The sequence below is a fragment of the Candoia aspera genome, chromosome 3 (genome assembly GCF_035149785.1).
Source record: "Candoia aspera isolate rCanAsp1 chromosome 3, rCanAsp1.hap2, whole genome shotgun sequence".
Classification (NCBI taxonomy): Eukaryota; Metazoa; Chordata; class Lepidosauria; order Squamata; family Boidae; genus Candoia; species Candoia aspera.
Genome location: NC_086155.1, coordinates 17783363 through 17927541, shown reverse-complemented (window position 1 = coordinate 17927541; position 144179 = coordinate 17783363). Strand labels below are relative to the sequence as shown.

The 144179-nt window shown below is 40.5% G+C and overlaps 2 protein-coding genes across 2 annotated transcripts in view; both read right to left on the bottom strand.

Moving 5' to 3' along the window:
- Positions 1-27731: 27731 nt before the first annotated feature.
- Positions 27732-125632, bottom strand: ATP9A (ATPase phospholipid transporting 9A (putative)). Its single transcript, XM_063297041.1, has 28 exons — positions 125177-125632; positions 93531-93675; positions 92548-92661; positions 88959-89067; positions 87143-87201; positions 82779-82830; positions 81508-81602; positions 81170-81250; positions 79489-79564; positions 75798-75874; positions 73035-73195; positions 71218-71360; positions 70603-70715; positions 64322-64531; positions 60658-60819; positions 53371-53463; positions 52170-52253; positions 50226-50396; positions 45620-45718; positions 42198-42287; positions 41804-41948; positions 39403-39467; positions 38007-38162; positions 37307-37371; positions 35508-35616; positions 35341-35398; positions 31399-31602; positions 27732-29790 (listed from the first exon to the last, which is right to left on the bottom strand). The coding sequence occupies exons 1-28, from the start codon at positions 125242-125244 to the stop codon at positions 29654-29656; spliced, it is 3141 nt and encodes a 1046-aa protein (XP_063153111.1). The 5' UTR covers positions 125245-125632; the 3' UTR covers positions 27732-29653.
- Positions 125633-139915: 14283 nt separating this feature from the next.
- SALL4 (spalt like transcription factor 4) overlaps positions 139916-144179 on the bottom strand; it is a 26663-nt gene continuing 22399 nt past the window's right edge. Inside the window, exon 4 of the mRNA XM_063298968.1 lies at positions 139916-142046. Coding sequence (XP_063155038.1) covers positions 141612-142046 — 435 coding nt within the window. The 3' untranslated portion in view covers positions 139916-141611. The remainder of the gene's footprint in view (positions 142047-144179) is intronic.

The window sequence follows — 144179 nt, the reverse complement described above, 5'->3', positions numbered from 1 at the left end:
TGGGCTTATCATAACAGCCAACTCCGTTTTTTACTTGCAAAAGCATTCCAGTCTCACAGCAACAATACTTAGTTTTGACAAAAGACTCTCGTCCTTCCAAAATAAATACACAGACTCTGCCGCTGAAAGCAGATCTTGAACCAAATCCACAAGAGTGGAAGTACCAAGCAAAGGATATAGAATAAATCTTATTTGATAAAGAGAATTTCTTGACCAGATGTCTTTAGTTCCTTATTATTTTTTTCTACATCTTTACTAGACATGGAGCTATTTCAGCTGGATTCTCTGATATTTGGGACCACTTGCTCTCCCACAGATTTAAGACTGTTGCCTGGATTTTGGAAAAAAAAAAACAGTGCAAGAAAAACAAGGAATATTGAATCCAACAGATTTATTGATTATGGCATAGCCCAGATAATTTTCATGTTTCTAACCACATAGCACCATAGGAACTACTTTTCTATGGACCAGGCTCCATCATTCCAGAATCATAGACATGTGTAGTAAAGAATAGGCATTCTTCGGGAAGGGAAAGTTAATATTTGGAGGAGCAAATATTAATTTTATGCTCTGCCATGCCATGTGGCAGCAGGAAACAGCCAGTTTGCTTTGGAGGTGGAACAAATGAAGATTGGAGTATTTAAAATCAGCTAAATTCCAAAGATCACTGATTTGGTCCTAGGTTTTTATATTCAGCTCATTTTATATGTACCAGAATGTTTACAGTGAATGACAGATTGGTTTTTATGCACCAAACACTGTTTTACATCCAAACTGGATGCATATCCAAGAACAATGTACCATCAGTGATAGCTTTTGAGGATTCGTATTCTATCTGCATATGTGCAAATTGCATTTTTAAAATCCAAACAATTTAAAAGCAAAACGGTAGAAAAAACTAACTCCCAAACCCTAACCCAAAAGTTAAGAATAAAGAGGATATTGTTTTCATTTTGAAAATTACAAAAATAAGGTATTTATTTATTTGTTTATTTGTCAAATTTATATAGTTGCCCATCTCATAGGAAGTGACTCTGGGTGGCTTATTTTGATGTTGTTGCAGATTGTAAGCCAGTGTAACAGAATGATCAGGAATACAATGTTAATGGAACTTTTCACTCAAAATAAAATCCATGAAAATACATTTGCAGGATCTGGGGAAGTATGGAGGTGGGGCAGGTTCCAGAGCTGAGCCAAACTCCGGTAGAACTTTAAAATCTGACAAAAAAAATTTCCAACTGTGTTTTTGAATTCACATTTGAGGGATACTTTTGGACAATTTAGATCCTCCTGATTAATGCTTAATAAATTATGTTGTATACTCAGGGTCTTTTAAAAATCCTAAAAGCAGAATGCTCATTTGAGCCCTGCCTCTTTCTTCTTATTGCATTCTTCTGTGTCAATGTATCTCCCCGCCCACTCCCCCAAACTTTAGGGAATTGCCTTCCCTAAAAATAGGCAGGCTTTATGTAGGATGATCATATTGGTTGTTCGCTTCTGACCATGTATTCTGGCTTATTCACATGAATGATCTGTGGAAGAAGGTCAAAGTCCAAATGTGCCTATCATCACCATCACCATCACCATCACCATCATCCTTTAATATCTTTTGGAGATATTTGTCCTAAAAATCTTGTAGGTCAAAACTTTACACATTGTATGAATAAATTATCTTAAGTTCAGACCACTGATTTATCTAGCCCAGTATTCTGTGCTCCAAGGATAGGCAATCTTCTCCTCTCCAGATACCATATAGTTTCCACATCCATTGCCATTGGCTGTGGAAGTAATAGAGCAATGTATCTCAACCAGGGCAACTTTAAGATGTGTGGACTTCAACTCCCAGAATTCCCCAGCCAGCCATGCTGCTTGGGGAATTCTGGGAGTTGAAGTCCACACATCTTAAAGTTGCTAAGGTTGAGAAACACCAAGCCTCAAATGACTTTGTTCCTCTTCTACCAGATCTCAGTTATGTCTGGCATTGCAGCCAAGTTTATCTCTGTAGATGTGCATTTCAAGAGACCTTGCTTGTAGAGAAAAGGGTCAAGGGGTCAATTTTATTAAACATTTAAGATGCTAAGGAAAAGATACACCACTTATAGGCTAAAACTGGCACTTTAAACCATGCCCGGAGGACATGTAAAAAGCCATTGTAGGAAGCTACAAACTGGTTTAAATGAACTCCCCCACCCCAGAAACAAGCAATACCTGCTTCAGTTTTAAAAAATGTATCGAAGAATATACCCTGGGGGAGTGATATCTTTATTAAATTTTCTTCCTGAGTATCATTAAGGCTATTGTTTGCATTCCAAGGAAAAGGGAGATTAAACATGAATTAGGTCCTGATTTCAATAAATTAAGATGTGAGATCTCTTCAGATTAATGAGATAATTTAGTTATAATTAGCTTTCTCTGGAGAAAGGACTTTTTTATAAGAAAATTAATTTCTCCAGATATTTTGGACTGCAAATCACAGAAAGCAGAGCACAATGGCCAGCCCTTATAAAAATAGCCAAAATCTTTAAAAGGCACCAGACCTGATGGCACCAGACATTATACAAATCTTATGATATCTTAGAAATTGGCTCAATTATTATGGCATAAGTTTTCATGAACTTCAGCCCACTTTTACAGAGACACAAAAGGTTATGCATACACACGCACACGAACACATACAACACCACTTTGTTGTTGTTGTTGTTGTGGATCTGCTACAACAGATTAACACAGCTACTCTTGTGAAAACTATCTGTACAAATTAAACCATGGTCCCAGGTAAAGAAAAATTAGGATAAATCCACATTCATTTTCCATGTAGAATTGTCGACTTTATTCACCTAATTTTTGCAGGAAGTCTGCATCTGCAGTCATTCTCCTGACTTTCTCTTATTTTTTTATTTTTTTTGGTTCAGGCCTTTAAAAAATCCAACTTTTGGGAAAAGAAGGGAAGATTAGTTTTGTTTGTTTTTTTAAACAAAGGAACTGTCATTGCAAAAATGTGGCCGAAGGAAAAAAAACCCAACATTAAATCTGAGCACAATTTGCTATTCATTACTGTGGTCACTGGCCGCACCCTGCAGCTAATGTTGAATTTTACACATTTAATGAACTCCTTATTTGGAAGAAACCAACCAACCAATCCATGTGATCTGTAAATTCTTATTTATACTATTAGAATACCTGTTATTATAAAAGAAAACGTTGGAAAGTAAACAAATGAGTATTAAAAACAATAACAGCCACACAAGATTTTCACAACCTAAGCTATTAAATGGTCTGAAAGTTGCGCACATGCACACACACACACACCATCAATGAAAACATTCTTTCTGGTGCTGAATTTCTTTCAGCACTTCAGATTTAGCTGCATTCTGTTTCAATGGCCAAACATGCTAAGTTACTTAAGGATGGAAAAGCCTTCACAATGTAATTATTGATCCTTGGGACACTTCATTAACCTGACAAGTCAGTCCATGATGCACTCCAGGTTCTAACAGGTGTATGTTCTGCTTTGCTGTAATAAAAACCCTCAGTACTGGGTCAGATTTTGTCTGGTTTGTTTAAGAGGTACCTTGCAATGAGCTTTGATTCAGGCATGTTGAGCTCTTATTAGATGTTAACACCTGACACTTCCTTCAGGCTTGGTTAGTTCTGAATGCTTTGTTCTGCAGCCTAAAAAAAAAACTGTGTTGCCAAATCATCAGCAGGAGCTGCCTTGAAATCCACAATGGCATAAATCACTTAGTGAACAGCACAAAGTGTGAATACAGCAGTAACTGTTGAGTGGCAACAGCCCTGGTGCAACAAAGTTAAAAACCACACAAAGTCCTTATTGTTGATCGGCTAGAAAAAGGCCTGTCCTATGAAGAGCATTGTTGCACATGAAGGAAGAATAGGTTGACCATACATCCCGTTTTGACAGGACAGTCCTGGTTTTTTTAACATTTCCAGACCATCTGGTCATTTTAATATAAATGTCCATTTTGTCCTGTTTTCTTAAAAACCTTACTTAAAAATTTGAAAGTTCCTGCAAACCTGTCAGAATGCAGTCTGACTTTGAGTGGAAGGAAGGGGAGCTCAGCAGAAATGGTGAGGAAAAAGCCGCAGAGCTCAACCTGGTGAGAAACCTGAAAAGAAAAAAACAGGATTGGCTGATAGGCGGTCATCAAAGGGCGAGCCGATTGGCTCCTGCCTTGAAACGGCAGGAAGAAAAGAACATAAAAGCACAGCCAGAGGAGGAACGGCTTGTCGGGGACAACCGTTCACTAGACTCTCCAGCCCAGCCTTGCCTCTCGCAAATGAAGGAATCCAAAGATTCCCAGCCTGAGAAAACCAGAGAAGGTCCTGCCTGCTGATCCAGCCTGTTGCCCAGCCCTGCCCTGTTTTGCCATCCCAATGTCCCATTTTTAATCCTGTCCCGTTTTGCCATCCCAGTGTCCCATTTGTGTCTCAAGGAAATATGAGCCCTCCTGCACTTCTCCAGCCTCCTGCCGCCTAGTTCCTGTCCTCCTGTCCCAGCTGGCTGCCCCCCTCAGCCCTCCTGCAACCTCTCTGCCCAATGCCATCCCTGCATCAGCCTCTCCGGATGCAACCATTGCCGCACCTCCCCCTTCTGCACCTTCCCAGCTTACTGTCGATAACTTTTTTTATCATCTTGTTCGTGAATATGGAATATTACGTAAGTTTAACCCCATCCCATTTTGCCATCCCAATGTCTCGTTTTTGTCTCAAGGAAATATGGTCAGCCTAAGGAAGAGCCAATATGATGAAAGGGCTCTGGTGACCTGCAATTTCATTCTTTGGTGCATCATAGTGGTAATGACTGTATTCCATTTCCAACCAACATTAGGTGTTTAGGGAAGATTCTGTTCTGACTACAGCTTTGCCCCTGAATGTAGCAATTTCCCCATAGAACTTCCGTTACAAGTGAGTGAGGGGAAACACCACTTACAACATAAATATATCTCATATAAATATAGAAACCAAGGTCTTTTAAGATGATGTTGGTATATTAATCAAGGCTCTTTTGTGACCAAATCTACCCTTGGCTGTGCAAAGGCAAAAGGGTTCTTCTATAGAGTTCTAAACTGCAAATGGGCATATATCACATCTGGGCTTCAAGAATCCAGAGGACCTCCAGATAGATAAAGCTTTCTGTATTTCCTTGCCACCATCTTGGACTTTTACAGGCTAGATATAGTATGGCTACTGTAGACCATCCTGACTGGGGAGATATACGAAAGTTAAAAGTTGTTTGATTTCCCTATTACATTAAGCCATGGTTTGCTTGTCATGGTTTCTTAAATAACCACAGTTGTCTGGGCCTGCACATCACACTAAGCCAACATCAAAACAAAAGGCCCAAAGCCCACAAACAAACAAATCCCTACAGTATGGTTTAGTATGATAATACAAAACAAGCCACTAAGTTTAATGATTGGTCAATGTAGCTTAATTCTCTCTAATCAAGTTTTCCCCTGTCTGATGCCATTCAAGAAGTATTGGCTACAGTTTTGACCCACCAATTCCTACAGTTCTACAAGCTGTAGTCCAACACATCTGGAGGGCCCCTGGTTAGGGGCAAATGTTCTACATATGGGCTAGTAATTTCTGTCCCATGTTTCAGGCAGGGACCTTTCCCTGTCATCCTACGGAAGATAGGTTTTACATGCACAGTATATGTTCTGACTCTGAACCACAGCCTTTTCTCCCCTGTTGCACTTTCTTTTTAATAGTCGTCTGCGTCCACATAAAGGCCTCAACTAGGCAATAGCTCCTAGCTGACTTTGACTGGTCTTGGAAGCTAAGGAGCGTCACCCCTGGTTGGATAGGAACACATCTGGAAGTTCCAAGTGTATTCGCTAGGTCGGGAAGTAGAAAACAAAACAAAACTGGAAAAAGGCAATAGGAACCACCACCTCTGTAATACTGCCAAGAAAACTGCATGGAAGTAGTTACCAGAAATCAAACTTCACTTGGGGGATTACCTTTTATCCACGTAGTTTTTACTTCTTTCCTCTTTGATACTCTTTTATATGGCTGTTTTGGATTGGTTATCATCTCTATAATTTGTCTAGCAAAATCCATTGTCTAATTATTTCCCTTTGATTTCTAATGTTTACACTGCAGTTGGGATTACATTTACATTTCCTTTTAACTGTTAAGAATTGCAAGGTTTTTGTCTGCTGCATGTTTTCTTGTTGTTAGGTTACAAGCATAATAATTACAAGTATAATTATAGTACAACTCCTCTGAATCTTAGTTTTTAAAGAACTGTAAGCTATAAGTCTTTTAAATAAATTAGTGATAAAGTAGGTATGGTCAGGGTCTCATCTGGGAAGTGGAACTCCCATAGGGTCCCTGCATGGGATGGGTTATATCTTTTCCTTTTCCTTAGTTATGGTTGCTTTTGCTTGTAGAAGATCATCCCCTTTTTCACTGGCAGATCCTGGAAATGAACCTATGGCTAGATGCAAAGGAAGACTACCACTTCTAATAGGAATGCAGAAAAGACATCCGGGCACATGCAACATGTTGCACAAGGGCAAGAATAGCCCTGAAGACTCTTTAAAAGAGACCGTTTGGTGTAGTGGTTAAGGCATCAGGCTAGAAACCGGGAGACTGTGAGTTCTAGTCCCACCTTAGGCACAAAGCCAGCTGGGTGACCTTGGGCCAGTCACTTTCTCTCAGCCCTAGGAAGGAGGCAATGGCAAACCACTTCTGAAAAACCTTGCCAAGAAAACTGCAGGGACTTGTCCAGACAGTCTCCGAGAATCAGACATGATTGAATGGATTAAAAAAAAAAGACTCTTTCAGGTACAAAAATCCTGTTCTGTTTTGCTTTAGGCCTTAGTCTTGTTTAACTTTGTGACACCATCACAGCTAAAGCCTACTGCATTATGAATTTTAGTGACCCTTTAAAGTTTTAAAATCCAAGTGAAACACAGGGAAGCTGATTCATGTTCGCTGTGTCAAGAATTCCATGGATGTCCCAGTTTGTAGAAAGATCCAAGAGTGTTAGTCATCCACCAAGCACAGCTTCAGAATGCAGCAATTCTTTAGGCTCCTCTCTGTCAGAAAGGAAGTGTTGTTGAAGAGAACAGAGATCCTTATAAAAGTGGCCTTTTCATCCACAAATTTCAAGTTTACCGATGATGTAAAAAATTGTACTGCTCTGAGCATGAAGTACTTTGCTTCATAATGGACCAAGCATTGGATGACAGCATTTCAGTGACATTATTCAATTGAAGAAAGGTGGCATACTTGTGGAATAATATCACCAGTAATTCATGGAAGATTTGCTTTGGCTTTCGGCATTTGAAAGTGACATCTCAGTTCTTTGGGGAAAATGTGAGACATTACCTTTCTCAAAAAACAGTACAAATGATTAATAGATTGAGTACTAGCTTTGCATTGATGTGGGTTAAATTAAGGTGGGTATCCTTTCCCTGTATATTCTTTCTCCTATACCCACCCAACCAGAACAGTTAGAACAATGGTCTAGATCAGTGTTTCTCAGCCTTGGGAATTTTAAGATGTGTGGACTTGTTTAGACTATGAGACAACCAGGCAAGTAAAAGAAATTCTTTATTTACAATGCAACTATGTACAATTAGCACAAGTCTCTTAAATAATAGTTCAGTTCAATTCAAGCCCAACTGGGCAATGGCAGAGTGCTTGGCAAGATAGCAAAACCAGGTTTAGCTGGAGAGCACGAAGATGCAGCTGGACTGGACTCAACTGGAATTCATGGCAAGATGGCTAGGCAGGACTTGACTGAAGACTGTGGCAGAGAGGCAGGACAGGATCCAGCAGGAACTGGTGGCAAAGCGACTGAACCAGCCTTCGCTAGAGGACACGGCAAGACTGCAAGGCAAAACTTGGCTATGGATCGCAATTAGGCAACAAGGCTAGGCTCAACTGGATTCCATGGCAAGGCGACAAGACTAGGCTCGACTGGAACTTGTGGCAAGGCAGCAGGGCAAGACTTGACTGGGCTTTGAGGTGATGCAATGGGGTTTGACAGCTGAGCTTCATGGCAGGATGGCAAGGCAAGACTCGGCTGGGCTTAGAGGTGAGGCAGTGGGGCTTGGCTCAGCTGGGCTTCATGGCAGGATCGCAAGGCAAGGCTCAGAAGGCTGGGAAGGCTCTGGTTCCATAATGGCTACAGAGCAAGGCTCCAAGAACAGTTACAGCTTCTCTTCTCCTAAAGTTGTTAGCTCAATGGAACATTTGTCTCTGGCGACTTGGTCCTTGCGCTGGCTCCTTTTTAAGCTGTTCCCTTCATGCCGTTTCCCCTCTGAAGCCAGTTGGGCTTCTTTTTGCTTGGTGCGCTTTTCAGCTCACCTTTCTCTTGCACTGATCGGTGGCTTTGAATTTGGCTCCTGATTCCACCCAATTAGCTGCCCAAGACTTTCCTGCTCTGCTGAAACCAAGACTTTTGGCTTCCCCGTTTTGCCTAGCATAGGTTTCGATTTCCCCTTCCTCAGCCTCAGATTCAGACGCAGCTCTTACAGGAGTTGAAGTCCACACATCTTAAAGTTCCCAAGGTTGAGAAACACTGGTCTAGATGATACATCTTTGGTTCTAATCTAAAGTGTTTTCTAGACTATGTCACCCCTTCCCATGCTATTGTCACATTAGCAGGAGCCAAGTGGGAAGGAAAAGAGGTATTTGGAAGACAAGCCAATCTAAATAATATAAAATCTAAAAGGTTGTTTGAAGCAAACATTAAGGAGGGCCTTGAAGTCATAAACCATATCACCAATGAGATGGACAGGAAAGAAAGAGAGAATGAATGATGGTGTGTGCATACAGAAAACATCAACTAAAGAGAAAATGGATAATCCATGGGTAGGCAGTCATACCTGACCATCAGCCATTTGGGCTGGGGCAGATGAGAGTTGTAGTTGAAATCACCAAATTGCCTAACCCAAATAGATGAAAAAGAGTTGTATGGTGGTTTGTGTGTTTTGGATGTTGAAAGGGAGAAAGAAAAGGAAAGCTTAGCCAAAGAAAGAGCAGGCAGGGGAGAGAGGAGGAAGAAGATATTTTTGTTCACGCTAAGATAATGATATTTGCAGTCTATGTGATGGGTCATGGTACAGAAATGCTATTAACTGATTAAACAGTTTATGGAGCTGGAGCAATTGCACTCACCTTACAAATCAAATTTTTCCTATCTAGACAGCATATAATTATTGCTGAATTTAAATATTTATAATTTTTAAAATACAGTAAAATACCCAAATATTGTTAACTAAGGCAGATCTTTTGCCTCCTCAAACTCGTGTTGCTGATGATAAGAGAGAAGCATCCCAAAGCATCAAGGAGGAGTACCTACTGTGACCTGAAATCCTGTTAATAGGACAGTGAGTTTGAGGTCTTGGGAATGCAAAGGGTTCTCTATTGCCATTGCAGGTCCCATATTTCCCTTTGGCCATGTGGGTTAGGAATTCTGGGCATTGACATCCTATCACATTGGGAGAGAACCAAATTGGGGAATAGAGGTTTACAACATCTACTTTGTTGGATGTTTGGTTCCAAGTGAAGTAAGAAGCTGGTATCATGGAACAGGGGGCTGGTAATTTATTTCCTTTTCATCTCATTGGTAGTGAACAAGAAAGAAAGAAGAAAGAAGAAGGAAGGAAGAAGGAAGGAAGGAAGGAAGGAAGGAAGGAAGGAAGGAAGGAAGGAAGGCAGAGCAATCTGATGAATGCAGCATTATGCACAAGTCTGTAGGAAAACCAGTAACTTGAGAATGACCTCAGGTTTTAACATGCTTTTTACCTAAACTGGCCAGAAATAATTCTGATCATGTAGAGAGATGTTGTTAGTTCTTCTGGTAATGGCCTGGATTGTGAAAACAAAGATATTTCAAGAGGTGGGGAGACAGAGGCATCTGCAAGATCAGAGGCATTTGTCAGAATGATGAAAGCAGCACCATGCAGACTCCACCTCTTTCGTACGTGGGTGTGGCATCATCTGGAGAAGAGAAGGAGAAGAATTTTGCATTTCATCTTCCTTCTTTTTCTTGTACTTTCTTGCCTTTATATCACATTGTGAAATGAAAAGATGGGTGTTGAAGTTTGAAGTGTCAACAGTGTGTAATCGGTATTTTAAATTTTGGCACCATAAGAATTTGGCACTTGTTCCTCAGAGGAGAAGCTAGGACTTTTTCTAGCTAGGATTCTTATCTGGGCATGGAGGGGAGACAGCATCTGACCTGATGGGGTTGTTACTTCTATGGTGGTCCTTTTAGGCTTCTAAGCAGCCCTTCATACCATCAACCATGGTGTCCTTCTGGACTGCCTGAGGGGTGGGGAGTGGAGGCACTGTGGTTCTGCTCCTTCTTCAGCAGGAAATTTCAATTGGTGATAGTAGGAGAGGAGAGAACAGCTCTTGTGTTGCTCACTTGTGAGGTGTCCCCAGGTTTGGTTCTTTCTGCCCTGTTTTTTAACATTTCAGTGAAACTGCTGGGGGAGATCATACAGGGTGGACTGGCCTGTAAAGGGGTAGGTCTGTGAGGTGGGGTTCTCCTAGATTCACAGCATTCTGCATGGGGCTACTTTTGAAAACCATTCAGAAGCTTCAATTGGTCCAGAATGTGGTGGACCTGTTATTGGCATATTATATCTTTGCTCTGAGGCCCTGCGGTGGCTCCCTATTACTTCCAAGTGCAATTCAAAATGCTGGTTTTGATCTTTAAAGCCCTACTTGGCTTGGCAGTTGAGTTCTTGCCGTAATACCTTCTCTGTTTCACTTCAGCCTTCCTGACTTGGACATCCCAGGAGAACCTGCTCATGATCCCCCACTTTCACGAGGTAAGGGGGTGGAGGTTTGTAGGCCTGCCTTTCAGGGGGGCAAGACATTTGATCTGCCCCTGTTCTATCGGCTTTCTGCAAGCTCTTAAAAACTGAGTTATTTTGGAAGGCCTTTGGGGGAATGGGTTGATGCCATCAGACTGACTGATTATTGTGTGATTATTTATATTTGATTCTTTGTATATTCTTTTACCGTTACCAACATCAATAAAATACAATGTCTTATTGTATTTTATTGATGTTGGTGAACCCCCAAGAGTCTTTTTGATTGTGGTGGGGTACATATCTAATGCATAAATAAATAAAAAGGCATTTTGTGGGTCGATCATCTTATTTGTTACCTCAATTTAATTTATAGCATAGATAATTCTGCTTTCTTCATGGCAAATAAATTTCTGGATATAGTTCAACCTACTTTGAGAACATATTTAAATGAAAAATCTGTTTCACATAGAAGGACAAATGAGAATGGCTATTGCCATCATCTTTAATGCACTAAATTCGTTGGCACAGATTGTTCTTGTTACTACTACTTCGAAAATATCTGCACAGGATAAAATCTCCTTTCTGCACACATGTGCCATAAGCAAAGCTTTAAAAAAAAATGAGAGACTTGAGGAACAGTTTTGATGTGTAGTTTAATTACAGGATAATTCTTATCCCTACCCTTACTTTGGCCATATGGTTGTCATGTCCACTGAGGTTTTGTGGGCCCTTACAACAAAATTCTCTCTAAATCCACAAATCTATAAACCTATACCAATGGAGAAGGAAAGGCTAACGTTAACTAATGTATTAATTTAAACCTTCACCATAATTGTTGCAATCAAACAGATTTTGGTTAACCTATCTCTTGCTCACTGTGACAGCCTCTACAAAGGAAAGTTTAACTTAAACTGAAAGTAAAATTATTTAAATACCATTCATGATTAGTCATCATATATTTACTAATCTCTGACCTGTCACATGGCAACTTGGGGAAGGATTAGATAATGCTGTGGTTGAGTGGGATGCCTATGTTCTTTAGGCCTCAGCTCGAACATCCTTCCACCAAACCATATTAGTATTGGATCCTAATTAATGCTCTGTATCCCAGGTTGCCGTGTCTAATGGAATATTATTTCATACTGAGAAATATTGATAGCATGTTTTATTATCACCTTCTCAAGACTGTAGCTGGCCCATAATTATGCAGTTCTTTTTCTTCCCTAATTTTCTTTGTGTGGCCCAATAGCCAGGATGAATCAGATATCAGGTAAATTCAAAAGTTTATTGCCTCTTTTGGAAATTAGATGTGTTTATTTTTCATTGTTGGAAAATTCTGAGTCCTCATGCTCCAAAGAAGGGCACAGCTATGTTCAATCCTCTTTGGAGTTGGGTGATTTTAGAATAGTTGGCCTTTACAATCCTTTCTGAAAAAAGCTGTTACTAGAAATATAAGTCAATACATTTGAATATATTTTCTGGACCAGGAGGCAAGGGCAATAGTTACCATCTTGAAGTTGGACTCCTGTAGTTTGCTCTACATGAGACTGCCTTTGAAAGCAGTTTGGAAGCCTCAACCACTCCACATGTTTGCTTACTGCTAGTAATCAGTAGAATAACATCATTTTGCAGGAACTGGGCTGCCTACCAGTTGGCTTCCAGGTGCAATTCAAGGTGTTGGTTGTCATTTAGAAAACCCTTTATAGGTCCAGTCCTTATTACCATTGGGACCATCTGGTCCAGATAGAATATGCCCATCCGCTTGGCCCTGGCAGACTGAGAATCTGCCACTTGAGACGTGAAGGGGTGAGGTTCAGAAACCAGCCTTCTCAGTTACAGCCCTATTGCCCTGGCATAGGTTGCCCACCCCTAACCCCCACCTCAGGTTAAGATGGTTCCTTCCCTGCTAACATTCCAAAAGGCAACAAAGATTTTTTTTCCAATCTTTTCCAATCTTGGGTAAAAGGTGTCACTTTACTGGAGGCAGCTGCACAGGGGAGATATGATTAGTCCGAGAGCTTAATGCTTGGAATTTCTGGTTTGACTTGTTTTCATGGTTTTATGGTTTTATTGCTTGAGCTTAAGCTGCCTAGAATCTTTGATGCAGGAGGAACACAGTGGCATGCAAATAAATAAGTAAAAATAAAGATATAAACTATTTTGATATTAAACCCTTTATACAATGACAATCACATGACAGAAGACTGGGGATGCATTTACTGGGAATGACCCTCCTGTCATGCACATACATGTTGCTTGTTCCACACACAAGTCACATAATGGAGGAAAAAAATGTTTAGGGTATCTATGAGATTGGCATGATCACATACACTGACTAGTGCACTTCCACTCTCCTCTCATTGCAAAAAAGGTTTAATGCTGAAGTGGAGCTGGAATCTGTAAGAGATAAAAGAAAAATTGGCCATCAGATTCACAACTGGTGGCCAGTGAGAACACAGACAGCACTTTCTGCTGCCACCACAGAGTACTTCAAGCCTCTATGGGTTCACCCACCCAGATGTGTTCCTGGGCTTACCACCCATCCTATAGGCAGAAGAAGATCATATTAGCATAAACTGTGCTGCTCCCACAGTGAGTCTTTCAGGTGTACTTGAAACAGAGCCATGTTGTGCTGCTGCTATACAGCTCCACTGTACAGGTAGTACTTGACTTACAACTATTTGTTTAATGACTGTTCAAAGTTATGACGGCACTGAAAAAAGTGACTTAAGACTGGTCCTCGCACTTACAACCATCACAGCATCCCCATGGTAACTTGATAAAAATTCAGGTGCTTGGTGACCAGCATGTATTTATGATTGTTGCAGCATCCCAGGGTCATGTGATTGCCATTTGTGACCTTCCCAGGGGGCTTCCGACAAGCGATGGGGGAAGCCAGATTCGTTTAATGACTGTGTGATTTGCTTAATGACTACAGCAAAAAAGGTCATAAAATTGGGTGTGACTCACTTAACAACCGCATCACTTAGTGACAGAAGTTCCAGTCCCGATTGTGGTCATAAATCGAGGACTACCTGTGTGAGAGTGGAAGGGCAGGGATTGGTGAGTTCTCCCCAGCTGAAATTCCAGTCTTGCCCAATGTCACCAACTGCAGGAAAAGCTGCCACCAACTGCCATACAGAATGCGTGTTGGGGACTTGCTTGTACATCTGGAACCTCTGTCCAGTCTTTTTCCCCTACTTCCTATGCTAAAGGATTATCAGCCTATTGAGCTATAGACCACTAGGTGGCAGCAAAGCCAAGAGTTGTGGTTTTAAATTTTTCCTTTGCTGCCATCTAGTATCTAGCCCAGATTTCAGCCATTAGATAAATATTGTTGAAGAGCTGAAATAGAAGAATGGAGTTTGGCTTTCTATAAAAGAGATGTTTTGTGTGTTTATATACCTATATATATCAACACTCATTCCAAGGGAGCAACAATTGTCTTGAATAAAGCAGATACAGAAGCTGGGGCTTTGCCCCCCTGTAATGCTATGCAGGAAAGACCTTGGGAGACGGGGCAAAGAGATGCTGCCTAGGGAATTGTCAGATAAGAGAGGGCACAGCCCAGAGCTGGACAGTGGGCAGAACAAGAGGCTCAGAAGGGACCTCCCTAGCTTCTCAGGCTGTAAAAGAGACAGAGGGAAATTTATACTTTCAGACTTGCAAGACTGATGCCAGCCTTCTCTGGTAGACCAGACAGGAAACACAATCAGATGAGCTAATTTTACTTTATTGCAAGGCTACATTAATAGAATCTTGCAAGTCTGAAAGTACAAATTTCCCTCCATCTCCTTTACAGCCCAAGAAGCTAGGGAGGTCCCTTCTGAGCCACTTGTTCTGCCCACTGTCCAGCTCCGGGCTGTGCCCTCTCTTATCTGACCATTTCCTAGGCAGCATCTCTTTGCCCCATCTCCAAAGGTCTTTTCCACACACTATTACACCCTTTCCTTGCATCCAAGGAAACATTGAAGAAGGGGTATATTGCCCAGGGATTGGATGAGAAGGGGCATTCCCAGAGTTGACCTGCTAGGTCAATTAGAGATGAACAGGTCACCAATCCAGACCACATCATCACAAGGTTCCTCCTCCCCCTCCTCCATGTATCCTGGATTGTCCTCATGGGATGTCTTACACTGGGTTGCAATGAGATGGAAGCAAGGTCATAAAGACACAACGCCTACGAAGTGTTAGTGGAGGTCTTTTTGACACAGCAAGCAGAGCATGTGGATGAGCCCTTAGTGAAATTAATTTCAGATGTCAGTCTTGTCAACTTCTACACATGGAAAGGAATGGGGGCATCAGCTTCTTTCTCACCGTGGTCCTCTAGTGGTTCTGATAATATATTCTCCCCCCTGCCATGAGTCTCTATAAATCCACTAGCAATCATTCAAATATGGTGCTTCCCACAGAACAGCCATAATTTAATAATGAGGGAAATTAAAGATTTAAGCTGTAATTTAAATTAAAATTGAAATCTGGAATCTTAGCCCACCCTGGGTGAGCTCCAAAAGCATTGACAACTCTGCAAAGCTTTTTTAAAAACTCTTCTACAACCCACAGCCACATGAAGAATGAAGCGAAACACAACGGAAATCTGTGACATTTTTAACATTATGCAATGTTTGTGTGAAAAACTATTGCAGAAATTCCCCATGTCTCTCCAAAACTATTTCTAGCTTTTAATTACATTTCACCATTAATTCAGGACAGCTTTTTATAATAATGGCCCACTACCCAAAACTTATGTAACCCATTTACAAATGGGAAATTAGGAACATTTGGAGGAAAAGGGCTTGCTGTAATTATGAAATCTATGCTTTTTCTCTCAACGGATTCAATTCTCCAATCTTCCTCTCAGTCAATAGTTGCAATAGTGATAGGTATGGGGGGTGGGGATGGGCGATGAGAATTAATTTTGGAAATGATCTTGCTCTGGAAAGACTGATGAAATATTGAAAAACTACAAACCATTTGTTATAGGGAAGGGATGGCAGCTCAGTGACACGACATATGGATTACATGAAAATGGTTTCATGTTCAGCCCCTGACACATTCAGTTTAAAAAGGGCCTTGGCTGAAGAACTGCCTGTCTCACTGCCAGAGCAGACAATGCTGATTGGGTTGGACAGACCAATATGCAGACAGATTGATTCCTAACGTTAGCTGTGGAGGTGTATCTCTGCTTTGGAACAATTGAAAAATTGAACTAATTTGGTCCCATTTGCTCCGAAACAAATACCATGGGCAGTGAAAGTTTCTTGCTGGTTTTTCCTCCTTGCTCACTGCTGTTGTTGTTGTTAGCCATTTCTCTCTTACTGAGTGGAATGGGAAGTTTAATTTTCTGGGACATCCCAGTTTATTACAATCTGGCAACCATTTTGTTTTCCCAGAATGCCCTGGACTTTTGTCAATTTGTGTTTTCTTGGAGGAGGGGGGCTAAATAGCATTTTAGGGCAGTGTTTCTCAACCTCAGCAACTTTAAGATGTGTGGACTTCAACTCCCAGAATTCCCCAGCAGGCTAGGGAATTCTGGGAGTTGAAGTCCACACATCTTAAAGTTGCTGAGGTTGAGAAACACTGTTTTAGGGAATGGTACTGCCATTTCTCTCCAACTCTGCAACAAAAAATGCCTGAATAAACAGGGCCTTGGTGTCTTGACTGTTGTGGGAAATCAATTCTGCTACCCTGGATACCACACCTAGTGCACCCTTCCTTCCCCTGTGAAAACAAAGGCTAGTACCACCCATGAATATATCAGAAGAAAACTAATTTTAATGACTAAATACAACTTTAATAACTAATCATTTGAATGAATGAGGTTTATTAGCAAGGACAAACAGAGTAGCAAAACCAAAATAAATATTTACCTATTCCACTGATTGCCAAGCCAAGATGTAGTGGGTCCAAGAGACTTAGGGACTCTCTTCCCCCTTTTAAAAAGCTGCCACGGACCATTATTCTTCAGGTATCCTAATTCTAGATTCCTTTTTCCATTGGACACCTTGCTTCTGAGACCCAGTTTGGTCTACTGGTTAAGGGATTGGGCTAGAAACCGGGAGACTGTGAGTTCTAGTCCCACCTTAGTCACAAAGCCAGCTGGGTGACCTTGGGCCAGTCACTTTCTCTCAGCCCTAGGAAGCAGGCAATGGCAAACCACTTCTGAAAAACCTTGCCAAGAAAACTACAGGGACTTCTCCAGGCAGTTGCCAGGAGTCAATACTGGCTCAAAAGCACAAAACCACCCAACCTTGGTTCTTGACCTCTACATTTTAGGGGAAAAAAATGATCTAGAGATTAAGTTAGCCGGTCCTTCTCTCTAACAGTCTTATTACAGGCACATGAATAGCCAGTGGCAGCACCAAGCTGACATTGGCTGATCCCAGAAAACCAGTAAGTGGAGTTGGACGTGATTAGTATCTGGATAGGACAGCACCAGGAAATCCCTGGCTATGCAGGCTGGATTGGAAAGTCAGCCATGGCAAACCCCTTTCAACAAAACTGCATGGGTATGATTCACCATGAGCTGACTTTAACTCAAAGGTGTCTTTAGACTCACGTTTTATTTTAAAACATGAAATGCAGTTACTCTATTTTTTTCCCCACTTATCTTTGCTATCAGTATTATTGCCATTTTTGTTACATTCACTGAGAACTGTTCCAATGAAAGACCAACGATCATTCTCTTTCCTTTTTTTAAATTAAACTACTAATAACTATATCAAGCTATTTACATTTACATCCCAACTTTTATTCAAATAGCTCCTGGTAGTGTGTGTGTGTGTTCCTTCCCATTTTAACCTTGTGAAGGAGATTACGTTGAAAAGCAGGCTACATTCATGTATCAAGCTAAAACTTAACATGTTTGTTTCTGCATGTAGTGTGAACTCAGACACTGAGGTTTGTAAATTAGTATAGTATAGACTACGGGGTGAGCTCCCGTTGCTAGTCCCAGCTCCTGCCAACCTAGCAGTTCGAAAACATGCAAATGTGAGTAGATTAATAGGTACCGCTTCAGCGGGCAGGTAACGGCGTTCTGTTTAGTCATGCCGGCCACATGACCACGGAAGTGTCTACAGACAACCACCAGCTCTTCGGCTTTGAAACGGAGATGAGCACCGCCCCCTAGAGTCGGACACAACTGGACTTAATGTCAAGGGAAACCTTTACCTTTACTATAGTATAGACTAGACCAGTGTCTCTCAACCTCGGCAACTTTAAGATGTGTGGACTTCAACTCCCAGAATTCCTCAGACTAGCTATTGATCAAAGAGTCACGGTGGTGGTGCTGCTGGGGAAAAGTCCACAGGAGGGATGGAGAAGGGTGGAATCAGTACTGTAGCGCAAGTGGCAGATTTCTCTTGCCTCCAGTACCAAGGAGTCTTCATGCTTCAAGTGATGAGTTTTCTCGGGATGCGTAACATTAGTCTACCTATACCTTAAGACCTTTACAAGACCCTCTTTCTGAGATCTGGCCTTTCTCGGTGGTGGAGTCTCAGCTATGGAATACTCATTTTAAGAAGGTTCACTTTCTATTTTATTAACTTTGGGGCACCAGATGAAAATGGCATTTCTTCAAGTTTTGAAAGTTTTTTTCCATGATACAATTTGTTCCATGCTGATTTTTCTCATGGCTTCTCTGTTCTTAGTTTTGAGTTTACACTTTTGTTGTTGGGGGTTGGTTTGTGTGTGCTGCAAAGTTATTCTGGAATATTCGTTAAATAAATAAGACAAAATGTGGCCCCATCCAACATTCTGTGAGGTTTTTTTGCCACTGGAAGGCTGAAAAGGTCTCTGGTAGGTCAAGATTAATCAGAGATACTGCAACCAAGATAAGGGGCAGGATAACAAATACAGTTCTTTGTGCAAAAAATAGGACATGGTGATTCAAGGTGTGGCAGTTGGGTTCACACAATATGCTATGCTATGGTTTGCATAACCCATGATTGGTTAGGTTCATGAACCCTGATAAATTAGAAATCATTATTTCCAAACCTACATTATGCTTTAAATATGATGTATGAGCCATATTCTTTCACTGGATCATTTTCCATCTAGCCCTATTTTCATTGGGAACAGGTCTTCCCCATTTGATGGAAGTATTTCTTTGTTGCTACCAGAGACCTTTTCATTATCACGGCAAAGGACTGGATTTGTGAAAGCCAGCATGTGCTAGATCCAAAACAGTTCAGCAGCCCTTGAGCCAAATATAGCTGCATTCATAATTTTGACTGAAGGACAGTTGGGTACTCTGGGACTAACTGGTTCTAGAAAACACACATTTGAGAAGGCTCACATAAGACTCAGGTTCCACCTAGTGGGCAAATTGTGCAAGCTTTGCACTGTACTCTACCGCACTATAGCAAGCAAGCATCATGCTAACGTTAAGACAAATCCACACCGGTATGGGGATGATAACACATGGCTCTGAAACATAATGCCAACTCAGCGGTCCTTTTTGTAATTGCTGCTGTCTAGAGGAGACCATAATCTTTGATCATGACCTTTGAAGTTACAACTGTTTTCACTCCTTTGTAACAGAAAACCATAGCTTAAAGATTTTAGTTTTAGAATGTTTATTTACAAAAATGTGTTTCACATGTTGTTTCCATTTTAAATGTGCATCTGTGTGTAGATTCAATACAGACTCTATAATGAGGACACAAACTACAGTGTCTGTATTTTAATTCATGCAATAAAACATTCTGGCTCACGCTATTGTGTGCATGCATGCATTTGGGTGTGTGTCTCTGTGTGATGCATAAACATGAAGACAGCTGACAGTGTGTTGGGACTGCCTTCATGTGGGGAGAGGTGCTGTGCAAACTAAGATTTCTCACTGTGCACTTCTTGCTGCTACTGCAGTTCTGCAGATCCTCTCATTCCTATGACTTGACAGTTAGCTTTGGCCTTCTTTTTTTCCCAAGAAACAGACTTGACATATGTAGGGATGCCTTAAGCAAATGACCCTTTCTGCCATTTTGACATAGCATCGTCAACCCTTTCCAATGAGTTCATTTTATCAAATTGTTTGAGCACTTCAGTTAGTGACTAAATGCTTGGGCTCTGGTTTTAAAAATGATGCAAACGGTGTTAAATAACTGCGTATGATGATGGTGCTAGTCAAAAACTAATGAAGAAAATACTCAGTTGCTTCTCTGCCATTTTAAAGACAAGTCCCTTTTGCATCAAACTTGACTCCTTATGACTTCATGTTGTTTTCTTGGCAACAACAGTATTCCCAGTCTTATCTACACCCCTAGTAATTCCTGGTGGTACCTCATTTAGGTACTAACTAGACCTGATCTAGTTTTTCAAATTCAGTCATTGGCTTGATGCTACTATCTAGCTATACCTGTCATTTTAGTCCTGAGCTAATTTTCTGCTAAATGGGTTAATATTTTTAAAAACCCTTTAAAAGATATTTCTGAAGCCACTGTGCAATACAATTTCAATTTTTAAAAAGTTTTAATACAATTTTTAAAATTGGTTGAAAATTTCTGATTGAACATGGCAGGTGCCTACAGGATTCCACAGTGGAAGAGCAGCAATTGGATTGTGCTGAGTCCAGTTACCTAGATCCATTCAAATCTTCATTCAGACCCATTTCCTTAAGTGAATTTCTCCTAACTACACTAGTTTCAGACTGACTGGAACATTCCCTTTGAGCCTCTTCCAGCCTTACTATTATGTATCTGCCAGTTGTTATTTTATCCCTCCCACATGTGTATTTATCTTATGCAGGTTGTAAATTGTTTGGCAGGAGATTCTTCTTCATGACTATGATCAACTAGTGTGATGTTGCTGTTTATTCGTTTAGTCGCTTCCGACTCTTCGTGACTTCATGGACCAGCCCACGCCACAGCTTCCTGTCGGTCGTCAACACCCCCAGCTCCCCCAGGGACGAATCCGTCACCTCTAGAATATCATCCATCCACCTTGCCCTTGGTCGGCCCCTCTTCCTTTTGCCCTCCACTCTCCCTAGCATCAGCATCTTCTCCAGGCTGTCCTCTCTTCTCATTCTGTGGCCAAAGTATTTCAGTTTGGCCTTTAATATCGTTCCCTCAAGTGAGCAGTCTGGCTTGATTTCCTGGAGGATGGACTGGTTTGATCTTCTTACAGTCCAAGGCACTCTCAGAATTTTCCTCCAACACCACAGTTCAAAAGCATCGATCTTCCTTCTCTCAGCCTTCCTTATGGTCCAGCTCTCGCAGCCATATGTTACTACGGGGAACACCATTGCTTTAACTATGCGGACCTTTGTTGTCAGTGTGATGTCTCTGCTCTTAACTATTTTATTGAGATTGGTCATTGCTCTTCTCCCAAGGATTAAGCATCTTCTGATTTCCTGACTGCAGTCAGCATCTGCAGTAATCTTTGCACCTAGGAATACAAAGTTTTTCACTGCTTCTACATTTTCTCCCTCTATTTGCCAGTTATCAATCAAGCTGGTTGCCATAATCTTGGTTTTTTTGAGGTTTAGCTGCAAGCCAGCTTTTGCACTTTCTTCTGTCACCTTCATCATAAGGCTCCTCAGTTCCTCTTCACTTTCAGCCATCAAAGTGGTATCATCTGCATATATGAGATTGTTAATGTTCCTTCCAGAGATTTTAACTCCAGCCTTGGATTCCTCAAGCCCAGCATGTCGCATGATGTGTTCTGCGTACAAGTTGAATAGGTAGGGTGAGAGTATACAGCCTACCTTTCCCAATCTTAAACCAGTCCGTTGTTCTGTGGTCTGTTCTTACTGTCGCTACCTGGTCGTTATACAGATTCTTCAGGAGGCATATAAGATGACTTGGTATCCCCATATCACTAAGAACTTGCCACAATTTGTTATGGTCCACACAGTCAAAGGCTTTAGAATAGTCAATAAAACAGAAATAGATGTTTTTCTGAAACTCCCTGGCTTTTTCCATTATCCAGTGGATATTGGCAATTTGGTCTCTAGTTCCTCTGCCTTTTCTAAACCCAGCTTGTACATCTGGCAATTCTCACTCCATGAACTGCTGAAGTCTACCTTGCAGGATCTTGAGCATTACCTTACTGGCATGTGAAATGAGTGCCACTGTTCGATAGTTTGAACATTCTTTAGTGTTTCCCTTTTTTGGTATGGGGATATAAGTTGATTTTTTCCAATCTGATGGCCATTCTTGTGTTTTCCAAATTTGCTGGCATATAGCATGCATTACCTTGACAGCATCATCTTGCAAGATTTTGAACGGTTCAGCTGGGATGCCGTCATCTCCTGCTGCCTTGTTATTAGCAATGCTTCTTAAGGCCCACTCAACCTCACTCTTCAGGATGTCTGGCTCTAGCTCACTGACCACACCATCAAAGCTATCCCCGATATCGTTATTCTTCCTATACAGGTCTTCTGTATATTCTTGCCACCTTTTCTTGATCTCTTCTTCTTCTGTTAGGTCCTTGCCATCTTTGTTTTTGATCATACCCATTTTTGCCTGGAATTTACCTCCGATGTTTCTTATTTTCTGGAAGAGGTCTCTTGTCCTTCCTATTCCATTGTCTTCTTCCACTTCCATGCATTGCTTGTTTAAAAATAATTCCTTGTCTCTTCTGGCTAACCACTGGAATTTTGCATTTAATTGGGCATATCTCCCCCTATCACTGTTGCCTTTGGCTTTCCTTCTTTCTTGGGCTACTTCTAGTGTCTCAGAAGACAGCCATTTTGCCTTCTTGGTTTTCTCTTTCTTTGGGATGTATTTTGTTGCCGCCTCCTGAACAATGCTGCCAACTTCTGTCCAGAGTTCTTCCGGGACCCTATCTACTAAGTCCAGTCCCTTAAATCGATTCTTCACCTCCACTGCATATTCCTTAGGAATATTAGTGAGCTCATATCTAGCTGATCTGTGGGTCTTCCCTAATCTCTTTAGTCTGATCCTAAATTGTGCAAGAAGAAGTTCGTGATCTGAACTACAGTCAGCTCCAGGTCTTGTTTTTACCGACTGTACAGATGTCCGCTACCTTTGGCTGCAAAGGATGTAGTCAACCTGATTTCGGTGTTGTCCATCTGGTGAAGTCCATGTATAAAGCCGTCTCTTAGGTTGTTGGAAGAGAGTGTTTGTTATGCAGAGTGAATTGTCTTGGCAAAATTCTATCAGCCTATGTCCTGCTTCGTTTTGTTCTCCCAGGCCATACTTACCTGTAATTCCAGGTGTCATTTGACTGCCCACCTTAGCATTCCAGTCTCCTGTGATGAAAATAACATCTCTTTTAGGCATGTCGTCCAGTAGGTGCTGCAGATCCTCATAGAACTGCTCTACTTCAGCTTCTTCAGCATTTGTGGTTGGGGCGTATATTTGGATCACTGTGATGTTAGATGGCTTGCCCTGAATTCGAATTGAGATCATTCTGTCGTTTTTTGGGTTGTATCCAGGCACTGCTTTAGCCACTTTACTATTAATTATGAAGGCTACTCCATTTCTTCTGTGGTCCTCTTGTCCACAGTAGTAGATCTGGTGGTCATTTGATGTGAAGTGGCCCATTCCAGTCCATTTCAGTTCACTGATGCCCAAAATGTCTATCTTTAATCTTGACATCTCACCAATAACCACATCCAATTTGCCCTGGCTCATAGATCTTACATTCCAGGTTCCAATGGTGTGTTGATCCTTAGAACATCGGATTCGCCGTTCACCATCAGCACCGTCAGCCGCTAGCCGTCCTTTCGGCTTTGAGCTAGCTGCGTCATCACGTCTGGGGCTAGTTGAACTCATCCTCTGTTCCTCCCCAGTAGCATTTTGACCATCTTCCGACCTGGGGGTCTCATCTTCCGATGGTATACCGACATATCTCTGGTTGTACTGATCCATTTAGTTTTCACGGCAAGAATACTGGGGTGGGTTGCCATTACCTTCCCCAGGGATCGCATTTAGTCTGACCTCTCTGTCATGACCTTCCCGTCTTGGGTGGCCCTTCACGGTTTAGCTCATGGCATCATTGAGGTGCTCAAGCTCCAGCACCACGACAAGGTAACGATCCTTTGCTGAAGAACTAGTGTGATGGTCATGCTAAATCCATGTTAACTTGTGACTAGCAATAGAAAAGAGAGGCAAAGAAGTTTCAAGATTTGACCAAGACAACATCAATCACACTGCCAAATCAAGTAGATATGAAGTTCCGTGAAATTTATTGTTGACTCGTTTTAAACCATTCCCTTTTTAAAAGTTCTTACACATCTGCAACATGGAACTGCACATGACAATTACTTAATTTGCATGTATATTTCTCTCTGATCAAGAATATGCACATCTCAATTGACAAGAGGACAAGTACAAAACATTAGCATCACAAATGATATGACATGGGGATTCATTCCTCCAACAAAGGAGAGAAGGGAAGGGTTTTCTGATCTACAGTTGAAAAGCTTAGAAATACGTATTTTATTAGGTGATGGCACCAATCTGATCACAATTAACAGAAAGATTTGGAATACTCTCAAGCACAAGCTTAAATGTTCAGGGAAAATGAAATACAGTCCCCCTCGGCCTGTCCCATTGAAAATGCTCAGGCATGAGTTTTTACATCCAGCCTTAATCCTCAGTCTTACTTTTCTGTAAGTAATGAGGCTATGCTAGATATGTTATTCTTGCTGTATTCTGACCTGACATAGTCTTTGGAGGTTTATTAAATACCATTCCTAATCTGCTCTAGAAATGGGATTATTGGGCAATTTCCTCCCCTTGTATTTCTACTAGTAAGCCATCATTGGTTCTAATGTATATAATATACAGGTAGTCCTCATTTAGTGACCAGTTGGAACCAGCAACTCAGTTGTTAAGAAGCAGTCTCTAAGTGAAACTGCGACTGTGCTTATGATTTTATTTCAGATTTTCTTTTGCTTTACAGACCTGCAAATGTCGTAAATGCAAGTATTGGTTGCAGTTACTTTTTCATCACCGTCATAACTGTGGTCACTAAATGAGGACTGCCTGTATAAGGATCCACCCCAGGGATATTTCCTTAGGATATTACTCATGTATGATATGCATGTTGCAAGGTAGAAGTATAAAAAAGTACCACTAGGAGGCTGCATGTGGCATTCCCTTCTGTGCTTCCCAGAGCCCTTCCCAGAATTTTTGGCCTTTTTTCACTTTTTGGAATGGGGAGGGTTTAAATGGATCTTAGTTCCATTTTTTGGACCATGGCCCTTGACATGTTGCACAAAGCATTGTGTGGCCCTCAGGCAGAAGTTATACATCTGAAGCTAAAGGAAATTTGGCACTGGAGATGATGGCATCATTTGCCAAGAGGACAGGCCAAGAGGGAAAAGGCAGTCCCCATAAAGGCCTAAATGAAAGGATGTCCTACAAATGAAAAGCCTTGTTAATGATTCCGTACCTTAAGTGCCCAAAGACCCATAAAGGTCCTAACAGGAACATTTCTGTCTTCACGTCATGCAACAGTCTTCTAACCAGGCCCAGCGTGCAAGAGTCATGACTTAAAAGCATTTGCCTCAACATCAGCAAGTGGCAACTGAATAACTTGGTGAGGGCTGATGGAGTCCAGGGAGGGGAACCTATGGACTCTCAACTCATGAACAAATTACAGCTCCTGGAAACCCTTACCAATGGCCATGCTGTCTGGGGCTCCTGGAAATTGTAGCTCAACCACTTCTGAAGGGAGAAAGACTTACTCACCCTGATGCATTCCATCATGGGTTTATCCCCAACTGTTCCCTATCAATGTGATAACCACATAGTCTTATTCCCAGTGTGAAATCAACACCATTACAGAATGTGTGCAGTTATCAAAATGTCCCAGTGTTTAAACAGTTATAGTAGATGTCTTGCTTTCTTGATATCTTTATCTCTATTCTTGTAAATTCTTTGTGCAGTGGGGCTATTTAAGCACCCAATGGATAATGGCTGATATCACTGAGAATTAACATCGTAATTCCACTACACCAACTTTCCCCACCTTTGTGTCCTCCAGAGATGCCAAACTTCGACTCTCACTATTCCTAGCTGATTAGGAATAACAGGAGTAGAAGTCCAACAAAAACGAAAGGTAGCTAATTGGGGAAAATTGCTCTATACAAGCATCAAAGTTATATAAAAAATAAAAAAATACTGTAAGAGAATAGTTATAGTTGGTAAAAATAATGCAAGTTTTGTGCCCTTTCCCCAAATACTTCAGTGCCTCTCCCCTCTCCTGCAGGAAAACCTATGGAAGAAATAGCAGCTGTCTCAGTTGCATCAACCAACTAACTTTCCCATTTTCAGCCTCTTCCATTACACAGGATTAGGATAATAGTATTCTACTTCTGGATCATTCAGTCATGGAAGGGAAAGTGTCCTTCACAGCCCAGTCTAATGCATACTTTCTTACACATAAGCCCCACTGAGCTCAAGAAGAACTACGCCCAAGTGTGCCCAGAATCTCAACTCTAATTTATCTAGGAATGCACTTAAGCTTCAGAAGGGGCAAGGAACAGAGAATAATTGGGAATGTATCAGGAAAATAACTGGATTGATTTAATGACACAGCAATACGAGAAGAGTATCACTGTATTGATCCAAAATTGTTTTAGTAACTATCTGCAAAAAGAAATCATATTTATTGGCAATTTCCATAAAGCTGTAGATGAACCGCAAATATTTTCCACTTTAAGTAATGCTGCCAAATCATCTCCTATTACCCAAAGAGTAAAGCACAATCTAGAGGAATGTTTGCTGGTGTGACTGAAAATACTGTAGTTCATTGTAAAGTATGCATTTGTGCAACTTCCATTTCAGTTAAATGGGACCGTACAGGCATAAGCCCCAGACACATGATTTTCAAAATTCAAAATCTTTACAGAAAGGTACTTCATTTTCTCCTTAAGTACTACTAGCTGTTTTGAATGATTTGTTTTAAAGGACCCAAAAACGTAAACCATGCAACTGACTTTCAGAAAGAAAGACATTTCGGACTGCACTCAGTGTAAGACGTTAGCTACGAAAGAGCAATAGGTCAGAGAGAGTCCATAAAATGTGTTAACACAACAGATTACAGTACTCCTTGTTACTGCGGCTATATAGGCGTTCGTTAACTGAGTTATTAAATTCAATAAATGCATTTATTCAGTTCAATAAATGCATTCCCTTTTTCATTACATGTGTTAATATGGCCAGCAATGGAATGATGATCACTGCATTATTAAAAAGAATGAAATCTATTATTCAAGTGAATGTGCCTCTCCCATTAAGATATGTGCATGCAAAAGTTATCCTTGAACAAATTCATCTGGCCTTTAGAAATGCAAAACAAAGATAATGAAAATGCTAAAGATACAGTTTCAACATTCCCCAATTTTCTCTCCTTCAGATGTTTGAGTACAGCTCCTAGAATTCCCAATCACATGGCCGTTCACCACATTGGTTTGGGCTTATAGACGTAATCAACTTATCTGGAAGGTACCTAGCAGTGAATTAATTTTAGCTAACTAAATAGAGATTCACTGGCTGTTGACCACACTATATTTATAGTCCCTCTCTCAAAATAAAACTCTGCCATTGCTGCTCCTGAGCACAGATGAGAAAGGAGGAACACTGGCCACTGAGTTAACAAACTGATCCCATAAAAAAAATTCCACTGCTACTGAAACAACAGACCCAATTCAACAAGATCTTACTGAAATCATTGGAGAGCATCATTACCCAGTCTGCTGTACAGCACAGGCAAACATAAGTCTAAGTTAAAACTAAAAAAAAAGGTTTTTAAAAATAATCTTTTCTATCCAGAATTAGGTATTAGGGTATGTTAGAAATAAAAATAAAGCAAAAGAAGGTGCAAAAGTCCACTGCAAGGAAAAAGTGATAAATTGTTAATGGATGATGGTGAGAAAGCAAGTCACGAAGAGTCGGAAGCGACTAAACGAATAAACAACAAATTTTGTGTCTGTCTTCTGGGCTAGACTCAAAATTGCCTCAGTGACCATGCTCCAAAAGGGCTCATTTCAGTTTGAAGGAAAGTTTCAAGTGGAGTGCTATCACAACACCCTGTGCTGTTCAACATTTTTATCAATGTCTTGGATGAGGGAGTTGAGGGGATGCTTGTCAAGTCTGCAGATGACACAAAGCTGGGAGCAGCTAATACTTTTCAGGAATGAAATAAGATTCAAAATATCTAATCAGGCTTAAGCAATGGGTTGAAGTGAAGAGGATGGAATTTAACATAGAGAAATGTTAAATTCTGCATTTGAGAAGATAAAATGAAAGGTGCAAGTACAGGGGAGGGAATCCTGCTGGACAGCAGGGTAATAGGATCTGGATGTCCTTATTGACCAGAAATTAAACAAGAGCCAGCAGTGTGATGTTACAAAGGCAAATGTTATCTTGGAGTGCATTAGTATGACTAGAGTCCAGATCATGTGCTTAATTGTTCCACTCTACTCTGCCTGGTCATACCCCACTTGGAATACTGTGTCCAGTTTGAAGCACCGCTGTTCAAAGGATTTGTTCAACTCAACTGTGTATAACATTCTAGATCACATTTCTCTCCTACATGAAATCTAAACTCCAAAGAAGAATTCCCACTTTTTCTTCTTTATTTTCCAGAGGGAGGACCTAACTGTGTATTTATAATCGCCATAAAGTACTTGGGGAAAAGTCTAATAAAACCTGCATACTAGGATAAAATATTAATTACCTCATCAAGCACAGACTTGGTGGTTAGTGGTAATGTGAGTTGGGGGATATGCATGGGAGAATTAGCATTAAGAATTGATTCTTAATAGGGATGCTCAACAAGTATCCAAGAAGGCAGTGACAAGGGGCTTTATGCCTGGACAGAACAGATCAAGCCATTGAGGTAGCACCTCACTGAAGTATTTTGCATCAGTCTGAGTCCTGATGTTTGTTCAAAGCCTTGCCCAGCCCTAATGTCTGATTCTTTTTCTTACCTGTCAATTATCTCATTCACTTTATTCTCTTTGGTTCTGGCAGCCAAACTTGTTTTTAGCTGATGACCCATTTGGAGGAAACCTCAGAAAAAGAATGCTGGAGGTGGCAGAGATGATGGTGATGAATTGTAGGGTGAAACTTGAGCTTCTGACTGTTTGGCTTCTTTTCTGCAAATGATTTTCCACTCTTACATTAGTGATAATAAATGGGCTGTTTGTCCTTGCAGAACCAGGATATGGGACTACAATTTTCTTCTCCCCACAAACTTTTCAATAATTTACTCTTTATGAATAATGCACATTCCCTTTAGAAAACAATCGCAACATGTCATAACCAGAAAGACTCATCTGTGAATTCCTTTTTCTCAGAGTATTCAAGGAAAGTGTAGCCAACAGAAATTGGTAACTCTGATTTGCATTGGACCACATCAAAGAGATCAGCACGGCATGAGGTATGTACAGTGGTCTGCTAACTGTACACTGTTGTGTCACTCAGTTGAAAGCATTTCCCAAGGCACAGAAAATGTTTACAATGAGAACCTGAACTCAAAAGATAAGTAGCAATAAAAAAATGAGGAGATTAAATAAGTCAACCCCCATAAAAAGGAAAATACATTTGAAAAATTTGTCATATCAACAGCGGACTCAGCACTTTCCAGATAAGTAGACCCATCACAGGCAGACAGTTTTTTTCTTCCCAGTTACATGCATTTGTTTTCAGTTTGATAAATATAAAGTGTCAAAACTGGATCACCCATACAAGTTCTCCCTGCTTCATTTGACTGAGGTTTTTCTTTTAACTGAATTATTCAGTCTTTCAGCAGTGTTCTCCAGCCAATGCAGATTCCTTTCCAACTGTCGGACATAGCTCTGATTATGATGAGTACACTTTTATTGAGTCTGTAAGCACTGTGCAAAGAAGAAAACTGAGTCCTTGCTCCTATGATGTCAGTTTTGAATAACTTGGGGGAGAAAACCTTCGTCTCAGGTACTTTAGGACATAGAGAGGAAGACAGCTGACTAGGGTGATCACAGTCACCTTCCATAAGAATGATAAGGTTGTTATGAAGTAAACATCTGCAAGAAAGAAGATGGTTCTCTGTCATGTACTGTAACTAAAAAGGCATGTTTTCAAGGCCAGTTTTGTTAGCTTTTAATAAAAATACAGATTAAGAAACCTACTGCGGGTTTCCTACCATCTATTTCGGTAGCAACTATAATGGAATTATGATCTTTGAATCAGAAAAGTTAACAGGAAACTGTTAATGATACCAGTTTGTTGCTTAGCAAAACCTCTGCCAGTTCATGGCAATCCCATAGCAATGAGTTTTAATTTTACCTTTGGGGCCCATTTGTTTTCCTATCTCCAGCCTGCTGAGTACAGAGAAAAAAATTAACTATAGCAGTACACATGGATCCAACAGGCCTCATGTTAATCCTCAGTTAAGGCTACCAGTTCTGAGTTGCAAAAATCCAGATGACTATAAGATGGCAAAAAAAAAAAAAAATAGAATTGTCTCTGATGCATTGTAGCAGCCTCCTGGACTTTTACAGCACAATTCTGATAGTCCTATGTCAATGCTAGTAGAATTCTGCCTAGCAGATTGTCAGTGGCAGCAAAAAAATTCTTTACATTACCAAGGGGCAATTCTAGGGACAGTTGTGATGACTGGAAAGATGACCTACCCATTTCGGACACTTCCCATAGCCTTTCAGCACAGGATTATTCCTTAAAATATTTTCTTGGTAAATAATTTCTGGACATTTTAAAAGGTAGAACAGGACTCTTAAGACCAATGAAACTGATTTAAATTTTATAAATGGAAAATAAAACTTTGACTTTTTAAAATAAAATCAAGAGTTATACTTTGAAGTACAAATCTGCACATGAAAGTGGAAAGTTTTGGGCTGCAGAATTTTTTTTTTTCAAAACTACCTGTCAAGTTTTGCACAGAAGTGGAGAATAGAAATAGAAATTTTGGAAATTTAACTTAAAATTCAGCATTGACAGTTTCAGATTTGGGTCCAGTCCAACTGTCAATCAAGGACACAAATATTGTCTCACTGTAAATTCAAGACAGCTGTGCAAATGAGCTGTAATGTTCCCTAATGTTCTCTCTCTACTGTCAAACCCTTCAATTACTTGATTTGTTCCATTTGTACTACATGACCCAGCTAACAATAGATAGAAAACAAGCCCTTAGTAAAGTATATTAGTTGATAGAAAAAGTATCAATTAGGGAGACTATGGGGGATAGTTGGGCAATTTCCCATCTCTGCAATTTCAGAACAGCTGTGAAGCTTTTATTTTCTAGAAGGCTTCTCACTCCAGCTTTTATAACCCACCCCACCGACTCCTTCCAGCCCCTAAGCAAGTAGCCTAGACACATACTGGTTTGAAACCAAGATATGCTTCATATTGTTAATCTTGATCTTCCATTCCTGAGACCTAATCTTTCTTGGTGTTTATATCAAGCTTGATCAGAAACCATTTCAGTTCTTAGGGTACCTTCCTACAGTTGCAAAATAATTCATACCAAACTGTCTACGCTTAACAATTTCAGTAAAAATATAACATATAAGCTATCAACAATTTCCAACAACACTATTTAGCACAATATTGGTGCTCTTGCACTTTGCAAATAATTGATTGAGAAAATTGGAAGGAAAACAAAAGACAGTTACCAATAAATTCATGTAAGAAGACCAGCGAGGCAATGTAGCATGAGAGGCTGAGTAATTCTGCCACTATCATGAGCCAGTGCCACGTCTGGATGGTCAGTGCCACCATCAACAGTTCGGTGAGGATCAAGGATGTGAAGGAAATTGCCACAATGTGGACAAATTCGGACTCAAAAAGCAGAAGTGCACCATACATAATTATGCTGCCTGAAACAAGAAGAAATGAAAAAAGGAATTATAGCATCAACCAAAATGACAATTGTTGTAGACTAACTATAACGTACACATTTGAATGAAAAGTAATGCCTCCAAATAATCCTGGAAATGAGCTATTTTGGGATATTCAAAACTCTGAGAGTTCAGAAGCACAAACAATTTTTTTCTGTTGACAACTCACTAGGTCTTGTACCTCATGAGTTGCCGAAGAGGCAATTGTGAAGTTGGATCTCACCATTTTGCCTCATCCACCATACAACCCAGACTTGACACCATGCAACCTCCACCTTTTCACCAAACTGAAGGAATACCTTTGTGGGCATTTGTTGGACTCAGATGAAGAGGTGGAAAGGACCTGGCTCAAGAGACAAAGGGTGGAGTTCTTTTGTGAAAGCTTTAAGAAGCTTGTTCATGATTGGCAGAATTTAGTGAATGGTTGTAATTATGTGGAGAAGTAAATACAGGTAACAAAAAAGCTCACTTCAAGGATTATCTTCCTCTTTCACTAATTAAAATAACCCTCCTTAAACTAAAGTTATGGAGGTGGAAGCATTACTTCTCATTCAACCTGTGTATGATCAAACTTGTTACCCTCCTTATGGAATGAGTCTGTATTTGTCATTCAGCCCAGTACAAGACCCCCACAAGGTGGGGAAGGCTGAATTATAATTTTAACCTATAAATTTATACCCACAAGGGCTGTCTGCATATATTTCAAATAATGTTGTGTTGAAACTGGCCTTGCAATTGTTCAAAAGTCTTCTTCCTCTGTGAAACAAGGTTCTATTTTTTTCCTACCTTTATTCTCAGATCACTTGTGAGTTTCTCTGCTGCCATTTTTGGGCTTATATTATTATTGGAAGCAGAAGAGAATGCTGCTGTTTTTTTTGAAAGACAGCAAATTGTCTACCATCAAACTGAATGAAAACTGATCAGAAAAATGCAGAAGAATTTATTATTTTTTTAACATGACATTAGTTTGAAAACATAATTAGTAACAATAATGATTTCTTAAATATATATGCTTCTGACTCCCAGCGATTCTGGGTGGTTTACAATTGTCAAAACGTTTAAAAACAACGAACAATTCAAAAAACACAAAAACAGCACAAGACAAAAGAATTATCTAACTAATTGTTAAAGATTTCCTAATAGTATTGCAATTCCTTAGTGGAAAAAGTTGCACAGAAAGTTGGTGGGTTCTCCATCATTAGATGTGCTCAACCTGAGGCAAAAGATTCATGTCTCAGAGATGGTCTAATTTGAATTCCCAAATAGAGTTGGGATCTGGAATTGATGGTGGCCACGTTTTGTTGGTCGCTGGTATTTCACAGGGAAGGAACATGAGAATGTAAACAGGCAACAAGCACAAACAGGGAAATAACAAACCAGTTTACCACACACAGAGTAGGAAAAATGGGAAGAGAGACCACTGGATTTGAATCCACAGAAAATAGACTTTCAAGAATCAGTGCTCTCTCATACCTGTGTGCATGGATTATTTTCTTCCAACAGTAATCCTTCCTACTTCATGCAGTGCTGCTTCAAAGCAAGGGCACTGGACTTTATGGCCTAAAAACCTCCTTCCAAGTCTATTATTCTGTCAGCCACACTAGGAAGAGCAGACCAGGAAATCAACTTCACGAAAAGGCTAAAACTATTTTTATTGAGATTGGCTATAATAACAGAATCTTGCAAGTCTGATTGTGCTGTGCCTCTTCCTCCTCCTTACAGTTCAGTGAATCAGGGAGGCATTTGCTGAGCCACTTCGGAATGTTATCTCTTGTTCTGGACAAAAAAATGTTTCAGCTCCTTTCACCGAGGTAATGGTTTCTGCACATCGCCATCAAGGTCATCTTTTTTTACTCTCTACAATTTCTGTCATGAAAGAAATGGAAACATTTCTTCCTATCCACCTTCACATCATACCATTCATAGTTTTATACACATCTGAAGCATAGATGAAACTTTCTAGCTTAAGGCTCAGGAGGACTTGGAATTTATTCTTAGCTATAATCTAAAGCATGCATAAGCAGCAAGATCCGTTAAGCTCAGCAGGACTTACATTCACTGACACACAGACACACAATCATATGTATATACTGAAAATAGGTGAGCATGTGAGGAGATGGGATGGGGAGACAAGAATTACTTTGCATTCTGCTTCTGGCTGATCAGAGAATGGCTTCACGGCATCCTAGAGATTCAGCTGCAGACATAAGTCATGTCCTCAGCATGAGTAGTCTGCACTGATGAGTAATCCACAGCCTAATTTGATGAGCAATTTGACCAGTGACTCAAGATTAAGCTATAAAACACAGACTCAGAGAATAACCTTTCCGCCATCTGGGCAGAGCTCGGTTTTGGGCCATTCTTGGGCATAGCTACTAGCCAAATTGCATGGTGTGATCCATCAAGGGGTGAAGTCATCTGACCCACAGAATGTAATAGGAGAAGACTCTTGGCTTAGACATCTTTCCCACGATGTCTCACTTTTTCTGACTGACCAGAAGCTGTGTGTTCTGTATGAAGGCCTTCATACTGTTTCCAGCATTGATTTAGCCCTTGAAAAATAACTTCTGTTGTAACATTCTCTCATGCATCTCTATTAACGTCCCAACACGTTTATCTTCCTGACTCTGCTTTTCTAAATTAACAAAGACAAGTAGTTGCCCTTGTGAATGAAAAGATATACTTGAAAACGGATGGGCAATGGGTTGCAATACTTATTTTGCTTTGCATTCAGAGTACAGCAGCAGAATCCCTATCCCACTTCCTGAGTCTGAATCACTACTACTGTACTCCATAGCCAGAAAACTGATTTTAACTTCCTCGCGGAATTCAATTATTTCTTGGGTTCTAGGCCATGGCATTCCTTTTCCTTCTGCTAAGCAGAAATGCAGCTGATGAAAGGTGGATCCCTGAAAGGTACAGTTTCAAGATGCAACTCAATAAGAATGGTGAGCATGCAGCAAAGCTCTAGGAGCTACAGCTTTGGACTACTTTGAAGATGCAGCTCTTAGTAGAAAAATGAAGACATATGAATGAAGCCCATAAGCTGGACAAAACAGTTTTGGTATGCAGCATTTGACTGGAGTAACCCTATGATAGAGTAACAATGATCTGCCCATGGAGCATGTGGGAGAAGAAACTGCAAAGGTCTTCATTAGAACCATTTTAATGTACCAGCAGTTTCAAGGGTGGGATTGTAGCAACAGAAGCAAGAACTTTACTATCTGTGATAGCTTGCTGGGCTCATATCTGTTGCACTGTAATTCCATCGCTGCAGAAAGGGGAATCATAGTTCTGCCAATGGTAGGCATCAGGTGATATACAGGACCAACAGGAATCCTTCTAATCCATAAAATTGTTGATCCTTGCTCAGTCTAGCTCAAACTGACACTAGACTGTTCTTGGGCTGCATATCTCTGGCTTACCTCCAGACCACTAGTTTACCAGCCACTCTACATGCTTTCTGCTCAGGGGGAAAGCAGGACCACAGCCAAAGTCTGGGGAAATCTGATCAGTCAGTAGAAACTAAACAGAACTCCTGGTGGTCAGGGAGAGCGAATCCAGAGCTCTCCAAAATTTGCCAGCTCTCTTTATAACTAGTGAAACCAGAAAATGGCAGGATTTCTTTTTTGACAGAGGATTATACAAAGCCAATTTTGGAGAATAATTTATTTCAAATTTTCAGAAACACCCCGATGAACAAAGGAAACCTCTTACCTTGGTAGATACTTATTAACACCCAGATTAAAAATGTCTTATAAGATAACGGCCTTCCCTAAAAAAAAAAAAGGCAGAAAAATAAAAATGAAATCCATCTCATATGCATTAACCTCAAAGACACATGCAGAAACTTGAAAGGTATAGGAATGGAAGAAACTTTGAACCTTCAGGAGATCTTTGTAGAGCTCTGGATACAACATGGCCACTACTGCTTTGACATCTTTGTCCAGGACTAGAGAGAATACTGGAAACATGGTATAGAGGGTAGAATACCTAAAAGCAGGAACACAAGAAATGCCAGCTGAAGTTTACAATAGTCTTCCATTCTACTTGTCTTAGCAAATCCTCTCTTCATTTACAAAAAAGGTAGGAAATATAGATGAAAAGCAGAAGCAATTATGTTCATTTCTAAATTTATCTGTGCCAAAGGTTGTAATTTTTTTGATAGCCATTGGCCAGGGGCAACACTTAACACTTTTGCAGAGGGCTAAGGAGTAATGATGCAAAGTGGGAAGACAGAGTGATATACAGGGGTGGAACCCATTTTTTTCCACCTCGCTTTCTTTAGAAGGCTTATAGGTTTCCTTCCTTCCTTCCTTCCTTCCTCCCTTCCTATTTTAGGATTTGCACTACAACTTCTATGTTTCCTACCTCAAAACAGTGGGCAACTGTACTGTAAATGCACTAGGACTGCAGACTGCTCACACTTCGAATATAAAATGCATGCCTAAAGTTGTGTTGTCTCAATAGGTGGCAGCACCTGGCCAATCTTGTCTGGGTTCAGAAGCTAAGCAGGGTTGAGTCTGACTAGTCTGTGAAGGGGAGATCACCAGGGAGTTCAGAACTGTAGGTTGGAAGGGAGGTAAAGAAAATCTTTAGTCAGTGGGAAACCATTTCTGTACTGTTACTACAAAAACTATATGGATGTATTTCTATGGCAACTGGAAACCAAGCTTAACTCTATGGCATCCATGTTAAAACTGTATACGTGCAGTGTTTTACTACTGCTCCTGCTAAATAATCCTGGATATTAAAAAATTAAGAGATGAAAGACTGCATGTCCTAAGAAGCTACGTAATACCAACCAGTGTCTTAATTCAGCTAGGCCAGGATGTTCTGCTGACTGGTTGCCTTTCTCAGCATTTGTTACCGGATACTTTGAACTGGAAAAATTCAACTCCTGGGACTGAGAACAAGTTAGATACTCTACTACTCAGCTACTAACTTTCCCCCATTGTTGATGTCTAAGAGCTGCTGGACCTCTGAAATATACATTTTCTTAAAGAAAGAAGTAATAAGTCTTATGTGCTGCATAAATGTGGCAACCAGATTTGCAAAAAATGCACATGTACACATCAAGAGTTGGAACTGCTTGCATGTTCTTGGCCAGATTATATTTTGAACCAAACCTCAAAGTATGCTGCTATATTATGTGTGAAATGGTCCAAAGATCCAGGACTTAATTTTATCCCAAACGCAACAGGACTCAGCCTCAAACCTTCCCTATACTGCTGGGCTTTTACCCAAAAAACGATGAGGTGGGGCACTGGCATTCATTTTATTTTATTTTTTCTGCAAGAGACATATTATAAAAACATGGCTGCAGAATTTTATTTACTTAAAAAAATCTGCACCCTGCTTTTTATTTTCAGAAGAGACGCTCCCCCCCCAAAAAAACATTTTATACCATTGCTTTTGGGATACAAAAGTTGCTTTAACAGCTAAAATTGGTCCTAATAGGATCCATGTGCTTTTCATGGTTGTTGGATTAAAGTTGCTTTGAAACTGTGCATCTTCAAAGTGTCCTGCTTTATTCCGATAACAGCAGCGGAGGCAGGAAGGAAAAAGTGCAACATTTTAGCCCGTGCCACTCATTGCCATGAATGTTTTCAAACTCAGGAAAGCTTCAAACAAATCTCATTATACATTTTAAAGATACTACAGGGAACGGCTTGGCTCTTACCCAATTATGAGAAAGCCTTGATAGAGGGGAACGGAAGCAAAGTAAAACACTGAAGAGAAAACTGCCTATGGAACAAAATACAATGAATTATTAGGCTTCAAAGCAGAAAGAAAACAGAACCAATGACAACTATCTATTCAGCTATCTCTTAATGGAAAGAGTTGGTGAGATAAGTAGTGAAGATTGGCACTCAGCAATGAGAAGGGACTACAGGTAGCTTCTCCACCCACAAGAGATTTGGCAATTTAGAAAAGGAACCATTGTTGCTCATGGCAAATTAAATCCTAATGAAAGAGGGTTTTTTTTTAATATGGGTTCCCAAAGATATGATACCTACTCAATACGTTTATAAGTGATGCAGAGGGTGGGTGCACCTGCATATATGCAAGATACAAAATGAAAAGATAAATGGTCCCAGACCAGTGTAACTCATTGACAAACTACTATGTGCTTCCATACATGGAAGAGAAACCATATGAGTTGAACCTGAGAGAGTAGGGACTTCTACCGTAAATCACTAAACAGAAACAATGCTCAGTTCTTGTTTAATTGATTTCTCTTATTTTCCCTGCCTCCTGGAGCAGTTCCTCACATGCTAATCATTCCAGAGCAAAGTGAAAATCCTGTGTGTGGGTTTTTTTTCCCTGTCTGGGGCCAAATGAGCAGAGGACACTAAAGACAGTATAGGAACACCACTGACCTGCATGGTGCTGATGCACAAGCTTCTGTGGATCACAAATTGGCTGAGAGCAGCAGATCTTTTGTAGCTATTTCTTCCATGCACCATCAGTAACCGGCCCAGGTGCTTAAACTGAGTGATGGAGAAATCTGCTGCAAGGGAAGCTTGCTTTCCTTCCTAGGAACACCATGAAACATAAATACCAAGAACCTCATCATCAGATTACAACAACCAGAATTCTCCTGCCATAAGAACAAGCATTGTTCCAGTTCTGTCGCATATTCTCTCTTTATCAGCCTGTATTTTCATTCCAATCAGGCATGTGACAGCTGTGAGCATGGCATGTGCCTTTCCCAGAGTGCTCCCCTATCTTCAAAACTGAGAAGAGAGGTGCTCAGAAGGGTGGGAAACTTTTTTACCAGTATTTAGTTGACTTGCTGTGCAATTCTATGCTTGTTACTGTCTTTAGTAGAGTTTACTGCCATGCAACCACATGCAGACTGTAGCCTTAGAAGACTTGAGGCATTTTCAATTCTCTTCTTTTATTTATCGTTATTTATTTAGAATACATTTTCCCATTTTTTACCAGTCACCCCATTATCAGATTGCAAGATAGAATCTAACCTATGATTAGATTTTTATCCCATTTATATCTAAGAGCTCAGAAGGCATGCTTGATTTTCTCCTGTCATCTGCAGAACAAGCCAGGAACACCAGCTAATCTGAGAGGCAGTCATGGGCATCTGAGATGGGGAGGAAGGGGGCACAGGCATCACAACATCATACGTATTATTATGTCATTGCACAAATGATGTGAATTATGTAATTTGTATGTCAGTCACATCATTTGTGTAATGATATTATGACACATGTGATGTCATCATGGCTTGCCCTGGATGTTATGGATGCTGTGGCTGTCTCAAGATTTCATAAATTCTATGGATAAGAGGGAAAATTGTAAAAGCAATCCCCCAGACTCTTCAGTTAGGAATAAAATCAGACCAGAAAGGTACAGGATGACAGTTTAACCAAAAGCTTATGTCTTAAATTGGGGCCAAAAGCTTAAAAGGCTTGACACCAGCCAAAACTAAGAGTGGGACCACATCACATCCGTGGGCTCAGAAGAAAGCTTTCACTTTTCCACTGCGTCATGCCTATTTTAGGGATTATACTTATATTTTTATGATTTTCTTATCTCAAAATGGGAATAAGTAATCATGGTCAGAGGAGGAGGGGGTCTTTGATGAACAAATAAACTTTTTCTCCAGAGAACTTCCAAGGTCATGTTCCATAAATCAGATGATAGTCCAAGTGAAATTGTGACAGTCTGTCCATTGAAGTAGAACATATCCTTCTCTCCTTAAATCCCTATCAGTGTGACTATTGGGTTTAAACTAAACATTATGCTTTGACTTACCTTTCCTTCAACACCAACACCACAGTCTGCCTCCTGAATCATACTGACATCATTCCCACCATCACCTGTAACAGACAAGATCAAGGAAATCAAGGAAAACCTTGAGTTGCTTATAGCACTAGCAGTCAAAGTATGTTCCATAGCTATTCTATAATATGTTTCCATTTTAAAGGATTTATCAAGAAACAGAAGCTGTGGTGAGAAACATGGGGAATTACAAATGGAAAACTGTTCCTATACTGTAAAATTATGTGAGTGAGGCAGATGTAAAATAAGAGCCCTGTTTGGAACCACTCCTGGTATTAAAACCAATACTTGCAGTCTATCTGGGCATATACAGTATTTTGTTGCTGGACTGCAAAGGGGGCAGTTCCAACATGGGAATGCTTCCAGTGCTGTTGCGGCATTTTTATACAGCCTTAGAGAGCAAGCCCAAGTGATGGGCATGGACTCAAATTGGGTGTATGTACATCCAATTTACCTGGTTGTATCTAGTGAATGAAACAGCTCATTACCACAAGCTAATGATTTTCAACCAGCAGGTGAAAGAAAAACACACCCTCAGAGACAGAGAAACACAAACTTTCCCATATGTGATGGGATGGATACTTTTGAAACACATTTGGCTTAAGTTCACAGGTTATCTGGAAGCCACACATGGCAAATGGTAGAAGCACTGAATCACAAGAACATCCCATTTTTGCAGTTTTCTTTATGGTTGAAAGACAGTTCCAGTTTCCCTTGCTAGCCAGGGCTGGATCTGTTTAGGTTTTACTTGGTCTGCTATAGCTAACCATAAAGAGACAAATCATTTTAGCTTTAGAGTTCATAGCTGGCAATGACGTTCTTTTGAATTGTTACAGTAATGGATTCCAGAGCTTAATTATACATGCAACATAAAATGAAAAGAACAGCAGGCTGGGTATTCTAATATCACTTGCAGTTTAGTGTTTCTTTGAACAATTATTCCAGGTCACTCAATACAAGTTTCATTATCTCTTTTCACATTTTAACTATACTATGTCTTTTCTCAGGATCATGATGAATGAAGTAAGCAAGCAAGCAGAATAACTAAATAAAAGAGCAGAACATTTTTCACAGTGCCTGTTTACAAGAAAAGCAGAGATAGCAAAACATGTTGGCTAAAATTAAAACCCACAAATTTGGGGGAATGGGAGCTAGACCTGCTGTGGTAGAAAATACAGAACCTTTTACTATCTGGTAGCCACTCAAGTTGGAATTGCAATTTCCAAGTGAAAATCCCCTTAAGAAAAGTTTGTATGTATGTAACTACTGTAGGGATTCAATTTTAAAATGTGATTTTCTTTCATTATGAATAAATTCTTCCTTAGGAAGAACTGTACTTTTTGGATTGTCTGGAACCTTTCTGAATTTAAATCCATGGAAATAATGAGCAAGGACTGATACATAATTAACAATAAGAGCAAAAAATATTGCTGGATTTATGCTCCTCAAACACTCTGTCACCCAATATGGGCTGAGGAAGAGTTGCCTCATATCTCTGACAACCTGACGTGTGGAGATCTAGCACAATGATAGTGCCTTGTTGCAAAGAATGGCAAGGCTTCTCAATAAACATGATTGACTGACTGACTGACTGATTATGTGCCATCAGGCCACTGTCAACTCTTCATGATCACACAGATAGACTTTCTTCATGATGATCCATTCCAAGAACACTAAAATCTCTATCATTATGATGGGTTGGTTTAATTGCTATTCTGCAAGTGAGCAGGAGGTTAGACTCAATGGCTCCTTCCAACTCCCTCTATATTTTATGCCAGTGTATTACACATGGATGCAAAGCGCTGCCTCATAGCTACATACATGGATTGATACATGGATTGACTTTCCTTCAGGCAGTGGTTCCTTTCATTTCATGGGATGTTGCTTCAGAAACTCTCCAATCTTTTTTTATCCTCAGGGAACTGGAAAGCCCCTGGGTGTGTGGTGTTTAAATCACAGCTTTTCTCTCTCTTTTGCATGCACTGATGCTGAAAAAAGATGCTGAACTAGAGAATGCAGTTGGAGAATCCCTACTGTGCGAAATTGCAGGGAGGCAAGGCAAGGCAAGGCAAGGCAAGGCAAGGCAAGGCAAGGCAAGGCAAGGCAAGGCAAGGCAACAGAAACAACTGAAAAGCTGAAGGAGAGTCCATTGGTAGCTTATCTTAGGAATGGTAAATCAGCCCAGGTGGCCAGAAACTAGGAAGAAATCTTTCAAAGAGACTCCTTAATGAGCTCACTGTAAATGAGGGTTGGACATTCCTCTTGCAGTTTTGAAGATTCTGTATTAACCCCAAGAGTAGTCTCAAAGAAATCTTGCTGAACTTTGTGTAGTTCTTACTTCCTTGTTGTCACCTGTGTGGGGCTCGACACCTACCTACTGCGCAGGTCAGCTTCCCAGTTCTCTCCTTGAGTAAGCGTACAATCTGAGCCTTTTGTGTTGGGGCACATCTGCAGCAGACCACTGCCGGACACTGACAAGCCAGTTCCATGAACTCATACTCATAATATTTCAAGCATACCTATTCCATGAAAGAAACAAATGTGGTAATGAGATGAAGAGATTCATTCATTTGCCAACCCCTGTCCCTTGTAAGAGCATGATGTACTAGATCCGTGTTTCTCAACCGTGGCAACTTTAAGATGTGTGGACTTCAACTCCCAGAATTCCTCAGCCAACACTGCACTAGATGAATTTGTGCAAAGGCCTTTCTGGCCATAGCTGTCATCTGCTGCATGAGCAGGAGCTGTGTGTCCAGCCCACTTCTCACCTCCAAGGAATCCCCAGAAATCACCAGGGCACAGTCGTGCTTGCGGCGGAAGGCATTCAGCTCCAAATGTGCTTCTCCACGGTTGGTCACCTGGACAGGAGAGAACAGGTAGCTTGGGTTATATAAAAACTTAATGTCAGTGGAAAATGCAGCATATGTGGACATGGGTGTCAAAATCTGCAAGATGGTGGGTACGATGTCCTGATCCAAGCCCTGTCCCTTTTGTACTTACTAATCTTCCTATTTTATTTTATTTTATTTATTTTACTTTATTTTATTTGATGTATAGGCTGCCCCAATCTGTCACAATTCTAGGCAGCTTATAAAATAAGACAATAAAAACAAGAATATACATAACCTAACAAGAAAAAACGTCAGAGAAACCAATACCACATTACAAGGGAACATCACCTACTCTAACCCATGGCCTGGGGAAGAGCTAGGTTTTAAAGGATTGTTTGAATAGGGCCAGGATTGGAACCATATGAATCGTGAGGGTGAGGCATGGTGTTTCAAGAGAGCAGGCATCATGACAAAAAAGGCCTGCTTCCTGGTTCCCACCACATAATCCATGGGACATAACCAGGACCTTGAATTGCACCCAGGAGCTTTCGATGCAGAAATGTTACCTGGACTTACCATGGCATGCCCAAACTGTGCATACACTACATTCCAAATTATCTTCAAGGGCACACTGCAATTGTCTAAACACACGATGACCAAAGCATGAACGACTCTCTTAATGGCCTTCAGGTCCAGGGATGGGCACAACTGGCACAGTAAATTAATTTGTGGCCTTCGTGACCACAGCTGCTGTGAGTCCAAAAAGACCCCCAAATTGTGCACTAATCCTGAAAAGGATAGTGCAAATATGGAAACATTCCAGATTTGGGGGGTCCAAACATCCACAGCTGCCCAGTCTTGTCAGGATTGAGCCTAAGCCTATTCCATCCAGATTTATGCAGCCTCCAGACACCAGGACAAGACCCTGACAGGGGTAAGATGTATAACTGAATATCATCAGCATACTGATGATACTATACTCCAAACCAACAGATGAACTCACCCAGAGGCCTCATGTAGAAAGGGCAATGGCCCAACCACTCTCCCCTTGTCAACACCAACTGAAACCAACCACAGAGTAAGGAAGAAAGAGAACCATCAGAACACTCTGCCCCCGACTCCTCATTCCCACAAGCAATCAGAAGGACCGAAGGTCGATGATATTGAAAGCTGCTGAGAGATCAAGTAGAACCAGGGGTGCTGCAATACCCCATCAACAAGTCTGACCAATGGTTCTCAGTACTATGCCCCAATTTGAAACTAAATTGAAGATGATCTAGATAATCTGTATCTTCCAAGATCCTCTGAAGGTATAACCCAACCCTCCTCTCAACAACCTTCCCAGAAAGGGAAAAATGGTCCAAAGCAGTCAGGTCCAGTGAATGTATCACCATCTATTTCAGTGAAGGAGGCACTACCTGCTCTATCAAAGAAGCAGATATTACTGCATGGACCCAACTGCACATCACCTCCCAGGTGGCCTTCAAAAACCATGAGGAGCATGGATCTAATATAGAGGTCTCTATCATCTCCACAGAACTTGCCTTGTCAGAGTCCAACTCCATGCAAATCTGAGCAACTTTATCCACCAGGTACTTAAAATACTCCTCACAATGGCTTATTAAATAATCCTGCATTTTGCTCCTTTCTTAGCAAGGAATAAGTCACAGTAAAAAGGCCCACTGGGCAGCTATTTGTGGATGTGATACAAGTGGAGAAATAATGACATTTCGCTGCCCTTATTGCCATAATGTAATCCCTAATATGGGCTCTTATTCCTGCTCAGTTAGATTCACCCTTTGTCTTCTTCCAATAGCACTCCAGGCATCTCTTCTGGTATTCTGTCTCCTGAAGTTCCTCAGAAAATCAAGGAGCCCATTAGGATCAATGCACAGTGAGAGGCCACAGAGGAGCAATCTGATCAAGGGCCCTGTCACAGGCCCACTGTAGGCAGCAACAAGTGACTCAAAATATTGCAGATTTTGAATGCCCACAAACTCCCATTGGTGTGGACCTTATCCAGAAATTTGAAGATTGATTTGTGGCTTTAAAAAAAACACTGATTAGTTTGGGGAAAAAAGGACAAATAATGCTAGGAAGAGATTTGGATTATGAATCCTACACCACTCTCACCTAAACATTTTTTTCTGACATAATTCAGTGCATTCTTCTTTGGCAGCAGAGGTATACAGTATTCAGATCCAAAGAAGACAATGATGTTTCAGATCTGGACCAGGCATCTGCAAGAAGTAGAGGGAGTGTGCGCACAGCAGATCTGAAACAACCTTGTTCGTTTGGGGTCTGGATACCACATGTCTCTACTTTACAGCAAAAATGCAGCAAATCCAGTTTTTAAATGGACTAATCAGTATCAAGGGATACTTCTACATAGCACACTTTGTTCTCAAACCCCATGATCTCCATCCTGAGATTGCTCCATCCTGGTCCACACTACGAACCTGCAGCAATTTTATGGTAGGCTTTATTGAAAGAACTTTAGAACTGTAATTTCTAGTGCTCTTTAGGAAATAGGAAAATTATTACTCTATTAAAAGAGCTAAAGCCAATAGCATATGGAAGAACACAAAATGGAAGGGACTGTTAACACAGGGGTATAGGACATGTTTTGCATCCATAAAGATCCCACGGTCTGGGCTATGGCATCTCTACTTTAATGGCTCAGTACAGTCCTTTTGCCTGAGACAATATAGCCTAAATGGATAAAGAGATTATTACACTCCATCTCACATTTACTGCATAGCCATGGTACAGAAATACAGTGACCTTTCTTGCTTTGCCCAAAGAAATCTTGGGCCCTGACATTTTGCAGAGAATTCTCAGAAAAGCATTTTCAGTGAGATTCAGAGTTCCTCTCACAGAACAACAAGGATGAGCAATGAATTAGTTCTGCAAGACAAGCAGAAAAAAACAACAATTACACTGGTTTCAAATCTGCAATGAAGGGCTGGATTTGGAAAATAAGCCAAACTACCTTGCTGTAACATCTGGGGGGAAAGAATCCATCAGAACAGAAATTAACCATTTTAACATTTTTTATTTGTTCATAAAATGCATTGCTGCCTTGCATTTTGCCTCATTAAAAAGCTGTTTCAGGAGAGATCCAGGCACCCCTGATAAAACTAAGCCTGCAAGAAATTATTTCATCCAAGGAACACAGGAGGAAATAAGGGCTCTTTGTTGAAGTTCCAACTTCTAGTACCATCAGATGCAGTGATGTTTGGAGCAAGGTTAGGCTTATATAATACACTCAGGCTGTAGCCTACATGCACAGTGAGGCTGATGATTCAAAATATAACTCTGTGGACAAGTGCTAAGTAAGTTTTATTTGTATTACTCACCAGTCTAAATATATGAATGTCCTGAGACCTGGTTACCAGATGTGCATTCTTAGCTGTACACGTGGCTGTTTCCAGTTTATCCCCTGTGAGCATCCATACCTACAATAAAAAAATTCATAACTTCACATGAATAGTAACAAAGAGCTAGTTTAACACAGTGGTTTGCTTTGGACCAGTCTCCCTGGAGACTCAGATTCAAGTTCCCACTCAACCACAGAGCTGACTGGGTGACTTTGTGTGGATCATTTTCTCTCAAGCCACCTTACAAGGCTGATGTTCTGGGGATAAAATTAGAGGAAGCCCACATTTAAACCACATTCAACTCTCAAGGGAAAGGCAGGTTGCATTAAATGTAATAAATAAATAATGGCAGATGATAAAATGCACTTAATAAATGTTTAGCTTGTAGGAAAGTTATTATATGTAATATATTTTAGATATTTGGAAGCCAATGTGGAGAAGTGGTTACAATTAGGAACCTGGAGACTCAGTTTTGTATACCTTCAGCTATGGAAGCTCACAGAGTGACCTTAAGTCAAAACAAACAAATGGATCATAGAACAAATAAATCCAGGCACAAATGATCAGTTTCAGATTACCATATTTTGGACAGATTATGCAAAGACCTAGCTCTATGGAGAAATCTATAATGCTAGAAAAGGGAAGAAGAGGATGACCAAAAGGAAGATGGATGGATTGAATTACAGCAACAATGGGTGCACCATTGGAAAACCTGAAGGACCAGGTTGTCCTGGAGAAAAATTATGTGGTCACTAAGAATTGACTTCAACTTGATCCACATAGTCAAAAAGATTTATTTGATCCTGAAGCTGAACTACACAATATACAGACTGATACGGTAAAACTACTTCAGGCTTCACAGGTGAATGCAATATTCCTGAAATCTCTGCTATAAGCACATCAGCCAGAGATAAAACTAATGTTAAGCTTCTAGTTTATTATATGAAAGGAGCCTCTAATCCAGATATAATCTAAAGCAAAACCAAAATTCTTACAGCTGAAAGAGCTATAAGCAAGAATTCCACCACTGCATTCAATAGCAAAGGTAAATCAGTAGGTCTCTGCTATGGAGTTGTCACAACTGTCTTATAACATGTTAAAGAGCCTTAGTTTTCTGGGAACAATTACATCCATACAGAATGTATACCGGGGTATCACAGGTAATATGCTCTGGACCTATTTTCAGGCCCATAGATATCTGTCAATTTTACAAAAGAAATGGCAGCTGATTCATTTTAGGCATAAAAACCTGTCATGAATCAGCTTTCATATCTACTGTAAGCCCTGACTTGCATTCTATATCACCAATCCTGAAATATTTTTAAAATCCCATTTAGCATCTAACCTACCGATACTGAAAGATAATGGAGAAATGGTTCTCCAGTATAATTTGGAGGAGACCCAGAAATAATGTTTTTTCTAACCATTGGACACATGGGCACTAAAAAACAGTCAGAAGGGACTTGCACCTTTATACTGATTAGGTCACATCTTGAGTCTATGTTTTCTTCTGGATACCACATTTTAAGGAGCAGTCAGACAAACTAGAACAGGTGCATATCTGAAAGTTAAGTCCTATGACAAAGATATGTAACTTCTACTACCTCAAGGCCCCCACCATACTTTGCACATTAAGAGGATTAGGTTAGGGACCACTAGGGTGAAGTGATTAAGGGGTGAAATGCTAACCGTAAGGATCTCCTGGCATTAGTTAGGTGTGGCCAAGCAGAGTCTGGACAGCCATCTGTTAAGAATGCTTAAAATATAACTGCAATCCTGCACTGAGCAGGAGTTTAGGCATGATGGCCTCAATGGTCTCTTCAAGTCCCATGATTCTTTAAAGCTTTATAAATGCAACTGACAAAAGCAATTTTAGCAATTATGTATTTCAAATAAATTACATGGAATTTTGAAGTGATAGAAAATGGGCCTTTTTTATATCATACTGGGATCTGAGAGATATATTCTGCAAAATCATCAGTCAACCCTGCCCATGTTTTGGAGGTGGAAGCAGAAACTGCAACTAAGACAGTCGGCACCAATAATACAGTAATGGGCATTCTATAAAGGCAGCTTTAAACTGCTCCATGTGGCAACTGTCTCAGCACAACAGGCTGTTTGTGTACAGAAGATGCAACAAGAAAGACCTGTGGTGACATGGAGAAAATTGCCACATCCACACAGTGAGTCACTGTACATCATGAGAAGACAGTAACCATGTGGACAACTTCATAGAGACTTTCACGCAGAAGCCAAAATATGCACACAGGCCTCTAATTAAGCTTTTTAATAGTCAGTGGAATCAAACGGACTTGGCCTGTTTTGCATATTGCACAATGTGACATTTTTGCTGCTGTTGGGAAATACACCTTATGGAATGGGCACCAGTGATATGGTATATAATCATGTAATCTGCCATACATTGTACCATAAATTTTGCTACACATTTTGTTTTACACTGCAAGTTGTAAATTGCAAATTTCTCTTTGATATTTATGACGATTTTATGGTGTAGTGGGAAGGTATACAGTGCTTTAGATTCAGGGTAAAAAGATGCTTTAGAACATGCAGGAGCACTCATGTACCACCTGATGTCAAGTCTTTAAAGCAGCCATGCCTTTTCCTGAGATACCTAGTCTATTTTGGGATAAGAGACTTCACATTGGAAGTGTTATGACTGATATGGACAGGAATTGAACACTTTCCACAGGCAAAGCCAAGAGTTTAGGAAACATTTCTAAGTAGCACAAACATGACCTTGGGTGTTTCTCTACATTTTGGATTTTATATCCACCCTCTTTTGCTCCCAAAAGCTCAGGTCTTGGCCTCTACGGAAAACTGTAAAATAAGCATAAACTTCATGCTGCCATTTTTCCCAAACTTGTTCGTTTGGACGGGAATCCAAAGTCCCATGGTTTCAGATAGGCATTCAATATATCATACATGGCTTCATGTTAGCCAAAAGGAAGCACAATTCAGTACTTTCTTCATACCATATATGCACAGAGATTTGTACAAGTTAATCCAGTAATTGCTGACAATCACAGCATGCGGCTGAACTACATGTTACTCAGGATGAGGTGTTGCCTATAATGCACTCTTATATAAATGAATACTAATACACAACTATCACACTTTAGGTTTTCTCACATGTAGTAGAAAAACACACTTGGCCCTTTACGTGGGAGTATATTTAAAAAATAAGTATAATCTCCTTGTAGGTTTAAGTAGTAACCCAGAATTCTATCATTCCCATCTTGTATCTTATTTTGTGTAATGCTTCACATGGATTTTACAGACTATCTTATGGCTTGAAAAACTAGTTTCCAAGATTAGAAATATCTACCACCGCAGGAACTTCTGAGATTTTCATCTTCAAGGACTCTAAGTGTCTTAGAGACTAATTATGGTATGACTCTGTCCAGATACAAAGGTCAGACAGATATCTTAGTTATGACCTGATTTAAAAGGCTTGTTTGTCAGATATATGGGGAAAGGCTAGCTATGGTGTGATTCCTAGGCTACAGAACAACCTTTTCCAACACAAGTGCTGTCTGGGTAGATAGATTTCAACTCTCAGCCATTCTGGGAGTCCACATAGCTGGAGGGTGCCCAGATTAACAATATCCATTATAAAACTATTCAGATGATAAACATAAAATCTCCTTCCATTTGAGCCTGACTCTTTTTGACTTCATGAAACATCCTTGTACTTTTCTTGGCAATGTTATGGATGTGTTTTGCTGTGGCCTTCTTCTGAGATCTTCTTCTTCTTCTTCTTCTTCTTCTACTTCCCAGTCTAGCCTTTTGCCAGTTTCTCCTGGAGTCTCCCATTCAGATACTAAATATCTGACCAGATACTGGTCTGACCCAGCTTAGTTTTTAAAAATCACCCAAGGTCAGCCAGGTGCTGCCATCTAGCTGAGGCTATAAAGGACATTTTTTTTTTAAAATAAATAGATAAATAAAATGCATTTCCTTGGAAGGTGTACTTGGCTGTCACCCTCTCTACCTTTTAGAAGGGAGATCTGGCTCTGAAGACACATTCTTAATGGACCTGATGACAATTTCAGCTGCTGTTTGCATATTTTAAGCAGGTATGTTGTTTTTATTTATATTTGCCTGACAGTTGTCCTGACTCTTGTCTGACTCCACCCTGGAAATGCGTGTGACAGGAAAGTTGGATAAGCAGCAGCATCCAGGGTGGTGGGAAGCCTCTGTAGCTCCACCTTTGTCAATTGCCTGAGTTGCACTGTTTACCACCAGAATAGAATATAGTTCCTATTTCAGTGGAACATTCTGCTCTGAGAAATTAGTATGTTAACTGAAGGGGAAATGCTGTTCTTCCACCAAAGATTGTTGCAATATCACACCAGAATTCTGAGACGTGACTCTGTTAACAGTGTAGGTATTTAACTGATAGGGTTTTATATGCTAACAGCATTACGACAGGCACTGCTAACGATGTGCAATGCCACATTCCACTTCCTTTCATTATAGTTCTCTCGTGTCTGTTCATCCATATACTCGCAGACTGGGGAGAAAACAGTAAATTTTACACTTCCGGGTTCTCATTCAATCATACCTTAATGCCTGCATTTTTCAGTGTTTCCAAGGTTGGCCTGACATCCACCTGTAGCTGATCTTCCACTCCAGTCAGACAGAGCAGCTCCATCTCCATCTCCAGGCTCTCGATCACGGTGGCTACCTTCAGGGAGCGATCGTGGACACTTAACTTTGCTTGGACGTAGCGGGCCTAAGAAGATCACAAGAGACACACCCCTTCACTACCTGCTTGTTCACTAGGTGCCTACATCAAAGCAAAGTCCATGAATAAGAAAAAGCAGGCCAAATTTCCCAAAGGCCAGCAGCAATGCCTCCCACTCGATTTTTAAAATAGCCAGATTGCAGTACTCAGTTTTGGCAGCAAAGAGCTAAAATTCAGCAGCATGATTTTTGGTCTCCTTTTTTAACCCCCCAAATGTAGGAAAAACGGTGTATTACGCCTTTGCAGGGTCTCCTTGTCTTTCTTGATGTGTCCAACAAAACAAAACAAAAGCATGCATACAGACATGTACATCCACATGCATCCACACACGTAAAATTTTGGATCAATCATTCTGGTCCCATTCCCTCCAAAGATCTCACTGCATCACCACCATGCCCCCTGGTGGCTCACAGAAGACAGAGAAGATTAAACAAAATGCAGCCCCGGCTGGGGAAAAAAAGCTTCCCCCGTATTTAATAGATTGGGCAACATGCTACAAAAAACTGGGTGTGGAATCAAATATATTCCCTCACTTGCAATTGCCAGCACAGTTATAGGCCAGAGAGGAGGAGGAACAGAGCAGGAAACATATGGGTTGGGTAGACTTTGTATATATATTTTTTAGTAATTTCCCCTCCCTCCTAAAGCCAGATGGGAAGAGACTGGCCCACATTACAAGAATCTTTATCTGCTAGAAGAACATGGGGGAATGGTGAGTCAACTGGCTGCCATCCACAAGTTTGATGTGGCCCCTGAGCTGCCAGCTGGCTGCCACTGATACATTAGGAGCACATCCAGACCAGCCCTCATGTCATAAGTCATTTTTATTTTAGCCTTTGTCCTTCAGCATCCTGGAATAAATTATATAGTATCACAGAGGGTGGTGGAGCAGAAGACAATGCAAGATGGCTTTCCCCAACCAGGTGCCCTCCAGCCATGCTGAGCTAGCACAAACACATACTCTGTTTGTGCTAGCTGGAGCTGATCAGGATTATATGGACTCATTTCTCCTTGCAATGTAAGGAGCTTGGATTGACAATCTTCTTATGAAATATTCATGCTTCCTGTTTGGCCTATACTCTTCCTTGATATACGTGTATAAAGTGTTTTGCACAGCTCACTTAACCAGGCCAGTTAAACATCTAGGGGCTGCATTTGCACAGCATGCCTAGACTGAGCATTAACTTTGGTTAGGTTTTTGATGGTTTAATGCGTGGTGCAAACCCAGCCCACTGGATTAGTTTATGGGTATCATGTGAACCTAGAATATAGGTTAACTTAGTAACCAAGTTTAGTATATTGTGTCAGTGTAGCCACCTTAGCTATTCCACCCTTGATGCCCTCCAAATGGATGGACTTCAACTCCCAGAATTCTCAGCAATGACTATATTGGTAGGGGAATTATCGGAGATAAAGTTCCAGTTCTGGAGGGCATCAAATGTACATTTTTTAAAGATAAAAAACAGCCCATGGGGTTAGAATTATAAAACAGCCATATCCAATAAAAACAATAAAATACAAGTGGTATATATTGTATCCAGCCAACACACTCATCCATTTTCCAAAATTTTCAAAGGAAGTCCTTCCAGTCTGGAAGTTGCCAATGCATGATGGATCATGGCCAATTCCATCTTTGCCAAGAAAGGGAACAGCAAGCACAGTAGTTTAGGATTAACCTATTTAGAAAAGCATTTTTCCCGCTCACTCCAGAGGTAAATGGGACATTCATTTTGAGCTTTATTTCATATTTAATTTGCTTACCTCAAAATCTTGATATTGCTCCTCAGACAGGGATTTCTTTGCTACTACAAGAACCCTTAGTCCTTCTCTTGCCATGTTACCACACTATAAAGGAAGATTTAGTAATAGAGACACATTCTAATAAGCTAATCTGCAATTGGAAATAAATATTAGCTTAATAATTGTTCTTTTTTATCAAAGAACAGAATTTAAAAAGTTCAATATTTTGCTTTTTTATGGAATTGCACCATAATATTAATACTATGGTATTGTTGACCAAGTAATAAAATTGTAACTGTAGTTTTAAAAGTCACCCTCAAAGTCATGGTTACAGTTTTATATCAAGGGCTGGCAATCTTTTCAACCTCAAAATCTTGCAAGACTTTGGCAATTGCACCCTAAAATGTTATTAGGTCTTCAGTGACAATGCTGAACTAAGGTGAAATCTCACATGAGATCTGGATTTTTTTAAAATGTGGAAACCTGGTTGAGCTCACTAGAATCTCATGTGATCTGGCAACCTTCTAAAATTTCAGCAAAATAAAATAAAATAAAAGTGAGCTTAATTTTGGAGAATAATCACACAATTACCAGAGGCACTGGTGCCCATGAATGCCATGTTGCCTACATGTTTTACATGTTTCAGTCTTATGTTTCTCCCATGTAGGGTCAGTCTAAATGATAGGGACTCCCAAACCTTTCAGACTCTTCATGGAGTTACTAATGCGCAGGTAAGTTGCCAAAGACCATTCTAATGACGACTGTCTATATAAGCAAGTTGCATGCAATATATCTGCAGATTCAACATTTGTGTATGCATCTTAGCATTATGCACACACACTGTGCCCTACTCTTACCCTTTCTTCACCAATATTCATAAGCATAGCATGCTCCCCACCACCCATTTTCTCTTCTTTTCTTTTCTTTTCTCTTCTCTTTTTTTCCTTTTCCTTTTTCCTTGCTCACAGTACTTTGCAGGTGGTCTCTTCCTGCCTTCAAATGTATTTGATTACTACTCCCACTACCCCCCAATGGCCAGGCAAGCTAATGATGGAAGCTGTAGTGCAACAGATAGGGAGGTTGCCAGGTTAGGAAAGGCTGAGTTCTATCATCAGGGGCATTCAAAGCATTCTCCGGACTCAGTCAAGACTTCTTGCCCTAACGAGGATTTCATACTAGGAAATGTAAAATAAGTCACAGCATTGAGAATGCTGTTCTGTACCTCTTCCTCTAGCCAGTCATTGTACTGAACAATGCCCGCCATAACCACATCCGCCCCTTTCATGTAGAATGTTATTTCTCCGGTAGATTCATCCTGAAAGAGACAGAAAGCAGGGAAGAGGAAAGAAATGAGATGACAAAGGGGAAAAAAATCCCAGGCTTCCTGTTTCAGTACAGATACTTAATATCTATTCGTAAAATATGTAATGCATCAATTTAATGCCACACTGTATGCCATCCTAAGAATGCCTAATTTGAAGACCCATAAATCAACAAAGAGAAAACCTGCTGCCTGCAAAGAATATAAGGTAGCACAATTCAGAAGAAAAAAAAGAGTAACACTCAAAACATGGCTTTAAAGGGGTTAGCGCGCCAAAGCAAAGTTCTGTTGGCATTGCAAAAACAACAACATGGATTCTCAGCAAGCAAAAGTTAGAAGAATGTACAACAGTTTTCTACTATGAATTGCTACCTTCCACCCTCCCCAATTTGCCCAGTGTGTAAGACTCAGTTTAGTGCCAAGGGAGACTCTTTTATAAAAAGACCATTGCATGATCATTGTCTTTTTAAAAAGAGGGGACACTGGGGAAAGGATCTGATTCTTCCTGCCCCCAAAGTATATAATGGTCCTTCTTTTGATCAGACCATCAATCTTATGTAAGTAATTTTTTAAAAAGTGAGGTGGGACATATGTCATTTATGTATTATTTTATTTGCTCCTTACTATCTGCGTCAATTTGATCTAAACATTATCAGCTTCTAAGGTACGTTTAGCCTGAAAAAGTTAATTACATTGCAGCAGGACCACTTTCTTCCAATATTTGCAGGGATGTCATATAGAGGTTGAAATAAATTTCTTTTCTGTTGCTCCAAAGGGTATGTCCGACAGTAACGGGTTAAGACTACATGACACAGGATTTTGTCTAAATGCTGGAATTTTCTGTTGGTAGAAGGTGTTTGGCAGTGGAACAGATAGTTTTGGAAGTAGAAAAGTTTTTATTGAACATTTTCTGCAGCCGCTGGGTGGCCACTTATGAAGAGCAGTGTAGCTATGAACTTCTAATATCAGCAGGGGGTGGACTAGATAGCGTTTGAGCTCTTTCCCAATTCAGTGCTTCTAAGAGCTAACACTAACAATCAAATAAAGTAATACATCTGTGCTTGTTCAGGAATAATTTATACTTGAAGCAAGTGCTCCAATGACAGAATGTTCCACCATAAAACAAATTCAAAACTCCCCACGTATAAAACTAGCATATCAGGGAAATCAATTCTAGCCCAGCCTTTTCCTTGACCTGTTAATTTTCTGTGTGTCAGCTCTTTATTTTGTCTGAAACAGCATGGGATGATGTAAGCTCCATCAAGAAAAGAGAATGGGTTGATTTTCTCATCTTCTGTTTCTGGTCTATTTAACAACAGGTGTTACTGGCTGAAGTCCCAGGCTGATGTCAAGTTCTCACTGTTCTACATGGAAAAAGGTCACTGCTTTTTCCTCATTCCAACCATTCTCTTGCTTAGGATAAAACGTTACACCAATTCACATTTGGCTTTAAAATACACATGTATATATTATCTTTTTTTAAAATCCATTTGAAACTCATATTAAATCACAGAATTAAGACTGTAGTCCTATACTCACCTACCTGGGATTACATATACTGAATCCACAGGGAATACTGAGAGAGATTTATTAGTTGGTCTATAAATAAGGAATATGTACTTGTACACAGTTCAAATCTGTAGACTCAAATCTTGAGCACAAGTTCCACAGCTGGACTCATCTTGTTTTTTTCTCCCCACCAAATTATCTTCTCCCACCAACACATTTTTCTCCTAAAATCTTTGGGATTCCCCAAAAGCCATTGTGGAGTAGTGATTAAATGCTAGATAAGAACAGAAGACCCTAGCTCAAAAACACCCTCATCCATGGGAGCTGACTGGGTGACCTTCAACCAGTCATACTATCTCAAGTCCAACCTACCTCATAGGGCTGAGGAAAAGCATTGGAAAAGAGGTGTGCACACTACCTTGAAGCTTCTAGAGAAATGGTAGATTATAAATCAAAGAAACAGTTCTGCATATCCAACAAGTGCATAATATCTGTACTTTTAAGGGGAAAATTTTAGATTAAAAAATAGTCCTTCCCATTATAGTGAACCTTTTCCATGTCTCCCCACTCCCACCCTTCACTTTAATATGAGTTTGGTATTTATTTTTCTTAAAGTAATTTTACTGAAGGTCTGTTCCTCTAATTTTATCTCCCAAATTTGTATTTCTTCAGAGCAAAACTCAACCCAAAATAAGATTCAAAGCATATTAAAAAACAAAAACTCCGATTTGCAAATTATTAATTTGAAATGCTTTAAATAATGTTTATACAATTGGAGACATATTGAGTGAAAATTAGCTGATCACTCATCCAGTGCAAAAACCAGCACCCAAATATTCCAATATTGTTAAGACACCAAAGTTCAATGCTGGTGCCAAAATATTAAGGCCCCAAATCTTGGAATATCATGAAAATTTCACAAGACTTTAGCTTTTTTCAATAAATCTGAAATCTTGTAAGATTTCAGATAAGAACCCCAACAACTCATGAGATTTGGCAATCATGTACAATTTCTGCATTTTACCTTTTGTTTCTTTAATTTATTTAATTTTGGGATTATACAAAATCCCTACATTGAAGGTTCTATGTATTAAGGTGCTTGCAGGTGCCACAGAGCTGACCCCTAACTTAAGAATTGAATTTCAAAATCTTTCAATGCATGTGTAACATAAGGGGAAAGGATAAAAATCACTGCTCCAGACAAGAGATCCATGGTAGGGGTTGCCAGTCAACTGCATGAAAAAACAAACCCTGTGAAGTTAATGGAACAGGCTTGTTGCAAATCCTGGAAGATTCTAGCATCAAGGACCACATCTCAACAATGTAAACAGTATGAAAAGAGGATAATCAGCCAGAAAAGCTCAGGAACCCCTAAAAGGCTGTAGAAGCTAGAATGGGACAAAGTGCCACAAATCTCATTTTTTGCAACCTCAAGAAATTCTGCTCACAATTACTGAATACTGCAATCACAGTTTCTCATAATTTTGAGATTGAAAACAGAAGGAACATAGTGTAAGTTTTTAGGCTTAATCAAAAGCCAAGAAAATCTCCTCCTGCCAAAGCCAGGAGGGGGGAGGGGAGAGAAAATCCTGGTCATGCCCAAGTGTATGATAGGACCCCATCTACTTTGCATTATTACACTGCCCACTGGCACCCTCTTATTCCCCCCCCCATAGTAGATGTAGACCCCAGATTCCTTTTCTCTGTTGGAAAGTAACAGAAGGGAAATTAAACTTGGCATTGAGACTTGGGCTTGCAGAAATGCCTTCTATACAGGTGAGAATGGCTGACCACTCAACACCATGGGTTTAACAGTTGTCACAGCAAATACAAGACTTCTCCCCTCAATAGATATTGTAGGGTAGGACCTTTAAGGAACCAGAATGATTTCCTTCCTCAGATGAAGAAAGGGTAAAGAGACCTTCCTTCCTCCTCCTGCTTGACACTGACTTTTCTGTGATAAGTAGGATTACAATTCCGACAGCTATTGACAGCTTCATTTTGGTGGGCCACCTGATATGATACTCTGTACCAGCTTATGGATCTTAAAGCCATGGGCTGGGTAAGTCCTGTATGTTCTCTCCATGTGATCTGCCAGCTTCTCCCTAGGCTTCCTTTTCCCTAGTACTATTTAACTGTACAGTATTCTACAATCTCTACATTATACTGTTAAGACATCTCTACAAAGGATTATGTTTTACTTTCCCAGTACGCAACACAAAGCCAAGCCTTGATAGCATTGTTATTCAAAATCTGGTTCAAACAGGAAACAAGCCAAGTTGATGCATGTTTACTCACAAATCAATCTATTAAGGTTTTTTGAATTTCATGAATTTCATGAATTTCATTTCCCCAACTTTGGACATTTTTTTTTAATGTTCACATGCAATCTGAACTTATTGACAAGCTTCTTTAGCACTGCAATATCTTGAGGTTGCAAACCAACACAAAGATGAAACAATAACCTTATTTATATCAATGGCTTTTACATGTGGCACGTTATTGTCATCTTTGACAACAGGACATATGACAAAGGAGTTATGTGTCAATGCAAATTTCCCATTTCAAATCTAAGGATGCCAGACGAAAAAACCCACACCTTAAAATAAAATATCTCCAACATACATTAAGATCAATGTTTGTGCATTTCATTTTTTGAATTGTTAAGATATGTTTTAATAACTTTTTGGTAGGAAACTAACAAGAGAGTCCACTTCCTGCAGTGCAGAACTAGTTTTAAGAGAGTTTAGATCTTTTGTCCAACATAAATATCATATCAACTATCTCCTTGCATTAGTCATTTCCTCTCACCAAGTTCAGTAGGAGGTTAGCACATTCCCATGATATGGCACGATTACAAGTATAAATCTGCAGAAAGATTTGCCAGTTGTATTGTTTCTCAACCACATCTTTTTCCACCATAGTCTGATTTTGGGCCAAGGTTCAAAGGCCTTTCCCTCCTCCCTTAACTCCCACTTGACACATGACAATAGCAGTTTCTGGGTTGCAAAAAAACCCATTCTCTATTCCAACTGCTCAGAAGAAGAGAGACTGGAAAGTTTTTGTGGTTGAACAAACAGCTACCTCCCAACCAATAAGAGGCAGCAACAGTCTTATTTGCCTGGCTTGTTGGCTATAACAGAATCCCTGGAACCAGATTCTATGAAAGCCAACGAATCTTTAACATTCACCTCTTAAGAAGCAGACACTACAAAACACAGGGAGATGGAGATTGCTTATCGTTCTGATCATTTGCAAGCAAGTCTACAAAGGCAGCTAGAGAATCTAGAAAAGGTATTTGGCCTTTTTAAATCCAGCTACAAAGTGTACAAGTAAAACAAACATGATCAAACATCTTGCTATTAACAGTGATTTCGGATGTGAGTCTTGCATATCCTTTCCCTTCCTATTTCTCCATATTGTATACATCAGAATTTTATCTTTCTGTATTTTCATCCTCTTAAAGAAAAACACTGTCCCAATTTATGCATCACTATGCAGGAAATATGCCACAGTTATGACCTAGGTAATAGGAATTAGAAGGGTAGGAAACATGAAGGTTCTGAAATATCAACCAGCTAAATGGGCCTCTCTGAACCTTTTCTACAAGCCTGATGCTTTCTTATGGCAGAGAGAATTTCAGTGGACATTTTCCCCACTGCTGGAAGATCCAGTGAGAACTGATTCACTTGGAAAGAATTCTGATCAAATTCAAGGGGATGGAGTTAGAAGGTATTTCAGGTTCTCCAATAGATCTCTAGAAAATTTGCAGTAGCTTTGGAGAAAAATTCATGACTTCTAATTGATTAACAAAAACAGCAGTATTAAACTGAGGAAATGAAAGCAGCATGGGAAAACAATTTTTTTTTTTTGCAGGGAATGACTATAAGCTCCATTCTGTTCAAGACATTCTAATACTAAGATTCCAGAGGAGTGTTATAGCAATAATTCCCAACCATTCCATTTATGCAGACCACAATTCCATCAACAGTTTTTGAAGAGCACCATATAAGCCAGGGATTAGCAACGGGATGCCTCTAGGTATCAGGGCACATGTCTATATGTTAATCCTAAATATAAAAATTTAAATTTGAAACAATAAAAATCACTAAAATATCATGAGCTCACCAAATCTCGCAAGAATGCCAACATTTTGTACATTTTCATCATCATCATCATCATCATCCCTCCTTCAGAGGGGTAATGTGTGCCTGATGCATGCAGTACCCTTGTTGACCACCAGTGGTCCCCAGATCAAAGGTTGGGAACCACTGTGTTAAGAGTCTTCATAATCATTCCTTGTTAGTCCTCAATCCAGATAGTCCTTGGGATACAGTGGCAATTGGAGCATAATTTCCGTTGCTAAGTGATGTGGTCGTAAAGCGTGACATCATGTGACCACATTGCTTACCGACAGCAATCTAGGTTGCCATTGTAACCCCAGGACCATGCGGGTCCTTAAATGGGAAGAGGCAGGAGTCCCAGGCAAGCAGGTGAGTGTGCAGGTGCCACAGGCAGGTGCTATGCAGTGTGGACAGGCAGAAAAGCAGCGGGAGTAGGAATGACTTCTGACTTCCTGCAGGCTTGTCCATTGACTTTGCTTGAGGGAAGCTGGCAGGGAATGTTGGAAATTGTGATCACATGACTGTGGCTTACTGTGACATCATAATCATGACCCATGTGCCCAGATTGCAGTCACATGACCACAGGGATGCTGTGATGGCCGGAACTTTGAGGAACTGGTCATAAGTCCCCCTCATTCAGTGCCACTCTAACTTTAACAGTTGCTGAGTGGTCATAGCTCAAGGACTACCTGTAAAGATTCTGGCATTATGAGAAGTCAACTCTGCTATACACAGTTTTATGATACCGAAGTGTCAGCCCTTCGAAATGGACCAGACTAGGAAACCAAAGTTATGAATGCTAGTTCATAGTATTTTTATTACAAGGTTACAGTAATAGAATCTTGCAAGTCTCAATGTGCTTCCTCCTTCCCTTCTTTTATCTTCAAGAGAACTAGGGAGGGTCAAGTCTGAGACACTTTCTCAAATTAAATTTCTGCCTTGGACTCAAATTTCTTTTGTCTGACTGTTGCCGCTCTTTGTCCTGTTCCTCAAGGTTACTCTTACTTCTCATTACAAGAAAACTGTGGGATAATTCTCCACGATTCATGACCTAGGGACAAGATGTATGCAATACCATGGGGGCAGAAGGCAAAATGGGCTTCCAGTCTGTTCCAATGATAGTGTAAAAAACTAGTGAGGAATGGCACTTAATCTCTTGCAACAAAAACAGTAAAGAGAATTTTGGCACCTTAAAGGTTAACACATTTCTCCCTGCATAGCCTTTTATGCAGTATATTCTGCTTTAATGTATGCACAGAATAGAGCTGAATGAAGTATATTATACTGTATATACAAACACACACAACTGATCTTGGAGACAAGGAGAAGAAAAGGGAAATGGTAAAAGTAGAGATGAGAATTATTTACAGATAAGTTGTTTTGCACCAGGCTCTGCTTTATAAAATGTCCTAATAAAGAAATAATAATAATAATAATAATAATAATAATAATAATAATAATAATAATAATAATAATAAAAAATTGGTTCCTAAAACCCTGAGATCTTATCCCAATTTACAGAGAACGTTTTTCCCCACATGCTTATCCATCTTACCCGAACAATAATTCCCATTCGTTTACTTTCATAAGTGAAGGGGAAAATCTGGAGGATGGTGTAGTTTAGAATGTGGCCACCAGGAGTCCTCAGCTGCACAGAAGCCTGATCTCTTCCAACCAGGGTCAAGCCAACACTTTCTGTCCATTGCACCAGGGCCACCTAAGCACAAGAGAAGTCACAGGTCAGATAGACTGCTGAGCTAGTGGGTTCAGAGGTCAAGCGAATGGAACAGGAGGGGGAAGAGAAACAGGCAAAGCGAAGAACAAAGTGACTCAATTATTAACTGTACCATTTCCCCTCCTGGATTCCTCAGCGTTTGCTGTGGCTGGAAGTGTCTTTCTAGCTTGGTAACACCTGGGACTAGCAGGCATGATCTGTATGGTTATGGCTGGAATCTGAGAGACCATGCTGTCAATGATGCTGAGGTTCCCAATCCCACTTTCCTTTCATCCCAACTCTCTAGAACAGTGTTTCTCAACCTCAGCAACCTTATGATGGGTGGACTTCAACTCTCAGAATTCTGGATTTCAAACTCTCAGAATATTATCTGGGTGGTCTTCAAACTCTCAGAAATCTGGGAGTTGAAGTCCACCCATCTTAAAGTTGCTGGGGTTGAAAAACACTGCTCTAGAAACTCAAAGGTAAATGTCTGTGCAAATGTCTGTGCAAATTTATTATTTCAGGTACACTGAAATAATAAATAGAACAACAATAAGTTAGCTTTTGTCCCAGTGCTTTCCGTTAGTTGCATACAATCCCTTGAAGGTTAGATAATTTTCCTCTGGGTAAATTTTAAAAAGTTCTTAACACATTTTTTAAGTAGCAATGTTTGTTTTTTGTTACCAAACTTTTTTTTCTTCTATTTTTTTATTCACAATGAAGAAAGGAAAAGGAAAAAGAAAAATTCCCTGCCTCAGCTTCAGGCAGGTTACTCAACCATGTTCCTAGGATAGAATGCTCTAGAAAACAGCAATTTATGAATGCAGTGATTATTCAGAGTGAGGATCAGCTTATCTTTCGCTTCAAGTTCCAAGGAATTACTTTGAAAGTAACATGCCCAAACCTTTGCTCTGCATCTCTTCCCCCAAATATTATCTAATAAATAAAAGCTTAATTACAGGATAATTAGAATTAGGCAACAGACTTAGAATTAATCGGAATAGAATTAATTCTAATAGAATTAGAGTTAGAGTTAGAATTAATTCTAATAGAAATAGAATTAGAATTCTAATAGAAATAGAATTAGAATTAATTACCAGATAATTAGAATTAGGCAATAGAAGCTTAATTACAGGATACACTCCCAAAAAGCAAAGGATCTTGCACTTTGGCCATTATTAGCTTCACATACAGCAAGCTTTTCCTGGACTTGCATCTTGCTTCTCGAGCTTTAGTGATGTTGTTTGGTATTTGTAAATTGCATATAGGAGCTGCAACCCAAAAATGCAGCATGGATTGCTTCTTTCTCAGGAATGTCTTCTTTCAAGACACTCATTCCCAGCTCATTGCATTCTACTCCCCCTTTTCTCCCCCCACCCTTCTTAGTCAACATTTTTCCACTACTGAGAACGCAGCTCTCATTGTGCTGATCTGGGGGTGGGGGAATGTCTCACCTTTTAAGAACTTGGGCACATTTAAAAATTTCCGTGAGCATAATGGTATCTGTCTTTTGTGTCAGTGGAATTGCTTTGGCTACCTATCTATATTCAGCCAATGAGTTTGCGGTGAGTATGTGATAGTCGTCATGGATGGGTGGTGCCGAGTAAGGAGAAACTTAACAAAATCATTATTTGAGGAAGATGGGAGTAAGCTTCTCATAGAAAGGACTTTCATGCAGGATCTCTGTTTCTATCACAGGCAACTAGTGGTTACAAATCACAAGAAAAAGTGGTCAAATCCAGTCCTTGTGGTCAAATGGTTTGTTAGACCAATCTCTCTCAGCCTGTGCCGCCAAACTGAAATAAGAGGACTAGCCTACTTTGCACGGCTGGTGTGAGGTTTAATGTGATTATGTTATATGTACATATGTTGTTCCAAGCATCAAGTGAAGTGTGGTTAAAATGCTAGTCTTAGCTATTCACTAGGATTAGTGAATCCAGATCTAATAAAAGGAAAAGGCACTTGGCTTTTAGGAATGGGAAAGACAGCCAGTTAACCATCTGGCATTGGTTTCTGTAAACCACTGCTGTGTTAAACCAAAAACCGATCCTCTGAAGGTGATTGCTTGCTTCCCATTTAACCTGTGCACCTGTAAACAAGCTCTTAAAAACACAAAAGATCTCCAATGATCGTGCATCAGGGCAAGTCCTAGGATTACCACATAGGCAAAGAGCATAAGACAGCAGTGAATCAGTGATGAGCTTTCGGACTGAATGGTTGTGGTCTAGTTTTCTTTAGTTCTGATGTTTCGCCAGCAGCTGTGGCTGGCATCTTCAGAGGCACACCACAAAGCAGCTCACTCTGCCTCTGAAGATGCCAGCCACAGCTTCTGGCGAAACATCAGAACAAAAGCAAACTAGACCACAGCCATTCATCCCGAAAGCTCATTATTGCTTCAACGATGCCAGCCACGAGGGTACACCAGTACGTAAGAGAGTAGTCTTGCTATAGCCCACCCATTATTGGCAAGTGTTCCTGTAACTTCCTAGCTCATGAACTCCTGTGAATTTATTGGCAAACAAGGCTTCTGATTAATGCTGCTTCAGACTTAAACAGACATAAGCAGAACCCTTCTTACTTTTTGCCCATACTTCAAAGCCCCATTTGGATGGCAGGATCCCTGTGAGCAGCTGCTCGTAATGTAGTTGATCGACACATTCTTTCACATCCTGGGAAGCAGTGAGGTGTTATCGGGGTTAAAGGCCAGTTGGTCAAGTCTTCTCCTGGGCAAGTTATCTGATCAGATTCTACCTCTTACATTTCCCCTCTGTTACTGTAAGGCCTCAATCTGACAGAATCACGAAGCCCTAGAGGCTGTAACTGATCTCCCTATAAAGATGCTTTCAGGAGCCTTGGCCCAGGAATGCACGCCGGAAACAAATGTAGGAAACCCTGCTTTGTGTTTCAGGAAATGAATGCTGTGCCAACTGGTAGAAATTATCCTTGCTGTTCAAAAAAGGGAGGTGGGGAGATGGACCTTCAAGTATTTGTTCCAATTTCAACATAAACTGACTTTCCTGACTTAACAATATTTTATTACTGTAGAATTTCAAAGGTAGATTTTAGAAGCCTGTTAAAGCAGCATTTCACTAATTTCCTATAGGGAATGGCTTAGCAACATCAAAATTTAGGTAAGCAACCCACTTTAAAAAGAAGAAGAAGGCAGCCAGCTGTTTAGGGGCTGTAGACAATGGGGAGACTTATATTGCCAGTATCTTTAAAGAAATTATATTCTCAATCAGACTTTTATCATGAAAAATTTAACTTTTAATACAAAATAAAATTCTGGTATATTTGTTTGTAAGTTTTTGAGAAATCTGATTTATATAAACTAATCACATTGCCATGGATAAATTCCCAGCACTAATATTATATGAAATTTAACAGCTGTGCATACATTATCCCCAAAATACCATTAATTGTATTTGGAAAACAAAAGAAAAAGATAGGCATATTAGGAAGTAATAGAAAGACAGTAACATTCTTTTGAGGATCATTTTACCTCATCAGGACTAGCAGCTTGGTATACTCTGCAAGAATCTTCATAATGCTTCTCAGCTTCAGCTTGATCTGTCACACCATTTGATTCATAGACAGGAGTCACATTGTGGCAGAGAGCAACTGCTTTCACTGCCTCATGGACACGACTGCTCAGGGTTTTTCGTACTTTGGTAGCTAGGCTGGGTGCTTTTAAAGCAGGTGGTTCCTGGGACTGCAGGGAAGAGAGGGGAAAAATTGGTTAATTGCAATTAATATTCTGCAATTAATATCCTGCCTATGAGTCTGCAATTTATTTATTTATTTATTTATCATATTTTTAATCACTGCCCATCTCCCTCATATGGGGGACTCTGGGCGGTTCATAATAAAACAGTTTAAAATTCAATAAAATCATAAATAATATCATTAATTCATAAAAATCAATATCAATAAATAAGTATAAAATGTAATGAGATCCAAGTAATGGGAGATCTAATACTACCCAGAGGGGAGCAAAATCAGCCTCGGCAGGACTAGGGAACCAACCAACCCCAAGAGTGGCTTTTCCTCTCCCCGCTCCAGGCATGGTGACAAAACCAGGTCTTCAGCCATTTTCTGAAGTCCAGAAGAGAGGAGGCCAACCTCACTTCTGGGGGAAGGATGTTCCAGAGGGCGGGAGCTGCTGCAGAGAAGGACCGCCTCCTGGACCCCACCAGATGGAGTTCTCGTGCAGACGGGGTCCTCAGCATGCCCCCTCTGCATGAGCGGGTGGGAAGGGTTGATGTAACGGGGATGAGACAGTCCCTCAGGTACCCTGGCCCCATGCCATGTAGGGTTTTAAAGGTGATAACCAACACCTTGAATTGGACCCGGAAGCAAACTGGCACCTCCCTAATTAACTTAGGGAGGATATTGCAATTAATAGAGAGGATATTAACTGCAATTAATATCCTCCCTATGAATCTGGCCATTCTGAAGATCAAGTTTGATGATAAAAATATGTTGTAGGATAGAAAATGTCTGAAAGAACTGACTTATTTGCTTAGCCCATGAAGGTCACTGAAGGTCACTGAAGGTCACTTTCTAGCATAAGATTTTCTCAAGATCAGCATGTTCTTATGGGAGAAATGAACTTATGGCACAAACAATTTGAAAGTAAGCAGTTACAAAGTTAGGAACACGCTTACATGTTCCCACTAAAGCCAATGAGATTTAAAAAATGCACTTTTTTTTCATTTTGCAAAATGTTTAATATTCTAAGGATGGCAACACAATCTATACCAGTAACATTTCTTTTTTAAAGCACACTTAGAAACACGATTATAGTCATTTTGACAACTGTGCATGGTGGGTTACTTCTCAGCACATGGAACAAATTCATTATTCAGTGAAGGTTTAATTTCATAGCAGCATTCATTTTTAAAATTAAATGTTCAAGAGACAAATGCCCCTCAGAATATTCCATATCTGGAAGATACTTTCAGCAAGAACGTTCTCTCTCTCTCTCAGCATTGTGCTCATCATTACTCTAGGATATTTTGACCATAGCAGTTGATGGAGTCAGTAGGTAATATAACTTCACCTGAATTGAGAGGTGGGGAGATTCTGTGAATTTGCAGATGTCAGCTTCAAGAACCAAAGTTACAAACAAGTAACCAGTTCTCCTTCACTGTGGCTTCTGTGAATCACTTTATCTCCAGAAGGGAAAGTTCGTGAAACCAAAGAAAGCGACACAGCTGTGGTAAATGCAGCATTCTTTCTTGACTAAAATCCAATCTGTAATATTTATCACCCAGGGAAGGTTAGAGCCTAAATGGAAGTGAAAGTACTACTGATGGTACAGCATAACTGAAGTATAAAAATATGCATCCCAGAGTTCTCACTCAAGGCACAAATGACCAGGCTCAAATTATCCTACTTCAGACACATTATGCGAAGATCTAGCTCCCTAGAGAAGGCTCTAATGCTGGGAAAGGTGGAAGGAAAGAGAAAAGGAGGATGGCCAGCAGCAAGATGGATGGACTCAGTTACAGTGGCAATATGTACACCATTGGAAGACCTGAAAGACCAGGTTAGGGACAGATTGTCATGGAGAAAAACTATCTATGCAGTCACTAGGAGTCAAAAATGACTTGATGGCACATAATTAATCAAATCTACAGATATGAATCAATAGTAGGGAAACACAAATAGTGGGCAAAAGAGAGGCATTTGAGGGAATGTGATTGAGGAAGTCTGCAGTGATGGACAACTAATTCAGGAAACAGAGGCGGAGATGGTTTTGAACTCGGTATCTTCATGGTCTTGCTAGAAAAGGTGTTGGGGATGGTCACAAGATGGGCCTCTTCAGGGCTGACATTTGTCCATAAACATATGAGAAAGATCACCTTAGAACTCAGGGCAGTAGGAAGTTTATCACTCCAGAGAAATGCACTGTGCCCTGGACTCAGTAGACTGCCTTCCAGAATTTGTGATGCATTCTCTTGACTATAGACTTAAACTTTTGAACTCTATCCAGCGTATTACTTATTTTCTCACTAAAGAATCTCTCCCCTTCAAAAATGAGAGCATCAGTTCTGGCCTTGGCTTCCTGATTCAGGATCTAAGCCAGGTATACTTTCAAAATGTCACTGCTGCAGTCACAGTCTTTTCTTTGGATTAAGTTGTTATTTAACCATGCTGGAGGGCTCAGCCAAAAAGAATGAGCCACTTCCTTCTTGTAAGGAAGTGATGCTGATCAGTGTTATGTAAAGAATGAAGTGATGCTGTCACCATGGAAGGTCTACAGGGCCAAAATATCAATACATCATAGGTCTGTATAATTCTGGCTAAGTGCATCCTATATGCAGTAGAGTAAAGTAGGAGTCTAAGTTAAAGTAGTATTCTCTGCAATAAGGTCAATCCATGTTGGGATATATCTACACAGGAAAGTATCTACAGATGTATTACCAGACAAACTGAGATCTTCACTGGTGATGATGCAAGGCAGTTGGAAGTCCAGACTGCTCCTTGCTAGTGCCTGTCTTCAGACTGCTGAAGGCAGCCAAGGGGAGTGTGTATCTTGTAGGGATTGGGTCCAGAAAGAGTAATGCCTCGGAAGTCCCCAACCCACCATCCCTAGGTGAAGACATGATGGAAGCAGGACATGATGGTGACCAGAAGCATAAGAGGCAGGTTCCAAAACACTCTCTAATAGTCGGTGGTCACACTTGGGTTGTGTGGAGGTTTGTGCTGCAACTACACAATCCTGGAAACAGACACAATTGCTTTAATGAGTCATCATCAGATGCTGCAGCAACAGTCCTGTGTGTTCTAAAGCATCTCCTCCAAATTAAATCCAAAGTGTTGCAGAGTATCAGTCAGGACTGCGGTCTCTGGTAATTGCATCATTTGCAATTAGTACAGAAAGGAGAAGGTGGAGGAGGGAACACATTCTTCCATCCTGGATGCTCCTTTCCACTGAAAAAAGATCATTACCACCTCTGGCAAAAAACGTGCCCTCACTTGCCTGAGTCGTCTGAAGAATATACAGAGTAGCAATAGCAATCATAACTGGTAAAGGAAAGACTAGTTATGGGCAAAAGGTCCAATGCCCTAAACACATTAGTCTCTTTTGTCTTCATATGGGGAGTCCCAGGACTGAGAAGGCAAATATCTGGGTCAGGATTTGTGTAACATTCGTCTTCTGATTCCACTGAAAATCTGGAATTGGGGGAAAGGGCTTGTGCACTTGGTGACTGGACCAGAAATGATCTGATAGAAATGGGTAGGTGAGACAGCGATCATACCTAAACTTGCTGCCCATGATGTAGTTGATTATATGGGGAATTTCTGGTGAGGGTAAATTGTCCTCTCTAGCACCAACGGTCCTCCCTGTTGGATAATATTATAATGCAGGAAGAAAAAGAGTTGGCGATATTATAGCACTACAGTGAAGAAATCTCTGGGAGACGTAGAAAATAAAAATAATATTTCTCTCAACTCTTTGTGGAATTACTGTTATGGTGGTGGGGAAAAATGAGATATAATGGGAGCTCTCATCAGAAGTTTCTCTCAGCTCAAGAACATTCTAAGGAGCCAACTCTGCAATTCACAGAAACCTAGATCAACCAAGTACCCCCAAGTACATGCTTAAACTGGGAACTTGTTATCAACAGCAGAATTAAGATCATTGTCATGTCCAATGAATTTACAGAATTGGGTGTCAGCTGCTAAACAGGATAGATCGCCAAGACATCTACCTATATGTAGTTCCCAATCTATCTGTTGCATGCCTCAGTTTAGACCAACAAAAAAACTAGGACAACTGTACAGGAGTGTTCTTCGTTGATTAGGAAAGGACAGTTTTAGATGGTAATATTTAGTTAGCTCCATCAAAATATAAATTTAAGGGGGAAAACTCAGCAAAAGATGAAATGATGAAATGCATAGGATATGATATTCATAAACACAGCAAAGAAGAAACAGATGGGCAGATATGGCGGTAGAAAGTTGATTGTTTAATTTTTATTACTGTTTTCAGAGTCTGCATCAAACCTTCCAGGTAATTTCACAATTACTAAATTATGCTGGTCACAGGGGAATATATAACCATTGAGTTTCCTGTTCTGTTAACCTCTTGTGTCAAGAGGACAAAAGTTTCACTTCCAGGTCAAAGGGCATAGCATGGTACCAATAATTACAGCAATGAATCAGAACTACAGTTTAAATGAATCATGGCCAGCAAATGCTTCCAATTAACAGAGACTCTAACCTTTCAATTACATTTAAGTTGTACTCATTGAGAAATTCCCTTACCACTGTTAGCTGCTTCTTTCATCTTATTAAATGAAACTATATTAACTAAAGCTGAGTTTGGGTACAGGTTGGAGCCAGGAAATAGAACAGTGATCTACAGATCCACTTTTCCTGCTTCCAGTTAATTTGTGATGGGGACAAATTACCTAGGAGGCAGCCTATTTAAGGGCCCCTGATTGTGTATACAGAACCTGGATAAAAACCATTTATACACACACAAGCCCATTGGCAGATTATGCTGAGGTCAGTAACCTTTCCAGGGGATTGCACAGGCACCCCCCAGTGGCTGAAATCTCACAAGACCACCAAATGTTGTAAGATGTTGGACATCTATTCCTGTTAGCTTAAGATTGGGGTTTCCAAAGATGTTTTCTGCTATTGCTGCAGGTGCTGCACTGCCAGCCTCTGCGCTGTGCTGAGGGCAAGCTCTGGGAGGAGGAGGGCAAGACCAGGAGGTGTGATCCTGCTCCCAGCTTGAAGCAAATTTCTTATAAAATGTGAAGAGCTTTAAAATCTCCACATTAAAGAGTACAAGTCCCCCAGTTGTACTCCTCATATAATTCTGATTTGTGGAAAGAGCATGTATAAAAACAAAGCTAGTGTTAAGTTTTATTTCCTTCCCCTCTTCTACGTCCATCAAGAAACAGGAGCTAAAATGTCTGTATCTAGCAAAGATAAATCTCCTGCAAAGATAAATCTTTCTTGGAGCAGAGAATGAAGAACTTGATGATTTTTCAGGCATTCAGCTAAAAGTCCTGGGAAAACTCCATAATTTCTCTAGTACCTGATTTTTGTTACTACAAGGATACACACAGCAGGGAGAAAATTTGCCTAATTATTAAAGAGCCAGTATGGTGTAGTGGTTAAGGCATCAGGCTAGAAACTGGGAGACCAGAAGTTCTAATCCCACCTTAAGCATGAAGCCAGCTGGGTGACCTTGGGCCAGTCCCTCTCCCTCAGCCCTGGGAAGGAGGCAATGGCAAACCACTTCTGAAAAACCTGCCAAGAAAACTGCACGGATTTGTCCAGGCAGTCACCAGGAGTCAACACTGCCTCAAAGGCACAAAAACCAAACCAAACCCTATTATAAGTCATTATGCAATCATTCTGATTTTTATCCTTCCTCAACAGGTTTTCCGTAGAAATGAGAACTGGAAAAAGTAGTATGGAGGAAAAAGCCAGGAATGTTACAAAGGAGGAAATTTTAGTCAATTTCAAAGCAGCCTGCCATGTAGCACTGAATGCTGTGTTTAACAAAAAGTTGATTCTTCAAGTTTAGTTAGACAGTATATTCCAGGGGTGGGAGACTCGTGGTCCTCCAGAGGTTGCTGAACTACAGCTCCCACCACAGCCCATGGTTGTCCTCTTGCTTGGTTGGATTTATATTCCGTCTTTCATACAGGAGCTCAAATTGATGTATGCGTCACTTGCTAATGCTGGAACTATGATTCAGCAACATCTATGAGTCTGACCATTGATATGGTCTCATAATTTTGCTGATCTTACCTGCGTATATATGCTAAAGATATGGCTCTGAACTTCATCGATGGAATCAAATCCATAAGCCATTGTTCCAAGATGGACACGTTTGAAAACCATCTCATTTTGTGTTAGGGTCCCTAGAATAGAAACGAAATTACATATCATGGCTCAGACAAGAGCAAACCAAACGCCAAGGAACATTTCCAAGTCTCTGAACACCAGAGCTGCATTAACCTGAAGTCCACATATGACCATGAAAAGCACCCCCAGAGATGTTAAAATATTGTTACAAGATTGTAATTTTTAAAATAAAAAAAAGACAGAAAAGTATTAAATATGCTGGAGGGAAGTAATCATATTAACAATCTCGAAAATGCTAATTAAATATAAATGGAATTAAATTTACTTTTTCTCCTTCACCCAGCCACTACTTTTTAAGGTGCAGTGCCCAACATACCATTCAAAGGTGAAAGGTGGGCTTTGAGCCAGAAGATATTATGTACTTGTCATGTAAATCTTATTCATTTTATACATTCAGAAAAATGCACCAAGATTTAACAATGATCTTTCACAACGCAACAAAAAAATTGCAGCAGATCCTGATTCTTCATCCTGCAAAAAAATTATATATGAAAATACCTGTCTTATCAGTAAGCAAATAGGATATTCTTCCTAGTTGTTCTGGGATTGTGCTAGATCGAACTACTGTGCCAGGAATTTTAGAATCCCTCCGGATCATCCAGCTGTAGACAATTTTTCCCATGTCAAGATTCACCCGTAAACTACATAAAAGGAAGAAGGATGGGGGGGAAAGCAACAGTAGGTTGTTATTAGGAATTTTTCAAAAACATGCCTTAAAAATTGGTGTGAAGCAATATTTGAAGAGGTTTGATCCCCTGCAGTCTACTCCAACTTGGTTCCATCTAGAAGTGTGGGATTGCAACTCTCAACGGACAACACCAGGATAAGAAGTAGATGAGGATCTGAACCAGCTGCTTCTTTCCACATGGGTTCTATAGAAACACATTCTCACTTTTCTAAAGCCACAGAGTAGACAGATGTGAGCAGAATTCTTTCAGATGATATTTGTAACACAGTACTAGGATCATACCAAATAAAAATTACTTCAAGGTAAGATGTGGCCTGAAGCAGTCATTTGAACTCTGGCCATTACTAGCAAACAATATAATAGGGAGCATGATGTAATCCAATGCAAAACTCATAGTTAAGCTACATGATATATGGGAGATCCATGAACTAGATCTCTAGCTGTTTTCAAACATAATGCCTAGCAGGTTTTAACTATGGTTTGTTGAATAAGCCATAATAATCTGGTTCATACATCGTGCTAAACTCAAAATAATTCACATTATCATAGGCATCCACAAGAGGAAACAAGGGAAGGTGAGTGACATCTATTGATATCACTATGTAAACTCTGCCCCTTCTGTACACAAGTACAAAAGGACAGAGCTTGTATCATGACACTTTTTGTAATCTGATGTCAAAATGATTAGGAATGGATGGCTATGCACATTATAGTTTAGTATGATGCATGGACTCAGCCTCTGTTTTTTTAAAAAGTACAACAGGTCAGCGTAGGAAGGAATTTTAATTTAAAGTCCCCCACACAGAGAGCTGTCATTTGTTCTCTATGTTTAATGTTTAAACTTCCTGCATTTAAAGTACTTGCATGTATGATGTACATCAAGGCAAAAGTTCTAAATGAATTTCTTAAACGTAAGGAATACTTCCAAAGTGTTGATTCCCCAAACTGGAGCTGGGAAATCAATGTACTCCAAATGCTAATGAACTATATCACTAAACCAAGCCAGTCAACACAGATGATGATGAGAATGTGGGAAGTGCTAGCTGAGTAACATCCAGAGGGCCCCAAGTTTCTCATTCCTGCTTTAAATGTTCACAACCCTACTATAGGCCTTTTTCAGACAGCAAACTATAATTTATATAGATGAATATCATGAATGAGTCAGTTCTTGCAATGCTGCCCCCTCCACTCTCCAGGCACATGAGGGAAATACTGTTCACTTGTTATTGCACACAAATTTGGGAAACTGTGATTTATTTAAAGCACAGGATCTGGCTTGCTCCCATAAGGAATGAAAAGCTGACACTGCCCACCCTCATGCTGTAAGAAGTTGCATAAGCCTGAGACTCAACTAGCACGTTCATGTAGACTTGGCCATGGCCTGAAACTGAAGAATCCATCAACAAGTACATCATGTAAGAACTTCCAACATGCTTGTTTTAGCCTTCAAGGAAGCAGTTTTCACTTGAAAACAACAAGAGTTGTGATGTAATAAGCAACTAGGCTTATGATAAGGATGTGAACTAAATCAGTTATTTACGGTATGTTTGACTAATGAAATGAAATGAAAAAGAACATCATGAAAAATATGGCACTATCTTAAAGGAGAACAAAAAAATATTTATACCTGATAGGAATTATATTTGAGAAAAGAAGAAGAAATCTGATGATCTGAAGGTACCAGCGGCCAGCAAAGTGTTGAAGGGAGACCATGACAAGGGAGACCACCACCAAGGCCCCAAAGAGTATCTTGGTGAGGCAGTTGACTTCCAAGTCAAAGAGACCAATCTTAAAAAAAAGAAAGAAGATGACTGCTTGCATTAACCATTATTGCAATCTCAGAGCAGCTGTCAAATTAAAATATGATCACACACTACTCCAGATGATCTAAAAAAAAAAAAAGATGCAGCACATCTTTCCCCAGCCTTGTATCTTCCATGTGGTTCAGATTTCAAAAACAGGCCAGTTGGGATCTGCAGGAGTTGATTTCCAATAGAAGGTAGGAGGGGGCTCCTGCATTGGGCAGGGGTTGAACCTCTAAGGTCCCTTCAAACCTTACATGCTACGATTCTAGTTGGAAGAGCATCATACAAGATAAGATTGATCCAGATTATCACTATTCTCTAATTCTTGTCTTCAACAAACACTGCATTTCCAATATGTTAAGCCCTAAACCCAGGTTAAGAAAACAGAGTTGCTCAAACAAACACAAGGTATGCTCAAACAAAATCATAATACAGCTTTATATGATGGCTTGGTTCACATAACATGCTTAGATAATGGCTGAGTTTCCCACAATTTACTTGAACTGCTGTAGTGAGTATAGAGGATGGCTGTGAAGGACAAAGGTCAGACTCACAAGATTCTGTTACTATAACTATTCCAATAAAAGTAGCTTTAGGTCTGCACAGTGTCTGTTTCTAAGTCCGATCTACTTTATAGGGTTGACAACCACAAACTACCCAATTCCATTTCAGCATAATCTAGCATGTTGTGAGAATCCAGCAGATGTGTAATAGGTAACAGAGGCAGGACAAGCTATATGGAAGGAGGAATAAAAGTCACTTGTCTGTATGAGTTCAATCTCTAACCAAGTTTAAAACCCACACTGTATGTGCATACAGCAAAAATAAAAGAAAATCCTCTATATTAAATTAAGTATGAGAGCTATTTAAAATAGATTGATTGATTGATCAATTGATTATATGCCATCAAGTCAGTGTCAGCTTCAAATTACATTTTGGACACTTGTGTGAAGATCCAGCTCCCTTGAGAAATCTATAATGTGGGGAAAGGTGGAAGGAATGAGAAGAAGAAAATGACCAGCAGCAAAGTGGATGGACTTATTTATAGTGGTGATGAGTGTTACTCCCTGATATAGGTGCCTGATTGCTTTAGCCAGGCAGCTCGGATGACATTTACACCTTGGATGAACCTGCTAGGAATATATATTATTGACACACGCTCCTGGTATTCTTTGCTCATCCCTCCTAGGGACACAGTCCCACCACAATGAAGCAGCATAGCCAGACTTGAGAAGGCTAAAGTAGGTCATGGAACAAGTATTCTTCATTAGTTGCACACTGGAATTGTCATTAGACCACTTAACTCATTATTACTTATACCTCTAAGGTATAAGGCAAGCAAATGTTTCAGGGGCAAGGTTAACAGTTGATGGGGTAGGGATATGATGACATCTCTTGGGATGGAGGGCAAAACTGAGACTTTGGCAGATTATATGGGCTTGAGGTCTACTCCTAAGTTTTCTGTTAAACCTACTGGAGAATTATAATATTCATTTTTGTTTTGTTTCCCATAAAAATGAATGGGAAACAGTGCCACAGTTGTTTGCAGCTAAATTTAGAAGATAAGATCACAAGGACTTTGGGGATCATAGAAAAGGGGCTTCAGCATGGCTGATAGCACTCTCCAGGCTTTCAAAGACGGTATTTTCCCCAGGTCATCTAAAGCCCTTCATGGCATAGAGCCAGGATATTTGAGGAACTGCCTTTCTACAATTGTCTCTACCTGCCCATCAGGTTTGACAGGGGGAGCATGCTCTGGGTTTCACCTATTAAGGAGTGCTGTTTGGTGGAATCCAGGAAGCCTGCCTTTTCTGTTGCTGTGCCTGCCCCTTGGAACACCATCCCCCCTGAGATTAGGTTGGCCCTGACCCTCCTGGTTTTTTAGGAGGTCCTTAAGTCCTGGCTGTTCTCCCAGACATGGGGGTCAGGAGGTCAGGTGAGCCTGTGAGTTGTTGTTGTTGTTGTTATTATTGTTGTTGTTGTTGTTGATGGTTATTCTTGGCTGCCATTCTTTTTTATTTTTCTGGTGCATTGTTATTTCTGTGACTACTTTGATGTTTTTACTTCTGTACATCAGGACTCATTGAATGTAACAAGACTGATTATCAGCAATAAAGCAGAGATAGTCTTTAGTACAGAGATGTTAGAGGAAAACAGTGGAATGAGTTTTTAGTTGTAATCTTTTATAATACTTATATTTGTAATACTATACTGTACTCGGATTTTTTTTTTTGCCTTGATAAGCTGTCCTCTGACTGTAAGAAATATAAACTAAGCTAAACCCTTCTCCCTGACACTGTTTTCTGTGTGCAGACACACAGATGATATTAATATGGATGCCCAAGAAGCTAGTTTCTGTAATTCCCCTGCAGGAACTGGCTGACATGAAGTCACTGTCTGAGAAACACCAACTCACAGATTATATTTTTCATCTAAGATGTTTTATATGCACACCAGAGTGACTCACATGAGATGTGTGACAGATATGATCAGGCATCCAAAATGGGCCATAAAACTTTGTATATTTACTGGCAAACGTAGCTTTATAGACCAACAAAAAGAGATGAGGAAATCACTTCCCTTACCTTGCTCCGTGGATTTGATGTGTTCATGACACTGCGCAGCTCCTGCCCTGTGTAGAGAACAACTCCCACAACTGTTCCTGAGGATTGAAGCAGGGAATACCATTCATACACTATATTAATATAAGCCATTAAATGCCTACTGCTGTCACATATATAATGCACTAGAATAGCCTGCCAGGAAAAAAGCTGGATTCTTTCTCACTGGAGCTTTCAAATGGGGCTGATGGTCACTTGTCAGGGATGGCTCAGTGCAGTCATGCACTCTGAGCTAGTAGTTGAACTAGATCACCAGCTCATACATTCTATAACAATGTGGGCACATGTCAGTGGAGTATTCAGTATATCATTAACACTTAGGCTGGGTTTTTCCTTTCTCAAGAAATCTGATTCACAGTGTTCAGTCGTATTGGCTAATCTTTTTGGCAAAAGTATCACAATGCCAATGTAATGTTATTCTAGACTGTGATATATGGAAGATGTGTGCTTGGTTTTCAGGCTAATATCCTTCAATTTGAAACCTTCCAGATAGGCTGGACTACAATGCCAATCACTCCCAGCCAACATTGATTATGATGCCTGTGGCTGATAGAAAGTGTAATCTAAAATATCTCAAGTATGCTAGGCTGGAAAAAGATGGTCTAGATGATTGGGCAAAGCTCCAAATGGCCAAATGAACGCTGTGTGCAAACTTTGTCTGAGAAAACTTTAAGGGCAGCTATAAACAATGGCCCTCTGGAATAAAGGAAATATTGCAGGGCTACAGGCAATTTGGGAGCATTTTGAACAGTATAATCTCAGTGGGCACTGTGCTTACCAGAGGAGTGAAATACTCTCCTCAAATATTTAAAGGTTTTAACTTGCTCAATCATGCATTCATTCAGCTGCCAAACATGTTGTCTTGGGCATTTGGCAAGCACCAGGATCTTAGTTTTAGAATAATTTATCTCCAGTGCTTCATCTTGACAGTATTCAGCTAAAGTGCACAGAACTCATTTTAAAGCAATTGGTGTATAAAATAGCAGTACTGCATCATCTGCATACAAAAGTATTCCATCATGTTTTTGTGGGTGGGATGCAAGTCTGTTTAACCTAATCACTACAGAATTAATATACATATTAAATAACAAAGTTGACAGGATACAGGTCTGCCTAACTACTTTGTGGACAGGATTTATTTGGGGTAATGTCCCTGCATACCGCAACAAAGTTTTAATCTACAAATTTCCTAGAATTTTACTCATCAACAGGAGCAAGTGTCCATCTACAGTGGAATTTTTAAGTTTGCACCACATCTTTGGTGATATAATCAAATGCAAACATAAAATCAATGAAGGCAGCATACAATGAAGATCCAGCTTTAACAGTGTATTTTTCCACTAAATGTTGTAAAATTAGACAATTATCTATGATTGAATGCCTGACCTAAAACCTGCCAGCTTATTGGCTAATACATATTCTAACTCAAACCAATCTGCAAGTGTATTATAGATATTTAGCATAAAGCTTGCTAATTACATTTAAAAGACTTATTGGGTGATAACTGGCAAATAAATCATGATTGTGTGTGTGTTTGTGTGTATGTATGTATGTATGTGTGTCTGTGTGTGTATATATGTGTGTGTGTATGTATGTATGTGTATGTATGTATATGTATGTGTGTGTGTGTGTGTGTATATATATATATATATATATGGACTATAATAGCTGAGCCCCACTCCCTTGGAATCTATGCAATACGATCTATAAAAGTGAACAGGGATGCTGCCATTGAGGTTCACCATTCTAGATTACCACTAATAACCTCAGCTGTGATTAAATCATTTCCTGGGCCTTAATGAGCTAGGAAACTAGGTGGCCCAGAACATTTTATTTTATTTGTAACAATGACTGGATATTAGCACGTATATAATGAGAAAGATTAGAAAGCTGCTAATATGAAAATATTCTAATTATTAGCCAATCTTGGAGGCTGTCCTGCCATAAACTCTATTTATGCAACTTCTGGCAACCCTAGATAGAGTCCTTGGTGCTCTCTGAGCCTGGTTGTTTGCTTGCAGATGTTTCATTACCAGATTAGGTAACATCATCAGACTAGCACTGATGCTGTTACCTGGTCAGGTAATGAAATGTCTGCAAGCAAACAACCAAGCTCAGGGAGCACCAAGAACTCCACAGTTCAACCCTGAGTTCAACCCTGAGCTACAGATCTTCTCTTCTACAGAGATGGATTTCCTAGCAGAGCCCCATTTTTGTCGGGTCTCCCTAGGACTTCATCTCTATCTCAGAACCCAGAACTGATAGTTAACTTTACAGTAAATAGTTCATACAACACAACTGGATGAGGAAAGTTTTAGCCCCAGATAAACTCGGGGATATTTTGAGCTAAAAGTAACTTGCAAATGTTATGGGGATTAATTAACTGGATTATATTCTATATATATACATATATTCTCTTCTATTGGACCCTGGGTGGAGTTCAGCTCAGGAGCACACATGAACCAATCATCATCATCATCATCATCATCATCATCATCTCACTAACCACCCAACTTAGGAAGACCAGTCAACTATGTCAGTGAACATGACTAGCAGCAGATTGAAGAGAGGCCTATAATTGAAGATCGAAGTCAGGCCTATAATCATGATAACTTTAAATCATCCTAAAAGCAGACAGGACAGGGCTGCATTTATTAAAGTTCATGCATGGGGGTGACTTGTACCTATGTATCCATTCCTCTTTCAAGTATGCTTGAAGGGACACAGTCTACAATTTCAGCACAGATTGGGAAGAAAATAACATGCATACACTGTAGTGATCAAATCCAAAAATCATATCTGAAAGTTAGCATTTCCCAACATGTAATCTTCAGATGTGTTGGAATGGCAGCACTCGGAAATCACAGCCAATTGTTAGGCTGGCTGAGAATTTTGCTAGCTGCAGGGCAACACATCAGAGGGTGCCAGGTTTGAGGGAAACTTCAACAAAGAATGTAGGCAACACATGGCATAAGCAGTTGTCTGATTAAATCACAGAACAAACAAATCACAGAAATTGTCCTGGCACTATCCAATTCATTGTTTTGGTCTCATCTCTTTGGAGGGTTCTGCCTTTGACATGACTCTCCATTGCCAAATACCATGGGCTCCCCACACCCAAAGCTGCACATCCATGCTTTAAATGCTCAACATGATGGAAAGCTTATATAGAAAGAGGTAGGTATATTTAACTATCTCAGGGGAGGGGCAATTGGCTTGTTTCTTGAAATATACTTCAGAGAGAAGCCTTTGATTTCTTCCAACTATTGCCTGATATATCTGCTCTTGCTTTTATAAATGGGGGATGCCATTTACTTGCAGATCTTTTGTCCCAGCTTCCCTTTTAAAATCTCTCTGACACTCTTTCTGTAACAGATTTAAAACATCAATATAGGGAGCAATTAAGTGCTATTCTAGCAGTAGATGCTTCCTCCAAAGGTTATTTATTGGAATTCCAAAGGTCTTCTCATCTATAAATGTCCAAAGGGGTAATTATATGTCAACTCAAACCCCTAGTGGTGTTAGGACAAGTGGAAAACTTCATTCCAACCCCTAATTTCCATTGACAAGAGATGATTATTTTCAATTACAAAGAGATTTTTTTTAAAAAAAATTGCTAACATACTCCCTCAGAAATTCACACATCAGGCCTTACCTGAAGCAATTACTGTGCTAGCCCAGAGGGTATTTTCAATGCTCAAACTCTCATTCACAGGAGGGTCACTGTCCTCCTGCAAACAGAACCAAATAAGCACCTTGTGCATTTTTTTTTCCAAAAAAGGTTCACACACCATTTCTAGAATCTAAGAAATGATCAGAGACATGGAGATTTCTCAGCACTGTTGCTTCAGTCCTCAGATGCCTAAAGACCTCAGAGTTCTTTGTCTGTTATCACAGGTGTGACGTCAATATTAGAGTGCGATATGTGCCAAGACATTCAATGATGCAGGCTACATGAAGCAACTGCTGGACTGCAGCTCCCAACAACCCCACAGCCTGCCAGATTATGGTAATGTATATCCAGCAGGGTGCAGGTTACATCCCAAAGATTCAGGAAATTATTTGTGATTCTCTGTAGCAGTTTCTGAGCATCTCACTTCAAACAGATCAAGAAACAAAGGAAAACAGTGATGTCAGCTTGAACCTGTGGATAGCTTCTTCCTGTTATAAAAGATAAGTTTGCACTAGGTAGACCAACAATCTTAACTCCATGGTTGAGTTCACACGTTATATTAAGTAAGGACCCTTTTAAGATTCTAATTCAGGGAAATCTATCCTCTTCCTCCCTACCTTCCTCTCCTCCCAGCCACCTGAAACTGCATGTCAGTTTTGTCAATTTAATAAACAGAAGTGTTTAGAGAAATTCAAAATACTAAAAAAAACTGTTAGGATGACACTTAATCTTACTGCCTTGAATGAAAACTAGTGATCTACCTGGGCACTTTAAATACCAAATCATTGTTTGAATTGAACAACCTTCTTGTATGGAGCAACTGTATGTGTCCATTTTAAATATCCTTCTGCAAACTATGGTTTATTTTAAGCATGAATTGTAGAACAAGTCACAATGGCTGGGTTCCCAGGTAATATTAAAATAATAAACCAAGCTTTTGGTTTAGCAGGATGTTATAAAGTCCCCCATAAGGGTCTAATGCTACATGTGTACTGGCCATTATGGCTTTTTGATAAATATAGTTAAACAATTGTTTAGTGTCCAAACCATTTTCCATGCTTTATACTGATTAGAAAATTGGAAAATCATACTTGATGTGTTGTTTAAAAAAAACAACAACTCTGCCAATCCTATTATTTCCTCTTACAAGATTGTAGTACAAGACCAAACTACACTTCATGCTTTTCATCTCTACCTTTTTTTGTTAAGATTAATTACAGTTACAAATGGAATGGTACATTTTTAATCTTGAAAGCCGTGTACTGCCCAGGTTTAAAAATTGCACTCTGCAAAGCAACTTGGGGCTTCATGAAATAAGTCATTAGCAGCAAACAAGCATGTTTTTCCTAAGGCTCCAAGCTATGATGCAGTTATTGGTTGGAACAATGCTGGGAGGTTATGGGGTAAATCTTCCCTTTGTATACCCCACTTTCAAAGAACAAAATCCCTCCTTATGAAAAGGTAATTAATCCAGCACATGTACCAAACACAGCTCGTTACAGAAAGCATTACCTTGGTCCAAAATCTATATGAAACACGTGGAACATCTCCAAATGTTGTTTTACAGACTGTGAAACTGCCTTTGAGCCCAACACACCCCTGAAGTTTCTAGGAGACAATTTTACTTTTTTTTCTTTTGTTCAACAACAAAGTCAGTGCTTACTCTTGTGAATGTCCCAACAAAGTTGTGGATGTCAATGTTTGGCTCCTCTGCATACACATATGACCTGATCTGAAGAAGGTCCTACAAAGGGAGGGAGAGTATAAAGAGAGAAAAGGAAAAAAAATCATCAGAATGATATTTGGAAAAAAAAAAAATCAACAAAAAGGCTCCTACAGCTGCCCTATAGGAACCAAAGGCCAAGATATCCCCAAGTAGGCCACCAAGATTCCAGTGAGCACGCAGCCTACAAATTGTTGTAATAAATAAGTTGACGGGAGATTTTTTTTTAATGGTACGTGTTAGACCGTAATAATTAAAGCAAGCTTTGTGTTACGTACGGAAGCAGTAGGTAACCTCTGAGTACAGCTGACAGGCAGACGCAGCTTCCAATCCGTTTCACCATCCAGCTGATCCGTTCGGAGAAAGCAGGACCCTATAGAAGTTTTCATCTGAGTTAATGTGACTTCCCCCCCCACCCCCAAGCTATACATAGGAAATATCTCATTTAAAGCAAACCCTTTATAGAAAAATTTAGCTTACATGGTACAGTGGGGGAAGAATCGTAATCCAGTGACCTGAGATATGTTTTACCTGTAACTAATTTCGGGATTGATCTCTGGGACTTCCATTTAAAAAATAGCAAACAGCATGCTCAGAAAGATTCAGAGCAGCCAACAGAGTAGACCTGCCTTCCTCAACCTGGTCCCTCCCTTGCATGTTGGGCTTCAGCTCCCATCACCTTCATGTCAGAAAGGATATGATCCATGTGGTAGTCCCTAAACACCCAGCTTTAGTTTCTATCAGACATAAAATGTTGGTTCTTTGCACAAATCAGAATATCTTTGGGGATAAGCTGCAAGTAGAGGCTTTATCATTTAATTTTATACATCCTTTTTTTGAGGGGGGAGCGCTAACATTAAGCCGAATAACCCCATGACTTCAGTGTTGAGAGCAGATCCATGTGTGCCTTCAAACCATCTTTTGATCTGGGTCACAGTCTCTGTATGACCCACAAACAATTTTACTGTGACCACCAAGACTATAATATGATTGCACTTGAGTCAACAGTGCTACTGGCAGCTGTTCACTTGATAAATATTATCACACCCAGGCAGGATCCCACTGTCTTTACTACCAAGTAGTTTTAAAATCATGCTTTTCTTTCCCCACAGTTCAGTTTAGGTGCAAGTAAATAAATATTGTGAAGAAGCCTCAGAATTGCTGATTATATAAACATAAAGCCTTGATAGCCTAGAGTTTGCAAACTGCCTGAACAAATGGTGAGACATCTTAGAAGAGAAGTTAATCTGAAGCTCAATGAAGCCCAAGCTACTGCCAGCATGCCACATCAATCTCCCTTTCCTTCACATTGCCTGACCTTACACAACGGGATGTCCTGCAAGATAAACAAGCTCTATGTTTTAAAAAAAAATCACCAATTATAAAATAAGAAGAACGCCTGAGCTATTGAAAATGAGTGTTTGAGTTGGTCAGACTCACCAAGTCTAAAATTGTATCTACTTAGGTTACATGTTCAAAATGATTATTATGTCCCCTATAACTGGCAAAAGGTTAATGGTTATTTTCACAATTGGTTCCAGATGTTTACCGTTCTTTTCTGATGTCCTCAAGAAGATCATGTCAGCAGGGACCCGTTGGTTCTTCATTGGGAAAAGAAAGGCAGTCAATGAACATTCAATCCATAATTTTAACTGGAAATGTGGTATACAACTAAGAAGATTTAGTAGTAACAATATTAGGAGGAAGAGGTCATTGAGAATAGACTGATTGTTGTGTATTATATAGTGATTACTGTATGACTCCATTCCAACTAAATTTATAGGGTTAAATTACACAAACAAATCCATAACTTCAAATTCCAGTGTCAGTCTCTTCTCGAACACCCACAAAGAGACAATTTAGAAATATGAAGTGATCTGGGAATGAGAACATTCCCCTTTTTGCCGTTGTAGTATTTCCAGTTTGTGCCATTGTAGTATTTCCAATCTTCCACCAAAAACATTATTATATTAAATATTTTTATACAGCCACCATTCAATAAAAGTAATAAATATAAAATACAAGTATTGCAACCCTGAATGATTGCCAAAGACCAGAAAAGAGCAAGCTCTTAAAACAAGCAAAGTAGCAGAGGATGCATTCTCTAAAGACCAAACTGAATTTTATTTATTTTATTTTATTACTCATATTTAGCCACCGCCCATCTCCCCCAGAAGAGGGACTCTGGGCAGTTTACAATAAAATTCCCCATAAAACATAAACATTAAAATCACATAAAACAATTATAATAAAACCCAATAAATAAATAAAATCCAAGAGAAATGTAAAATCCAGGCTGGTGGGAGGGACTCTAGGGTGCGAGCCATCCCCAAGAATGGTTATTCCCTTTCCCACCCCAGGCGAGACGGCAAAACCAGGTCTTCAGGGCCTTCCAGAAGGTCAGGAGAGAAGGGGCCTGCCTCACCTCTGGGGGCAAGATATTCCAGAGAGCGGGGGCCACCACAGAGAAGGCCCACTTCCTGGACCCCCCCCCAGATGAAATTCTCTTATGAACAGGGTCCGTAACATGCCCTCTCTGGATGATCAGGTGGGGCAGGCCAATGTAATGGGGATGAGACAGTCCCTCAGGTAACCTGGCCCTGTAGGGCTTTAAAGGTAATAACCAACACGTTGAATTGGACCCGGAAGCAAACTGGCACCCAGTGCAGCTCGCGCAGCAATGGTGTTATATGTGCTAGGTGGCTAGGTGCACCTAGGTGGCTAGGTGCACCAAAAATAGCCCGCGCAGCTGCATTTTGGACCAGCTGAAGCTTCTGGATACTCTTCAGGGGTAGCCCCATGTAGAGCACATTGCAGTAGTCTATATGGGAGATAACCAGGGCGTGAGTGACTGTTCGGAGGGCTTCACGATCCAGGAACGGGCGTAACTGGCACACAACCCGAAGTTGCGCAAAGGCCCTCCTGGCCACAACTGCCACCTGCTCTTCGAGCAGGAGTCGTGAGTCCAGGAGAACCCCCAGATTATGCGCTGAGTCTGTCTGGGGCAGTGCCACCCCATTCAGAACTAAAGATGACAGTTTCCCAGAAGATGAAGCCCCATCAACCCACAGCCACTCTGTCTTACCAGGGTTCAGTTGAAGCCTGTTGTTCCCCATCCAGACCCCCACAGCCCCCAGGCACCGAGAAAGGGCAGTCACTGCAGCACTTACCTCACCCGGGATAGAGATGTATAATTCGGTATCATCACCATACTGATGATACCTCAACCCGTGGTGACGGAAGATCTCACCCAGTGGTTTCATGTAGATGTTAAACAAGAGAGGAGAGAGAACCGAACCCTGCGGCACCCCACAATGGAGGGGTCGAGGGCTGGATCTCTCCTCTCCTATCACCACCGACTGGGACTGGGCCTGGAGGAAGGAGATGAACCAGCACAGAACTACGCTGCCCGCCCCCAACTCCCTGAGCCTTCCCAAAAGGATACCATGGTCGATGGTATCGAAAGCCGCTGAGTGGTCAAGGAGAGCAAGGATGGATGCACTGCCTCCATCCTGCTCCCGCCAGAGATCATCCATAAGTGCGACCAATGCAGTTTCTGTCCCATATCCTGGCCTGAAACCTGACTGAAAGGGGTCCAGATAATCTGTTTCCTCCAGGACCCTCTGGAGTTGTAATGCCACCACCTTCTCAACCACCTTCCCTAAAAAGGGGAGGTGGGAGACTGGACGAAAATTGTCCAGCACAGTTGGATCCAGAGATGGCTTCTTGAGAAGGGGGCACACCAGTGCCTCCTTAATGGTGACTGGGAACACCCCCTCCCTCAAGGATGTATTTACCATCGCTTGGACCCAACCACACGTCACCTCCTGAGCTGCCTTCACCAGCCAGGAGGGGCATAGATCTAAATAACAGGTGGTGGCATTCACAATCCGGAGGATCCTGTCCACTTCCTCGGGTCCAACCGGATCAAACTGCTCCCAGATAACAAGGCTAAAACATTCCCTCGGTATCTCCACAGACACTGCTTCACGCATGGAGTCCAACTTAGACTGGATCCGAGTGATTTTATCTTGCAGATGCTCAGAAAACTCTTCTGCACGGCCCTGTAGGTGGGTCACTGGGCCCACCTTCCCCAAAAGGGTACATGTGATCTTAAACGGGACTGTTGGATGGCAATCTGCAGATGCAATAAGAGTGGAGAAATACTGCCGTTTCGCTGCTCTTACCGCCACAAGGTAGGCCTTAATAGCGGCCCTAGCTTGTGTTTGGTCGGATTTGGTCTTTGTCTTCCTCCAGCGGTGCTCTAGGTGTCTCTTAAGCCTCTTCAAAACTCTCAGCTCCTCCGTGAACCACGGGGAGTGTCAGGTTGGATGAGGCAAGAGAGGCCGCACAGGCGTGATCCTGTCCAAGGCCCCGGCCACTTCCCTGTTCCAGGCAGCAGCCAGGGCCTCCGCTGGACCGTGCAGCAGATCCCTGGGCACCTCCCCCAGCTCCCTCTGAAACCTCACTGGGTCCATCAGTCGCCGGGGGCGGGCCAATCAAATGGCCCTCCCTTCCTCATGAATACTGAACTGAAGCAGGATGCTTCCAAGGTTTCAGACCTATGCTGAAATGAAACAGATCTTCATTTTAGAGATTTCATACGCTATGGGGCCTTGACAGCTGTCCTGATTTAGATACTTCCAGAGGTTCCTGCTTAAGTTGACAGTATAAGCAGGAACTACTGCTCTGAAAACATGTGTCTGGGCACTTATCCAGGAAAAAAAAATTCCTTGTCTTTTGAAAATAGCTAATCAGGGGAAGTTTCCTTCCATTGCTGCCCCCTAATGTCCTCATCAGGGAGGCGGTTTTTCCTTTACTCTTCCATCTGTTTTCAAGGCAACTGCCTTTCTTCTCATCCATATAAGCCAATGGAATCAGCTGTGTCTCTATTAATTTGCACAGGAAAAAAAAAAGAAGATTGCTACTGAAGTTGGTCCCTTCAACCTGCCAAGAAGTCTAACAATAACAGAATGTTCTCTTGAGAGAAGGCCTTCCCCCAATTCATCTCTGTAATATGATGCTCTCTCCTCCTCACTCTTCTCCACCTTGAAAGTTGCTCCAGTAATAGCCTCAGAAGGTCTCCTCTTGCATTAACAATGTCAGAAGCACCATTTCTAAATGGGAAAACCATCCAAAGGTCTTTGAAAACCAAAGCAGGCCTTCACCTCTGGTCCAACATGAAGCAAGTGTTGCCCAAAGCAAATCAAACAATGCAGCTTTCTACCTGAAATTCTAAAGAACTTCTGAACAAGAATGGCTACAAGATATGGGTTGCAAAATCCAGTTGACTACTAGAGGCCAGCAAGGAGTTAGAAGTATAGGTAACATTGTGCTGCCATGTACTGGTCATCTGGATGTTTGCAGTCCCAATCTGGTAGCCCTAGCAATACATTGCTAGGTTTGGTCTAATGCTAGGTTTGGTCTAGAGCCAGTTTGGTCTAGTGGTTAAGGCAACGGGCTAGAAACCAGGAGTCTGTGAGTTCTAGTCCTGCGTTAGGCATGAAGGCCAGCTGGGTGACCTTGGGCCAGTCACCCTCTCTCAGCCCAACTCACCTCACAGGGTTGTTGCTGTGGGGAAAATAGGAGGAGGAAGGAGTATGAGGTATGTTTGCCACCTTGAGTTATTTATAAAATAATAAAGACAGGAATGAATGAATGAATGAATGAATGAATGAATGAATGAATGAGAAAGACTTTGCATACAATTATGAAACAGCCTTCCCAATTTGGTGCCCAGCAGATGTGTCGGCTTGGAATTCTGGTAATTGAAGTCCAACATATCAAGAGGCATCAAATGGAAGAAACCTGCTGTTCAATATGCTTTAACTCTTAAGTGCTAAAAGCTGATTCCTCTGTTAGTGTTATAAGAGAATTGAGGAAGGTATTACCATTTTGTAAATCCAATCATACCTTTTCCACAATGATAAGGTCCCCCACTTGAATATTAGAACTTTTCACCTTCACTGTGCCTGAAGAGAAGAAAACATTACTGCTTTAAAATTCTCCAACAGTATGGATGAGCCCCATTCTTCCCAAGAGACTGAGCATTCTCAGTGACAACCCCCCACCCCTTCAATTCAGAGGTAACCATTTGGCATCTTTCTATTGGCAAATATGGTCCATGGCTGATATCATCCTTGATGCTAAAAACTCAACAAATGTTAGCAAAGGGTAATGCCTCAGTCTTAAAACACTGCAGAGTAGCTTTGTGCAGCTGTGAACACTACAATGACCAGCATGCATTTAAGTTTGAAGCAGAAAGCCAAAGTGAAACATCAACAAAATGTAGACAAGAACTAAAAACAGTCTTCCCCTTTTCCAAGAAACATTTGGCTTTTAGGAAGCCTTACACACCATGACTTGCAAAATAGAGCACAAAAGGTTTGAGAAAATATTGTTTTTTGATACAGCTGGTAAATGCCAATGATCTATATCAAAGCAGTGCTCCCTTGGCAGGGGGTCTCTTTGCATTTCATAGGACTTTTTTTTAAATGCTGGTCTGGTTTACTATGCTTTGTATTCATGAATTGTAGGGAGAGGGAAGCAAGAAAGCAAAACTCCTGGATTTTAAACCAAAAGCCTAGAAAAGGTATAAAATTCAGAAACTTCGTTTGCAAATTTAAGGGCAAAATTGGGCCAAAAGATAAATGTTCAGAGTAGATCTGATAAATATAGATTTACTTTTTTCCCAAGAAAATATTTTTTCAGTGTCCCAGAAAGTACAAGCAATTGAAAAAAAATAGCAAGTTTGAATGTCCATTAAGAAATTTAAGTGGACAACAAATTCAGTGCAAAGGTTTTCACAGCAAAGATTACTTCTGTCTTGTTATATTCTCTTCCCAGTTATTACCAAAGAAAGAGAAGGAACGCCTGTCTAGATTAAGAGTGACGTATTTACTACATTTGTATCCCTTTTCTGTTTGTTACCTTTGTATATATTCTCTTCCATATGTGTGCCTGTCTCCCCATTGTATCCTCCAAAGAACTCCATAAGGTAAAGAGATAGTGGCTAGCTTCACACAAATGCAATAAACCATGTTAACCCATGATTTGTTGACTAATTATTACACACCATGACATGCATGCTGTCATACCAGGGCTCACTCTACATGTTAAGCCAAAACCAGTATTATTTAGTGTGATATCTGAAACCAGTTATCAACTCGGTTCACACATCACACTAAACCATAATTACTCACTGTTTAATTGCTCAACCCCAGCTGACTGAGTTTATACAAGTCAGTAAACCATGAACCATGATTTACGATCCACACACTCTATTAAGTGTGGTTTCTGCTTCCAGTTATACTTTGAAGGAAAGGGAAAATTTAGCAGCTTAAACCTCAGGCTACTAAACCATGGCCTACCATTACATATAAACGGCAGCATATTTTTCTTATTTATCTGGTCCCCAAGTAATTATAAATTTTATATACGTTATACATTTACCTTGTAAGAAAAATAATCATTTGTAGGAAATTTTTTTGTTAGAGTGAAGCAAGAACTCTTTCAACAGGACACAACAAAGTTTTGCTTTGGCACAAGTTACAGAAGGGACAATTAAAAGCTCTGTGTCCACATATTTGACAACATATTCCCCTTCTCCAGTCAACCCCTCCTTCCCAAAACTGTTCTGATTATCATCGGCATTTGATTGAGTTGCAAATCTTGTTGCTGTAATACTCCATCAAGGATTCAGTGAGCAGGCTGGAGCCAATTTCCTGACCTCTTGCTGTGAGCTTGCTGTAAATCTGAGAGTTCACTTCCTTGTCGCGCATGTAACATCGGATCTCCTCTACAGCCTCACGGATGATGGTGACAGTAAGCACAAAGCCCTAAAGAGGCAGAAAGAGAAATGGGGGAGGATCATTCAAAGAAAACAGATACAATCCAAAGAACCCACCTGAACCCGTGGGAAATCGCTGGATGATCACAACCTGGAATCAAGGTGGAATGTTCAGTCAGAGCTTCCATTTCAGAAGGCACACCTCTTCGTCGCTAGAGGCCAAAATTGTATTACATGACTAGATTTAAAAAGTAGGAGAAATACTGATAGAACAAAGCACTACTAGAAGACACCATTGCTACAATGTCCAAGCCTCAAATATTCAACTTCTATGTTGCTACAATATTTCTGAGATGGCTTTTTCTTTTTTCACTTTCTAGATAATATGAATCCTTCTGGATCAAACCGAAGTTGTATCCAGTTCATCATTCTGTTCCCCCAAATGGTCAAACCAATGTCTCTGGGAACCCCAGAGATAAGGTATTGTATTTATTGTATTTTGAAATGTTTCTTTAACATTTATTTTTTAAATATTCAGCGATGAACCATTTAGAGAAAAATAAGACAATTGTAACACGTTCAGTAAGACGGAAACAGCACCTTCTCATTTGTGATCCCAGCAACTGATAGGCAAATGGTCTTTGATACTGGAAGGAATGTATAACTCTGTGACCAGCCTTATCTAATTCTGATAACCCATATCATCACCTTGCTTAGTGCTTGCAACTATCACAATCCTGCTCATTAAAATGATGTTTTAGATTCTTGTTATTTGTGATGTTATTTTTTATTTTATTTACTTAATAATATTTATTATTATTTGTGTTTTGTGTTTTGATTTCTTATAAAAGACACACGCCCACGTTCACAGTGATTTATGCATTCCTTCCTTTAAATTCAATAACTGCGTGCACTCCTAAGCAAACTGTTGGAAGCTAATGTGGCTCCTTCCCATGCAACTAACTGTTCCACGGTGCAGTTCTTAGAAATATTCCTCACTGAACACACAGGGCTTTCTCCTAAGTGAGTGAGATTAAATGTTTCATCCTTTTGAAGGGGATGAGGGGGGAAATATCCTTGACTGGAATTCAACTTCTCAGTCTAAAATCATGTAAATTTTCTTGCACAGTTTCTCTCTCTGTAAGACATATTTTAAGTATTTAAAATAGGTTCCCATACTGGCATTATATATATATATGTTTAAGAACATTCTCAGTGCAGATTCCTCCTACCTGAATCATGGAAGGGAAATAATTTGTTTTGTAAATGTAATTAAGCTTTCCAAAGGAAATCAATCCACCCTACTAATTTCTAGGAATCTTCCACTCCCTTACATATCTTCCATGAACATTAATTCAGAATTACATTACTACATGCCTTCAAGGCTTGACATTACTTTACAAAGAGATGCAAATGATACAAGGGGATGGATTCCAACTGCCCAAAATTTGGAAATCATTAGTATACTGTATAAAGCAAGTCCATAGGAATTCAGGGTCATTATATCTTATTTGAAAGAATGGCAACATCCTCTTGGTTAAATAAAACAATCCTTTTTATATTTGCCTAAACTCAAATCCTGTATTTTATTTTATTGTATTTTTAATTCCCTCAATTAAAAATAAACCTGGTTAAATACTTACTTAAGTGCCTAACAGCAAGTCCCAATAACTAATGAGGCTTTCTTCTAAGTAGATATGTAGCATTCAATTATCAGACTATCTTAGACACATTATTATAGCATTTTAACTTGCTGCTTAAAATACATATTATTCATTACTCTGAAATACTATCCCAAAATCCAGTTTATAAGATGTATGCATAATATATAGAAAAAAAATCTCTCAGCACTTAAAGATTTGGATTCCAAATTATCATTAAAAATATCCCATTTGTTCTGCCTCACTGACTCCTCTCAAGTTGTTATTTGACTCCAAAATGGCTGTTTCAGCAGTCTACAATGAACAAAAAGTCTATTATTTATAACTCTGACAGCTCACATGCTGAATTCTAATGGTTTGTGTGATCTGAACAAATGACAGTGAGCTACAGGTCGGAAGCAAGCCTTGTAAAAACTACAAACTAATTTCTAAAGCTCCCTATAACAAACAGCATACAATAGTGCAGCCAGATGTGTATCCAGTGCCATATAAAATGAGTTCAAATTGTAAGAATGCAAACTATCATTAAAAAGGGAAAAGGTTTCTACATCTCATGCTAACGTGGCTTGCTTTGTTGGATTCTAAATGTAAGCCTAGCCACTGGGGATCACCATCTCTCAATACTTTTTTCTTTTCAAAAGCAAACAAAGGCTTAATCAGAATAACTGCAACTGGGAATGAAGGAGAAGAGAGTGGGGAATTTAACCTTTTCATTTCTTCATCTTGCTTTCTCCATCTCAAGTCCCTCCCCCCAAAGCTGGTTTTCACCCCATGAGAAGAAATATAGATCTACTTTGGGGGGAAGGGAAAATTTGGTGTTCCACTTGCTATTTTAAAGGAAAAATAACAGCCCTGAATTATCCCATCATATTATCATAAGTCCTGATTTGCTAAACTGTTGTTTGTTGAAAGAGCTGTAACTGGAAGAAGCTAAAATCCCTAAAGGCATACTAAATCACAGCTACCCAACTGATAACCTTGGGTGTGGCCTCTGGAGACCTCCAAAAGGCATTATCCATTATAATTTTTAAGGTGACTGAAACTACTAAACACAGAACTGGATTTTTATTATTATTTATTATTTTATTTACATCTGAACTAGATTTAATTTATTGCAATATAAATTGAAATGAAATGAAATGAAATTTAGCTTTGGTCCTGACCCACCAACTTTGTCTTCTGGAACACAGTTATTAACACATTGTTCAAAACCCAAGTGTGGTTGTTGGTGCAGAAAATATAGCACTCCCTTGTACTAAACAAACAAACAAACCATCTGTGGTTTGTTAGACACAGACTGCTGGTGAGAAAAACAAGCAGAATCATTTGGAACTGTATGGGTCAACACGTTCCTTCTTCACTTCCAAATTGGTCAACATTTACTTTATATAGTTTAACCTTTGAAAAGATCTGGAATAATAAAACGCACAAACAAACCCAAACACTATTTATTTCTGAATATTTGTTCAGTGTTCAGTCAATTGTTCCAAAGACAATTTCCAAAATGCTCCCATGACAACTTAGTTTTTAGGGAGCTAACTCGAAGGAATCTCCTTTAACTGAACTCTTGGCATGATTAAGTTATGGGAGAAATTACTCCTCTGGATCAAGTATCTCTCTGTGCATTTCATTTTCCTGTACCGGTCAAGGTTTTATTTCTGAATGGTGAACCTTTATTGAATCAATTTAAGAGTTAGACCAAGCATCTACAATTCCCAAAGACATAAAGGGCAGGCTTCATAAAATAAGCTAACAAAAACCATTTAAAGTTACAGCATTACTTGGATCTCAGAGATAAGTTTAACAAAGGACATCTTGTATTCAAACACTGAAACTTTTCTTGGATAAATAAACCTGATATTACCTACCAGTGGAACCCAATATGTGTAAAGTGCACCAAGCCTCATTTCAGGAACAAATTGAGAACAGGCAAGAAATAAGAAGTAGAGGTTGAAGAAGTACTTGAATTGGTTGAACAGGACCTAGGAAGCAGAGAAGGAGGGAGAAGACCAAGTAAGTGACAAGGAAATATTGGAAGGAGCTCATCCAAGAGGAGGGCAGCTATCCACAAAAGCATGCTAAATTTACAGGATTCTAAAAAGAAAAAAAGTCTTATTAGACAGTAAAACTTTACTGAGTTATAAAAAAACAAACAAACCACACACCAAATATCTTCATCTAAGCAAAATAGCAGTTTGAGTCAGTCCAGCTATCTTCATTCGTCACTCCAAATGTATTTTTGCACTTATGTTTAGGGTTGGACAAATTCATTGTTCTGTTTTTTTTCCTTCCAGTTCTCATTCATTTGGAGGAAAGGTAATATACTTTTGAAATTTCTTCCAAAGTAGAGGATTTCAGATAAATGTTCACTGACTGAGACATTCTTGCATTTATTTAGTTAGGAGGTACCCAAGGGCTGTATGGGGATATCCTGGCTTCCCACACTTCCATTAAATCCTGAGGAATCTCTCATGAAGGAACTCTTTCCATGGAGCTTTTACAATGGTGATGCTACTATAGTCACTAAGGAGGGGATCTCCTGTTCATAAGAAATCATTGGATAGAATCTCTCCTTCTGAAAAAATCATTAGAAAAAAAAGGAAGTTTTTTCTATTATACACTTCTACTTTGGTTTGCGGGATATTATACACAGAGGCATCTGTGGGGGGAATGACATCACATGTGTCATGATATCATCATGCAAATAGCATGATTCCATGGTCTGCATCAGTGGTGTCAGGTGACTGGTGCCAATTACACAATGGTGTCATTTGCACAATACAACATGCCACACAAAATGCTATTTTGATTTTCTTTGTAAATCCTAACCAATGCCTATGATTTTACTTACTCCTGGTAGAAAAGTAAAGAAGTTGTATTTCTGGTTGTTGATGACATTGCGTGGATATCTCTGATCCCTCTTTTCTGGATGGCCGAGCCAAACAGTTCGAGGCCTGGGGTCTCTTCTTCCACAACATCTTAGGCATTCACAACATCTATAGAAAAACCAGAATTTAAAAACCTTATTACCTCAAGGAAAGCAAAATAATGACAGCTTGTTCAGCCAATGGTCGCTACTTTTCCTCCATTGCTCCTGACATGGCCCAAAAGAATGGGAAGAATTACAAAAATAAGCCAGGATTCTAGATTCAAGCATAAGAACAAACTCTGCTTAAGCTAGGATTTCTAAACCAACAACAAACAATGGTTTCAAAATGTAATTTGGGATTGCCTTCCCAAATCATATTTTTTCTTTTAGTTCTCAGAACAAATTGTTTCTCTACTTTGAGGTATCGTTGTCTCTTTTATTAGTTGCCCAGAGGAAGAAAATTCAGCCACGTCAGTTTTTCCAGCTCTTCAGTGCTGTGCTGGAACAAACTGCATCTAGCTGCATAGTTTTTTTGTATGCACCTTTTAAAGAAGAGAACCCAGACTCCAATTGCCACAAGAGCTGCATGAACACCAGCTCATCAGCCCAAGGGCTGACATACTGGAGCCTTTTCATAAATGGATTAGAAGAACTTGGGTGAGTCAGAAATGAAGAAAGTGAGTATCACACTATGCCATTAATGTATCTAATTAACACATGAGTGACTGTGAGCAGTGCCTCCAGGTCCAGGGAGAGATGCAACTGCTACACAAAACAAAGCTGCTTTTGCCCTCCTGGCCATGACTGTCACCTGCTTTTTAAGCAGTGCCTGTGAGTCCAGCAGGACCCCCAAAGTGTGCACTAGTCTCAAATGGGAAGGGGCAATCCCATCAAGGCCAAAGGCAAAAATGTCCCAGACCCAGGGGGCTCAGCAATTCAACCTTGTCAGGATTGAGCCTGAATGGGTTCCTCACCATCCAGACCCGTACAGCCTCCAGATACTGGGTGACCACATTGACCACTTCACTTCTAGCACAATGGATTTCTCTACCTCTGAAACTTTTTGTTCTATTTTTATTTATAAAATGTTAACCTGCTTTTCAGTGCTAAAAACACAAATCCTGAAGGGGGGGTGTTAGACTTGTTTTATCCCACCTTTATTATTTTTATAAATAACTCAAAGCATCGAAAATACCTAATATTCCTTCCTCCTCCTATTTTCCCCACAACAACAACCCTGTGAGGCGACTTGGGCTGAGAGAGGGTAGCTGGCCCAAGGTCACCCAGCCAGCTTTCAGGCCTAAGGCGGGACTAGAACTCATAGACTCCTGGTTTCTAGCCTGTTGCCTTAACCACTAGACCAAACTGGCTTTTGAAATGCTTCTTCTTTAAAAATTGTGCAAGGCAATTGAGCTCAGAATTTTCACAGTTCCTGGTTGAATGTTTGTAGGAAAAATGCAAGAAAAAGATGGATTTCTAAGATGAAATGTACTGGCAGTGTTTGTATAACACACTGAAACACAAACTAGCCGAATACATTTTAACTCTGTATACTGCGCAAAACCAGCCTGGGTGCTTATAGTTTAATGTCATATGAACCCAGACAACTGTGTTTACTGAGTAAACAAGGCATAAGTTAACCATGAATAAACATGTTGGGCAAGCATATACAGGCTCTCTAGTTCATGCATATAACCATGGCAGCAGCTTTAACCTTATGATCTGGTTCATATATCAATCTAAGTCTCCTGCAATCCAGTAAGTAATTAATCATAAGATGCTAGATTCAAAGTAAGCAAAAGACCACAACTTACAAACCATAATATCTGGGGTGGAACAACACACTTAGCCATGATACGACTTATTTGGATTTGGTTGAGCTTGCGAGAATGGAGAATATGTATGCCCTGAAACTCCACTGATTAATCTCTTTCACTCCATCATGACTGTTTAATGGTTTGCTATTACAAATGTTATATATTCATTCATTCATCCATTCTGGAAGAAGGCATGGCAAACCAATTCCATTCTGCTGACAAGAAAACAACACTGACTCCATGAGGCCACCAGGTATTAAGATCTACTACCTTTTTAATCTTTACAGCCTTTAGTTTGTTCAATTTAGAGCTGGCCTCTTTTCTTCTAGGTTTAAATAGGTAGCTACTGTTTTAACAAAGGAGCTGCAGATGTACTTTAGATGTCAGACAAATATACTAAAGAGGCACAGATATAGTCCGCAAGACCCTCCCTATTTTTTTCAGCCCTTGGAATTCCCTCTTTACTGTACCACTGAATTTCAGTTCAAGCTAAGCAGTCAAACTTGTTTAGTACTTGGATGGGAGATCACTAGGAAATCCAAGGGCAGCTGGTTAGACTGGAAGTTGAAAAACATTCTTGAAGAAGGCAGCGATGAATGGAAAATCACTTCCACGCTGTTGCTGTGGGCATAAAGTAACCACGCTCAAGATCAACTCAGTGACTTCTTTCTTCTTGGAAGACTCTTTTAAAAAATCCAAGGCATGGAATATATTAAAACTACAGTGTGTGCTTAAAATAGGCTTAATTTTATTTTTTGAGAGAGAGAAAGGAATTTCCCCTCCCCCATCAACAAAGGGTAAAAAAAATCCTGGTACAGCTTTGCATGATCATCCCACCTACAGAAACCATTAGTTTCAGCCAAAGAACATTAAGGAAAAATATTCACATGAAAACTCCAACAGGACAAAGCAAAAACACTCACTGTATGTTCTACCTGTTTGTTGTTGGGAAGTTGGGTGGGTGGTGGAAGAAAGTGCACTTCAGTGACAACCCTCCCTCAAGGGCATATAGCTCTGTATTTGCCAATAAAGAGATTACTGACTTGACTATAAATTGCTTAAAAATAAATACATTTTATTCCAATATTTCTACCTACAAACTCTGGATGCATCCTGTCCTGATGGTAAGAAAATACAAACAATCTGAGGTTACCATCTAACCATATAACCCTAACCATCTCATGCTACTGCATCTCTAGAATCTTTCCATATAGGTTTTCCTCGTTTAATGATCACTCATTGAAGTCACATTCATGTTAGGTCCTCGCTTAATGATCCATGCAGTCCTCACTTAACAACAGCAACTGGGACTGCCGGAACTGCCATTGCTAAGCAGCGAGGTCACATGGTTTTTCAACTTATGATCATGTCACTTAAATGATGGATTTTCCAGTCCCAATTAGTATAAATGAGGACTACCTGTAGTTTTAAAAAAAATGTGCATGTGCAGATTGCACAAACTGCTTTCTTTCTCTCTCCCTTGTTATGCCAAAAAGAAAAAAAATTCCCTGGTATAATTCTGGAAACTTGCCTAATATTTGCTCTTACCCAATTGCTTACTAGTCCTTCCAAGCATAGGCTCTCTTGCATTCCCAGGGGAAGATCCAAGCCAATTATAAACTGGGTGGGGTGGGGAGTAGGTAGCTGTTCACTTCTCCAATTAAAATCTTTGAATACCATTGGAATCTACCTCACTGGAGATGCCAGTGAGAGTCTGGCCTTCACTGAGCAATGGCTGGGGCAGTGCTAAATTTCAATGCCATAACCTGTCACTGTGTCTTTTGAAGGTGGCGCCTTAAGCCTTCTTTTCCTTCAGATTTGAGTCCTAGACAGATTAGTTGAAAGTAAATCCACCGAAATTGGGAATGCACAGATTAGCGCTTTATTCATTTATTTTGCTTGATTAATTCATTTCCTAACTTTTTGCCCAACAGGATAATCAAGGAAGTTACTAGCACAAGCAGAAATCAATCAAAAACAACATAAATTAAAATGGGCACATAAATAGAGGAAACCTCATATGCTTCATGTTCCCATTAGAATGGCCAACTTTTCACTTTGCCTTTGCAGCTATGCATTGAACAACGCTATCTGCAAACATAAGGAATTAAAATTAACCTCCATACTGTGAAAAAATCTTTTCCTGCTGATTTCAAGCTGTTGATTTGTTAGTGCCTCTGTGTTGTATTCTGTGACTTTCACACTTGCCTGTTACTTTCCTGGCCAGGGTTTTTTCCTAGTGCCTAAAGCTATCTTTTCTCTTGCTGATTGCTGGAAATTGTGAAATTGGATATTTGTTCTCTTATTGTATGCTGTGACTTCTGCAGCGCTGATAGCTGATGCCTGTATATTTCAAATCTAGGGGCTTCACAGTCTCATACATTCTTCAGCAATAGACACATAGCTTGGTTCTATCTTTATTTTTAATAATATTTTTGCTGAAGTCATATACAAGTGATATTGCAACAAAAGAAACAAGTGTATTGCTTCATCAACATATTTTTGAGCATCTTGTACATATATTTGGGTGAGTCAGCTGCTAAAAATCACAGAGGAATTGCAAAGCAAGAATATCTTAGATGAACAGCTTATTCGAAAGTATAAGGACTGGGACTCTATCCTGCACAGAATCCTGCATTGTCCTTGAAGCACTTCCCCTCCCCCCATTTTATATTTTAATGGCCAGCTTGAGGAAGAATTCTGCATAATTCAAAAGTTTGTATGGTAAGCTATCAACATCAATTGGATTAAGATGAACTGGCAGCAAACTCCACTTGCTTCTGTGTCAAAGCGGTTCTACTGAGATTTTTTTCTACTAAATTTCTTCTGAATTTTCTTACCATAAACCAACATGCTTGAACCACTCTGGAATTTGCTCAAGCATCTTTGACGGCAATGGTTCCAAGAGTTTTATAATGAATAATAGAGTTGCTATGTAGTAACTTTGGCTCCCATTTTATTTCACTGTTTATTTGACTTCAGTGTTTATAGACGGATATAATTCCAAAGGAATGCAAAAGTATGCTGTCGTACTTTGTCACTCTGCTTTTACCGATAACAGTTGCAGAGGCCAACTGGAGCACTGCCCTCAAAGCACACTTTGACGCATTTAGGAGTGCATATTCTTTAATACAGCAAATCTCATTAGGGATGGGATGGATTTAATCTATGAGTTAAATTAAATCCACTTATTCTCTATGGATATTTTTTCATTAATCTGGCAATATTTATGATTCAGACAAGCACTTTCCTTAATAGTAAATCTGAAGTTCTGTAGGACTTCATAATTCTGAATTAACAGTGTGAATTTCCATATCACAACTTGCCATGATTTTTTTCTCTGTTTATGCTTTACAGTAGAATGATAACATCAACCCTAGCTAGTGTGGTCTGCAAGTAATACAAGTCTTAGGCACACACAGATTCCAAAAGTCTTGGGACAATCCACAGATCTCTTCCAAGAATTAGAGGAGATAACAATGATTAAATACATATATTTAAATTTATGTTTAAATGAATAATTCTGGAAAAGGTCTATCTATGCAGTCGCTGACACCAATTTGATGGCAGATAATCAAATTAAGATATTCAATTAATTTCAACTAAGCTTTAATTGCAACGAAATTAAAGTTAGTTTTTGTTCTGTCTGTGATCCAGTCCAATCTGTTTTTATGAATGCGGCTTACAACACTATATGTGAAAGGTCAAATGTGGTCCTTGGAAGTTTATGGCTTTGCTTGTTGTTTAAATCCAGGCATTTGCCATTTACAGTATTCAGTAAATCATGACTGAGCAAGCTAAGTGTGAATGCAGCAGTGTGTGAATCCAGACTGAGAGACTGGGGGCTGAAACAGCAGATCTAATCTGACATTTCATCGCCCCTCACCACATTATTAGCAAATTTACTTCTCTCCCGTTTGACTGCTTGCACAGAAAACCTATTGTACTTATAACCCAAATTAAAGTCTGAAAGACTTGCAAAAGACTCAATCGAAGCGAATATTTGTAGCTCAGGGTTGAACTGTGGAGCCCTTGTTGTTTTCTTGCAGACGTTTCATTGCCAGACTTGGCAACATCTTCAGTGCAAAGAGGGAGTGGGCAAAAGACTATCATGGAAGTTTCATAGCCAAATAAAAATAAAACAACCTGTGTTTTCAGATTTCACATTCCATACCACAGCTGTTATACAATACTACTTTTTTGCAGAGATTTCAGGAATAATGAAATCTCTTCCATATCTTCATTTGGCTGATATGGCTGAACCTTTTGTAATATTGTATCCCATACTGTTTAACACCTCCCCTCCCCACTTTATGCTTTGGAGGAATCACTGATGGCTAGCGGGGGTGGGGGGAGGGAGGATGTGGTTAGAAGAAGCTTTTTCATGAACTTCCTTAATTAATCTTACGAACAAAGTTTATGTCCTTAATGGCCTCCAAATATCAAATTTAAAAAATGGCAAAAGGTAAACATGTTGCATGGATGAGGTAGAAGTAATGTTGTTTTGCAAGCAGAGAAGGGTAGGGAGAGGTAGAGTGAATGGAGCTAGTATATACAGGTAGTCCTTGTTTAGTGACTGTTTTGTTTAGTGATTGCAGTTATGACAGTGATGAAAAAGTAACTTTGCGACTGATCCTCACATTTATGACCTACACAGGTCTGTAAAGCAAAGGAAAGCTGAAGTAAGATCATAAGTACAGTTGTGGTTTCACTTAGTGACCACTTCACTTAATGACCAAGTTGCTGGTCCCAATTATGGTTGCTAAACGAGGATTAACTTTACTAATTTTAGCTATGTTTCCTTTTCTTTTTGTTATTTCATGCCTTTAATTTCTTTGGCTTACTATTTCTCACTCAGTTTCTGCACTCAGCATAAACTTGCCCTGAAAAGAAATAGTGTGATGGTTAGGTATACATGTAGTTTTAATGTGGGAGTATTCACAAGAAACAAAGGCTGAAATATATATTATTTTTCCACTGGCATTTTGAAATACGTATTAAGCAAAAGCACGTCTGTTACGGAAAAAAATGAACAAAGCCCTCCTGTGTAGAGGTTTCCACTCATGGATTAAATATTCTCCACTAAACATTGAAGATTTATGCTTCAGTACTAAATTCAGTACTTAAATCTTTATTTCTTTTTCTTCCCAGCGTTTTTCCCAAGGTGCAGGGTCCATTTTTTTCTGATCAACTGAATGTTGATCCACTGGTTGCAACAGGAATTAACCAACTGGCTGATTGCCCAAGCCTGACATTGTGGGCTGAGAGGGAGGGACTGGCCCAAGGTCACCCAACCAGCTTTCAGGCCTAAGGCGGGACTAGAACTCTCCTACCATGCCTGATTGGCTCTTGGGCTGAGAGAGAGGGACTGGCCCAAGGTCACCCACCTGACTTTCATGCCTAAAGCTGGACTAGAACTGACAGTCTCCCGGTTTCTAGCCTGGAGCCTTAATCACCTCAACCAGGGTTTTGTGGGACCGTAGGGTTCTGCAAGAGGTCACTAGGGATTCCCTGGGAGATCATGATTTATTTAAAAAATATTTCAAATTCAGGCAACTTCACATTAAAGAGGTAAGTTTCATTCTTTATTTTTAGTTTAAGAACACTGTTAATGCATATATACAGGCCTACCCATGAAATGAATATATAGTAATTTTGTAACTTCTGGCCTATATTTGAGCCTGAACATGCAGGGGTTCCCCAAGGCCTGAAAAAATATTTCAAGGGTTCTTCCAGGGTCAAAAGGTTGAGAAAGGCCACACTAGACCAAACTGGCTCTCACTTAAATATCTTAATGCTTAGGCTGACCATACATCCTGTTTTGAACAGGACAGACCCGTTTTTTTAACATTTCCAGACCGTCCCATCGTTTTAATATAAATGTCCATTTTGTCCCGTTTTCTTAAAAACCTTACTTAAAAATTTGAAAGTTCCCACGAACATGTCAGAATGCAGTCTGACTTTGAGTGGAAGGAGGGGGAGCTCAGCAGAAACGGTGGGAAAAAAGCCACAGAGCTCAACCCGGCAGAAAACCTAAAAAGAAAAAAGCAGGATCAGCTGATAGGCGGTGATCAAAGGGCGAGCCAATTGGCTCCTGCCTTGAAACGGTGGGAAGAAAAGAATGTAAAAGCACAGCCAGAGGAGGAACGGCTTGTCGGGAACAACCATTCACTAGACTCTCCAGCCCAGCCTTGCCTCTCGCAAACGAAGGAATCCAAAGATTCCCAGCCCAAGAAAACCAGAGAAGTTCCTGCCTGCCAATCCAGCCCATCGCCCAGCCCTGCCCCGTTTTGCCATCCCAATGACCCATTTTTGTCTCAAGGAAATATGGTCAACCTATTAATGCTTAGAAGAAAAGTGAGTTCTCCTTAAGGAATTATTCAGCACTTTCAACTATAAAATTTTTCCCTGGAATTGCAAGCTGCAAAACAGGAAATAGGTTGGGGAGTGGCAATCAACTAGCAAGGTAGTTTTGTTCCTGCTTTCTCTTTTAAATTAAATATCACATTTCTTGCTTTCTACTTCACTGCTTGCAAATAAGTGTAAAAAGAATCTTATCTGGGGAAAAAAAATCAATAAAACTTCTAAAGACTCACCCCTCTTCCCCCAAAGGAGCAGCAGCTGTAAAATCCAGTGGGTTACAAGGAATGAGCTAGGAAATGTTAGCTTAGTTTAAATCATAAATATTCCACCCAGTAGCAGAAAGATTAACTTACACAGGAGGCATTTTCAGACATCCTGCTGAGAACAAATCCAACATGATTTCCATGTTAGGTCAATACTTTCTAAACTAAATATTTTAGCAGGAAATAGTCAATGAAAGCCAAGAGATTAAACACTGCCGTTTCACTCTCCCATGATCCCAGTTGTAATTTATATATGGGATAAACCAGCAGATTTTAATTTTCAGTAAAGAAGTGTAAGGCAGCTGCCTCAGGCAGTGGGAAAAGAGGAAGGAAGAAGGCAGAGGCGTGGCAGGCACTAGACAGTCTGCTGCCTTTAGAATAGGGATAGTGAATCTCTGGCTTTCCAGGTTGGTGCATCTGGTCCACAGGTCTCATGAAGGGCCATTCTTCTCCCCCAAACATCCACCTTTACCACTGCCTTGCATTCCTTTGAGAGGGACAGCAAGGCAGGAGTGGAGCTTATTTGAACAATTTGATGCATCATCCAGTCGGATGATGATTTGGTCCTTTGACTGAATCCACAGTCTCTCCCTTCACTGAGGATGTTTTCAGAAGACTGAAGTAACAATTGATCAGCCTGACTTCAAAGTGGCGGTGCAAGGGTGCCATCTTATTTTCTTCAATCAATAAAAAAATTATTCAGTCAGTCCTATCAATAAGAATTCATGAGTGATAACAAGGAACTTAATGATTTTCATAGAATTACTATGTTGAAAGTGATCTTGAATGTCTTCTAATCCTGATTCAAAAAAAGAAAAGCCTTCAAATCAGTGAGTTGACTCCTGGAGACTGCCTGGACAAGTCCCTGCAGTTTTCTCGGCGAGATTTCCAAAGTGGTTTGCCATTGCCTGCTTCCTAGGGCTGAGGGAAAGTGACTGGCCCAAAGTCATCCAGCTAGCTTTGTACCTAAGGCAGGACTAGAACTCTCAGTCTCCTGGTTTCTAGCCTGATGCCTTAACCACTACACCAAACTGGCTCTGTAGCCCTGAAAGTTGGATCTATAACACAGGAAAGAACTACAACACTCCTGACAGGAGGTTATTCAGTCACTAACACAGAGAATGCATCAACTTTCATAGATGAATGTTCTGCTCTTGAACATGACTTCCATGTGATGGTTCTAAAACTACCTTTTGGAAAAACATAAAACTCATTTGCTCAAGTGCTTATATGACAGGTATTCAAATATTGGTTCATACCCCCTCTCCTTTCCATTATTCCCATTCTTCATTTTATTTATTTATTTATTTATTCATTCATTCATTCATTCATTCATTCAATTTCTATAGCCACCCATCTCAGCAAGTGACTCTGGGCGGCTTACAACGATAAATTTCATTTTAAGAATTAATACATCAGGAAGAAGATCCATTACTTCAGTAGTAATCTTAGATTAGATCTTCTACTTTGACACTGAATGATCTCTTTGCATGCATTCTTTGTTTCTTCTGTGATCAAGCAGACGCTCAACAAAGATGACTGTATTGTTAAAACAGCTACAAATAGTATTCATTAAGTGAGCACTGAAGCATGTCAGAATTGCCAAAAGATCCCAGAGGAACTACAGCTCATCAGGATTCTAAACTTTTAAACATGATTAGTAACACAGTTCAGAATGGTTGGGCTTCTGCTAAGGGCGCCCTGAATCTACTCATCTCCTCCGCCAGTATAACATACCACCAGACAACGGTGCTGAAGGGTTGTACTAAACACCACTGACAGCTTGCACTTTACAGGCAGACAAACAAGTTAAGTGATTGCAATGAGAAGAAAAACAAGACAATGACAAGGGCAAAAGAGGTACCTGCCTGTACTGAAGGAGAGGATCATTTCACAGTACCTGCCCCAACAGTAAATCTTCACCCTCCAAACACTTGACACCATATTCAGGAACCTGCTTCTTGACAGAAGTCTTACAGACAGGATACTGTTAGAGTAGCTTCTTTACACAGACAAGAAGGAAGGCTATACTGTATCGGTGAATAAGCAGATCTGCCTACTGCAGCAGATAGGAGACAAGGTCTATATATAGATCTCTGCTTCTGGGTTTAAATTCTAGGCCTTTTTCTCTTGCTTTTCTATGTCAATGGGTACTTGGCCATTCTCTTCCTGGCCCTGAGATGCCCCAATATCTGTTCACATAATGGTTTTCTCAAGCCTGAAAACTCCTTTCACACCTCACCAGCTTCACTCCCAAAATCTTTTCAAAACCTAGCTCCATTACTGTATTTCATACGACTACAGAATCACAGTATGAAAAGGAGCAATGTAGGCCACCGTGCCCAACTTTCTACTCAGTCAGTGCAGGAATCAGATATTTAAGGACTGGTATAATATGCTGCTTCACTCATCTTTTCTTAAGGCTAAACATACTAAATTATCTTGATCCGTCCACATAGGACTTAGTTTCCAGTTTCTGATCATCCTTGTGGTTCTTTGCACCTGAACTGAACTCAAGAAGATATCTGGCTAATGAAGAATAGAATGAACATATTACTTCTCATGATTTGGAAACTATATTTCTATTGATGTGGTCTAACGTTATGTGTTTTGTGTCTGCTGCTATTCTCATGGCACAATCATATCCACCTGTTGATCAATCACAGTTTGAAGATCCTTATCACACATACTGTTACACAGTACGCTCCATTCTATTCCTGTTCATTTGATTTAGATTCTTCCTAAGTGAAGAACTTTGCATCTGTTAAATTTCATTGTTTTTTTTAACCCACTTATCTCTTTCAACCCACTTCTCTAACTCTATCAAACTGATTTTTAACTTTGTCTCCTAAGATATTAACTACTACTCCCTATGTTGTGTCATCTGCAAATCTGGTAAAACATTTCTTTCACCTCTTCATCCAAGTCATACAGGGCCTAGGACTGAACCTTGGGGCATCCCATCCTTACCACTGGATACTCACAGCAGTATGATCAGCATTCAATGAGTACAATTTTCAGTAAGCATTTTATATATTTTATAATATATATAAAATATTTTATTTTTTAATTACTAGGTATTTCATGATGCACCCTTGATAGCTTCTATTAAAGCTGGAATTGGCATCTTCTGGCCTCCTGATTTCCCAGATTTCAATTCCCATCAGCCCCTGTCAATATGGCTTTTATCAAAGGCTTGTGGGATTTAGAGTCCAAAAGATTTGGAAGCTGCCATAAGGCCTATCTCTTCAGTTAAATAAATTAACACAACAAGATGTTACGTTTCAACCAAAAAGAAAGAAATCCAGTTGCCATGACTCAGCCTACAGACAATTCCACCTGGATGACTGAGAATCTTCATTGACATAAAAACAAAGATACTTATTCAGGAATGTTAAATGGCAAACAATAAGCTGCACAGTTCATTATTATTCAAATGATAACATCTATCACTTCAATAAAGTGATGCCCACACTTGTTGGCCTGTTTAAGGACTGTTAAACACCTCCAAGAATTTTTAGATGGAAACTGTTTTGATAAATATGAAGTCACTGGAAGACAAGCAGAGGATGGGTTTATATGTTCATATTCTTATTCAAATAGGAAGATAGAAACATCTGATGCAGAAGTTCATGTCTTTTGAGCACCATTATTTTTAGAGTGGATTTACAGCCTGATGAGAACTAATTCCTTAACAAGGATCACATTTTGAAAACATCAAGTTGATGGACCAGCAAAGCTGGTTTCAATCCACAAAATATCTTTTTTATCCCTCTTGTCCAGGATGAATAGCTACAGAAATTAGACATTTGAGTAGAACTGCCATTTCTTATGCCCTGCCTGATCTCTGCAATCAGACCCAGAAGGCCTTGGCAGACCTTGGCAACCTCGACGAGGTGGCGGAACGCAGCGGGCCTCGGGGGCAGAGCCCCTTCATGTGGAGCAACAGTGTGGTCACCTTTGGGGCAGTGGTAGACTCCGTGGACCCTGGTGGACCCTGGAGGCCTCAGCAAGTCCCTGGTGGCCTCAGTGGACTCTGGCGGCCTCGGCAGGGCAGTGGAGCATGACAGGCCTTGTGGATGGAGCCCCCCATTGGAGAGGTGGAACGGCGGGCTGTATGGTGGCGGACTCCAGTGGATTCCTGCTGGACCTAGGGGGACCCTGGGGGGCTGCTGGGTGTTTCCCGGGCTTCATGTTCTGGGGCCTGGGGAGATGGTGAACCCATATGGAGGTCCGGCCTTGAAGCAACAACAAGCCTGTGGAGGGGGGAAGTGCGGTGGACTTTGGTGGGGTGTGGGTTTGGCTTGATGGTGTACAGGGCCTGGATGGTGGAGTGGTCTGGTGCGACAACTCAGGGGATTTTGACAGCACAGGGGACCGGCTGGGTTTCAGGTGTGGCACCAGCCGAGAAACTGGGGCAGGGGAAGAGGGGTGGCAGTTGTCATCAGAGAATCTCTAGTGGCTTTCAGGGGCACTGCTCCACAAGTGACCAGCTGTGAGACCCTGTTTTACAAGTTGGGATCCTGAGAACAGTTGGGAGTGTTGCTGCTGTACTAGCCTCCCAGATTATTAGGGACCCAACTTGAGACAGTGGCCTCACCCTGGACTTGGTTTTCTTGTCAGAGGAGTGGCAATGTGGTCTGAGGGGAGAGTTAGACCTGTCCCCATTGTCATAGTCAGACCATGAGATTCTCCTGAGATTCTCCTGTGTCACCCTATTCCGCAGGGAGGAGGGACCCATTCGATTGGTCCACCCCTGGCAACTAATGGACCTGATGGGGGGGGCAGGGTTCATACCTGAGGATCTGCTGCACAGTCCAGCGGAAGCCCTGGTGCTGCCTGGAATAGGTAAGCGGCCGGGGCCTTGGAAAGGATCGTGCCTGTGCGGCCTCTCTTGAACCTCTCTACCTGACACTCCCCGTGGTTTACGGAGGAGTTGTGGGTTTTGAAGAGAGTTAAGAGATGCCTAGAGCACCGTTGGAGGAAGACAAAGGCCAAATCTGACCAGACACAAGCTAGAGCCACTATTAGGGCCTATCTTGTGGCAATAAGAGCGGCGAAACGTCAATATTTCTTCACTCTTATTGCATCCGCAGAATGCCGCCCAATGGCCCTGTTCTCTGAGCAACTGCAGGATAAAATCTCTCAGATCCGTTCCAAGTTGGACTCTAAGCGTGGGGCACAGTCTGAGGAGATGCTGAGGGAATGGACTTACCCTGTTATCTGGGAACAGTTTGATCCTGTTGGGCCTGAGGAAGTGGATAGGATCCTCTGGATTGTAAAGGCCACATGTCATTTAGACCCACACCCCTCCTGGTTAGTGAGGGCAGCCAGGGAGGTGACATGTGGCTGGGTCCAGGCAATGGTTAATACTTCCTTGAGAGAGGGGGCAATTCCGGCTGCCTTCAAGAAGGCGCTGGTATACTCCATCAAGAAACCATCACTGGACCATACTTTGTTGGACAATTTTCGTCCTGTCTCCCACCTCCCCTTTTTGGGGAAGGTGGTTGAGAAAGTGGTGGCATTGCAACTCCAGAGGATTCTGGATGAAACGGATTATCTGGACCCCTTCCAGTCAGGTTTCAGGCCAGGATATGGGACAGAAACTGCATTGGTCACACTTATGATCTCTGGTGGGAGCGGGATGGAGGCAGTGCATATATCCTTGCTCTTCTTGACCTCTCAGCGGTTTTTGATACCATCAACCATGGTATCCTTTTGGGAAGGCTCAGGGAGTTGGGAGGGTGGCATGGTTTTGCACTGGTTCACCTCCTTCCTCCAGGGCCAGTCCCAATTGGTGGTGATAGGGAGCGAGAGATCTGACCCTCGGCCCCTCCGTTGTGGGGTGCCGCAGTGTTCAGTTCTCTCTCCTCTCTTATTCAACATCTACATGAAACCACTGGGTGAGATCATCCATCACCATGGGATGAGGTATCATCAATATGCTGATGATACTCAATTATACATCTCCATCCTGGGTGAGGTAAGTGATGCGATGACTGCTCTTTCTCAGTGCCTGTGGGCTGTGGGGGCCTGGATGAGGAACAACAGGCTTCAGCTGAACCCTGGTAAGATGGAGTGGCCATGGATTGACAGCTCCTCAATATCTGGGAAGTTGTCATCTCTAGTTCTGGATGGGGCTGCACTGCCCCATTCAGAGCCAGTGCGGAACTTGGGGGTCCTCCTGGACTCACAACTCCTGCTCAAAGAGCAGGTGGCAGTCGTGGCCAGGAGGGCCTTTGAGTAACTTTGTGTTGTGCGCCAGTTACTCTCTTTCCTGGATTGAGATGCCCTCCGAACAGTCACTCATGCCCTCGTCATCTCCCATATAGACTACTGCAATGCGTTCTACATGGGGCTACCCTTGAAGAGTATCCAGAAGCTTCAGCTGGTCCAGAATGTGGCTGCATGGACAGTTATGGGTACCCCAAAATCAGCACATGAGATACCACTGCTGCGTGAGCTGCACTGGGTGCCAGTTTGCTTCCGGGTCCAATTCAAGGTGTTGGTTATGCCCTTTAAAGCCCTACATGGCATGCTGAGGGACTGTCTCATCCCCATAACATCAGCGTGTCCCACCCGGTCATGCAGAGAGGGCATGTTACGGACCCCGTTGGTGAGGGAATTGCACTTGGCAGGGTCCAGGAGGCAGGCTTTCCCTGCAGTGGCGCCCGCCCTCTGGAACATTCTGCCCCAGAGGTGAGGCAGGCCCCTTTGCTCCTGGCCTTCCGGAAGGATTTGAAAACCTGGTTCTGCCAGCCTGCCTGGGATAGCTCTTCCTGGGGGTGGCTGGTGCCATAGAGGCCTCCCTACTATCACCTTTGCCACTTGGATTTTATATTTAGTCATATTTATTTATTTTATCATGTCAGTTATCTGTTTTGTAAATTATGTGTCAATGGTTTTAAATGGTTGATTTTATTGTAAACCGCCCAGAGTCCCCCTGTTGGGGGGAGATGGGTGGTGATAGAAATTTGAATAATAAATAAAATAAAATAAAATAAAATAAAATAAAATAAAATAAAAATAAAATAATTCCTCATCTAAATAACAGAATGAGGTGGTGGAGTGGTGCCTATCAAATGGATCATGGGTAGGATATTCCAATACTTCTCCAATTTTAGTTTTGTTTTCTGACTACCTGCATTTCAAAAACTAGCACAGCAGAGATTAATTCCCATCTTTTGTCTGCTTAGGATAGTGTTTGATTAGTATGGTGTTCACCTAGTGGAACATTCATAGACATATGCTTTATCCCCTTTATGAAGTAGTACAACCTGAGCTATCACTCATGATATAATTTCATTCTGCTTGAGGTTGAGACCTGGCCTGAAGGTTTATGTTTTAAAAAGACTAATGACCTATCTAAACTCCAGGACAACAAAAACAAAAATTACAGTTCATCGTTTCTTCAACCACTGCAGCCTTGGACTCTTCCCAAATATTAAGGGTGACCCTTAAATATTGCCCATCCCTGCTATATGCTGACATACAAAAGGAAATAATATTGTCAAAGTCCTGAGAGGGTGCATGATTTGTTCGGTTTGTGTTTACCTTGATGTATTAATCCATCCACCGTGATTTGTGGACAATGTATGAATGATGATCTACAAACAAAATCTAAAACAAACCATGAGTTAGCATGTTGTATGAACCAGCTAGTGGTGTGTTTGCTAACCTGGATCATACAACATGCTAACCCATGGCATGGCCTACCCTGAAATTTGAAACCAGACTATGGATTAATATATGGCTAAGGTGCTCTATGGAGGCCAGTTTGGTGTAGTGGTTAAGGCATCAGGCTAGAAACCAGGAGACTGTGAGTTCTAGTCCTGCCTTAGGCACAGAGCCAGCTGGGTGACTTTGGGCCAGTCACTTTCTCTCAGCCCTAGGAAGGAGGCAATGGCAAACCACTTCTGAAAAACTTGCCAAAAAAACTGCAGATTGTTCAGGCAGTCTCCAAGAATTGGACACAATTGACCAGTTTTTTTTTAAAAAAAAGGTGCACTGTATGCTACTTTATGGATGTGGTGAGGGTGAAATTATGGTTAACTCCCCATTTTAGCCTGCAAAAACAAGTAGGTGTGGCAGAAATAATCACAAAATGGGCCCCCTCCAGCCAAAACATCTCTTGCTTCTCCTGACTCATTTCACTTCACAATGAGATAACCAGGGTAGCAGGATAAAATAGGAACATTTAGAGGGGAGGAAGCTCAGCCTTTCCAGCCATGCACAGCAGCTCCAATAGCAAACTGGCCACATTTTTTTTTAAAAAAAATCACACTTTACTATTTTGATCTCCCCACCTCAAAAGAAAATACTAAGCGTTGCCTGGTCAGCCGCCACATAGATGATTGGAATACACGCTGATACGGAGAGCGAATTGCCGCTTTCCATGATTAGCTATATCCTCTGGCGGTGCGCTCATATGCAAGTGTATTACCCACAGTTAACCCTAAGCCACATCATGGACCCCTATATCACCCTGATTTGTCGTGGGGAAAAGCCTGAACCATATCACTTACTGTATCTGCGGCAACTAACAACAACAACAACAACAATCTGAGGGCTAGGATTGACATAGGCTATCTTGTTACTTCCACCAATTTTTCAGTCCCTATTTCCAGGTTTGCTTATAAGCTGTGGTATTTATCATTATCTGGAAATTTAAAACTAACTCTCTTTGCAACTCCTGACAAGGGTGCAATATTTTGACTTGCTAAATTAAGGGTTGACTATCTGAATATGCATAACTTTTTTTTCAATAAAAGAACTTTATTATTTTTCGAAGCATAGTTAAAATACAAAATATAGAGTATAGAAAAGAATATAGAACTAAAGAAAAAAGATAAATTAGAAAAGTGCAAAGTTAGGGAAAAGTAGGAAAAGAAAATGACTTTCGACTTTCTCCAATACAGATATAAATGCAATTACAAATATAATCTCTTAACATTAGTCAAACCTTAGTGACATCATTTCTATAAAATCGAAACTTTTAATCATCAAATCCCAGAATTAAAGCTTCATTTTTTCTGACAGGAGCAAATAGTCTAAAAGTGGTTGCCAAGTAGAAACAAATCCAGAAACGGTATTTTCTCTTATCAACGCTGTTAACTTGGCCATTCGGGCCAATTCCATCAGTTTAATAATCCAATCCTCCACTGTAGTGATTTGTGGATCTTTCCATCTTTGTGCATGTAAGTCTTGCTGCTGTAATCATTTATAAAATCAAAGTCCCCTGTTCTTGCTCATGCTGTTTCCCTATCAGTCTCAAGAGAAACAGTTCTGGGTTGTTGTTGTTAAGTCCAGTTTAAGAATCTTTTGTATATTGACACATATTTGGTCCCAGAATTTTTTGGCCTTCTCATAAGTCCACCAAAGATGATAAAAGGTTCCTTCACCATGAGAACATTTCCAGTAAACATTTGTCACTCCATTATGGAAAGCCAGTTTGCTCTAGTGGTTAAGGCAACAGGCTAGAAACCCGGAGTCTGTATGTTCTAGTCCCCACGAAAGCCGGCTGGGTGACCTTGGGCCAGTCCCTCCCTCTCAGCCCAACCCACCTCACAGAGTTGTTGTTGTGGGGAAAATAGGAGGAGGAAGGAGTATTAGGTATGTTCGCCACCTTGAGTTATTTATAAAAATAATAAAGGCGGGATAGAAAATAAATAAAAATTATACATTTTTGACAACTTATCAGGAGTGAATATGCATAACTTTCATACGCCTCTAAGAAGCCTTTTTGATTGAGCAGGAAGAAAGAAAGTTGACTTTTTCCACAGCTTCCTGCTAATGCCCAGGTTGGGACTGCCTTGGTAAACTGGATTGTTTTAAAATTGACTTCTGCATCTTGGATGATCATGCTTCCAGGCACCTTCCTGAGCTATTTTGCCACTTGCAGGAATGAAGGAATGATAAGACCTTGCACAGCTCACGCTGCTAATACTCATTTTCCTTTATTAAACCAGGATTTGATTATCCAAACACAGCTAACACGTTCATATGCCCACAAACAAAAGAGATTGCATGTATAATTCCAAGGAAAATGAACAAATGCAGCAGAACAATAGATAAGTTCTGGAGATCAGAGCCAAAAATGATGACACTTGAAATATTTTCAATAGTTATGAATTAAGTTTCAATAAATGTTTTACAAAAGAGGAGTATGTTTAGATATGTCTGATTCACTTTTCGTCAGGGAAATATTTTTTTTATTCCTTTCCTTATAATGTATATTTTATGTTATATTTTCTTTTTTTAAAATAATTGATGGAGGGTTGATTTATCTTCCCTAATTGAAGCAGATAAGCTTTCTTTTCTACAAATGAAATATATTCCGAATATAAACCACAGAAAGATTGGTATTGACAACAGTTTGCTCCTACAGCTTTAACAGCAGTAGCATACTGTATGTAGAACATTAGCAGGGATACATTAGTGTCGGTAACAAGTCACAATGACATCAAAATGATGGCACTGAGCCATGATGTCATTGCACAAATTACAAAATTGCGAGATGACGTCTGCTGCTGGTACATAAGCTATGCCTTTGGATGATGATGTCATGGCACACATGCAGTTTGCTTCTCCAGTGGGTGCAGGAGGGGCAAGCAACACTGTGTGCATCATGACATCACTGTTCAAAATGACATATATAATTTGCATCATTTGCATGATGATGCCATGACATGTGTAACACCACCATGGCACGTACCAGACATTTATGTCTTCTACTCTTCTCCTATAGCAATTACTTTGGGGGGGGGGGGAACCCTGCCACCACAGTGCCTCAGACATAGAAAAAGGTCCATCACATCTTGTCCAAGACTGGCACTTCCACTAACTCTGGATCACAAGATACTAGCTCAGCATCACAGAAGAAACAACAGACTGCTAAGGAAAGACTGAAGGTAATGAATATGTTTAACCTCAAGAAGATAAAAAGCAGTATGAAAGCTTTCTTCAGATACTTAAAGGGTTGTCCCATAGTTGATTGTTGATCCCTTCCTTCCCTCTCTCCCAGGAAACATTTGTTATTGGACAAATTGAACATTAAAAAATGAGATACAGGTATCCTTAGCTTTCAAATGAGCTTAGCGCCCTTAAAACAACAATACATTAATAAAGCAACACTTTAAATATTTGTATGCCACCCTTCAAAACTTGTAATATAAAATTTAAATATATATAAACCATCCACAACATTTTTTTTTGCAAATCTTCCTTGCCCTTTTCTAGCTTGCAACTGCAGAAAATATACTAAAAAACATACAGCCCCTTATGTCAAAAATGTGTCCCATCCTGATACAAATAATACACCTAAGGCCATTTGCCATTACTGTTATCCACCTGAAGATTTTAGGAAAGGTCACTAAAAAACAGCCTTCTAAGAAACTACCTGCCATTGTTGCCAACTTCTTTAACTAGCCCTGCTATATTTGTCATAAGATCCCTAACACAAATAAATTAAAGAAATAACAGGTTTTTCCTGTTATTTTTCATTTTAAACGGTCTTTTAAGAGTCAATAGCACTGGAGTTTCACGCTGCACTACCTGTCATATTCGTTTAGTTTCTTCTCATTGCAATATTCTATCTGCAAATATTAACAGGTTTAAACCACCTGCTCTGTGCAACTGTGTATAATAAGAAAAATGGAGGAAATGACTCCAAGTTATACCAAGAGGGTGAAAAAAATAGCAAGTCGGTAAATGTGTATACTGATGGAATGTTTACTAAGATGGAAAATGGATGAAGAAATTTAAAGATATGCATATGCTGGTAGAAAGACAGATGATACGTCAAGGTAATTATGTTTGTTGAAAGAAGTGAAAATGGCTGTTTATAAAAGTATGCTTCAGCCCACTTTGTGACATGGAAGTGAGGGATGGCTATGTCAGAACAACGTTAAGAGTTGAGTAAAAGTGAGAATTGAGAAGTCATTAAAGAAGAGATAGGATTTAGCACCCAAGAATGAATGGGTGCTAAATGAATGTGAATACGGAAGTGAGTGAACACCATGAAAGAAATATATTAAGATGGTTTGGTCAAATAAAGAAAAAGAATGAGGCTCAACCTACTTACAGGAAAGAACAGTGAAATGGTGGAGAGGAAGGGGAAGATCAAGAAAGTTGTGGTTGTACAGAGATGATGAAATTCTCAAAAAGAAGTGAGAAATTTAAAGAAAAAAATTTTAATATATAGAATCTGTCATGAGTAAGGATGGCGAGCCGCATTTCTTGGTTTTCTGAAGACATTTCTAAACGTATCTCCTTAATTGCTTGTTCCTCCCTCTTTCGATGGGAGTATGAGTTTGTTAGGATTGATGTCCTAACTACCAGGAAACACACTGAGACAATGAACTGGTCTCTAATATTTATTACTAGTACTTAACAAGAATCCTAACAAACTGAAGAAGCGTGGGAAAAACCCAGACATATAGCCCCCAAGGGTTAAGGCGGTCCCGATCTGTGTCTCTTTGAATGGCTACCTAATTCCTCAGTGCTACGCATGCGCTTGACAGTCTGGATGGGAGCCCCCTGCTCGCCATCCTTACTCATGACAGAATCAGTGTATGGACACGGGTGAAACAAGGATGGTTTACACGGAATGGGGAGCTATAATGAAAGGCATTAGCTATATTTTCTTCTCTTTTTCTTATTCCATGCCTTTAGTTTCTTTGGCTTACTATAGCTATCCCTCTTTTACATTCAGTATCCCGAAAGGGAGTAGTGTGATCAGTATACAGTATACGTACATAAGTAGCACAGGTTTGAAATAGATTGAATTCAACGGCATATGGAAGCATGATTGCCGAATTACTCATTATGGAAACAGAGTTCTAGAGGGGAAAGAGGGTGTTTAGACTACTGAATTCAACCCTTTGCTCAAAGCTAAAACCAAGCTAAAATATCCTTCGCGGTTGTCTGTCCATCCTTGGTTCAAAAAATTCGAAAAAGGTAAGTCCATCACCTTTCTAGGCAAGAACCTTTCTGTTAGGAAGCTTTTCTTAGCCCTCAATCATCAGGGAATATAATGGCTTTTTTTGAGGGAATACAGGGACAGGGGTAAAGCACATAGCATGTGTCCCTCAGTGAGCTGATCATTGCTCTGATGAAATATAATGACTGTTATATCCGGCTCTGGTATAAGGAAGCTTATTATAGAATACGCACCCTCTTGGGTTGCATACAAAATCTGCCCAATCTGCCCCCCCCCCCAACCTCTTCATGTAATCTACTTGTTTCACAGAGATTGGATTGTTTGCTTTACTTCCAGTAAAATTACCAGTTTCCTTTATAGAGTTAACAGTGGTTTTTTCCCATACTCATATATTTTCAATACAAAGATGCAATCTTGCACACAGGGTGCTGAAATTATATCAACTTTTGTGCAATTAAAGGTGCATTCAGGCCAGAAACAAAAGAAAGTAAAGTGTTATCAACTGCAAACTGAAATGTGTATTTTGTTTGTTAAATTTATATTGCCGCCCATCTCACAAAACAAGTGACTCTGGGCAGCATACAACAAAGCTAAAACAGTTAATAAATGCCTAAAACTATTACTATTTCTATTACTATTACTATTTAAAACATTAAAAATATAAAAACAAAGCTAAAATGTTAGACAAAGTGAATTTTATATCAATTAAGATTAGCATTTCCTGAGTAGTAGCATCTCATATACTGTGCACAGAACAATCCATATTATTTTATTAACCACATTAAAAGCCTTAGCAAGGTGCCAATCAAAATGCACAGAAACCTTTAAAGGATGCAATATCATGCAATCTATAATGGTACATTAATGTACACAAGCATTACAAAAATCTAAACAGGAGATCACCAATTTTATATAATAGTAACCAGGTGAGAGCTTCCCAAGAAGAAGTTGAAAACCTGAGTATCAGCCACATTACAATAGCATTCACCCCTGCAGTTCCTGATATCCTCACTCAGCATGGGGGACAGAATAGGACCCTGTATCACCCCACCATACAGTGGTTGTGGGATGAAGCATTACTCTGCCAATACTACCTTCTAAAACCAACCCTCAATATAGGATCAGAACCATGCATCAAGCCCCCAACTCCCTAAGTTGGTCTAGGAGGATACTGTGAAAGATAGTTTTCATATTGTCAAATGTAAACATCATGATATTAAACAGGCCATTACTAAAATAAGGAATAGATAGAAACTATATCCCTGCCCCAAAGTGAATCACATTTAGACCTTTATGTAAGTGGGAGAGAGTGACATAAGAAATTTGAACTCTGATATATAAATACAGCTTGCATTTAATAAACAGCAGTCACTGGAATTTTTTTCATGACTTCTTAGTCTTTCTATAATAAAACTACCTTATCCATCTTTCCTGGAGTATTCTGTGCCTGTTTAATTTGTTCCAGCCTAGCCTGCCAGGAAACACCTAACAGGTGCCACAGTTGATAGGATCAAAAACTGTTGAGAGGTTTAGGAGCATCAGCAGGGACGCATTACTCTTACTATGCCCCCTCAACAGGTCCTCCATCATGGCAGCCAGTGCTATCTCCATGCCATGGCCCAGCCCAAGTTAATCTGCTACCATTCCCAACCATCTTGGTGGGGAATGAGAAATAATCCTACCTTATGTAAAGGAATGAGGAGACATGAAGAACATAGGCAGGAACAGTTAAGGCAAAATAAGAGACATCTCAGTGCTGGGATAGGAGAAGGCATGAGAAAGAAACTCAAAACAACCCTGCCTGAGTCTCTTTGATATAAAAGGGGCCAGAAAGAATATCTGGCAGGCTTTCAAGATTTTGTTATTATACACTACAATAATAAAGTAGCATTCCCGGAATCCATGAGTTGTCCATTTCTTGAGCTGGCCTACCTCAAAGGGCAGACAAGACCATCTCCATCAGCATATCCCCCCTGGCTAGTACCACCCAAAAGGGAGCTCTTTTCAGATGCACTATCAGTGTAGCACTTCTTTTGGCTAAAGTAAATTTTTCAGTGAGAAATTGAACATGTGTTTAATTCTTAGGCGCTAGAAAAAAATAGGACCTAGTAGCACATCCTAAAGCCATGTTTACTTAGAAGTCTCACTAAATTAAATTAAATTTACTCCAGAATAAGCTACAAACTTTCAGGTTGAAAAGTGCTAAATGGATTTCATCCAGGATGCTCAAGATTTCCACTGAGCTTCATTGAAAACCTGGGATTTTTAATACAGTTTCTGCACAAAGCCTCATGTATCATAGCTGGGAGCCAAGCACACAGCAAAGGACTCTAGCAGACTACAAAGAAAAGGGAAATATATACAACTGGCCATAAAAATGTACAAGCAGATGCAATTCCTTATTCCCATATAATCCTTAATTTTATTCAACCAATACTGAGGCACACCTGTTTGGCTTAGTAACTTTTACATGTATACCTCTAAGAAATGGAAAATTCTAATCAGCAGATTCTATCCTGATCCAGTTTCTCTTATTCTGGGTGAACAAAAGACTATAAAGAATATAAACAAAAGAATATGAAGTCCGATGGTATTGCCTTTCTTTAGGTTCTCTGCAAGATCCCCCTTAAGACTCCTGTTCATTTCATTATGTAAATAAATCAGAGACCGAAGAGAGATATGGAATTGTTATTCTAAAGATTTCTCTAAGCATTCTTGAAAATTCTAAATTATTGTTTGGAAAAATCTCTGAATAAATGGAAATATTACTATAGGAGGTATATATAAGGTAATGCTCAAGATCCTGCAAGGTAGACTTCAGCAATTCATGGAGCGAGAATTGCCAGATGTACAAGCTGGGTTTAGAAAAGGCAGAGGAACTAGGGACCAAATTGCCAATATCCGCTGGATAATGGAAAAAGCCAGGGAGTTTCAGAAAAACATCTATTTCTGTTCTATTGACTATTCTAAAGCCTTTCACTGTGTGGACCATAACAAATTGTGACAAGTTCTTAGTGGTATGGGGATACCAAGTCATCTTGTATGCCTCCTGAAGAATCTGTATAACGACCAAGTAGCAACAGTAAGAACAGACCACGGAACAACAGACTGGTTTAAGATTGGGAAAGGAGTACGGCAGGGCTCTATACTCTCACCCTACCTATTCAACCTGTATGCAGAACACATCATGCGACATGCTGGGCTTGAGGAATCCAAGGCTGGAGTTAAAATCGCTGGAAGAAACATTAACAATCTCAGATATGCAGATGATACCACTTTGATGGCTGAAAGCGAAGAGGAACTGAGGAGCCTTATGATGAAAGAAGAAAGTGCAAAAGCTGGCTTGCAGCTAAACCTCAAAAAACCAAGATTATGACAACCAGCTTGATTGATAAATGGCAAATAGAGGGAGAAAATGTAGAAGCAGTGAAAGACTTTGTATTTCTAGGTGCAAAGATTACTGCAGATGCTGACTGCAGTCAGGAAATCAGAAGACACTTAATCCTTGGGAGAAGAGCAATGACAAATCTCGATAAAATAGTTAAGAGCAGAGACATCACACTGACAACAAAGGCCCGCATAGTTAAAGCAATGGTGTTCCCCGTAGTAGCATGTGGCTGCGAGAGCTGGACCATAAGGAAGGCTGAGAGAAGGAAGATCGATGCTTTGGAACTGTGGTGTTGGAGGAAAATTCTGAGAGTGCCTTGGACTGCAAGAAGATCAAACCAGTCCATCCTCCAGGAAATAAAGCCAGACTGCTCACTTGAGGGAATGATATTAAAGGCAAAACTGAAATACTTTGGCCACATAATGAGAAGACAGGACACCCTGGAGAAGATGCTGATGCTAGGGAGAGTGGAGGGCAAAAGGAAGAGGGGCCGACCAAGGGCAAGGTGGATGGATGATATTCTAGAGGTGACGGGCTCGTCCCTGGGGGAGCTGGGGGTGTTGACGACCGACCGGAAGCTCTGGCGTGGGCTGGTCCATGAAGTCACGAAGAGTCGGAAGCGACTAAATGAATAAACAACAACAAACAACAATTACTATAGGAACATCTTGATAATGAAGGCAGTTTTCCTTTCAAAGATTACTTTTCTTGGAGATGTCCCTGCTTTGCTCTGTTTTTTGTTTTAATAAGAAATTGATGTTTTTCTCTGACCTTTTGGGAATAGTAGCACATCTTTCTATTATTTTTTCCAGTTCTTGGTGTTAAGTTCCTTGCTTCCTCATCATTCAAATACATGTATAATGCAAGCTCCTTAGGATATAAAATTATCTTATGCTGTAAGCCAAACTAGGAAGCTGAAAAAATATCCCAGAAGGCAAGAGTGAACCATTTCGGTATTGCTGTCAATACTACATGGGCATGTCCATAAAATCACCAAGAGTTGGTCTTGACTTAAAGAAAAACTTCTTTTAATCTGAAATTAGCCTGAGATTGAGGAACGTTGCAATATAAATCTATTCTAGGGAGTCCCACTGAGCTCAAGCTTATTTATTCCCAAGGAGGGTGTAGAGATTGTAGCTTTAATCAATCACATGTAGCAATTAGTCAATTAATGTGTTGATAAATCAATTAAGAGCATTATCCTATAGATTTGTATGCAGAAGCAAACCTGCTGAGTTCAGTGGTAGTGCCCTGGAGGTGGATCCAGGACTGGAATGCACAATATATAATTTGCATATGTGTGTCTACAGTATGAGAAAATTATGTGTTGTATTTAAATTTTTATGCCTTGATTTTCCAGGGGAAATGCCTTCCTATTCCAACTTATATAGCTATTTACAGCCTTTTCATATTGCCTATTGATAAACAATGAATGGCACTGCTTCTCAGTCTTCTGGCTAAGATTAAGTATGGTATTGATAAACAATGAATGGTATGTATAAAAGAAACAAGTAAAACTACAAAATATATTTAAAGATACAAAATGAACATATCATTAAAAGCAAAGTAAAATAAATAATCAAGACATTCCCAAGGATGTAAATCAGAACACCCAAGCACGAAACATATATATTACAGATTATATTAAAACTACAGCATTGAAAAAAATTAAAAGATATTGACTTATGTCTAAAAATTAACAAAACATGTTTCATCCCTGAAAAGTTCTTGCATTTAGTAACTACCTGCCTCACCTCAATCTCTCCAAAGATGATCTTGGACTCTGGCCAGCAAATAATCCTTCAAGTAACCTGATCTCAACCCCTTTAGGACTTTAAACGTTAATACCAGCAGTTTGAGTTGGATTACTAGTTAGGGTTCAGTCCCATCTTCCAAGGTCTATATCTCATGTACTAACATAATAAAAAAATAAGATTACCAGATGGTGGACAATTAGGACAATTAGCATATCAACCTGAACTGATAAAAGACTATCAAAATTTGAAAAGCAATCTGATAAGCAATCTGATAACTGCTGATAGTTTTTCAAAAATGAAAATCATATGCTTTCCAGGGTCTTTCTCAGTTCTACAAATGACAAGGAGTTAGCAATTTATAAATGAATATACTATAAAATACATTAGGAGATCATGACTCAGGCCAACATTTTAGACTGGATCTAATGCTTTTGCGATTGCTTTGTGGAACTTGGCACGGAGGAGGAATGATCAAGCCATAACTGGGAATTTGGAATTATATATTTATGGGTCACGGAGGCTACAGCCATTGTCATAGAAGACGACTTTCCTATCCCTCAAACACAGGTGGAGATGCCTCCTCTAAAGGGATATGTGCCCTTCATAATTTGAGTAACCTTTAAAAATTCTTTTTACTAAGCATTAGAAATAATGAGTGGCATGGCTGTCTAATTTGATGCTCTGTTAATATTTTTTCAGTTGACCAAAAATGTTACCAAACTAATGGTGCTAACCAATCAAATATTTTCATCATTACTGGAACTAAACTGGAATAATGAAAAGTTAAGCTGGTCTTCTGAAACCCAACTAGCTAATACAAAAAAATCCCCAGAGGCCAGGAAGGTAGGCAGTTTGAGGGTAAAAAAGAAAAAAAAAAACATTAATGTGGCAACACAGTTCTGTGCTGTCAACAGCTCTTGATGATTATAGGAAAGACCATTTCCGTGACCCAGCTGGAACAAACAGACTCTCCAGCCTGTAACTAGAAGAGCTCTGGAGCTAAGTTACATCACTACAATTACTGCAAGCATTACTAACAAGGCAAGATACACAACAGTGTTAGTGAAAACTCCAGGGGAAATTGTATAATCCTCAGAAAGACAAGAACTGCAGCAATGGAGTGCTAATTGGCCTACGCATTTCACAACCTTTTCATGAACCACCAGAACGGAATTCAGTTCGCTCAGCTATGTTTACCTTCTAATGCTTGACATTATTATATCCCTAACAAAATGCCCATCCTTAGGATCAGCTCTTAGCTGTAGTATGTTTGCTGCACTTCAGCATGCTCTTTAGTCTTTTAGGTACTCAGGCAAATGCAGTGTGTTCTGCTGCAATGGCTTATGCCTTTGGAGAAAAATCCTGCAACAGTTCAGCCTTTGGAGAAAAATACAAGAAACTTTGCATCCTGGAGCAAAGGCAACAAGATGGCACTGACTCCAATTCATCTAAGGTAGCCATATGGACTTTCAGCTGATCTCGTTTCAATACTGGCCACTCCACAGCATCTGAGAGAAGAAGGTGCTCCTATGGGGAGGGGAGATAGTGACACAGGGGAGGCTACAAGGCATCTAGAGCTTTGTTATCTAGTAGAGCTGGAATACCATGGTCAGCCAAGAAAACAAACACATGGATCATCAAACAAATCAGAGTTCTCAGTCAAGGCACAAACGTCTAGGCTCAAATTATGCTATTGTAGACACATTATGCAAAGACCCAGCTCTCTAGAAAAGGTTCGGATGCTGGGAAAGTGGAAGAGAAGAGGATGGCCAGCGCACAAAGTGGATGGACTCAGTTACAGTGAGTGCACCATTGGAAGATCTGAAGGACCAGGTTAGAAACAGATTATGATGAAGAATATATATCTATGTGGTTGCAACGAGTCAAAACTGACTTGATGGCACATAATCAATCAATATCCAGTACAGCAGTATTTCCTACCCTTTCAAATGTGTGGACTTCAGTTCCCAAAATTCCCCAGCCAATATGGCCATTGCTAAGAATTCTGGGAATTGAAAATCACAGAAAGGTGGTTGCAAAGGGTGGGAAATACTGCAATAAAGTAAAAAGCTCATGGCAGCTCAGGAGTATTAGCCAAGGAAGTATTGTTCCTTCCATATTACTTGCTATCTGAAATGCTACCTTGCTTAACTTGATGGTCAGTAATATCTATAATCAGAGCTCCTAACCATTTTATACAAGGCATGTGTGGTCCTCCAGATGTTGATAATACAGCTCAAACCATTCCTCATCAATGGCCATGAGGACTGGAGCAGGAAGAGTTGTAGTCCAACTACACCTTGAGAACCAGATGTTTCTTACCTCTTTTAGATCAAAATAGTTGTGGTATGTATGTACATTTGCATGTATGTATGAATGAAATGGATCCTGAGTTTCTGAATGGAGAGAGTAACCATTTCTCCCATACTGATTCCTTAAACTAAATTATATATCTCTTGTATTGGCCATCCCTTCCTCCTGTGCAGTTAATAATGGCTATTTGAAGTGGGGCAGAGGAAAGTTTAGGTATATCCAAAGCTCATTTGTGCATGTCCAAAAGCTAATAAAGCAGGAAAACATTAATATCGAGGATTGTACAATGCTCTGAACTTTATTTCAAAAAGGTGTTTCAGAGCACAATGAAGCATAAATGTAGCAGCCACATCTTTTTATTTCTCCCTTGTTTAAACATTCTGGAAGAAGGCAATGCCAAACTACTTTTGTAAGCCAGCCAAGAAAAACACACTGGGATTATATAGTCACCAGTACCAGGAGTTGAGTTTGACTTGAAAGAGACCTTACCTTTTGCACATATTTGCAAAACAGAAGCACAGAATATAGTTGGCAACTTTTATATGCAAAACTGAACAGCTTAGAGCTTTCCTCTCAACTTATAAACAATGGAAGCAGGTTGTGCATTTATTTAAGACAGTCCTATATATTTAATACAGTCCTATATATAAGGGGGCATGGTGGCCCAGTGGTTAAGATGCCAGGCTTGTTGACCAGAAGGTTGCAAGTTCGGTGGTTGGAGACGAGAGTGCCGCACAGTGGAGTGAGCGTCCGCACTCGCCCCAGCTCTTGCCAACCTAGCAATTCGAAAGCATGCAAATGCAAGTAGATAAATAGGTACCGCTTCGGTGGGAAGGTAACAGTGTTTCCATGATTGTCATGCTGGCCACATGACGTGGAAGTGTCCTTAGACAACACTGGCTCTTTGGCCATGGAAACGGAGATGAGCAACCCCCTTATATGTCATTAGACACAACTAAATGGGAATCTTTACCTTTACCAAATATATATTACCTATATATTTGGACATATATAACACACCAGTTTACTACTAATGATTTATATCTTTTAATTCCAAAACTCTCCCCACGACCTGAGTTTGATCCCAGTGGAAGCTCTGATCGACTCAGCCTTCCATCCTTCAGAGGTTGGTAAAATGAGTATCCAGATTGCTAGGGAATGTGACGACTCGGGAAGGCAATGGCAAACCACCCTGCTATAGTCTGCCAAGAAAACGTCGCGAAAGCGGCATCTCCCCTTGCACAGCGGACCTTTCACCTTTTTCCCTACCCACAATTCCATGTAGAAAGAGGTTAGTTGGCTTTAAATACTCTTTCTTCCCCCATGAGAAGCAGAATAATTAATGTGAATGGAACACACAATTTTATGCATATGAAATCTGGTGTTCTAACATTTATAGACTGAATCTGTAGGCACAGATTCAACATTCTTCTATTTTACATTTCACTCTCTATGTCTCTAATTGCCTCCTGCTGCATATACGGGATTATAAAATGCACTTGACAAAAAACGGTTCATATTATCTTCAGAAACAAAAGAGGTGTCTCCTGGAAAGTATAAACTGTTCTTGGAGCCCAAAGCTATAAGAAATAGGGGGAAAAACACAGAGAAACCAACTAGGAAAGGAACATGCTATTTCATTTCCAGCTTCAACAGGAATTTTAAAGCCACAAAATATCCAGCAGCCCAGATCAGAAGACAACTCTAGAGTCAGGCCTTCCTGATGGGCAAGCATAATGCTGTACAGTAATCCTTTCAGAAATCAGCCATTAAGGAAGTCATTTCTGGGAGGAAAAAAAGCATTTGAATTGCTAAGATGGAACAAGTTTAGCTAAATGCAGGTACCTCTGGCAGAAGTATTCCAGAATGTGCACTGCACTGATGCCAGTGATTAAAGAGAACCCGCCCAAAGTTTACATGCTCAGTCGCCTAATAATGAAGGCTCTGCGTGTTTCAAGGGGGCGGAGCCATTCCCTTAAATTCGTATTTGGTCTAAGTCCCTATTGTTTTCGCCTGGTTGTATGAACGCTATCTGGAAAGCGATGCCTCCTGCCTTTTTTCCCTTCCTAGCTTGGCTCTAGAGAAGGATCCTGCCGGCGACAGCCGTCTCGTTCTCCCCCTTCCCTTCCTCATCCAGGTTCTCGAGGCTGGAATGGCAGCCTCTGCCTGGGCGTGCCACCTACAAATGGCGTCAGAATCAACCTGTCAGTTCCTGCTGCCCCAGCCTCTCCCCCCACCCCCACGCCCGTTCCGGCCCGGGTCCACCACAACCCTCTCCCCGGTCTATTTCTCCTCCTAAGCCGACTCGGCTTTTCCCAACGCGAGGGAAACGTCCTGGTCACCGAGGCGGCATCGAAACGGGTGTTTACAACAGGCGGGGGGGAAAGAAAGGTGGGGAAATGGTCCGCGGAACCGGGCTCGGGCAAGGGGGAAGGCGCCTGGAGAAGGAGGGCGCTGTACAGCCGGCGTGTAGGGAACCTGCCACGGAAATACCCTCCATCGCTGTCCGAGGAATTTGGCTGGCTCGGGAGCCGTTTCTGGAGCCGAAGGCAGGGCCGGCACAGACCAGCAGCATTCTTCCCTAAAGCAGCAACAAGAAGTAGCAGCTCCGGGTGGGGCGGGGGAGCGAAAGAGCCGAGGCTGCCCTCCGTTACGGGCCAGGAACCAGAGCCGGGCGGCGCGCCCGCAGCCATCGCCGAAGCTCGCTCCGGGCGCGGAAAAGGCGAGGGGAGGCCCAGCCGCCGCCCGGCAAGAACCCCGGAGGGAGGAGGTCGGGCGCCAACTTACCCGCCGCGGTGCTTGTTGTCCATCCGCTTCTTCTGCCTGACCGGCTGCAGGGGGATGTTATCGGTCATGACCGCGGCAGCCGTGCTGGGCGCAGGCGGGGAGGAGCGCCAAGCAGGTCCGGTTTCTCGCCAGCTTCGCCTCGCCCGGCCCAGCCTCTCCGCGCTGTGAGGAGAGCGCGCCGCTGCCTGCCAATACCGGGCGGACAGGGGGCTGGGCGGCGTCGCGCAGGTAACGTGGACTCTCACGCCGCCGCCCGCGGTGTCCCCTCCTCCAGAGCCCCCCGAGCAGGGTGTGTGAAGTGGGAGAGGGCGGTTTGCCTGCCACCTCTAGCCTTTCCCCATTCCTCGCGGAGGGTGACCCTCCTCCTTCTTGCCTGCGTTTCTCTCTCCCTCAGCGCAATATCTTCCCGCCACTCTGCTCTTGAGGCTGTGTGACTCTTGTCCGAGCATTTGGAGTGGCCTTTGACGACTGGTTCAACTGTGGACATTGCTCTCCCGGGACACGCTGTGCACATCTTTCCTCCCAAGTTAAATCCCGTTCTCGCCTTTCTTTCGGCGGCTTCCTGGTGCTTTCAGACAAGACGTTGCCTCTCTTCGCTAATCTGCCCTGCCACAGAGCAATTACCGGCTGCCCTCGGCTGGTCCATAAATTCAGACGACCCGTGGAGGGAGGTGGAAAGCTCAAGATTTTTGTTTTAAAGATTCCATTCCCAAGCACTGGTTTTTGGGGTGTTGCAATGTCAAACTATATATTTTAAGAGCTAGATGAGGAGGTAGCACTGAGGCAACCTTGCTGATGTTGAAAAATCTAAGCAGGGTTGGGATTGGTTAGTATTTAGATGGGAAACCACCAGAAAGTCTCAGCACTTTAGATGTATTTATTACTCAGATTTATATACTGTTTCAGTCATAATGGTTCTGAGGGGCTTAGTTCCAGTCCAATAAACATAAGAAAATGTAACAATATAATTGCCAAATCAACACTTGAACTAATATCCAGTAACCCACCATTTGTAATACAGCCATCTCCCCTTGCTTACTATACTAGGAACAACAACTTCATAATTAATGCCCTGCACTATTTGGTCACCAAAGGCTTTGCAGAAAGGTTCCAAAACTTTTTGGAATAAGCTAGGAAATCATAAAAATGCATCCAGGAAGAAGTCAATGAGGTTGCTTATGGAGAACCTCAGAACATCTAGGCCTCTCTTACCATAGCTTCACTATTAGAAAAGAACTGGGTTAAAATAGAATTCATGGAAAAGTAGCAAGATAGAAATAATGGTTCACTAAGAATATTGATGTTCGTCTCAAACTTGCCATTAAGCACTTTGGATAAGCCTCAAGATTTCTGGAAGAACATTCTATGGGCAGGTCAATCAAAAGTGGATCTTATGAGAGTATATTGGTGCTATGTTTGCCAAAACTGTTTTCCATAATAAGGACCTCATACCAAATGTCAAGCATGGAGGTAGAGGGATCATGGTTTGAAGACACTTGCTCCCACAGGACCTGGAGAACTTACCATCACTGAAAGAAGTAGAATATAAAGGCCATCTTCCCATGGGCTGAAGCAAAAGTGGTCATGCAGCAAGATTTTTGATTATTTGTCATCAGGTTCACGTAGATATACCTTGTGTTGGATGATCTGTTCCTAACTTGTCCCTTCAAGATTCCCAACAGTGAATCAATCAACACTGTAATTGAGTCAATCCTAAAAGGCTGATACTATCCATTTCAGTGTCTTCATTGTCAGTTCTAGGAGTTTGCTGTATCTGTGTCATTAGTTTGGTATTCATTATATTTAATCTTTTTCAACTGTGCCTTTGACTTTCATTACTAGAGCTTACAGATCATTTGCATTTCCAGCAGAGTAGTGTCATCACCAACACAGTGCAGGTTATTTTCTAATGCAATTTTCTTTCTGCAATTTTAAACCCATGTTCATTTTCTTCCAATCCAGCCCATCTCAATATATATTCTGCATATAGGTTGAATAAATAAGGGGAGGGTATACAGCCTTGTCTCACTTCTTCACCAATCTGGAATCAGTCTCCTTTGCCATTTTCTGTCTGGACTGTGGCTTCCTGACCTGTGTATATGTTTTATATCAGGACAATGAGATGTTCTGGGATTCCCATTTTTCTATGGACATTCCAAAACTTGATATGCTCAACCCAATCAAAGGCCTTTCTTTAATCAACATATTAATTTCTTTGGTTTTCTCAATAATTCAGCATATCTTTGGCTTTCTATTGTCCATACTTCCTGCATTGCATTGCATTTCTTTCTGGTCTCCCTGTTCCCAGTACTTCTTAGGCATAAGTGTATGATTCTCTCAGAAGAATGCTCCTTCCATACATTGGACAAAGTGTAAAGTACTGCCCAAGAACGTATGCCATCCTTCCCCTTTGATCATGCTGACTGGGGTTTATGGGAGTCAAACTGTAACACATGGAGAACACCAGACTGGGAGAGTATTCCACAATAATGTATTTAATAGTGTGATAAGCCTCTCTTGTTGCTGCTGTTGCTGCTGTTTTTACAGTTTACCCATTAATTCTTGACTTATGTAATTTATTCTCTTATTTCCCAAGTAAATTTAATAGAAGATGAAAAAGTGATAATTTCCTTTGCTTCCCTCTCCATTAAAAAAAGCTAAAAGCTTTATTGGACTTATGTGGCTGGGTCATACTCTGCACTAGAGCTGGTAGCTTGCAGGCTATATATGAACACTTTTTTTTTTTTGCAATTCCTGGAGTCTGCCAAGATCCAGATGCTGACATTCGGTGGCAAACTGCCAAATTACAATGGCACAATTTTTACCTTAAAAACAGAAGTATAAAATAGATTAGCTAAGCCTCTGATAGGGTTAACACACTTGTTTACTGGGTGGGGGGAACCCCAAAGGCTTACAAAAGGTCCACAGATTCAACCCCTGACCCTTCAAGAAATGTGATCACAATGTTTCTCCTCCATGATCCTTCATGGCCAATAAATACAGTAACATTTCAAACATGTGGCAGAAAGTCTGCCTCTGCAGAAACCTTGTGTCTTACAAGGACTTTGAGCTGCAACTGCTATAATCTTTTCTCATTGTCTATGCTACGTCGGGCTAATGTGAATTTGAAGTCTAAAACTCTGGAAGGCACCAATTCACCAGCACCTAATATATTTAGTATAATTATTTATGCATACCTGCACCTTAGTTTTACAACCTTGATTTCCCCAGATGTGTCTTCATGAGAGAGATATGCCTGGCAGATGACACGAAGAAGAGAAAAGAAGTATGCCATGGATTATGCAAATTCTCAAGTTGATCATGCAGCTTCAAAGCAGATCTGATTATTAAGAGTTTGGAAATGGCAGTGGAAAGGTGAAGAGAGGACATATTCTAAAAATCCTAGTTTCTGAAGTCAGTACAAACTAGGAGCCACTGGCAAGCCATGATTATATGGGCACATTTAAAATTTATTCACAGAGCCAGAGTTACAGTCTGAGATCAGTGGCATGAAGACAGCTTTTGTTAACTTGGCACAATGAACCATTAGGTGCAAAACTTATGTGGTCCACAGGCTGCCTGTCAGCCGCCACAGACACCAGGACCTTCCCAGACTGGCAAGGGAGGAGTAGTTGGCCCATTTCTTTTCATCGGAGGAGGTTAATAAGCAGAATGGATGCCTTAAGACTTGCAGAGGATTAAGCCATTTATTTTACCCCTTAAGACCCCCACCTCCACCCCAAATCAGAATCCTGTCTCCACCCACTTTCAAAATGCAGACTCTCAGCATTCTCCACCAAACCCTTTGTGGCCCCTTGAGTTTTCCCACGTTATGAATATGATAGAAATGTGTTGTCTCAACATTTCCTCAAATCCAGTTTCTGTGAGCAGATACCAAAAGAAAGGGTCTGCATATATAGTACTACTATATATAGTACTACTATATACTATGCATACTATATATGCATAGTACTACTACTATGTATGCCCATGCATTTTTACATTAAAACCAAACCCTTGTATTATTACAGCTATGTGTGTCCAGACATTCTTGTATTCATTCTGAGTCCTTAGCTCTTTCTCTTACACTACAATCATTAGAAGTTAAAGCTGTACATTTATTTTTAAGATGATCAAAAACTGAGATGTAAAAAGCCGTGAAGCAACTCTCCTTTTCAAGTAAAGGCCATTTTTGAACATCAGAACAGCCCTGCTAGTTCAGGCCAAGATCCATCTTAGTCCAACATCTTGTCTGTTCCCTGGTCACAATGAGGCACTGGAATCATAACCCTTCTACTGAAACTGGCATTTCAAGGCATGGTCTCCCAACCTAGATATAGCAATTATCAAGATCAGTAATCCTGATAGGGCTGGATGCCTTCAGTGAAGGACAGGTCTTTCATAAAGGAATCAAGATTAGCAGAACCCCACAGGTTAAATATGCATGAATAAGGGCTTCCTTTTGCTTGTTTTAAATCTCCTTCCAATCATTCTCCCTATCCACTTTCTCTGTGCCATGCTTGATTTTATACAATTCAGTCATGTCCCTCCTCAAAAGCAAGTGCAAATTACGATCAGGCTTGGAAAACTGAGTGTTCAAGGTAGATGGATAAAGGAATTTAAAATTCCACCATATGTTTTCAAGCCCTTGTATTTTGACTCCTTCACAAAATGTACCAAGGAGACATAGCAAAAGTGAAAGGACCTTTTTGGTTAAAGCAGTTACCCAGAGAGATAGTGGGCTCTCGTTTGATGGGTGTTTTCAAACAAAGATTGGTCAGTTGGGGTGCTTGAGATTTGAATTTCTGCAGTAAACAGGGAGTTGGACTAGATGCTGTCAATGGCCCCTGCCAACTCTGTGAGATTATTCAGTAAGGCTCCCTAGTTTTGGAAGCCCTTCCAAAGGGAGTACAACTAATCCTAAATTTGATGTCACAAGGTTGGGGGATTTCAGAACCTTTCTTCAAGCTGGATGTTACAAAAAACAGGAGGTGTAGATGTGGCAAGAAAACCCAGAGTTTGGACAGATCCCTTAACTCAGACTCAGTCTCAAAATGGAGGCTGCAGACCAAAGGCTTTTGTTGAAATTAAATTTAATTTGGGTCAGGTTCCATTAGCAACAAAATAATAGGTTCTTCCAGCTCTAAAAAAAAGAAAAGTCTTTAATTCCACACTACTAGCAAGATTCCTGGCCTGGCAGAAAACAAGGAAGAAGAAAGAAGTCCATTTATTAGCAAAGTCAGGGAGTTATATTGACCACTTTGCTAGAAAGAATTAGGCCAAATTATGTAATAGCACCCATACAAAGGTACAACATTGCAATTCCCCCAACAAATTTTTCAATCGTGAAAGCCTCCTCTGAGTGGGGTTACATATTTGTGAAGTGTTGGGGTCTTCAGGGGCAAAGCAGATGCCTTTAAGCCTTGCAGATACTTTGGGCAAGCATTCTGCATTTCAAATCTCCTGAACCCCCTCTCCAAATGGATTCTGGTGCCACCCACCCTTGACGGGCTCCACAAAGCCTGATTTGGCCTTGTACCAAGGAAGATAGTGGTTTGCGGGATGAGTCTCCCTGAAGGTATTTTCCCCTTTTGAGTGTTGGGTGATTGTACCCAGGCCAGCTGAAAATAGATTTGGGGTTTAGCTGTGATAAACTTTGTTTTAATTCTATAAGGCACCTCTTTTTGTTAACCACCCAATACTAAATAAAGTGGAGATTCAGTAATAAAGCAGGATACTATAGCAACTCAACATAATGTACAAATTACTGATTTGTGCCCTTGCATTAAGTTTGGAACAAATAATTAGTATAATTTGGTTTAATTTATGTATATTGGTTTTATTTGTGTATAACTTGGTTTAATTTCAGTTTCCATTTTTCATGTAATATACGATAGAGGATTTATACCCTTGAAAATGGTTCAGAAACTATAATTAATACAGAGCAGGCTGTGACTGAAGACAAAATATATAAAACAAGTTTTGCTTATTGGAAAAAGGTGTGTGTGCATGTGTGTGTGTGTATAATATACTTGGCAGGAAATAATTCTTCAAGACTAAGGGGAAGTATAGGTTTTACATTTTAAAGCCTGCAATGACTAGGGAGCAGGAGGACAAGAGATATGGGTGTCTCAATGTACAGGATGATCAGCAATAGCTGACTGGGAACTTCTCAGAGTTGAAGTGCACACGTTTGGAGGTGCCCAAGGTGGGAAAGTCTGTTGGCGAGGTCAATCTCTTTTCAGGTTAAATTATACAGCGAGAAGCAAGACATGGCTTCAGCAAAGGATCGTTACCTTGTTGTGGTGCTGGAGCTTGAGCACCTCAATGATGCCATGAGCTAAACCGTGAAGGGCCACCCAAGACGGGAAGGTCATGACAGAGAGGTCAGACTAAATGCGATCCCTGGGGAAGGTAATGGCAACCCACCCCAGTATTCTTGCCGTGAAAACTAAATGGATCAGTACAACCAGAGATATGTCGGTATACCATTGGAAGATGAGACCCCCAGGTCGGAAGATGGTCAAAATGCTACTGGGGAGGAACAGAGGATGAGTTCAACTAGCCCCAGACGTGATGACGCAGCTAGCTCAAAGCCGAAAGGACGGCTAGCAGCCAACGGTGCTGGTGGTGAACGGCGAATCCGATGTTCTAAGGATCAACACACCATTGGAACCTGGAATGTAAGATCTGTGAGCCAGGGCAAACTGGATGTGGTTATTGGTGAGATGTCAAGATTAAACATAGACATTTTGGGCATCAGTGAACTGAAAAGGATTGGAATGGGCCACTTCACATCAAATGACCACCAGATCTACTACTGTGGACAAGAGGACCACAGAAGAAATGGAGTAGCCTTCATAATTAATAGTGAAGTGGCTAAAGCAGTGCTTGGATACAATCCAAAAAACGACAGAATGATCTCAATTTGAATTCAGGGCAAGCCATCTAACATCACAGTGATCCAAATATACGCCCCAACCACAGATGCTGAAGAAGCTGAAGTAGAGCAGTTCTATGAGGAACTGCAGCACCTACTGGACAACACGCCTAAAAGAGACGTTATTTTCATCACGGGAGACTGAAATGCTAAGGTGGGCAGTCAAATGACACCTGGAATTACAGGTAAGCATGGCCTGGGAGAACAAAATGAAGCAGGACATAGGCTGATAGAATTTTGCCAAGACAACTCACTCTGCATAACAAACACTCTCTTCCAACAACCTAAGAGATGGCTTTATACATGGACTTCACCAGATGGACAACACCGAAATCAGATTGACTACATCCTTTGCAGCCAAAGGTGGCGGACATCTATACAGTCAGTAAAAACAAGACCTGGAGCTGACTGTAGTTCCGATCACGAACTTCTTCTTGCACAATTTAGGATCAGACTAAAGAGATTAGGGAAGACCCACAGATCAGCTAGATATGAGCTCACTAATATTCCTAAGGAATATGCAGTGGAGGTGAAGAATAGATTTAAGGGACTGGACTTAATAGATAGGGTCCTGGAAGAACTCTGGACAGAAGTTCACAACATTGTTCAGGAGGCGGCAACAAAATACATCCCAAAGAAAGAAAAAACCAAGAAGGCAAAATGGCTGTCTGCTGAGACACTAGAAGTAGCCCAAGAAAGAAGGAAAGCAAAAGGCAACAGTGATAGGGGGAGATATGCCCAATTAAATGCAAAACTCCAGAGGTTAGCCAGAAGAGATAAGGAATTATTTTTAAACAAGCAATGTGCGGAAGTGGAAGAAGACAATAGAATAGGAAGGACAAGAGACCTCTTCCAGAAAATTAGAAACATTGGAGGTAAATTCCAGGCAAAAATGGGCAGGATCAAAAACAAAAATGGCAAGGACCTATCAGAAGAAGAGATCAAGAAAAGGTGGCAAGAATATACGGAAGACCTGTATAGGAAGGATAACAATATCGGTGATAGCTTTGACGGTGTGGTCAGTGAGCTAGAGCCAGACATCCTGAAGAGTGAGGTTGAATGGGCCTTAAGAAGCATTGCTAATAACAAGGCAGCAGGAGACGATGGCATCCCAGCTGAACTGTTCAAAATCTTGCAAGATGATGCTGTCAAGGTAATGCATGCTATATGCCAGCAAATTTGGAAAACACAAGAATGGCCATCAGATTGGAAAAAATCAACTTATATCCCCATACCAAAAAGGGAAACACTAAAGAATGTTCAAACTATCGAACAGTGGCACTCATTTCACATGCCAGTAAGGTAATGCTCAAGATCCTGCAAGGTAGATTTCAGCAATTCATGGAGCGAGAATTGCCAGATGTACAAGCTGGGTTTAGAAAAGGCAGAGGAACTAGGGACCAAATTGCCAATATCCGCTGGATAATGGAAAAAGCCAGGGAGTTTCAGAAAAACATCTATTTCTGTTTTATTGACTATTCTAAAGCCTTTGACTGTGTGGACCACAACAAACTGTGGCAAGTTCTTAGTGGTATGGGGATACCAAGTCATCTTGTATGCCTCCTGAGAAATCTGCATAACGACCAAGTAGCAACAGTAAGAACAGACCACGGAACAACGGACTGGTTTAAGATTGGGAAAGGAGTACGGCAGGGTTGTATACTCTCACCCTACCTATTCAACTTGTACGCAGAACACATCATGTGACATGCTGGGCTTGAGGAATCCAAGGCTGGAATTAAAATTGCTGGAAGAAACATTAACAATCTCAGATATGCAGATGAAACCACTTTGATGGCTGAAAGCGAAGAGGAACTGAGGAGCCTTATGATGAAGGTGAAAGAAGAAAGTGCAAAAGCTGGCTTGCAGCTAAACCTCAAAAAAACCAAGATTATGGCAACCAGCAAGATTGATAACTGGGAAATAGAGGGAGAAAATGTAGAAGCAGTGAAAGACTTTGCATTTCTAGGTGTGAAGATTACTGCAGATGCTGACTGCAGTCAGGAAATCAGAAGACGCTTAATCCTTGGGAGAAGAGCAATGACAAATCTCGATAAAATAGTTAAGAGCAGAGACATTATACTGACAAAAAGGGTCCGCATAGTTAAAGCAATGGTGTTCCCCGTAGTAACGTATGGCTGCAAGAGCTGGACCATAAGGAGGGCTGAGAGAAGGAAGATCGATGCTTTTGAACTGTGGTGTTGGAGGAAAATTCTGAGAGTGCCTTGGACTGCAAGAAGATCAAACCAGTCCATCCTCCAGGAAATAAAGCCAGACTGCTCACCTGAGGGAATGATATTAAAGGCAAAACTGAAATACTTTGGCCACATAATGAGAAGACAGGACACCCTGGAGAAGATGCTGATGCTTGGGAGAGTGGAAGGCAAAAGGAAGAGGGGCTGACCAAGGGCAAGGTGGATGGATGATATTCTAGAGGTGATGGATTCATCCCTGGGGGAGCTGGGGGTGTTGACGTCCGACAGGAAGCTCTGGCGTGGGCTGGTCCATGAAGTCACGAAGAGTCGGAAGCGACTAAACAAATGAACAACAAGCAAGACATGGTCAGTTGAGGCATTACAGTTGTAAAATGCCTTCTTTAAATAATTACCTTTATTTCTTTTTCTTTTCTTTTATTTCTTTTATCAAATTTATCACCACCCATCTCCCCCCAAAGGAGGGACTCTGGGCGGTTCTTTTACTTACCCAGGAGATTTATTTGCCCAGACATTTCAGTGTCTTCAGTTTTATTGTGCATTTTTTCCTCCTTTTACTTTATTGCCTCTTCCCTCCACCCTCACTCCCACTCCCACTTCTCTGCCTTGTTTGCATAATCTTAGGGAAATGGTTTTGAGAAGTCTTTGGTCCGAGAATCAGCATAAAATGTAGCAATACAGGATGCGTTTAGTGTTTTGGCAATATCAGCTTGAAAATTTGGAAGTTGCTCTCCCAATATCTGTGGGGGTATATCCTGTTGGTAAAGGTCAATTCCATGAAATCAAGTCACATAATGTTAGAGCAGCAGAGTTGACAGTCCCACTTTGAATTCCAGAAAGTTAATGCGGTTACTGTAAAACTCTTACTTGCATGTTAGAAATGCAAAACCAAACAAAAGAAAACACCTCCTAGAGAGAGAGTCTGGCGTGGCTCACTGCTAACTTTTGACCTACAGAGATACTATTTTTTATGCAAGGGACTATTTAAATGGGATTTCTCATTTGCATCCCTGATGGCGATTTCAAATGGAGAACTCTCAGCATTCCCAATGCAAAGACTATTCCGTCTTTTCCTCCATGATACATTTTGTTCTGGTAAGAAAAAAGTTGTGGGAAAATATGGAAGGATTCTAGATGGCAGAGAGTTGTGTCCAAAACTTTTGGCGAATTAGGAAGCAGGATTTTAAAATAAAAGCCCTCTCTGGAAGCGCTTGCATTTCATTCTGTTACAGAAAGGTACAGTTTTCTAGGTAGAGAAACAGGGCAGTTTCCAATGTTCCCACTCTGCAACCTCTCACAAACCAATTTAAAGCTAGTATCCAATAGTTTTACTTTTCTTGGCCTTACAAAAACCACCCAGAGTCGCTCTGAGTGAGATGGGCAGGAAATAAATTTGATAAATAAATATGCTAAGAACAGGGATGGAACACCATAAGCCAATCAGTTCTCTCTCCAGCTGACCAATAGGGGAGTTCGAAAACAAGGATTCAACTACCTGGGGAAACAGATATCCCTCCATTAAGTTCTTGGCACTCTCTGAGCTTGGCTGCTTTTTGCAAATGTTTCATTGCCAGGCTAGGTAGCATCATCAGTGCAGGAAGTGGGGTTTGCACCTGATAAAAGAATCAAGGAAAAAACAATACCTTAATCAAGGAACCATCGAAGAGGTAACTGCACCTCTACCAAGCCTAGCAGGGCAAGGTATTATATATAAACCCCTCTCCCCTTCATGATGTTACCTAGCCTGGCATTGAAACGTCCACAAGAAAACAGCCAAGCTCAGCACCAAGGACCTAACGGTTCAACCCTGAGCTACATATATTCTCTTCTATTGGAAAAACATTTCCTTACTCTACATAAACATTTGCAATAGTAGTTTTCACAATAGCTGTGTCCATGCTTTTATATTGCGCTGTGTGTATGTGTGTATTTGTATATGGAAGACAGCAATCACTCATTTGAGGCAGGAGATAAGGCTGCTTATAAAAAACTGGTAAAATCAAGTTGAGTAGGGTGTTTTTCTTGTACAGGGACAGTGAAACTGATTAGGATTATGACCAGATTTACTGTTAAAAGTTGTATTTCTTCCCTAGCACAATTCATTTTCAGCAGATATTGATTGGAGCATGGTGAGTAAGAGGAAAACCAGCAGAAAAAAAGCCTATCCAGAACCTCTAGCCCTGCAAAAGAAAACATTCAGTTTTGCTCTAGTTTCAGGTTAATCAATGTGGAGCCAGAAAAATGCTGGCTTAGCTCTTGAAATGACCCCATGTCATGGGAACAGGCAGGCCCAGCCTGATTTGGGAGCAGTGTAAAGAGTGTATATAAAGAAGACTTAAGCTTCAGATGGCCATTTTATTAGGTTTCTTTAATTCGTTCAATCTTGTCCAATTCTCAGAGACTGCCTGGACAAGTCCCTGCAGTTTTCTTGGCAAGATTTTCAGAAGTGGCTTGCCATTGCCTCCTTCCTAGAGCTGATACAAAGTGACTGGCCCAAGGTCACCCAGCTGGCTTTGTGCCCAAGGGAGGATTAGAGCTCATGGTCTAGCTGGATGCCTTAACCACTACACCAAACTGACTGTCATTATATCAGTTACATGAGCCATATATTTAACTTACTGTTTGTAAATGAACATCTCCATATATAGTCTTTTTTTTTTTTTTGCTGTTTAATCCTTGGCAACTTCCTGGACTAGTCCCTGCAGTTTTCTTGACAAGATTTCAGAAGTGGTTTGCCATTGCCTCCTTCCTAGGGCTGAGAGAGAATGACTGGCCCAAGGTTATCCAGCCAGCTTTCATGCCTAAGGCGGGATTAGAATTCAGTCTCCTGGTTTTTAGCCCATTGCCTTAACCACTAGACCAAACTGGCTCTCATATATTCATTAGGTCTATACAAATAATTCAAATGAGATCCTGTGGAGCATGTGGAAGCACCTCTTTTTGGATTGTTAAAGCAGCTACACCTTTTCCAGGCCAATGCTCTGCTTCAGCACTCCAGTCATTTTGGAGTGCTGCTTTAACAATGCCTGTGCTGCTTTTTTTTGTCCCCAGAGAGCAGACAGGAGTAGCTCCCAAAATTGCATCAGGAGCCTGAAAGAAGGCGTGGTTTCTTCATTACTAACTGAAAAATTCTCAATCCTCCACACCAGAGCAGACTATTTCACAAATTGCTTGCAATTCTCAGTCATTTCTGAGAAACAAACTTCATCCCAATCATCCCCTTAATCCACAAATTCAGCCTGTTTTGCTCATCTCCTAAAAGAGAGAAATAAAACAGCAGCTATGAAGAGATGCAAGGGCCAGCTGGTTGCACACTTCAATGGAAACAAAAGCATTGAACTGCTGGACAGAGTGTACATGAAATAAATAGAACTGAAATGCAGTTATGATGTGGGTACCCTAACTGGAATTATTAGCAGCACAACAGTGTCATGCATGCTTTAAATCTACACATGGCATATTTATCTTATCTCTGTGCCCGAATTCAGGCAAATATACTGCAATTAATTGCTTAGTTAATCGCTTGTAGACTGTAATAAGCTGTAAGCACCTGTAGTCTACTTGCTGGGATGGCTATTTTTTTTCCCTCATCTCTCCCCTTTCCAATACAAGGGTGGTAGCAGATATCCTTTAAACACACATTGAATGAAACCCTCCATAAATCCATCAACACTTGCAAACGGAAACTACAAGGGAGCTTACACACTCACCGGCTTTTGTGGAAGGGCTGTAGGGCGTCTTGATAATGACACTTCACTGTGTGGGAAAATACCAGCAAAGCTAGGAGGAGTTTGGGAGGAGACAGTCACCACAACAGAAGTGAGGGAGATGGCTGGGCAGAGAAAGTTCCCCCTTAGATTTGGGTAAGGCACAGTAACATTTCCTTTTTGCCTCGGTATAGTAAGCATCCAAGCCACACGTCACCTAAAAAGTAAGGTTGGAAGCTTATGCTTCCAGCTGTCACAGGAAAAAGAAATGCTTTAGCGTGTTCATTTCTGGTCAATGCTAGAAGACTTTATTCCAATTGTTGCACATAGTGTAACCTGTATTCATTCATTTGGTAATAGCTTGTCCTCTATTCATATGGGCACAAAAGTTTATTTACGTTTTATTAAAGAATAAAGTTTCCCCAAGGCAGACCAGTCTTCCTTTTTCACTTTTTCCAAAACTTTCCTACCAATGGTACTGGGAGGCTTTTTTAAGGCTGTCTTTGCCATGCAGGGAACAGCAATTCTGGGGGCAAGGAATTCCTTCTTTCCTTTAAAATGGGGATATCTTTAGAGTCTTTGCGTGTCCCTGGGTTGGGAAGACTGAAGGTGAGAGAACAATGTGAAGTTGAATTTCCATGAGAGAGAATTACAGCTGATTCCAGGGCCTGATTTCAAGGTCTGGTAGAGATCCTGATCTGCAGTTTGGGAGCTCTCTTGAATCCACCACTGATGCTGGACAACTTCATGACACTGGTGTTAATAAAAGAGGCTTTTATCAACTTTGGCTGGTAAACCAAGCAGGATTGGCATCAGTGTGACATGAGCTGGTAATCTCAACCCTTCTTTATAGAATGGGACAGTGCTAGTGGTAAATGGGGTCCCACATCACCCTTCATTATGCTTTGCGGTATCATCATACCACAAAGTACGATGATGCATGCACAATCACATCATCGCATGAAAGTCACCCTTGTACACTTGTGTCCCAAAGTCAGACACAAGTATGCAAATTGTGGCATTTGCATGACAATGTAGTCATGCATGTTTTATCATCTGCTCTCTCCCCAATAACATCACCCCTCTGCTGAAAATTTCAGACAAAATCCAAGGCACTCATTATGATGGATAAAGCTTTAATAGCTTGGGATCAAACTCTTTGCAAGACTGTCTATGTCTGGAAAGTCCATCCCATGTCGCTGGACCTTAAAGAGGTATCCCTGCAGTTCCTGCCAGAGGTTCATTTAATATCAACAGCTAATTCTGCCTTTTCATGATGGGACCCAGGCTATGGACCTGAGGCTGCCCCCTCGTTATACTTTAGGAGGAGACTTAGAACATTTGTAATGCCTTTTACATATTTTAGTTGAGTTCTGATTATTTATATTGGGTGTAAATATTTGTAAACCACATGGAGTCACAGATGAGAATGGCAGCATATAAATTTTTAAAAAATGCATATAGCACAGCAATGGAAGCATAAGATATGGTCATGTAACAAAAATGAAGGTTCAGATGCATCATGTGAAAAAAGCCATCCCAGATTTATTCTCATATCAACAGAAATGCATCAGTAGATAGTCCAAATTAACAAACAAAATATAATCCTACACAGAATTACTTTAAACTGTCCAAACATTCACAATGCAGAAAGAGAGATTATTCTTGGGATGCACCTTTGGCATGTTCCATGTAACAAGATCCATTTTACAGTGTAAACAGGTTGTGTTCTTACTTTACAAAGTCCAGATGGAAAGGCACAACTTGGCAAAAACTGATCCTAAGCAAATAATAATTAAAAAATATAACTGGAGACACACACACATACAATAGTTCAGGTGCAACCATATTACACACATTTTGTTTTAAAAAAATTATTATTACTACATCCATATTGTTTCATAGGCCTTCTGCATGAGCAAAGCTGGACTTCGAAGTTGGAAAAAGCCACATTTTTATTCAAGTCCTCTTAATACCAAAACTTAGCTCAGTTTTCCAATGCAGCTAACACACAGGCAGATCCTGCTGATGAAAAGAGAATGGAGGTGGGCAGTGGATGGGAGACGAAACACAACTCTCCTTCCATGACACACACCTCCAAACATCTTCAGATATCACTACAAGCATATCTTATTTTGGTTCAAATAGTGCACAGTAGTCTGTTTGGATCTCAAGTTTGACACAGTGGTTATTGTATAGAAAAATAGAACTTAACACTACCATAACAAATTAATAATAAAAATAATAATGAGGTAGATAACTTAGAATCCAGAAGACCATTCCAGTAACCTTCATACAGTACAAATGCCACATCAGGGTTTTGTTCCAGGCTTTCTCCCCTAAAAACTACAAATATATAAAGTCCAAAGGAAATGTAGGGCTCCCCAAAAGTCCCCTACTCAGGAAATATAGAAATTACTCAGTTCTGCTGTAGAAGAAGTCAAAACTCACACAGGTATACGTCTTGCTGGACTGCAGCCCTGAATTGCTAAAGTGGAAATGTTGTTACACACACAAACACAGATGAAACACCTACTTCATTTTAAATACAGATTTAGGCAGACTCCCTTCCATAAAGTGGGGCTGAGGGGCAGTGACTGAGAAAGATCAAAGATGCACCAAGGTTGGAAAGATTTCCTTTCACTAAGGGATCTGCTTCCAAATGCCATCACCTGAGATTCTGAATGGAAACTGCAGAAACAGAGCAAAAACCATCAACCTCACTAGGATCTGATTCCCCTTCAACAGTCTGCCTCTGTCTGCATGTTGGGGTGGGTGGGCAGAAGGCAACCCCCTGCCATGAAGAGTCAGCCTTTTGGCACTGTAGATGGTGTACACACAATGATGTAGTATTTAAATAAGCAGCAGTAATCAACACAGAGTATTTAAGGTTTATAATGGACAACAGAGCGTGCCTGTTTAAAAATTCAGTTTTGGTTTTTAAACAGCATTCTTCTGCGTCTATCAGATTCTCATGTCCAACAGGCATCATAACACTATTACATTCAAAACCGCATCAAATAAAAAACCCATGAACAAACAAACAAACAAAGAAAAGGAACTCCTCCAAAGGATGGCATTCTAGGATATTTACCCGCATAATTATTTTCCACGTTATCAGTCGTGAATTCCATGAGTGCCATTTCCCCTTGTCCCTTTGAATATCAAGAGATTTGCTTCTATTCTGCTCAAAGTCCCAAATGGTTTCTACGTAAGCCATCTTAACAAAAACAAGTAAGCAAACAAAAAGGAGAGGTAAATGTTATAACCTTTGGAATTTCACATTGTAAAACAGCTAAGGTTTTACAGATTTATGTTTTCCACGTAAGAACTATCTTGCAAGACCCGCATAGAGAGAGAAGGATCCTCAACTGACTTCACTTTTGTTTTGCGCAAAACTTGGGCGTGATTGTACTCTGGGCAACTCTTCCAAAGACAGCCTTAGAATCATTTGCACGTCAATAAGAAAATAAGGATACTTGAGGTGTCATCTCTTAAAAATATAATATATATATATATCTTCCGATAGTGATTTTTAAAAATCCATTCTTGCCACCTTTCAAGCTTTCTGGTTTTTAATTAACAGCAATTTTGTTCTCCTCCATGAAGTGAGGGAATTGGTGTTTTGGCACATTGTCTTCAGCAGTGCTGCTTGGCTTCTCCATCTCTGAGCCAATCATGGCCTGGGAACTGTCCATCTTGGAAACTGTGGCAGAATTCATTGCTACATTGATTGCTGGACCTCCCCCAATTGTGGTTGGAAGAGAGCGAATGCCTCCACTTTGGATCACCGAGATCTCATTGGTTTTCAGGGCTAAGCCATTACTGAGCACTGCAGCATACTGGTTCCATGCTGATGGATCAAGGCTCACCGAAGAAGTCACCACATCCTTGGGGAACATTTCTGATACCTTCTTTGACTCACTGCCAAGCAGAGCCATCGGGTTATCTATGGACAGTCTTCTTCCACGCCTGGCAGAATTGTTCCACATGTGAGTTCCAACATGGACCTTACAGAAAAGAATGTCGAAATTATATTTCTGTGGATATGGATCTGGGCAAAACTTTGGCAGAGACAAAAGGAAACTAAAACACTTAACTTTTGAATGGAAATGCCAGGTTCCAATGCCTGCTCAGTAACAGTGGTTGTCATGGCATCTTGAGCAAAGCTCCCTCCCTCAACTTCTACAACTCCACAGTTTTGTTCTGGAGAGAGGTGTGTGTGTGTCTGGTGAGCAACCAATGGCCCTGAGGCTGGTTTGAAGGTTCCTCTGCAGTTCAGACCTCTGGTGATAGCTAACTGTCTCTTACACAATTGAAAGGGAGAGAAAAGGAGTATCCCCTCACTTCTGCCTCTGCCCTCATCCCTTGGCAGCTTCTACCCCTACTATCACATACTGCTTATCCATCTTCCAAGAACGTGTAACCTCCACCAAAAAAAATGTTGCCTATCCCTGACATGTAACTCATCCCATATGTCAAGGGAGGGAGGGAGGGAGGGAGGGAGGAATTCAGGTATGTGATTGAAAAGAAAGGAGTCCATCACAAGAATGACATGAGTCCATCATAAGAAAGAGAAACAAGAGATAAGGACACCTCATGAATATGGCACATCCTGTAACATCTACAACAACCAAACCTTCTGTTCTACAATGGTTGTGTTCTAGGTAACATTTTTAGTTTGCTTTTCATCATTCAAAACAAACCCAAAGATAGGCTGTTAGAACACCATATCTTATGGAAGCAAGCAGAATTTTAAACATAAATATAAGTCTTCTTTATACATTTCTTTAAGCTCAATATTTCTTAGAGATGAGGGGGTAGGGAGAGATTAGGTTAATTGACTCTACTCCCCAAAGTCTATGCCAGCCTCACTCCCAACCTGTATACTGTCCAGGTATGTGAACTTCAACTGCTCACCATCCCAGCAAGGCTAGTAGGAGAATTTTAGGCACAGATTTGGAGGATGCCCAGTTTGGGAAAGGCCTATCTATAGGACGATTACAAAGGTATTCTAGCTTACAAACAGTTAATTCTATGGGTATAGGCAGTCTATGTGCTTGGATCCCTGTAACACTGAGGCCTCCAATTTCATAAAGCAGACAGGTTGATAGGTGTAGATATAATCTCAGACATCTTGCAGAACATGTAAATATTGGGACAATGTAACCTATACACATGGGTTGTATCCACCCCTGGAGGAACATTGTTCTGGAGTGGCCAACATTGCTACTGTTATCCCTCCCTTCCATATGCACTACAGAAAAAAAAGCAATCACATCAAGCATGATTCTTTATGCCTCTACTTATACTGAGGGCAGTTGTGGTTCAACCAGCATTTCTCAATAATCTTTCCTATTCATTTGTTTGCAGTATACAACAGGAGGCATAATGAAAAGCCTTCACTTTTTTTTCCTCATTCCAGTTTTTTCGCTACTAGTACTCAATAGCTTATGAAATCCCATACTGGATGAACTATTCCAGACCCATAAAAAGGATTACATGATGAGTCAGCTAGGCCATATTACATCCTTCATGTCAAAAACACAGAATTCTTCCGTTAATCTATACCTAGTATAAATTAGTACCTCGACTATTCTTTTTGAGGTTGGACGAAGATGACAGACCTCTAGTCAGTCCAAGAAATCTAAATACAAATAGATCAAGATCTCTCTTTCTCTATCACACAAGCACACCTGTAGATTGGAAGCATTAGCCAACTATCCAGAAAAGCTTGCTGTGCATTTGTTAATCATGGAACAGCAGTAAGTTATATTGGGAATAAGAGAAATAGTATAAAGCTGTCCCTCATCACCTGATGCCCTCCCCATGGATTGGAACTAGAAATGAATATGATCATTCTGGGGGCTATAGCTCTAACAGATCTGAAGGAAGCTAAGTTGGAGGGGGCTGCATATACTGAATTATAAATAATTATATGAATTAATCTATATTGAGTGTCCCTTCCTCTAACAGCAACCGTACCTGTTAGAGGAAAGGAGGCAAGATCAGTTTCTGTGGAAAGTAATGAAGATGACCTTGATGGAGATATGCAGGATCTGTGGTAGACAAAAGGGGCTGAACCATTTTTTGAGTCCAGAACAAGACAAGGGTCAGACTTGCAAGATTCTGCTATTATAGCC

Excerpts from the sequence above, each read along its gene's own strand:
- ATP9A (XM_063297041.1), bottom strand. The coding sequence starts at position 125,244 with ATGACCGATAACATCCCCCTGCAGCCGGTCAGGCAGAAGAAGCGGATG. Across the intron at positions 93,676-125,176 it reads GACAACAAGCACCGCGGCGG|ATGTTGTGAATGCCTAAGAT; the intron begins GTAAGTTGGCGC and ends GTTTTTCTATAG. Across the intron at positions 35,399-35,507 it reads TCTACAAAGATCTCCTGAAG|GGAAGGCCGTTATCTTATAA; the intron begins GTTCAAAGTTTC and ends TTTTTTTTTTAG.